This window comes from Callospermophilus lateralis, chromosome 9 (genome assembly GCF_048772815.1).
Source record: "Callospermophilus lateralis isolate mCalLat2 chromosome 9, mCalLat2.hap1, whole genome shotgun sequence".
NCBI lineage: Eukaryota > Metazoa > Chordata > Mammalia > Rodentia > Sciuridae > Callospermophilus > Callospermophilus lateralis.
This window is the reverse complement of record NC_135313.1, coordinates 7,641,396-7,784,584: the sequence shown is the minus strand read 5'-3', so window position 1 is coordinate 7,784,584 and position 143,189 is coordinate 7,641,396. Positions and strand designations below refer to the sequence as shown.

General features: G+C 45.1%; 3 protein-coding genes across 6 annotated transcripts; 2 read left to right on the top strand and 1 right to left on the bottom strand.

The window, feature by feature from the left end:
- Window positions 1–44,678: 44,678 nt before the first annotated feature.
- Ptma (prothymosin alpha) lies at window positions 44,679–49,247 on the top strand. The gene is made up of 5 exons (XM_076866134.1): window positions 44,679–44,921; window positions 47,471–47,542; window positions 47,813–47,906; window positions 48,221–48,294; window positions 48,493–49,247. The coding sequence occupies exons 1-5, from the start codon at window positions 44,877–44,879 to the stop codon at window positions 48,538–48,540; spliced, it is 333 nt and encodes a 110-aa protein (XP_076722249.1). The 5' UTR covers window positions 44,679–44,876; the 3' UTR covers window positions 48,541–49,247.
- Window positions 49,248–62,214: 12,967 nt separating this feature from the next.
- Pde6d (phosphodiesterase 6D) lies at window positions 62,215–114,631 on the bottom strand. 2 transcript variants are annotated; one of them, XM_076865921.1, is made up of 5 exons: window positions 114,407–114,631; window positions 67,968–68,056; window positions 66,888–67,013; window positions 66,087–66,192; window positions 62,215–62,799 (listed from the first exon to the last, which is right to left on the bottom strand). In XM_076865921.1, exons 1-5 carry the CDS (start codon window positions 114,454–114,456, stop codon window positions 62,718–62,720), a joined length of 453 nt encoding a protein of 150 aa, XP_076722036.1. In that variant the 5' UTR covers window positions 114,457–114,631; the 3' UTR covers window positions 62,215–62,717. The 2 variants fall into 2 exon arrangements, with proteins under 2 accessions (XP_076722036.1, XP_076722037.1); XM_076865922.2 differs by lacking the exon at window positions 114,407–114,631 and adding an exon at window positions 114,289–114,349 and having other exon boundaries at window positions 67,968–68,059.
- A 209-nt stretch (window positions 114,632–114,840) lies between these two features.
- On the top strand, window positions 114,841–142,135 carry Cops7b (COP9 signalosome subunit 7B). Of its 3 annotated transcripts, XM_076866256.1 has the most exons (8): window positions 114,842–115,213; window positions 119,306–119,600; window positions 122,185–122,362; window positions 125,482–125,557; window positions 128,265–128,353; window positions 130,219–130,421; window positions 132,421–132,526; window positions 140,908–142,135. In XM_076866256.1, exons 3-8 carry the CDS (start codon window positions 122,201–122,203, stop codon window positions 141,064–141,066), a joined length of 795 nt encoding a protein of 264 aa, XP_076722371.1. In that variant the 5' UTR covers window positions 114,842–115,213; window positions 119,306–119,600; window positions 122,185–122,200; the 3' UTR covers window positions 141,067–142,135. The 3 variants fall into 3 exon arrangements, with proteins under 3 accessions (XP_076722372.1, XP_076722371.1, XP_076722370.1); XM_076866257.1 differs by lacking the exon at window positions 119,306–119,600 and having other exon boundaries at window positions 114,841–115,213; XM_076866255.1 differs by lacking the exons at window positions 114,842–115,213; window positions 119,306–119,600 and adding an exon at window positions 119,616–121,659.
- The last annotated feature ends 1,054 nt before the right edge of the window (window positions 142,136–143,189 follow it).

Sequence of the window (143,189 nt, the reverse complement as noted above, 5' to 3'; positions counted from 1 at the left end):
TCTGGTTGGACCTGCGGCAAACACTGGCCTCCTAACTCTCCAGCAGTTGGCTCTCAAGTTTACTCACATCCTCAGCAGGGAAGTGGGACTGCTGGAGAGCCAGACCTGCCCAAGAAAGCCAGGGCAGGGGTGCTCTCAGGTCCCTGTGAGTCACCAATTTGTTACCAAAAGCACCATCCTTGTCCCTAGTGCCAATCCAATAAGAAATTTTATGGCTTTGCTAGCAAAGGAACAAAGGGGACTTCTATCCCTGAGGCTGTGTTTCTGCCCAGCAAGGGGAATAGGGGCTTTTGAAAGAGGTGATTCAGAGGCTACAAGGCCCTGTTCTCTATCATTCACTTGTTAATTTGGAAAATAATCATTTCTGAAATCTTCTGGTGCCATCCACAAAGTCTGAATTACTTGGTTCCAGTGGCCAGTGAGTGCTCAAGGACAGCAACCCTCCCAGGACAGGGAGGAAAGGTAATCCTGTTTCCCGGGATTAGGGAGGGGGGGATTAGAGAGGGAGAGAGATTAGGGAGGAGGGAGAGAGGATAAGAAAGAAACCTGTCTGTTTAAAAAATAAGTCTCAATGGCAGAGCAGCAAGGGCTATATTCAAATCATAAAGTGGACCCCTGTTAAAATCCGCTGATCAGGAGGCCAAGTGGGCAGGAAAGTCACAAGTTTGAGGCCAGCCTGAACAATTTAGCAAGACTGTCTCAAATGTTTTACATAAAGGCTGGGGGACGGACGGCAGTTTGAGGATGTAGCTCAGAGATGAAGCATTCCTGGGCTCAGCCTCCAGTACTGCAAAAATAAAGAAACAAATAAAAACAAAAAATAAATTATATACTGTCTGGGGCTGGGGCTCAGTGGTAGCACACTTGCCCGGCATGTGAGGCACTGGGTTCGATTCTCAGCACCACATATAAATAAATAAAATAAAGGTCTATCAACAACTAATTCTTTTTTAATTATAAAACTATCTTAAGTTTTTTGAGGTGGCTGCAGGCATAGTTCATGGTTCTGTCCCCAGCACCCCTCCCCGCAAAACTAGGAAGTTCAGACATCTGACTTCCCTACCTCAATGCCTTTCTAGTCTCAACTGTCCAATGCAGGCTGGAGCAGGAGGCAGGTCCTTGGACTCCTGCATCAGGTCTCCCTCCCCCACCCCACCCCACCCCCAGGAAAAAAAGCATCTGCTCTCTTTCCATGTACTAGACATCTGCTTGGAGGTGACAGAGGAGAGTCGTGAAACCAGGCGGCTGTTCTTGAAGAAGCACTAAATGCCGAGCCCTGGGGCAGACACAGTGAGGAACCGAAGCCGTGAGGGGCAGAGGGCTGGATGCCAGGGTGGACCTCAGAAAGCTGCCCATGGGCATATGGGTAGCCTTTGGGGGCCATCTGCAGCCCCAAGTTCAGATCTCAAGGGTGGTGGCAGCAACCTGCTGTGGGGGCATCCATGCCTATCAGCAACCACTCAACAGTGGTCCACTGTGTGCTTCAAATAGCCCTTGCTGCCCTGCCACTGTCACGTATTTTAGAAGGACATGTTTCTTTCTCTTCCTCTCTCTCTCTCTCCTCCTCCCTAATCTCTCACTCTCCCTAATCCTGGGGAAGCAGGATTACTCTTCTTTCCGCAGCATCCTAGACAGACTGTCCTTGAGCACACACTCTCAAAAGAACCAAGTAACTTAGATTTGGGGGATGGCACCAGAAGATCTCAGAATGACTCTCTCCAATATTAACAAGTGAATCATAGCTTCATACAGAGAACACGTGGAACATAACGAATCACCTCTTTAAAAATCCCATTCCCCCAGCAGCTTGGGAGGCTGAGGCAGGAGGATCATGAGTTCAAAGCCAGCCTTAGTAAAAGTGAGGTGCTAAGCAACTCAGTGAGGCCCTGTCTCTAAATAAAATACAAAACAGAGCTGAGGATGTGGCTCAGTGGTCCAGTGCCTGAGTTCAATCCCCAGCACCCCCCCCCCACCCCCAGCCACCAAGACAAAAACAAAACCCATCCCCCCACCACGTGCAGAATCACAGCCTCTGGGACAGGAGTCCCCTGTGCTTCTCCTCTGTTAGCAAAGCAATAAACTTTCTTTTTCCTCAAAACTGTGTCCTCCTTATGGGATTGGCATGGGGATAAGGACTGAGTTTTCGGAAACAACAGGATGCTGCTGCCTCCTGGAATGACCAGGCAAGCCAACTGTCCATCACCTTGACTTGTCTCAAAGTTCCAGATGCAAAGAATTCTGAGGCCCAAGAAAAAAACCTGGGTTAGAATTTAACACATCTACTCATCAACTGATGCCACTACCAGTGACTGGAGACCCCACCTTCCCCTGCCACCTCCCCACTCTGAACTCTATGCAAGACGACGACCATGGCTAAGGTTCACAGAAGCTTGGGTTTGTTCCACTGCTTGACCTTCCCCCGTCAGGCGACCCAGCTAGTAAGGGGCAGAGCTGAGCTTCCAGCCTGGGGTTGGGGGTGGTCAGGACCAGGCACAGGGAAGGTGCCCCAAAACACCCACTCCCCAGGGGACATGGGTGGAGCCCAGTGCAAGATTGAGGAGTCTTCCTGAGTCTAGTGGGGGATTCTGAGCCTGGACGCAGGAACCAGGGTTCAGACCCTGCACAGCAGCAGACCGCTGCCTGCCTGACCTCGGGACACTTCTTAACTCTCTATACCTCAGATTCCTCCTTTTAACAATTTTTATTAATATCATTAATATTGGTATTATTTATTGGTCCTGAAGGTGGAACACCCAGGGTCCTCCACCACTGAGTTACATCCCCAATCCTTTTCCTTTAAACAGGGCCTCACTTCGTTGCCCAGGTTGGCCTCGAATTTGGGGTCCCCTTGTCTCAGCCTCCCACATTCCCGGGTTCCAGGAGTGCACCTTCACAAGGGCCCAGACTCCTCGGGTGAAATGGGGACATTGATCAAAATGCCTCGGGGTGGCCATGAGGATCGATTACAGGAGAGTTGAGGTCAGCCTTCAGCACATCCCCAGGCACCCGAGGACTGCCCACTGGCTGAAAATCATTTAACATGACAAATTTAGCCAATAGAGGGCTGATTCCTCAAGTAGTTGTCTGTCACTTAAGAAGAAAGTGCAAAAGGCTGTGAGGGAAAATTCTGGATGAGGGTAGAAAGTTTTCAGGAAGCCTGGGTGGGTGCGCGGTCTTTTTAAATGCAAAGAAGATTTGCAAAGATCCTATATGGACTGCTAAAGAGAGTCACATGAGGGGGATGAGCACCACAGGCAGGTGAGGAGCCTTCCTATTTTACTCTTAGAGGTGTCAGCATTTTCAAGGGAAAAAAATTCAAAGCAGGCACTCCCATTGGACTTTATTTTTGTAATGGGGATTAAACCCAGAGATGCTTTACCACTGAGTCACATCTCCAGCCTTTTTATTCCCCAGCCCTTTTATTTTCATTTTGAGATGGAGTCTTGCTAAATTGCTGAGGCTGGCCTCAAACTTGAGATCCTCCTGCCTCAACCTCCTGAGTCACTGGGATTACAGGTGTGAGCCACAGCTCCAACTCCCATCGGACTTTAAAAAACACATGAAGCCAGCTCAGTGGTTAAGCGCCCCTGGTTAATTCAATTTCTGGTACCAAAAGGAAAGAAAAAAAAAAAAAGGTGACCCTCACAGCAGGCCCTCCCACAATAATTTATAATTTATCAAAAGCAGAAGAAGTCCTGTGCTGCTCATTCAATTGGAAAGTGCTTCTGAACTATTCAGAGGCCCCTTCTCCAGGGTCTCCTACAAGGAAGTTCATCACTGGGGAGGGGCTGGACTAAGGCTTGCCAACCCAGAATTACTGGGATTCGGGCAACCCAAGTCTTCCCTCCTTCAGGCTACACTTTTGAGTACGTTTAACTCAACTGTTACATGGGTAATGAGGCAGGAGGCTCTTGTTGAAACCTGCATTCTAGTTCTGTAGGCCTAGGGCGAGGCCGCAGAGTGCATTTCTAACTAGCTACCAGGGAGGACAGTGCTGGGTCCCGCTGAAGTGGCACCCTCTTTCTCCACAAAAAAGACTTAACTGGGCTTCTCCAGAAATCTTCACCCAGACTGATTTTAGGACTGTCAGCAAGAGTCTCTGCAAAAGAGTTCAACATAGATAAACTTCCTATTTTCATGTCACCCTGTTTACTTGGCCACTGGTGGAGAAGATACCAACACTCCAGGTGCTGGACACTAGTTTTTCACAAACATGTATCCAGTATAGTAGTTTGTAGAAATGTGCAAACAAGGCCTCTGGCCTTGAGCTGGGCCTCACAGAGATGTCTACATTTCTAAGTTAAGTTACAAATGGGCTCCATGGTAACAGCTGGCAGGGGGAGGAAAGAAGGGAAGAAGAAGCTCTCCCCTTCTTAGGTGTTGTCCTTGAAGGGTTAACTTGCCCAGAACAGTGAAAGTAAAAGCTGCTTTTATGTGAACTTCTGCAGACTGTGGACTTCTGAGCCCCTCCCCTTACACGCTGGGTACAAAACTCTGAAACTCCCTGAACTCGGGGTTCAGGGGATTGATTAATCACAGCAAAAGCTGTGCCCTCTGAACCTGGCTACAGCCAAATAAAACTGTTTCCTGCCGTCTTCAGTGGTGCCTTGCCTCGTTTGTCCCTACAACAACGCGGGCCTCCCCTGGGCAGCCAGGTTCTGAAGTTCCTGGCCCAGATGTCATGGTTTTGCTCCTTCAGATTTCCCATGGTTCAATGTATCAAAAATATGGCTGCCAGGAGACCCTGGGTTCAAACCCCAGTACTGCAAAACAAACAAAAGATAAAAATGTGGCTGCCGGACAGGTCCTGGTGCCTTAGAAAAACCACCTCAGCCCTTACCCTGATGAATGCTGCTGTCACCACTGGCAGGAGGGTCAGGGTTTGGGCAACAGCTTTTTCAGGGATAGGGGAGAACCCCAGAGTGAGCCTCCTTTGGAGCCTTGCCCCATGAAGTGGTCTTGTTTGGGAGCAAACAGTGATCCTCACCACCTCCCACCATGATTAAGCCTTAGCTGCTTGGCCAAGCTTTTATTTCTCAACAAGCCCAAAAAACCAGTTTCCCCAGGTCCATGATTCCACCTATTGGGCATGCCTCCCAAGCCAGTTGTGGAACTAAAGGTAGCTGTTAAAATTGAAAAACACCAGGGCGGTGGCACACACCTGAAATCCCTGTGGCTCTGGAGGCTGAGGCAGGAGGATTGCAAGTGCAAGGCCAGCCTCAGCAAAAGCGAGGCACTAAACAACTCAGTAGGACTCTGTCTCTAAATGAAATACAAAATAGGGCTGGGGACATGGCTCAGTGCCCCTGAATTCAATCCCCAGTACCCCGTCCAAAAAAATTAAGTTGCAGGGGGGATGGCAATGACAGTAGAACGAATTAGACATAACTTTTTCCTATGCTCATATAAGAATATACAACCAGTGTAACTCCACATCATATTTAATCATAATAATTGGATCAAAATTTATGTCCATGTATGTCTAACGTCAAAATACACCCTACTATCATGTATACTGAAAATCACCAAATTAAAAAAATAAATACTAAATAAATAAAAACAAGTTGCAGTGGCAGAGCAGCAAGGGCTATATTCAAAGCATAAAGTGGATCATTATTACAAAAGTATCCCCTCTCCTCTCAGTTATCCTGTGACAGAATAAAACTGAGTACCAGAGGGAGCATGGAAATTAGAATGCACAAAAAGAAACATAACTAAATAACCCTTAGATGCTTGCATATTTGGGCACACCTGTAACCCCTGCCACGTGGGAGGCTGAGGTGGGAGGAGCTACAAGTTTGAGATCAGCCTTTCCAACTTAGGAAGAACTGGTCTCAAAATAAAGAGGAAGGGGGTGTAGCTCAGAGGTACAAAGTTCCCAGAATCAACCCAGTATTGTAAAAATAAATAAATAAAAGTAAAAAATAAAGATCATTTAAAGCCTTTTGGGGGAGCTAGGGACATAGTTTCGTGATTCAATCCCAGCACCCCAAATAGCCTTTTGAGGACTCTCAAATTCCATCTTAGTAATAATACTTTTTTTTTTTTTCTTTTTCTAATACTAGGGCTCACCCCAGGGGCTCTTTACCACTGAGCTACATCTGCAGTCCTCTTTATTTTGGGACAGAGTCTCACTAAATTGCTGAAGCTGGCCTGAAAATATAATCCTTCTGCCTCAGTCTCCTGTGTCACTGGGATTATAGGCATGTACCACTGCATCCAGTTTAATAATACTTAACAATTTAGTTAACCAAAGATGGCTTCAGAAATCTCCATGGTTTGATGGGCATGGTGGCACACGCCTATAATCCCAGGGATTTGGGAGGCTGAGGCAGGAGGATTGCAGTTCCAGCCAGCGTCAGCAATTTAGCAAGGCCTTAAGACACTTGGTGAGACCTGTCTCAAAATAAAAAATAAAAAGGGCTGAAGAGGGCTGAAGATGTGGCTCAGTGGCTCAGTGCCTCTGGGTTTAATCCCCTGTACCAAAAAAAGGAAGTCTCCATGGTCTTGCTCTTTGACTCCTTCTGTTTGCAGTTCCTGCCACTCTCAGTCTAAAATAAAATTAATGCCTCCAGGGAGCCAAGCTGGCCTTCTGCCTAGTTAGGGCCACTGCCACCTCAGAAGCACCTCCATCCTAGCACCATGGTGCTATTTGCTCAGGATCTGACTTCCTTCACAAACTCCACATTACACGGGGGCTGGGATGAGGTGACTTGTCCACTGTTCTATCCCCTAATTCCAGCAAAGGTGGAGAAGGCACTTACAAATCCACCGAACAGGAAACACAGGGGCCAGATGTAGAGAGCACTGCGACTGGCAGAGGTCCCCTGGTTGGAGAGGGGCCCTTTGCTCCCACAGGGAAAGCTGATGTGAACCCCATCCTTCAGGCCCTTCTAAGGATGAGCAGGGGGCCATCCTAGGGTCCATTTCATGTAAACCTATTAAGATGTACTCTTTTTTTTGGGGGGGGGGGTACCAGGGATTGAACCCAGAGACACTTAACCACTGAGCCATATCCCCAGAACTTTTTTTTTTTTTTTAATGATTCATCTTGAGACAGGGTCTCAACTAGGTTGTTTACAGCCTTTACTAAATTGCTGAGGCTGACCTCAAACCTACAATCCTCCTGCCTCAGCCTCCTGAGCCCCTGGGATTACAGGCATGTGCCACAATGCCCAGCAGATTTACTTCTGACAAGACAAGGAGCTGATGCACCAGCAAAGTATCTAATTTGCTTCTAAAATGAATTTTTAAATTTCTCTTTCCTTGATGTAAAGGTTTTTAGAGAGAGAGAATTTTTTTTTTTTTAATATTTATTTTTTAGTTTTCGGCGGACACAACATCTTTGTTTGTATGTGGTGCTGAGGATCGAACCCAGGCCGCACGCATGCCAGGCCAGTGCGCTAAGGCTTGAGCCACATCCCCAGCCCCGAGAGAGAATTTTTTTAATATTTATTTTTTAGTTCTTGGTGGACACAACATCTTTGTTTGTACGTGGTGCTGAGGATCGAACCCGGGCTGCACGCATGCCAGGTGAGCGTGCTACCGCTTAAGCCACATCCCCAGCCCCAAGGTTTTGTTTTATTTTGTTGTTTTTTAGTACTGGGGATTGAATCACAGCCCTTTATAATTTTTTAACATTTGAATCAGAGTCATGCTAAATTGCCCAGGCTGACCTCAAACTTGCAATCTTCCTTCCTTAGCCTCTTGAATCTCTGGGATTATACATGGGTCACCAGGCCTGGCTTAAAATTTTTGAGCAGGGGCCAGGGGAGTAGCTGTGGTAGAGCTCTTGCTCAGCATGCTTAAAACCCTGGGTTCAGGGGGCTGGGGATGTGGCTCAAGCGGTAGCGCGCTGGCCTGTCATGCATGCAGTCCGGTTCGATCCTCAGCACCACATACAAAGAAAGATGTTGTGTCCGCCGAGAACTAAGAAATAAATATTAAAAAATTCTCTCTCTCTCTCTCTTCTTTAAAAAAAAAAAAAAATGGGATAGGAACAGTTTTGATCAACAGGTGAGTCTATGATGTGTTATTAATAGGACTGAAAGACCTGCTGAGTCGCTCACCAAGCACCTATCATTTGTCAGTACTGGGTACTGAGGTTCCCATCTTGATAGTTTTAGAGAGAGAAATAAACATGGACACAATTAACAGAGCCTGGAGTCAGGTTTCAAGGCAGACATCTCAAATTGGATGAAGGATGCCGCCTGTTACACTTGGGCAAGACTCAATCACTCATTAAGTCCCAAGTTTTCAATTCTGGGAATATTTCAAATGAAACTTGCACAGATGCACAAAGATTGGCTGGGCAGCTATAATCATTAAGAATGAAAATACAGCTGGATGTTGTGGCACATGCCTATAATCTTGCTCCTCAGGAAGCTGAGACAGGATGATCAAAAATGGCAGAGCACTTGCCTCACACATGTCAGGCACTGGGTTCGATCCTCAGCACCACTTAAAAATAAACAAAATAAAGATATTGTGTTCTTCCATAACATATATATATATATATATATGATTCAAGGCCAGCCTCAGCAATATTTAGCAAGGCTGTAAACAACTGGATGAGACTCTGTCTCAAAATAAAAAATAAAAAAAAGGGCTAAAGATGTTCAGCGTTCGGGGCTGGGGAAGTGGCTCAAGCAATAGCGCACTCCCCTGGCATGCGTGCGGCTCCGGTTCGATCCTCAGCACCACATACAAACAAAGATGTTGTGTCCGCCGAAAACTAAATAAATATTAAAAAAAAAAAAAAAAAAAAAAGATGTTCAGCGTTAGAGCATCATTCCTGGGTTCAATCCCCAGTACCACTGGGGGATGGGGAGAAGATTGTTCTATAAATAGCACACTGGGAAAATGGAGTATCTTTTACCTATATAAGACTTTCTATAAATAGGACATTGAGCAAATGATATCCTTTCATTCATTACACAACATACAAAGAAGTGACTTTCATAACCTGTTTAACAATTACTTTTGGTGGAAAGGAGCAAAACCCTTCAAATAAAGGTTAAATCACATTTTTGACAATACACTGCTTGTTTCTCAAGATGTGACTTGTTTTGACTACTCTTTCTTGTTCTTTGAGAACAGCATGGCTCCGTATGTCAGGTCTGATGCCTTCTTGGGCAGGAGCAGTTCCACAAGTTTTGCTTTCTTCCTCCTGATGGGTTCTTGTTGCTTCCTAATATATGTAGATGTCTCTTTGGAGACAACAAATTTAGAGATCTTTCTTGTCTTTGTTCACAAAACTATGAATAATCCATGCATTTACAACACACATATCAATTACTGCATCAAGTAAAGGCCAATACCATTTTTACCTCTAATAGAGCTGGAATACTTAGAAACCAACCACCATGTTAATCCATACCCCCAATAAACCGCTGTAGGGACTCAGGGCTGTTGGTGGAGGAACACCAGCTGTGCTCTGTTTCTTTTTGTATGTTTCTTTTGATTGTTGAACAATTCTCTTGCTTTTTTTTCCATCTGCATTACGGTTTTAGATGATATTTGTTTGTCTGTTTTCTCTCCTGGTGCCCACAGCTTAGACTACAGTATCTCAAACGTGTAACAAGTCATAAGCAGTAAATAGATATTCAAAACCAAAAACAAACAACAGTGTGACTGTGTATCCTCTACCACTTCCAAGCATTTGTAGAACTACCTTACTCCCAAGCAGAACACCACCACTGGGTTCTCCTTGAGCACTTTTTCCACAAGTCAAAGTTATAGTAATTTCTTGATACTCCACTATGGCCAGAGTTTACAATAAATCCATATGGGTTTACCTCTTGGAGTTATGTCACAATAACCAATGCATAACTGTTTGGAAAAAGCATGAAAACACAGGCCACGACTTGTCAATAAGTAACCACAACTGGCAACACGCTGGAGCTTTGTCAAGCAGCAGCATACTGCTCAACACTGTCACATTGTACGTGTCCCAGTGTCCCATTTACAGCACTGGTACTGTTCACCATTAATAATTTGAAATACAGCACTTTCCTTGAAATAAAATGACCACCTCATTCTACAAATATTTTCGTGAACACATTTCTTATATTGCTTATCAGTTATGTATGTATGTAATATTGTGTTCAATTGAACACTAAAAGTAATTTTTTTTTTTGGTACTGGGGATTGAACCCAGTGGTGCTTAATCAAAACCACATTCCCAGCCCTTTTTTTAAAATATCTTTATTTTATTTATTTTTTATGTGGTGCTGAGGATGGAACCCAGGGCTTCCCACACACTAGGCAAGGGCTCTACTGCTGAGCCACAATCCCAGCCCAGCCCTTTATTTTTTATTTAGAGATAGGGTCTCTCTAAGTCGCTTAGGGCCTTGCTAAACTGCTGAAGCTTGCCTTGAATTTGTGATCCTCCTGCCTCAGCCTCCAGGCCTATGCCACTGAACCAAGCTTACAAGTAATTTTTGCTGCAAAGTTTATGCCATTTCACAATGAATTTTATTTTATTTTTTTGCTACCAGGTATTGAACCCACCAGGGATGTTTAACCACTGAGTCACATTCCCAGCCCTCTATCTATATACATATTTTAAAGATGAGGTCTCACTAAGTTATTGAGGCTGGCTTTAAACTTATGATCCTTCTGCCTCAGTCTCCTGAGCTGCTGGGATTTCAGGTGTGCACCACTACACCAGGCTCATTTTCACAATAAATTTAAAAATACTTTACAATGTTCTAATCATTCCCCTATTACTTTGCAACTTAACAAGAATCTCTCAAAAAATAAGAAAGGGTAGGGAATATAGATCGGTAGTAAAGTGTCCCAGTGTTCAATCCCCAGTATCTAAAACAACAACAAAAACAAAACCTCTTAAAAAACGGCAATTATTTCTATGTTACCATAAATAATATACTTGTGCTCAATTGAAGTTCCGGTTTTTTTATCCCCCAGTGTGTAACCTGGGGTTGAACCCGGGGCGCTTAACCACTGAACCACATCCCCAGTCCTTTTTATTTTTATCTTGGGACAGGGTTTCGCTCAATTCTTAGGGCCTTGCAAGTTGCTAAAGCTAGCCTTGAACTTGGGATTCTCCTGCCTGCCTCCAGAGTCACCCTGATGACAGGCGTGCACCCGGCCAGGCTTGGCTAGTTTTAAGCAGTCAGCGAATGCTAGCTTATCATTTCTTTCTTTCAATATACTATTTTATGGTTAAAAGTAACGTTAGCCACAGGCCTGTACCACGGAAGCTGCGCAAGTGGGTCCCAAGTTCGAGGCCAGCCCGGGCTGCTGAAGACCATGTGAAAAAGTTAAAGGGCTGGGTTGTCCCCAGTACCATGCAAAACATAAATAAAAATAAATTGTTACCATTACATTCAACGAACATCTCTAATAAATAATTTTATTTTCAGCCAAGGGCGGTGCGCAACGCCTCTAATCCCGGCGGCTCGGGAGGCTGAGGCAGAAGGATCGCGGGTTCAAAGCCAGCCTCAGGACTTAGCGAGGGCCTAAGCAACTCAGCGAGGCCCTTTCTTAAGTTTAAAAAAAGAAAAAAATTAAAGGGCTGGGGACGAGGCTCAGTGGTTAAGGGCACCAAGAAGGAAAAAATAATAATAAAACGGCTTTATTTTCCAGCGTCCTCAATGCCCGCATTCCCAGGGAGACATGGAGACCCTGCATTAGTTTCAGGCCCCGGGTGCATTTTCTTTTTCCGTGGGAAACTCGACTCGCATCCCAAATCGCGCGGACACTTTCCAAAGGGCCGCGTTTCGCGCTCGGCGCCGAAGCGAAGGCCTCGCGGGGACATGCCCGTCCCTCCGCCGAGGAGGAAGCGCGCGCAGACCGCCACGAGGGCGCGAGAGGAAAATGGAGGCCCGTCCTCGCGGCGCGCCCGGCGCCTGCGCGCTGCGGCCGCCCCGCCCGGCCCGCGGCGCCGTTACGGCCGTTGAAGGAGGAGAGCGGAGAGGCCACGGCGCCACACGGCCCCGCCCCGCGCTCCAGCGCGCGTTTCCGGCAAGCCCGGCTCCGGCCCTGCGAGTCCGCTCCAGGCTGCTCCCGACCGCGAGCCGCTCCGCAGGTCCCGCCCGCGCTCCGTGCTTTCCCTCCAGCCCTTTGTGTCCCGGCGCGCGTCGGGAGGGACGCGGGAACGCGCGCTGCGCCTTGCGCCTGCGCAAGAGGGCGGCGCGCCCCGCCCGGGCTCGGGAGTGGGCAGCGGCCGGTCGCCGTGCCCCGCCCTCGCCCCGCCCCCGCCCGCCATTTCGTGCTCGAGCGCCTCTCCTGGGCCGGCGCGCGGCCTTCGCGTGATGGACGCCCGGAAGCCGGCTCAACAAAGCCTTGAGAGCCGCGGGTTGCAGCTGCGGGCCGGCCCCCGGGGCGCGCTCGGTCTCGCGTGTACAAGGCGCCCGGCGTGCACCGTCCCAGGTGTGCAGTCTCGGAGCGTGCCCGCTGCCCGGCGTGCGCACCCAAAGTCGTGTTTGCAGTACCAGGCAGGATCTCGTGGGGCTTCACGTAACTCATGTGCACGAGCTCGAGGACACCTGGGGACCTGAGTGCGTGCACACTTGCGTTTACATAGTCCGGCTGCTCACCAGCCTGGGTGTGCTGGAGCGCGCGTTTGCAGGAACCTGGGGTGTACGCGGACACGTGCACTTGGGGAGGGGGCGGGCCTGCAAGTGCAAGCCCCGCCTCCACATCCTGTGAACCGCAAGAACTGCCCCATTGTGGCCTGTTTGGATTCATTTGCTCCTATGAGTGTATGTGCAAAATACAATGACGTTCCTGTCACCCTGTGTGATCCTCCACTCCCGCCAAAACACACACCCAGTGTGATTCTTTTTTTTTTTTTTTTTAACATGGATTTGGTATCCAGTGGTATCCTTTTTTTTTTTTTTTTTAAAGAGAGTGAGAGAGGGAGAGAGAATTTTTAATATTTATTTTTTAGTTTTCAGCGGACACAACATCTTTGTTTGTATGTGGTGCTGAGGATCGAACCCAGGCCGCACGCATGCGCTTGAGCCACATCCCCAGCCTCCCAGTGTGATTCTTAACCTTCCCTCTATTCCTTCCTCACTGACATGTGGGCTGCTGCTGTGTTGTGGACCCGACTTTTGCACTGGAGACAAGTGACATGGAGTGGCCAGGAGCACTAGCCGGTGGGGGACACAAAAAGTTACAGGCGTCCTGATGCAGCTGTAGAGGAGACCGTCTGGCTCCTCCTGGTCAGGCAAAGCCTCCTAGAGAAAGCAGAAGGGAGATCAGTATGGCTGCCAAGGCCTAGTGTGGAAGGAGCAGGGTCAAGGCCCACGACCCTGCCTCGAAGGAGCGAGAGAGAAGACAGAGTTCTAAGTAGAGACAGCGTTCACGGAAAGGAGGGTGTGTAGGCGACCTGTTTGTTGAGGGGAGGTGCAGGAAGAACACTTGAGGACCCACCTCTCATACCTCCAACTTCCCACTGAGAATAGCAGTCCACAACAACCTCAGTCTGTCCCTGAGCCCGTTTGAACAGGTCTCATGAGACAATGGGCCACTTCCCAGACAGTCTTCTGGTGTAGGCCACATCATTTCCATCTGAAATAAATTTTCTGACACCCAAGGATTTGGAGGGTGGGGGTTGGGGCTCACTTTGTTGTCCTGGGTTCATGTGACCCTCCTGCCTCAGCCTCCTGAGTAGCTGGGACTACTGGCAGTGGCACAAAAGCCCATGCTGCCTCTTGATTTACAGCGGGGGTGGGTGCGCCACGTTGCCTCTCCACTAGGGGAGTGACCTGGAGTACATCCTCCCTCTCTTGGGTCTTTCTACAGTTGGGCCAGGCCTAGGCGTTTCAGTTGGTGCTGTGGAAGTTGGCCATATTCCTGAGCATCAGCTGGGACACTTCTTAGAAGGTAGTGGTCACTCCAGCTGTCCATCAGAGCAGGACCATCAGCACTCTGATAACACAGAAGAGCAGTTCTGCCCACCTGAGAGGCAGGTCCTGGGTCCAGCAGCTGGCTGTGATCCCTGTGTCACTCAGGCATGGCATATGATAGGTTTTGCTATCACTTAATCCACCCACAGGACCAAAGGCTGGAGACCGGAAGGCAGCACCTGAGGCCTGGTCTTGAGTCTGACCAGAGGTGAGTGAGGTGGTCTTACCCCTCTGCTACACAGGCAGGTCTCAGCCTTTCTCAGGCCTCAGGATCTGGGAGATGCCATCATCGCTCAGGGACCCCAGAGGCTGGACCTGCCCCCTCTGAAGGCTGCTCTGAGCATGGGGGTCTATGCCCAGGAAATACCTGGTGGGGAATTTTTCTGGCCGCTGACCTCCAAAGGGATGCATTTAAGGGAGGAGGGGTCCTTCAAGAAGAGACTGCTGAAGAGTGAATGCCACCTTGTGCCTACTGACTTCCTGCAGAGGCCTATGGACTGTGTGAGGCCTGTAGGCCTGAGTAAGTAATTCAGTGAAAACTCCGGAGGGAGAAGGCAGGTTGTGAAATGCTTCCCCTCTAAGCAGTAGCTGAACTTGGATGACTCTGTGACAACACCAAGAAATAAGCCTTTGCTTTGGGCTCCTAGAGAGGGACTCAAGGGACCGAGAGTGGCTGTTGCTGCTGGGTGTGTGGAAGTTCCTCTGGGAGAGAGTTTTCCAGGCCACTCCAGAGGCTCCTGGGTGTGACAGCTCCAAGATCTCAAAGCCAAGATGGCCAGTCCTGGTAGTCCCCAGGCATGTCCTGCCCTGGGAATCAGGCAGCCCCCACCCCCACACACAGTCTGCTTGGGAAGTGAGGAGGAGGGGACACCCTGCCAAGCGGGTGTCCTCTAGGGCAGAATAGCAGGAGGACCACCAAGCAGGCCAGTGCACTTCCTGCCTCCCCTGGGGTGGGCCAATCCTCTAGGGTGGACCCATTCCCCCTGCCAGGGCCTCAGGGTGGTTCCTCTTGGGTCCAGCTGCCCTAGCCACTGCCTGTCAGGAAGGAGGCCTGGGCGGGGAGTGAGAGAGGGAGGGACCAAGCAGAGCCACTGCCCAAAGGCTGTGCGGCTGAAGACACAAACATTTCCTTATGTGGTGGCTTTGAAGGCCTAGGCGGTGCCCAAGGGGCTACTAGGAACAGCCAGACATGCCCTGGGTGATCTCAGTCTCTGCTTGAGAACAAAGTCCCTCTACCTTGCTCTTTGTCCCTGGGAACACCTCCCAGATTCCCCTGGGAGGAAGTGGACGCTGCTTGGCCAGACCCTCTTTTCTGCCTCCACAGTGTTTGTGAGAGTGTCCCTGAGGCTGGAAGTCCAGGCAGAGACCCCAGGCCTGAGAGGAAGGGGTGAAGAGTGGGCTGGCAGGCCCCTTGCCCCTTCCAGGCCCGCTGATGCTGGCACAGCGTGGCACCCTCTGTTTCCCTAGACTTTGGGAACTATATTTGGTCATGGGGGGGATAGCAGGGTGACTCATGAGAGGAATGGCCCTGGGATGGGACACCAAGGAGCTGATCTGTGGAAATGTGATTCATTTCTGTTCCCAGGCCTGCTGCAGGCTCCAGCCCTCCTTGAGGGCTTCACATCAAAGCTAGAAGCAGACAGGGGTCCCTCCCCAGGCCAAGGGGGACCCTGAACTTGCCCAAGATGCGGGACAGTGACGCAATGGCCCTCAAACTGCTCCAATCCTCCCTACACCAGGCCCTGTGTTCACTCCGGGCCCCTGAATTCTTCAGATTACGGCCTTTCAGCAGCAGACTTCAACATCCAGTAGCCCAGGCTCCCTGTGGGATGTTTTAGGTTTGGGTCTTTTTGTTGTTGTCCTTAGGGCTGGAGATGGAACCCAGGGCCTCCCACATGCTAGGCAAGCATTCTGTCACTGAGACAAGGTTTTGGTATATTTCTCAGGCTGGCCTAGAATCCACTATCCTGCCTCAGCTTCTAGAGTGGCTGGGATTGCCGGTGTGCACCACGCACTCTACCCTGGGGCGTTCAGTGGGCAGTTTGCTCCCCTGAGCATCTCTAACTGGTCTGGTTTCAGGTCGGATCATTTGAAGCTGCATCACAGAGAGAACCCAGTCCAGGAGGCCTTTGTGTGCCCTTCCACTCCCTGCATCTGGCTCCCTTGTTCCTCTGACCAGTTTCCAGTGACCTGTCCCTCCTCCCAAAGCCCTTTAATCCCTGCCTCCCTGAGGTTCTTCCCTCATCTCTGAGTCACAGGGCTCTTAGCCCCAAGCCCCTTCCCCTGCCACTTCCCTTATTACTGACACTGGAAAGTCACCTCCTGCCCCTAGCCCAAGCCCACCTTGCTCTATCCTGAGTCAGTAGGAATCGCAGGGTCCAAGCCTCCCAGTTAGAAAACCACCGTTCTGTGGGACACTAGGTTCCAGGAACTGAAGTAGAGAATCTTGTTAATGTCGGGGGTAGCTGAGCACCAATTCAGGAGGTGGAGATAGCCCCAGCACCCAGTTACCTTCAGTAACTGAATGGGATATTATCTCAGAGTAAAGACTTTTTAACAAAAGACTGGGGATGTTGCACAGTAGTAAAGAGCCCCTGGGTTCAAGTTCCCAGAACCAAAAAAACCCAAAACATGTTAGTGGCCATGCTTGCCCAATGCATGGGAGCAGCACACCAGTGGTAAACTGTGGGTTTTGGACACTCTACATTGGGGAGAATCTCTGAGGAACCTGGAGAAGTGGGTGAGAAAATGGATCTTCTGAAACATGAGGCATCCCATCATCCGGTCACTGATCAGATGTCCCCTCCTCAGTGTTAGGAGGGACGTTAATCCTCATGTCATTCAATCCAACCACCTGGAGCAGACACCTCTCCTGTGCACTCCTCCATAGCCCTCGGTGTCAGGGCCCTCACTGCCTTGGCGTACTTTGTCCTGTATGGAATCGAGACCTTCCTTCTTTAGTATCACCCTCATGGGCCTGACTGTGCCTGACCCTGACCGCCCTATGAAGACAGGATCCAGGGGCAGGTTTGCCCCCTGCTGAATCCCAATGCCTCCCACAGAGCTGGACACAGTGGTGTCCAATGGGTGTGTTGTCGGAATGCAGACGAAGCAGTACTGCATGTTAGCCAAGGTGCCACCTTGAAGCCACCCACTCTAGGCTAAATGACATCAGCTCCCCCCACCATCACCTATGACACCTTTTCTAGAACACTCTTCCCTTCCACCTGCTGTCACAACCAGGGGGGTCCCTGGCATGCACTTGGTCCTTCAAGAGTGTCCTGAATGGCATGGAAGTGGAATGGGGCGCCTGCTTGCCTGGGCACTCTGCACGCTCCTGCACTGTGTCCCTGCACTGGGCCCCTGCACTGGGGCCCTGCACTGGACCCCCGCAGGCCTCGTGTCAGCACCACTGTGTGGTGGCATCTCTCTGAGCCTCAGGCACACCTATAGCCTTCCTGTCCACAGCTGTGACAAAGAGGAGGGCTCCTTGCCACATAGAGCAACAGTGCTATTCCTTTGGATGGGCCCTTGCTGCCAGGGGCATCTCTGGGTCCTAGGTTGAGGAGTGGGCAGCCCCTGGGTGAACCTGCTTTGGGGTCCTGGACGATGCCAGAGTCGGCCCTGGCTTGGTTTTCCCAGGAGCGAGACCTGCCCTCTCCCCAGTGCCCAAGCTAAGATCCTTAATCTGCGGTGCCTGCTGCTGTTGGTGGAGCCCCTTAGGCCCTGGAACTTCCAGAGCCTGAGCCTGAGCTTTGCCTGCCCACCCAGCGGTGCAGGTGTGGGCAGTTGTGAATACGTGGCTGTGTCTGTATGTTTGTTGACTGATTCCCGATGGCTGGGAGGAGAGGACCCACCCTGTCAGGGGCTGTCAGACCTCAGACCCTAAAACACCTGCTCCTTCCTGCCCCTCCTTAATTGTTTGAGGCGATTAAGGTCCACTCTTTATCCCAACCTACAGATTGGGGTCAGACCCCTAAGGCTGTCTGCTGTCTGGCAGACTTCAGCCCAACTGGGACCAAGCCCCTTCTGAACTGGCAGGTCAAGGTCAAGAGAGAATGAGGTCCACAGTCCTTCCAGGAGGGATCTGGGGTCTGTGCCCCGAGACGGTTCCCTCCCCTGAAGGAGTTTTATGTTGTAGGAAGTACTGACCCTTCTCTAGAGACCCAGCCTGCCAGGAGGTGGTGGGAGCCTCAGTGGGGTCCGGGATGGGGCTGGGCGTGGAGGGGAGGGCCAGGACTGATGCCCCCCCCTGAATCCCACCATAGCATCTTTGTGACAGAGGAAACTCAGGAACCAGGGTTAGTGCAAGGCAACTGATAGGAATGTCTAGTTTTACCTGGGATGAGGAGATGGGCCCCTGGAAGGAGGCTTTCCTGGTCCCTGAGCCCACACACCCCACCCAGCTCTACAGGCTCCCCTGGGCCAGACTCTGTCCCAGCACACTTGGCTGCTTGAGTCCAGCTTAGTCCAGACCCATTTCACAGGGTTTACTGGGGTGGCCAGTAAAGGCCCCCGCCCAGATAGGACAAGAGGAGCAGACCCCACTCCCAGACTCCATTTTCCTGTCACCTGCCTCCACCCACAGCGGGACACATGTGCACTCGTCACTGTGTTCCCCACGATGCTGGAAGAGTGGATTTGCAGACAGGGCTCCTTCATTGGCCCAGCCCTCTGCAGCTGCCCCAGGCCTTGGGATCCCCCAGAGCACACCTACACTGCCAAATAAAGCCAGGCCAGGGGTTCTGAAAGAGCCCCAGACAGGTCCTCAAGTCAGGGTTGAGGTCGGGCCCTGACACTAGCTGGCTGGGTGACCTTGGACAGGTGGCCCTCATTCCTTGAACCTCCCACTGGAACCCTTGAAGTCAGCTTCTGGCCAGAGAATGTGATTGGTCTGATTCTGGGAGAGTGGGCCCAGCTGAACTGGAGCTGGGTGGGAAGTGACAGGGAGGTCAAGACCAGAGCCTGGTGTGAAATGCACAAATGACCCACATGGAAATCCATCAAGGTCAAGGCCTTCTCTTAGGACAAGTCACACCCAGGTGCCCCAAAGGGTGCCCATGATTTGACCCCTGGGTATCTGCAAAGATAGGAGTGGCCTGGGCACCTGAAGGGGCATGGTGACATAATCTGCAGGGAACAGTCCAGCTGGAAGCCAGCCCCCATCCTGTGAGCCCAGAGCCCTGTACCTCAGTGAATCTCAGTACTCTGTCCCAGACCACCCTACAGATGTCAGCATGTCATACCTCAGGCCAAGAGAGGAGTGCCTTTCAGTCTGGGGATGATGTGGCACAGATCCAGGAGGAGCTGACTGCTGCTCCCTCCCCAGGGACCACTGTGGACTCGGGAAGGGCTGCAGGCCAGGCTCACAGGGCTCTTCCTTGCATGAAATACCTTGGGGTGGCAGGGAGCCAGTCTTGGGCCCTGTCTCCAAGGATGCTGGGCAGGGTGACACCAGCTTGGGGGAGGGGTGTTTGTTCCCCAAGGCTGCCACAGGCTGGCAGCTGGGCCACTGGGGCCCGGGGGAGACCCAGATGTTGTCCCTTTCAGCTCACTGCTTCCCAGAGTGTGAGCAGGGAGACAGGCGGCCATGAGCAGGAGAGGCCCCTCCTGATCACAGAGCAGTGAGGAGGGAGGGCGGCCATCTGTTCCCCAGGCTGAGGGGCAGACTAGGCCTGGGGGGGCGGCTTCCCAGGACCAGCAGACAGGGCCACCTTCTGGCCAGAAGTGGACTTCAGGGGTTCTAGTGGGAGGCTGAGTGGACCAAAGAGGAGCTGGATTCAGAACCCCACACAGAGAGTGAGCCTCAGTGAAACCCTGGCCTAGAAGGGAAGACCCCGTTGTGAGGCAGCTGGGTAGGGGCCACCCCAGCCTGTGGGAGTGCACCCAAGATGCTCTAGCCCTGACCTGCCTGGCAATTTCAAAGGTCTTTTTAGACCCTGGGCAGCAACAGAGGTCCCCACCGACTAGTCCCCCTCCCCCTCTGGGCACCTCACTTCCTGCCTGTGTACCTGAAGACAGTTCCCAGTCTGTCTCCAGGGAGGAAGCAGAGGAGTGGCAGACACCCCCCCATTAGCAGGCTCTTGCTGCGCATGGTTCCATTCTACACCATCCCCCATCGGGGACACTTGACTCTGCCATTGAGCTCCAAGATGGCTCCTTCCAGCCAATGCTGAAGCCACCCAAGCCCCTCTCATGTTACCACGAGGCACTAGAGCCCATCTGCCTCCCCACTGTCTTTCTTCATGGCCACACTTTGAAGGACATGTCCATGCCCCCAGCCCACTTCCTCTTCCCTTCCTCATTGTTCAGTCCCGTGGCTGTCCTGCAACTGTTGTTTGCACCTCTGTGACTTTGCTGGTCCTCTGTCCTTTGAGATTCCCCCTCCCTGCTCCCAGGTGTGCCCATTTCCTGGTGTCCAACTTGGCACCCCTGGCTTCACTCCAGTTTCCTCTGTCCACCTGGTTCTTGATGCTGGCCTTCTCCCTTCAAGAGTGGCAGAGGGTTGGGCTGTTGAGTACCAGGGCCCTGGCATCAGACACCTGGGTTTCAAGACTCCTGGTTACCTGCCAGCTAAGTGGTCCCTCACCCCTTGTGCCCTCATGTCCTCAGGCATGAGGATGTAACAGTGAAGTGACCTCCCAGGCCTGTGAGGGTTTGGAAGCACCGGCACAGGGCAACTCTTGCTCACAGAAGAGCCAGAGGGCGCTCTGCCTTCTGGGTCCTGGCACTGAGCTCTCAGTGTGAACAAGGGCCAGGGAAGCCTAAGGCTAAGGTTGAAGACCACTGCAGAGGGCCTCAAGCATCGGGGCTGACTTTGGAATCCCAGTGGTTTGAGGACACATCATGTGTAGCAGCATGTTGCTCCTCCCAGCAACAGGGTGGGCTGCTTTGGGGGGCTGAGCACAGAACATCATGTTTTTCTCTGATGTTCCTGCTCCCAAGGAGATCAGATCCCCCAGCTCCAGCCACCCTCCCCTGGGCATCTCCTCCAGATCCCTGGGGCCTAAGGGGCAGGGGCTGGCAACAGATGGGTTAACCCCCAGCCTGGCTGGTGGAAGGACTGCTTCCTCACCATGCAAACCCTGGGCTCCCTGCCTCCCCTGAGCCCTCCAGCTGCACAGCCCTCCCCTCACATGCATCCCCCACCACTCCTCTGACTGAAGGGGACAGAGGGCTCCCCCAGGTGGCCAAATGTGCCACAGCTGGAAGCTGGGAGTCTGTGAGGACCTGCTTCAAACATGTGGCCCCTTCAGCCCCATGAATACATCTACTTGGTCAGACCAGGTGTTCTGTTTGGGGATTTGGAAAATCAGGGTGCACATTTGTGTTGGCAAGACACAAGCCAGGTGGGCTGCCCAGCAGTCTTACAGTATTCTTAGCAGGCTCAGGGACTGCTTGCAGCTATTCTAAATGCTGCAGGGTCTGGTCTAACAGGCTCTTATGTGTCATGGGTCTCAGGACACAGAGACATGCACAGCACAGAAGCCCTAATAGAAACCAAAACACTCCAGTAAACTCTGTCATGGACCATATGCCTTCACCTCGCTCCCAGTATTCCATGCTGCTTCATTTGCTTCTCACAACAACTCAGGAGGTAGGCACTCACATTTCTCCATTCAGCAGATGAAGAAACCGAGGCTCAGAGGAGTTAAATCCCTTGTCTAAATCATGCCGCCAGGGGAAGGCTGAATTTTAACTCAGATACACCTGACTTCTCACGAAATGACACAGGACTCTCTTCACCTCAGGTGTGAACACAGCAGGTGTTCAGCCAGAGCAGTGGCCATGCCTGCAATCCCTGTGAATCAGGAAGCTGAGTCAGGAGAATCCCAAGTTTAAGGCCAGCCTCAGCAATTTAGCGAAGCAACACAGCAACTTAGTGAGACCCTCTCAAAATACAAAATGAAGCTGGTGCAGTGGAGCACACCTGTAATCCCAGTGGCTCAGGAGGATGAGGCAGGAGCATCACAAGTTCGAAGCCAGCCTCAGCAACAGGGAGGCGCTAAGCAATTCAGTGAGAACCTGTCTCCAAATAAAATATAAAATAGGGCTGGGATGTGGCTCAGTGGCTGAGTGCCCCTGAATTAAATCCCTGGTACAAAATAAAATAAAATAAAAAATGAAAAGGACACGGGATGCAGCTCAGTGGTAAAATACCTAAGGATTCCATGCCCAGTACAGGATCCACCCCCCCACCAAAAAAAACAACAACAACAACAACAAAAAAAAAACAGGTGCTCATCAGGTGGAGTGACAGCAGGCCAGTCAGACCAGCACAGTGAACACATACCTGTAAGAGAAAGAGAAGAAGAAAACCAGCTTCCCTCCCAGGTTCATACAGGCACCTGCAGCAAGATGTGTGCAAGAAGACTTGGGCTGTGCCTGGGTATTAGTCCTTCTACACCACTCACACCTACACACCACTGAGTGCACAAATATCCAGAAATTCCCAGTGAGAGGCTGCAGCTCACCCTTGGTTTCCTGGTAGGCTGAGTCCCAGCATTCTCAGACCCAGCCAGGTTCTGTGTTCCCCATAACAGTCACACATGAGTAGGGGACAGATCCATGAATGTGGGCTCTCTCTTGTGCACACGAACACACACACACATCTTCTCAACACAAAACCTGCTGGCCTCCTGAGCACACAGCCCACTGTGACAAGTATACCTGTGTCACCCCCTCCAAGAGGATCTCAAGAGAGATAGAAGGTAAACTGGCCCAGGAGCTGAAAATCTCTGCCGCCCCATTTTCATGTGGGCAGGATTAAGCTCCTGGGATCCAGACCCTGGGTTGCAGAGTATCCTTGTGGGGTGGCCTCCAGCTCTCCCAGGCTATGAAGCAGGTCTTCTGCCCTCCCACTTTGAAGGTTGGCCAAGGTCTGAAATGCCCAGGATGACCACCAGGGGGCGTGTGAGCATTGTTAATCCCTTCAGCCTGGTCTTCTAAAAACCTCATTTAATTCATTTCTAAATATGTATTAAGCACTCATTTTGTGCCAGGTGCTAGGACAGAAAAGAAAGATGGGGGAGGTGGTTAGGGCAAGGGAAGAGGTGTGTGCCTACAGTTTAGAGGGACTGGAAGGTAATGGGGGGGCTGGCAGGAGGGACTTGGTCAAAAATAACAGCTAGAATGTACTGAGTACCAGCTGTGTTCTAAGATGTTCTAGATTTTTGGCATGCGTTAGTTCATTTAGTCAATGACTATGGGCTAGATAATTCAGAATGTCTTCTCTTGTTCTACTATTGTTATTAGAGCAAGGCAGACATGAGATAAATCTCCTAGGTTGTCACAGGATTATAGAGGACAGTACAGGATGTGTGTTAAATACTCAGAACGCTGCCCAGTTTTTATCATCATCCCCAATTTTCAGATAGGGAAATTCAGGCACAATTAGCATGTAATCATGGGCAGGCTGGTTCCAGACGGTGGGCCTACCCAGGCACCATGAGATAACTGGGGCCGGCAGTCCCAGAGAGGGGACAAGATCTAGTTTGTTTTTCACACAGTTGCAGGGTGACCAGCCTGATGGCAAGGGGACTAGTTAGCTAAAGCTGTCACCATGGTCCAGCAGTGATCAGGATGGCAGTGGATGGAGAGAAGACAGATTTGAGACTCATCCAGGAGGCAATATGGGGGGTCTTGGGGATTAGTTTCTTGCCAGAGTCCTGGGGAGGGAGGAGGCAGAAGCAGAGGATAGGGGAGAGTTAGGGGTGTGGGGGGCCCAGTATGTGGGCCCCAGACCTGCCCTCCAGCCTTGACCTGAGAGGTTCTACACCCCCAGGGCTGAAGATAAAGAAAGAGAAAGCTACCCCAATTCCTACACCCATCTTTCCTGGATAGCCTCAGGATGGTGAGGACCAGGAACCTCCATATTCTGACTCTCTTCTGTTCAGGGCTTTGGGGCTCAGGGATCCACCAGGATAGGCACCATAAATGGCTCTCATCCCTCCTGACACCCTTGCCCATTGGTGAGTCCCTGAGACTCACCCACCCTTTGGGGGCAGCCAGTCCCCCAGCACCTGGGTAATGATAACATATCCCCTCCCTTACTAACAATCATGTGGAAGCTTTACTTTCAAAAAGCCCTCTCCTCTACATTTAATCTTCAGGGTGACCTGAGAGATAGGCCCCCATTATCAGGTTTCCAACAGCGGAAGCCACATGGCAGGTAAGGAAGGGGCTTGCCGCACACAGCTGCCGAGCTGGTGCCTAGGCCAACCCTCTTCCAAGTCTTTTTTTGCTGCAAATCATGGGCTCTTCCTTCCCTGTCTCACACCACCCGCTGCACTATCGGGTCATTGGTGGCCATCTGGGGAGATGGAGGCATCTGTCCCTTTCGGATTAGGATCCCTGTGCAGGCCTGGGGGTGGGGCCGCACCGCGGCAGGGCTCAGTCACCAGTCCAGCACGGGGCTGAACCTGGGCCCAGCTTCGGGCCCCACCGGGGTGGAGGGAGGAGGGGAACTAACTGGGTAAGGCCCAGGGCCTCACGTAGGGTAGGGGCGTGGTGGTACGTGCCTGGCAGACAAGTGGGGACAAAGAGGGCGCCAGCACACCTGGCGGCCGGCAGCCCGCGCCCGCCAGCCCAGATTCAAAGTGGAGCTGAGGCTATGATTGGTGGCCCAGCCTGGAGCCCCACCCCTTCTCTCACCTCCCAGGCCGCGGGCAGAGAGCGTGGAGTTGAGAGGCCTGGCTGGGGATGAGCTCAGTTAATTCCTTCTCGTGATCCCAAACCCTGCAGGGACTCTGCCTGGCGGCGTGACCCCCCGAGCTGCCAGGCTCCGGCCATCTCGTCACCCCTCCCTGGGCAGACCTTCAGCCCGCGGCCTTCTGCGCAAACTGGTCTCGCCCTTAGCCGGCCTCTCGAGAACCCCCTATTCTCAGGCCCCTTTTTCAGCCCAGGCACCACCTCGGGACAGCTCCTTGGGCCACTGTCACTTTCCACGTGGGCTCCCTGGCCCTCTCGTGCCCGTCGAGCCTCCGCACGACGATGCGGCCCAGGCCCCGCGACCAGGCGCAACCACGAGCGCGGGGCGCCGACGGCGGCGGCGTGGGCGGGCCGGGGCTGCCGCTGGGGGCTCGGGTTTCGGCCGCGAGGGGCGGGGCGGGCGCGAGGACCCGAGGCCGCGGCCAATCGGGCCGGGTCCCGACTCCACCAGCCGCCAATCACGGCCTGGCCGGACCTGCCCCGCCCGCCGCGTCCTTTGTTCCCGCTGGCCCCGGCTGCCCGCCGCTGCCCCCGGCCGCCGCAGGTCTCGGCCCGGCCACTTCCGGCCCGCGCGGACCCGGCCGTGGGCACCCGCGCGTGCAGGGCGGCCTGGCACAGCCTGTTAGTGGCCTTGCACACTCGTGTGCTCGTGGCTGCCCCAAGGGGCTCGGGAGGGCGGAGCCAAATCCCCAGAAAAGGACTGTGGGGAGTCTGAACTTTGACCCTGGGTCCGGGGCTACCGGTGCGCACCGGGACCTAGGCAGCGGTCCAGCCTGGGCCGCGGCTTCCCTCGCTCTCACGCCAGCTTACTTTTGCTGGGCTGCCTCCCCTGCCTCGTGGATGCCGAACTGGCCTTGGGGACACAGCCTCTGCGAGGCCCCTGAGAGTCGCAGGTGCCTTCCTCCGGTTCTGTCCGGCAGCGAGCCGATGAAGGACAGGGAGCCCAGTGCCTGGCAAGGCAGACCACAGCGCTCTCCCTGCTTGTCCATGCAAGGGACAGCAAGCAAGCGACAAGCCCGGTCCAAAATGCTTCCCTGGACACACACACCTGCAGGCCCAGTCCTGGTTCCAGTTGAGACCCAGTGGAGGCTCACTGAGTTAGAGCTGCAGTTTCTCACGATGTGAAATGGGAACAATTACTGTATTGGTGTCAGGTTTGGTTTTGTTTTTAATCCCAAGTCAGGCCTTGGTAAAGATCAGAAGAGCTAAAATGCCAAGACCAGAGTGACTGCTAAGGAGCTGGGCACGCCACGCACTTGCCCTCTGAGAGCCGGCCTGGCTCCAGTTCCCAGATCCAGCGGACACTCCTGCTCTCTCCCTTGACCCTGAGCTTCCACTCAGGACTCTATCCTCAGCCTCCTTTTCCTTATTCCCTCTACCCTCTGGGAGTGCGTTGACTCTTCTGACTTTCCTGCCTCCCCTCTCCCCTGGGAGACTCCACAAAGGCCTTGAAACACCTCAAACTCAGAAATCCTCATCACCACCCCCACCTGCCCAACTGCTCTCTTTCTGTGAAGGAATCACCACTGTCCAGGAGAGGCCTCCCTGTCATTGCCCCGCCACGGCCCCACATGCTCTGATGGAGTCTGGCTCTTAGACCCAACCTCTTCTCCCAGGGCTAATACCTTGGCTCGCTCTCTCTTACTTTTGGCCTGGTCTCTGCCTCCACAGTTCGCAGGGCCCACTGCTGAAAGGGTCCCTCTTCCTAATGCCCTCAGCATCCAGGCTCAGCTCCTGACAGACAGGGACTTGCCATCTAACCCTGCTTGTTTTCCTGTCTCAACCACAGGCACACAGGATTGCTTCAGTTAAAGCCCTTGAGGTAGGTTAGGCTAGTGAGTGGGTCCACCTGCCTAGGGCCCCCTAACAGAAGCAGTGCTGAGCTGGGGACCCGGAGGGAGCATTAGAGGAACAGCTGAGGCTGGGTGGGGAGCAGTCTCACCCAGTAAACAGGCCCTACAGACAGGCACACAGGGTGAGACCTGGTTCTGAACTGGCCACTTTGTGACTTTGTCTTGGTTACTCACCCTCTCTGTTTTTCCTGGTGTCCCAGATGAGTTTAATATGGCAACTGGAGGAGAATTTAGGGCCAGAAATGGGCAGGGTCTGCCTCCTCTCCCGGGGATTCCCCAGGGCCCCAGCTTCTAAATCACCTGGGGAAGGGGAGGGGCAGGGTATAAGATGGAGGAGCCAGTTGGGAGGCATTGGGGAGGAGGGAAAGGAGCTGAGGGGGAGGGGAGACGCACAAAAGAGACCAGCTGCTGTTTGCACACAAACCCCAAGTTGATAATGAGTGGAGAGCAGGGGCTGCTGGGAAATGGCTTGGCAGAAGCCTCTGCCCAGGATGGTGCCCCTCCCTCTGCCACCTCCTCAGGGTTCCCAACCCACACCCAGAGAATGAATTTACCCGCAGGGCAGCATCAAGGGAGGGCAAGAGGGCCCAGTCTGAGTGATGTGGCCCCGTAGCCCAAGGTAGCACCCATCCTGAGCACAGCCTCAAAGTCCACTGGAAGGGCTTGTGCCTAGTGGAGCCCAAGGTCCCCCAAGCAGCTCCGAGCAGGCCCAGGTCCATCTCTGAGCTCCTGGTTGGAATTAAAGCACTTGGAGGGGATCTAAAGAAGAGGGAGTCTCCTAGGCCAAGAGGCCTGGGAGGGCCTTCTGCCCAGGCAGGACCTCCCCCAAGCAAAGGGATGTGGGGAGGCCAGTAGGCTCCTCCTGCTTGTGCCTAGAACCCCAGTAATGCCAGGAGGGCTGCCTGTGGCCCATCAGACAGGATGCAGAGGAACGAGCCAAGCAAGACCAGTCGGCACCCAGGGTGTCAGCAGTGGGAACCCCACCACCCTCTGCTACCCCCACAGTGAGAGTCATGGAAGGGTTCCCCTCCTGTGGCCCCTGGGCCTGCTCTGCTCTGTGCCAGGGTCTCCTGACCCTGGGGTCTGGCTGGCCTGTTGGCATCCCCCATGCCCACAGCCAGCTCCTGCCATGTGGGCTGTGGATGCAGCTGACAGGCATGCGTGTACACAAGCACGTGCTCTCCCTGCTGCGTGTGCCAGCCTAGCAACCAGGAGGGGCTGGCAGCTCCCGTCGTCCCTGCCAACACCTGCTCCAGGAGAGGGGCGGCCTAATGGTGAGACCGAAGGACAGGGCTGAGGCAAATGAACAGTGTAGGGCCTTGGGCTTCTGTGGGCCCATCCCCAAGAAGCCAGGGGCTGAGGTTTGTAGGGAGAAAACCTAGGGGAGGGGGGTAGAGCAGAAGATCTGGGCAGGGCCCGGCAGGGTTACCGTGGATGCCCTGTTAGCACTTTGTCCTTCCCTGTCACGGCTGGAATGAGACTAGGTGCAGGGAGGGCAGAGACAGGGGTCCAGGGATGTGGGGGTGCTGGCAAAGGCTTGGAGGGCAATAGGGGTGCAAGATCAGAGGTGTATGAAGGGGACTGACTGAGGGGACTTGAACACCCAAGTGAATGGGCAGCGTGTCCTGGAGTCAGTGGGAGCCATAGAAGATGCTGTCAGGGAGCAGCTGGTGGACAGGGCAGTAGAATGACCACAGCCACAGTGCAGTGAGAGGAGGGGAGGGCTTCTGGGTGCAGGGATCAGCAGCCCTAGTGCAGGCAATACTGAGGCCCAGGAGTCACACAGGTTGGGTTCCAACCCTGACAGTGACCCTTTCTGAGCCTTGGCTACCTTTGCTGTTTTGGGGCAATATGATGACCTTCTGCAGAGTGGTGACTTTGCAGTCAGAGTCAGGGCAAGGTGTGTCCTTGAGTCCAAGCAGGGTTCCAGGTGGTGGAGGGAGGGTCTTGGCCTCAGCAGCAGGTGCTAGGGCTGCAACTGAGGCTGCTGGAGCAATGGTGGGCAGAGGCAGGCCACTTCAGGCACTTCCAGAGCCCCCTTGAAAGGCCTGGGCACCCTGGAGAAAAGCTCTCCCTCCAGATTCCAGGTGGCAGCAGGACTTGATATCAAGAGGATGTCGGAGGGTAGAAAGATAAAGCCGTGCCTCCCTGCTCCTGGGCGAGTACGCAGGCGCGTGCCTTGTTACTGAGCTCTGTGAGCAGGAGGCGTTCCCTGGGCTTGATTTCTTAAGTAGGGACTTCAGGGGCACTGGGCCTAAGGATGGCAAGTGCCCTCTAAGATCCCTGTGATGGTGCTGAGGATGCCAGCTTGGTGCCACCCAGTGAGGGGACCAGGCTGGCGGGGGCCCAAGGCCTTTCCCCGCCCACCCTTCCAGCCACAGAGGAGGCATTGATGGCACAGAGGTGCCCAGAGGCTGCTGCAGCTGGCGTGGTATGGGCACCGCCAGGCCTTGGGAAGGGGAGTCAGGGTGATGTGGCCCCCAGGTCACCATTGGGCAGGCTTCAGGACCTAGGTGTGTCCTTCTGGTCAGCACGGATGCCCTGGTCAGCACCGATGCCCTGGGCATCCTGGCTGGTCCTCACGTGCTTCTGTGCTGCAGACGGGGGTGCCTGAGTCAGCACTCACACACCTCTGATAGGAGAACCATGTGCTTCCTTCCCAGGGTGTTGGAAGGAGACAGAGGGTGCGTGTTCACCCTCAGTGGACCTCCATCCTGCCCAGATGTCTTCAGTGTCGCTTCTGCTACCAGGCAGAATCAGGTCACCTGTGCCAGCAGACCCACCTCTTTGGCTCAGCTTCCCACCACTGAATCCCAGGGACCCCAGTGCTCACACCTCTCCCTCAGATTCTGTGCTGTCCACTCCCTCCATCCCGTGGCCCCCACTTCTTCTCTCAGCTTGCCGGCCTGTTCAAGGCTGGACCTGCCCCTCAGCCTAGGCTCCAGATCTCCTCCGGCCCTCCACCTCTGTTGAGCTTTTGGGCACTGCTCCAGGTTACGTTAAGACCCTCTAGTTCCCCCTGCATGATATGGGCCTCTCCAGTGCAGCTACCACTTCGATGAGCATGCTAGTTACGGCTTTCACAAGCAAAGCTCCTTAGAGGATGGAAACGCAGTTCAGTATTTCCTCCCTTTCTGGTAGGCCCTGAACAGACACCACAGTGGACTGTGGACAACTCCGCCCCACCAGCCTCCCTCTGGCTTCCACATGAGCTGCCTCCCAATGCAGGCTCAGGTAATGAGGCCCTGAAACGTTCCCAGCAAGCCCTGGAAGCTCCGTTCACACCCCACAGGGCTGACCCCTGCCCACACTCACACAATGCACACCCACGCACACACACAGAAGCATGTGCACACCACACACGAACAAGCAGACGGCCTTGGATTCAGACTTGAGTATGTAAACACACCTGCTACACGGACACATGCAGACACGGGCATACACACACACACACACACACACACACACACGTGGTCCACGGCACCTAACCCGGCATCCCTAGACATACCTGCACACACTCACCCACTCTTCTACCAGAGAACGCTCACTGGTACATCACATCTGGCCCACATGGGTGGCACACAGGCGATGAGCCCCCAAGCTGCCATCTCTTCCCTCAAGGAGCCCCCAAGCCAGCAGAGGGAGCCCGAGGCTCCTTTCCACCAGACCAGCCACCATGGTGTGGAAGAGCACGTGGTGGCCACCTGCTCACCCAAGCCAGGTCCCCTTTGTTCCCCAGGTCCCAGGATGAGGTGACCACGCCTGGGGATCGCCCTGCAGCAGAGTCCTGCAAGCTCTGCTTACCTGTGTTGGTCTCAGCCCAGAAAATGAACCTGGGACCCCCGTGGGGCAATGAGAAGACCCAGGTTTCAGGCAGGTGCCCAACATGGAGGACTGTTCCCCCACAGACTGTGCTGCCCCCAGGGCCCTGCAAGCCCCGACTCCTCAAGGTCAGACTGGGGGAACTGCGCTCCCCATTTCCTCTTCTTCCAAGAGTTTGAAAAAGAGCCGTCCCCTGAGAGGGACTCCTCCCAACACTGAAATAGGAGGGAGGACCCCACAAACACCATCATTCCCCCCACTAGTGCCCAGCCCTCTGAACCCGTGGCTGCTGATGGGGTGTCCACCCCACCTCACTGCTGACCTGAGTCCTGGAGATTATGCAGGACAGTAATTCCTGACGCACCTACTTCTTCCAAGAGCCTGGGGCAAGTGATTGAGCCTTCTGAGCCTCCCTTTTCTTACCTGTGAATTGGCACCCTTGACAGCCTTCTCTTGCAGGTGGCCTCGACAAGGAACTCTGGTTTGGGTCCCCTGTGAGTGGAAATTGACTGCTGTCCCTGGTGTGATTCCTGTGTACTAAGTCCTTTTCAGGCTGAAGCTCTGGGGCAGGGTTTGGACCCCAGCAGAGACTCATGCATCGGGTGGTCATTAGACCCTGGTATGTGAAGGAGGTGGGGTGGGCAGCCAGGAATGCCACATGTGTAACATCAGCAAACAGCCAGCCTCAGAGAGATCCTGGCCAGACACCGGCCTTGTTTTCCAACTGATTTGTTTCTCTGGGACTTGAGTTTCTATTCCTGGTAGGCCGAGCTCTCAACTCTGCCTTGGCGGATTATGGTTCCTCCTCCTTCAACTGGGGAATAAGCTGTCCCTCCCCATTCACCAGCACGCCACACCCCCTTCCCAGCTGTCCCCCCATAATGAGGCCCTTTGTAGCTCAGGAGGGGGTGCCTTTACCTCCTCTACTCCTCCAGCTCAGTCAGACCAAGGTTGAGGGTCTGCCCTCCCAAGGGTGGGTCCTCAGTCGCCCCCCTGGGCCCCTTGCTCAATGGTCCCTGTGCCTGGGGCTCCAGGCGGATAGCTGCTGCCTGCTCTCATCATTAGCAGACCGCCTCACTCCAAGTGAATTAGCTGGTCCTCAGGGAACAGACGCTGGGGCCTGCAGGCTTCTGGCACTGGCCAATGATGCATTCACCACAACCTCACCCCCACCAGAGGCCAGTGGCACCCCTGCCCCCAGCCCACCGGCCTGCCTGGCAGTCAGGCAGCAGGAGTCTGGTGCCCAGAATGGCTCTGGCTGCCAGTCCACCTGCCCCAGCATCTGATTAATCAAGCCGCTGGCCCCTGCCCCTCCCATCCCTCCCTTGTGCAGGGCTGGTCACCCTCAGTCTCTGTCTGGCCTACCCTGCCAGGCTGTCTCTCCTGTTCCCCTAGTCCCCTGGCATCTTGAATGGCCCAAAGGAAGCCCCTTGTCCTCCCGCCCCACTGTGTCTTCCTGCCTCCCTGCACTGGAGCCCTGGGAACCACTAACTGGTCTTAATGAGAAACAGGGCTGCTGGGCGGAGGCAGGCTCAGGCTTATCTCCTGGGGTCTAGTCCCTGCCAGCCTCCAGCGTGGTTGAGAGGCAACCCCTTAGTCTATGCCGCACAGGCCCCTAGGAATCTGCCACGCTCCCTTGAATTACCCTCTCTTCATTTTCATTTACTAAGTAGGAGGTGGGTAGGGTAAGAATGTGTTGGGAGAGAGGGAGTAAACCCCTTTTCCCCCATAGCAAAGTGGCTTCTCTTCATCAGCTCCTGTGACTCACACTATGGCTTAGAAGCTGCCCTACCGCATCTAGAGTGCAGCCTCCATTTATGGAGGCTGGAAGACCTAATTCCAAACCCTGGCCCTTGCCTTTGAGCTCTTGTCTCTGAACCACAAGGTCTTCATGATCGTGGGGCTGATCCCCCTCCCCCAGCTTGGCTCTGCGGACTAGGGTGCTTATCTTGTGCAGGGAATGCAGGATGTAGAGAGACCATGCCAATGGTGGCCTCAGCTCTTTCTGGGGCCTCCTTACACATGTGTGCAATTTCCCCTGTATTGTTCTATAATCCTTGATGTGTTGTTCTGTAATTGGTCTCAAATGGCTTCATCCTAATAAACAGCATCTGCAGAGCACTTTACAGTTTGCAAAGTGCTTCGTCCCCCTCCCATTCCCACCTTTGACAAAAGAAACTGAGGCTCAGAGAGGTTATCAATTTCTCTAAGACCACACAGTGCAGAGAAAGCAGAGCTCACCCATCCCCAGCTTGTAAGTCCTGCTGGTCTCCCCATCCACTGTGTCCCCAGGTCCAGGCAGGGGAGTGCAGGGCAGGAGGGGCCTCCCAGGAGGCAAGGAGGCTCCTGGAATGTGAAGGCAATGTGGGGAGCACCTCTCACTCATCACAGCTTGGGTTCGAAAGGAGCAGGCTGCCAGTGAGACCCAGGTGGGTGTGTGAGTGTGTGTTCTGGGTTGTGCAGGGTTGGGGCTGAGACCAGACGACCCCAAAGGGCAATGAGAGAGGGATTGTGCCTGCCATGGAGGGATGTGGGTCTAGGTTAGCTCCACACGCCCTTTCAGTTTGAGACTTAGGTGACTCAGAAACTTCTAGGAAATCACTGGGCTAAATGAAATGCCTCCACCTGAGCCGAGGTTTCACTGAAGTTGCCTGTCAACGGCTTGCCTGCTTGGCCTGTTTTGCTGTTCTTTCTTGGTGGTGTTCAGCAAAGGGGCATCAGGAAGGTGCTTGGACTTTCCCAGCCACACAATAAGTGATGAAGACGGCAAAGCAAGGGGCAAGATGGGACAGGACAGGGAAACCTGGGGCCCCAGGGGTCTAGGGACATGGAGGAGTGATCAGCCAGGCAGGCCCAAATCCACAGGGAGCACTCTACCTTTGAGCCCCAAAGTAGAATGTCTCTGCCTGGAGCAGTGTGCTTTGCATTTGAAGTCCTTGCATGGAAGACACTTCCTCTGGGAAGCCCCCCAGGGCTCAGGTAGAGTTCAGTTTGCTCTGTCCTCTGGTTCCCCGTGGTGTCCCTCTGCACACACAGTGTGGCCCTTCTGCCTGTGCCTATCTCCCCGACTGGGTGGTGAGCAGAATAAGGCGTCTGTATGCGTGTGCGCATGCGTATGCACATGCTCAGTTTGAAAAGTTAAATAAGAGGTAAGATGGCAGGAGCCTGTAGGCCCAGCTACTTGGGAGGCAGATCACTGTAAGGTGCCCAGTGATCCAATCAGTTGAGCTCAGCAGTCCAGCAGTTTGATGCCAGCCTGGGTAACATAGTGAGACCCTGTCTCAAAAATAAAAAAATTAAAAAGAAAAAGGAGAAGAGTCCAGGGAGACTAAGCCAACACCAGTGCACCCGCAGGCCCAGCCTCGCGCTCGGCCCCAGGGGCATTAAAGGTGCCTGAATGACTGTCCACGTCCCAGGCCCTACTCATGGCCCAGGCATGAACACATGTCGGCCACACATGGAAACAGGCCACCTGATGTGGAATTCATGGCCACGCTTGTACTGACAATGACATGCACACCAGGGTGGGGGACTAGACAGCCTGCTCCAGAGAAGAGAGTAGAAGCTGCCATGGTCAGAAGACTGGCCCCCTGTGCTGCCCTGTGCCTGGCTGTCCCGGCTTTCTAGGCCTGAACCAGGTCTGTCCTCATAGCCCCAGCTGGCACTGCTGCTTTGTGCCTCTGTCTGGGCAGGCTCCCTCAACTGGGGGGAGCCCACAGTGAGCAGGCACACTGGGCCCCCAACACCCTTTCCAGTCTTTCTTCCAGACCAGCTCCTGACCTCCAGCAGGCAGCCCCTGGCTCCTGGATCTTCCCACCGCAGGTCTGGCTGCTTGTGGTCAGATAAAGATTCGAGTCTGTACAGAGGATAAGTAGGGTAATACCCGCATGCGCACACAAACACACACAAGAAACACCCCTGTAGTCCTGGGCTGTGGGGTTCTGGAGGGTCTGCGTCTGGTGGGAGTTTGGGGTAAAGCTTGGCGCTCAGGAGGCCAACGTATCCAGCAGCATGGGGTCCATGGGTCCCTGTGTGAGACATCAAGATAATTGAGGGGTCCTGGGAGGGGGATCCACAGGCAGGACCAGAGAGGCTTCAGGGCAGAGTTGGGTGACCTCAGAGTTAATAGCACCAACCACATGGCCACAGTTTCTTGAAAAGCAACAGTCATGAGCTTTGAATGCCAAGAAGGGATGTTACCACCAAGCTATAAATTGTGTGCTGCTTTGTCACTGAGATGTGAAAAGTTTCCTGGAAAAGCTCGAATGCCCCTCTTATGCAGAGCAGTTTGACTCCCTCCCTGCCCTCATTGTAGCTGTGGCACACCTGGTACCAGTTTCATGTGCTCAGTAGGCTCCACAGGGCAGTTCTAAAGGGTTCTAAAGAGTTCTAAAGGGATCCCTCCAGCTTCTGCTTTACCTGGGGATTAATGAGACCCTCAGTCTGTGCCTTCCCCAGGGAGCCCATTCTTTGAGTGAGGAGTTGCTGGGATAGGTAGCGTGCTCTTCCCAGCCTGCCTTTGGATTCTCCAAGGTACCAGCCTAGGCCTAACCATGCAATATCCAGGTTCATGGTTCTAGGATAGGGCCAGGGACGCTGTCAGGTGCCCAGTGATCCAATCTCCTGTGGCTTATTCCTGGTCACAGAAATGGGAGCCACACAGTTCCTTAAGTCTGACCAGTGTGCTGGCACTCTGGGATCATTCCTGCCTGTCACTCCAGGAGAGAGCCAAACCTGAATTATTTGGTATGAATGTCATGGACAGAGGGACATGCAGAATGACTACAGATTTTTCACTTGTCCTAAATGAACTTTATTATCTTTTAGTCCCTAAAAGGACAAGAGAATGCTATCAGAGAAGTGAATGTTGGAGGTGTAGCTCAGGGGTAGAGAGCTTGCTTAGCACACATAGGCCCTAGGTTCAAGGCCCAGCACAAAAGAAGAGGGGGGGGATGGAGGAAGGAGGAGGGGGAGAGAGGGAGGGGGAAGGGGAGGGGAAGAGGGGTGGAGGGGAAGAGGGAGGGAGAGGCAGTACAAGAAGGAAGGCGCAGAACATCTAAGCTGGGCCCAGGTGGGGGATCCTGGGAAGGGCAACCACTTACAGAGCCAGGGAGGGGCAAAGCCAGGCTGGCGCTGGGCAGCATGCATTAACCATGCCTTCACCCCCACCAATGCCCTCTGGCAACCTTGATTTCCTCTTCTGTAAAGCAGGATACCTTTCTTGATTGATGTGACACTTAAAAATAATCTAACCTGTGAGAAGATGCTTTAGACACAAAGGGCTCTGGTTTGGTCAACCAATAACTACTTTCATGAATTTAGGCCTGGCTCTAAAGTTTATAGAAATACCTAAAGGAGATGGGCACCGTGGGACACCTGTAATCCCAGTGATTTGGGAGACGAAGGGAGGAGGATTGCAAATTTGAGGTCAGCCTCAACAATTTAGTGAGACCCTCGGCAACTACCATGAGACCCTGTCTCAAATTCAAAAATATGAAGTGTTGGAGATGAAATTGAGTAACTCAGAGGTGCAGTGCCCTTTGGTACAATCCCCAGTACCAAAAAAAAAAAAAAGAAAAGAAATACCTAAAGGCAGGATAGAAGTGGTGTTGCCTAGCATATGTGAAGCCCTGGTTCAATCCCTGTTAACCCCCCCCCACACACACACACAGAAATACCTACAGGATGACATGGGGGAAAAAATCACTGAAGAAGCTGGGCTGAAGCCGGGCATGGTGGCCCACGCCTGTAATCCAGCGGCTCTGGAGGCTGAGACAGGAGGATCCTGAGTTCAAAGCCAGTCTCAGGAATTTAGTGAGGTGCTAAGCAACTCAGTGAGACCCTGTCTCTAAATAAAATAAAAATACAAAATAGGGCTGGGGATGTGGCTCAGTAGTCGAGTACCCCTGAGTTCAATCCCTGGTACCAAAAAAAAAAAAAAAAAAAAAAAAAAAAGAAAGAAAGAAAGAAAAGGAAAAAAGAAAAAGAAAAACAGGCTAGAAAGCCAAGATCATGGGGGAGGGTTAGTCCTGTCAAACTGTTAACCTGTGGGATCTACAGCTGCAAATCAAGGCTAAGTAAAAGCTACAACTGTAAGACCTGGAGGGTCTATGGAAAATAGGGGCCTGGGGGTGTGGCTTGGTGGTAGAGTATGTGCCTACCATGAAGGAGACTGTGGGTTCTACCCCCCACCCCGCGCAGTACCACACACAAACAGAAAAAGAAAAAAATAAATTATTCAGAAGCCCAGCTTTTCCTGGTAATATAATAATAGGAGGCTCATGATTATCAAGAGGTTTATTGAATCTTCTTCTTTCACCTCCTAAGGTTGTTATTAGTCCCTTTTACAGGTGGAGGTAAGACACTTGCCACAGCTCCAAGCCACAGAGATGGGGTTGGGGGAGCAGTATTCGTGGTCCCTCAGCCCACATAGGAGGGGAGTGCTCCACCCACCAAGCAACACAGCCCTGCTGAGGCCACAGAGGAATCTGCCCTGTGAGTTCCCTTAAAGGAACCGAGTGCAACATTGTGTTTACTTCTCTAGACCCATAGCCCAAGAGCAAGGCCACAGGAAATGTGAGCTTGGAAAGAACTTTGAGGCAGATGCTACCCATTGTCTACTGATGCCAGGAAAAGTCCCCGGGTGCTACTTTTTAGCAGGCTAACTTTCTTAGTTTCTGGTGAGCCTTTGGTAATAAACAGTTGCAAAATGTCCTTCCTCCAGATCATCAAGTTCCACCTTTCATTTCTAGCTAGACATGGTAACGCAAGCCTGTAATTCGAGAGATTTGTGAGGCTGAGGCAGGAGGATTACAAGTTCAAGGCCAGCCTCAGCAATTTATCCAAGCCCTAAGCAATTTAGGAGACCCTGTCTCAAAAGATAAAATAAAAAGGGCTGGGGGTGAGGGTTGGGGTTGAAGCACTGGGTTCCATCCTCAGCACCACATAAAAATAAAATGTTGTGTCTATCTATAACTAAAAAAAAAAAAAAAAAAAAATTAAAGGGGGTCGCTGGGGATGAGGCTCAGTGGTCAAGTGCCCCTGGGTTCACTCTCCAGTTCCAAAATACAAAACAAAACAAAAACCCCAAACCTTTTATTCCAACTAGAGTCATTCATCTGGGAAGCCCTCTTGCCCTGTGCCTCCTCAGAGGCCTCTGCTGGGGAAGGAGGAGGGCCATGGCATGAAGATGAACTTATTATGGCTCAACAGAGAAACCCTGAGATCAGATCTGTGATAAATGAGGGAATATGAGGGACAGTGCTGATGGTGGTAGGATTGCTTATGACAGGTGACATCCTCACACACACACCAAGAGCCCAGGAGCCTGCAGTCCGGGTCCAAATCCCAGCTCTGCCAACTTACTGTCTGACCCTGGGCAACACTCAGGCCCTATCTCCCCTCTGTGTGAGCCCCCCTAGGATATGTCCGAGCTCAGGCCTGGCTCAGATCCCTGTCAGTCGAAGCGACACCATTTATGGGGACTGAGTGGGGCAGGCCTGAGTGGGCTCCACCACGCACCATGCGGAATGTCCCTGCTGGGAGCTGCTTGGCCTCTTCCCCTGCTCTCTCCCTTCTCACCTTGCTCTGGCTTCAGGACTTGACATCCCTCGCTTCTCCTGGCCACTGAGGTCTGCTCTGCTGAGTTTTTAGAATTGGTCAGCCAAGGGTCTGGGGACATAGCTCAGTTGGTAGAGTGCTTGTCTTGCATGCACCAAGCCCTGGGTTCAATCCCCAGCACCAAAAAAAAAAAAAAAAAGAACTGGTCAGCCAGGGCCCCAGTCACTGAGGAGAAGGCAGGACATGTGGCATGGAGATCTGACAGTCAGGGCACCAGGATGCTATTCCTGACCACAAGCCATGTTGTTGGTGACCTTGGTCAAATCTAGCTCCTATTCTGGTCCCAAACCCTCCTTCTCATCCTCTCCAATTGCAGGTATTCAGGGGTATACTGTTGGAAGTATGGCTATTTTTTTCTTCTCTCGTGGTGCTGACATGACACAGTGTCAACACCCTGGGAAGGATACTTAGTGAAATATCAGGCCCATTTCCCTTTGACACAGAACCAGAACACATGAACTGAATGATCATTTATTTTCTTTCTTTCTTTTTTTGGTACCAGATATTGAACCTAGGGACACTTAACCACCAAGCCACATCCCCAGGCCTTTTAACTTTGTGAGACAGGGTCTCACTAACTCATTTAGGCCTTGCTAAATTGCTGAGGCTGGCCTTGGACTTGTCATCCTCCTCAGCCTCCTGAGTTGCTGGGATTACGGGTGCGTGCCACCAGACCCAGCAAATGATCATTTCTTGATGAAGTATGGCAGGACCCATAAGAAAAGGGTCACACTGAATGGGGGACACAACCAGATCTACCCTTGCCCAGGCCCAGCTCACAGGGCCTGCAGGGATGTAGGTTTCCAGATGATGGGAACCAGGTGGGAAAGGTGGGGAACTACTTAGAATCACTGTCAATCAAGCCTAAGAGTGGGTCCCCCTGTCCCACTACTAGGACAGAGGGAGGAAAGAGACGCTGGGATGGAGGAAAAAGAGCACAGAGAATTTCCACTATTGCCAGTGACAGTTTTCCATGAAGCTGAAAGCTTTTAGTACCCAAAAGCTGGGGTTCCTGGCTAAGGATGTTTCTTGACTCCCATTTCGCACCGCTCTGAGACCTTGCATTTTTCCATAAAAAGGTGCTGGATGGGCCTTACCTTTTCTGGCAAGACTTTCATTCTGGGGTGAGGCCAAAGGCTGTTTGGAGATTCTCCTATGGAATCATTCAAGTGAATGCCTCACTTTCTTCCTGTGAGATTCTCAAAAACGCTTTTGGAAGAGAGACCATTTTTTTGAAAGGAGCCTGAGAAATCATCCCTTTGTTCCAGAGAGGCTTGCTTCTTTCACCTGGACCTAGAGACAAGTGGATCTGCATGCCAGGACCTGATTGAAGACCCTGATCTATGAAGGGCAGGTGAGAGCACCCTGGGGAGGGGACGGGAGGTCCCCATCCCTGCATCACCCAGCTCGCTCAGGGATCTCCCTGAACACCTCCATCCCTCTTTGCCACGTGCACACCAAATGCTCCCTTTCTCCCAGCTTCATCGCCTGGTTCTCATGACAAGAAGAGCACAGTTGGAGTGGGAGGCTGTTTTGGGGTTGAGGACCACAAGGACCCTTCTCAGCAGTGGTTACAGATTTCTTCAGAGATGTTATTTTTCCCAGGGTGGCATAGTGACTGGACTCCTGTGACCAATGTGTCCTGGTTTGTCCAGATTTCTGGTTGTGGTGCTGAGAGCTCTGCATCCTGCAAAGCCTTCAGTTCCAGGAACTGTTGGTCACTTGGTAGGAGAGTGAGAAAATCCTCGCTGGCCGAATGTGCCTTGTGTGCTCTGCCCTTGACCCATACATCTTCTCTCCCCAAATAGGGTGGCAGCAGCTGCTCTGCCAGAGGTGAGGGTAGAAAAGATCTACCTGAGGCTAAGGAGAAAGGAAGTTCCAGCATGTCAAAGTGCATCCTTCCTCAATGTCAAGCTCACGTGAGCTGGGGCTGATGGCCTAGCATGGGCACACAGACCCTCAGCTGGATCCTCTTCAGGGCTCTTAGTCCTGCTGCGCTTCCATGTGGGGCTGCGTGACAGGAACAGGTGAGGAGATGCTCAGGTAATTTCTTCTTGCAGTGCCCTGAAGGTAACTAGGCCCTTCTCAGGTGTAGCACACTTCAGGCCTCTTCAGGCGGTTGCCCAGGTGTGTGCAGGCTCACGTGCTCCCCAGTCAGCACCTTCCCCTGCCACCACGAGGCTGGGCCTGCCCACTCACAACCATAACCAGAGCTTAAGCAAAACACCCACGGGCTCAGCTATGCAAATAGGTGCACACACAGGAGGGATGCCGGGAAGAGGGACAGGAAATGGAGCAGGCAGGCACAGGATTCCCAGAGACATGAAAGGCAGTGCAGTGCATGTGCAGGGAGTCAGCACAGCGGCCGCATAGTGCTGAGGTGGCTGCCATGTGCCTGGAACACTCACCTCCCCCAGCCTCCTTACCTTGCTTGGCTAATCTCACATTGGTCCTCCACAGGCCTTGGCACCCTTTTGGGGACAGGCATTAAATATCAAGAGACATTCCCCACTTTCTCACTGCCAGGCAGGGGCCTCCATACCTGTGTGGGTACCAGGAGCCAGGCCTCTGGCCCAGATCCTTGGGAGGACATGCAGGCCTGGGCGTGCTGTGGGAGGGAGCAGCCATGTGAGGGGGGTGGCTCACTCTTACACAATCCCGCTGGGCTTGCAAGGCGGGAGGGTTGAAAGGCGCCTGGCAGCTCCCCAGGCCCTGACACCCAGGCGAGGAAACCACAGGCTGAAACTCCTGGGCTTCCGAAGGGCGGGAAGGCAGGAGTTTTGAGGCTTCCTTCATGGCTGCCTCTCAGACTGCAGCATTCCTCTAATGCAGGGGGCTGCCAAGCTTGTTAGGAACCAGATCACAGGCTTCAAGAAACTCAGTTAGGGACTGGGATTGTAGCTCAGTGGTCGAGCACTTGCCTCGTACACGTGAGGCACTGGGTTTGATCCTCAGCATCACATGAAAATAAATAAAATAAAGGTACTGTGTCCATTTATAACTAAAAAACAAAAACACAACTCAGCGGGGACAGTGCCCTCACTTGCCACCGAACATGGGAAGACTCTGCTGAAGACACTGTTCTTTCATCGAGTCTTTCAAACACCATAAACCTAACCCACTTAGGTACAGATGGCAGCTGGAAGAGAGTCCTGAGAACACTAGTTTCCCTGGATGTGGAGGATGCTATTTTCAGTACTTTCTGAATATTAACTCATTCAGTTCCCACAATAACTCTGCAAGGTAGGAACTATTACTTCATTTCCAGTTTTTGGAGGTGAGGAGGAAGCTGGCCCAATTCTACTTGGCTGGCATGTGGCAGGACGGGACTTGAACCCAGGCAGCTTGTACCCCCAAATGCATTGTCTGATCTTTTGGGAATCAAGCAGAATTGAGATGACCTATTAGGAACGTGTTGGAAATGGCTTAATAGCAAGCCTAGGCTGCAAACTAAGTGCCTACAGGACCAGGCAGACCAATGTGAGTGAGGTTGGCAGGGAGAGGTCTGTGGAGTGGCTGTGGAAGAGTGTTTAGGCAACCCAGAGGCCTCCCCGAAAACTCCCTGAAATCAAACTTGCCTGTAAGCCATTTGGGGCCCCTGGCTTAGAGCAGCTGTGACCTAAGTGCAGGGTATCTTAGCTGAACAGGTCCTGAGCAAGAAAGGCAAGCCACTAGGGCCCACTAGAGCTCATCAGCTTCTGGGTCACAGGAGGGGGAATGCCAAGGACAGATCATGGAAGTACCTGACCTCCTGTCTGTGTAGCAGCAAAGAGCATAAGAATCACTAGAGATGGAAGTGACAAGGGACAGGAAGAACTACCCAGTCAGAAATAGCCAAAAGTGACCTGTCCCTGGAGGAAGCCTCAATGTCCCCAGTGGTTACCATTGTCAGATATCACACTCCTAAGGCCTGGAGGTCTACTGAGTGTCTTCTGCTCCAGGGCTCCTCTAACAATGCAGGTTCTTCCATTCTAGGATGTTACCCTAAGGCCCTGATTCACTTGTTAACTCCAAGTCCTTTGCTATAAATTCCTCAGTTTGCTTTTTTGACTTGTTAAAAGGAGGGTGATATCGATTTTCAATTGGTTTTGGTGTACCAAAAATAAATAAACTAATTTTATATGGCTCAACACTGAAACTGTCCTACCTAGTTTATAAGAATAAATGGAAATGCTTGAAACATGAGAAAAATTCTGACCACCATGAACATAGTAGGAGCTTCGTGAGTGCTTTGATGAATCAAGTGGTGGTTCTGAAGCCGGTGGGCAGGAACCTCCTGCACCCACTTCTAGCAGAGCCAGTTACATGGGAACAAGGTCAGGCAAAGCAGTTTTTCGAGGAAAATTCACATTCACCTCAGCTTCTCCAGTGTGTTCCCCCACCCCCCCTTCCCAGCGACTAGGATCCAGAACAGTCTTGTCCTGTTTTCAGCTGTGGATACAGAAGTGATTGCCCAAGGCCACTATCCAGATTGGAAGGAAAACAGCCGCTACGAAGAGGCGCTGGCCAAGCTCTCACTGCATCCGGGTTTTGTGGACAGAAACAATTCCTTGGAGGGTGCCTGGAGCTGAATGGATGCGCTGCAGGTAGCCGGCGCTCTCCCAGTCCTTGATGACGCATAATCCCTTCACCTCCCTTGAGAATAGCACAAAGTAGGGGATCCGGCGACAGTAGCCGAGGAGCCCCTCCTCCCCGTCTGTGAAGGGCGGCCGCAGGTCTGCGCCGCAGTAAAGGCAGCTGGCGCGGGTGTGGGGGGGCGAACAAAGAGTTGGGACGCGTAGTCGCCAGGGACAACATTGTGAAGCCCCTAAGGTGGACGCGCGCCCATTCTGAGACAGTCCACTTCCAGCCACTGGGGCGCCCTGCGAGCAGGCGGTAACCCTGCGGTGTCCTCCCCGCCGCATAGCTCTCAGGACTGGGGGCGACCGCTCGGCAGCGGGAGGGGGCGCGGTAACCCAGCGCTGTCCGGCAGCAGCCCCACGATTCTTCAGGCCAAAAGACAGGGAACCCGGGTTCTCCCCAAAGGAAAAGTCGTTCGAGAATGCCCAACAGGCCAGTGGCCAGGCTGGCTCACGTGCACCGGGATGCGGGCTTGGCGCGTGCGGGGTGGGGGAAACGCAAGGAGGTCCAACTGGGCGGCGCCCCAGCCCTGCGCACCCTTTCTCCTAGGGAAGCGCGTGATAAGCTCAGCAAAAGGGTCCTCGCGGTGGAGATGAGCCAGCTCGCCCAGGACCTAAGGAAACCGAGAAGGGCAACTCAATCCCTCTTTTCGCCTCGACTTAAAGCTCCGCAGGTCTTGGCATCGGTCCGGCCGCCACCTTCCCAAACTCCGGGTTTTCCCCGTTCCCAGATCGGCGGCCCCAGGAGACAGACGGCAGGAACTGCCAATGGCAGGACGCAAAGCGTCAACTTTGTGTTCGCCCGCCACTCTCAGCCAGTGTGCGTTAGTTTCTCCGGAGTCCCGCCTTCCGTGTCGGGCGCCCCCTTCTGGCAACATATGGACGGAGTCTATCTGTCGCCATCTTGTGTGTGGCATAGGTATTTTTCTGGACTCTATTTGCATTTATTTTAGTCTTGGCTCCCACAAAATAAATTTATTAGTTCCACAGCGAAGTGCCGAGGCGATGAAGAGGGTGTAGCCTAAGGTTTTCGGACCGTCCGCGTGGGTCGGGTCGCCACGTCACGCCACGCTTTTCGAATCCAACGCCATTTTGAGTGTGGCGTCTTCATGGTTCTCTTTTCTGGGCTCCGCATGGTTCCTTAAATGGCTCCCCAAATTTGAAGGAGCCCCCAGGGACTAGCCCAACTGGCTTAAGAGACAATTATTTCCCTCTAAAGCAGCGCAATTCCCTCGTGCCCATCGAAACCCCCTAAGTAGTGGGACACAGGTACATTCGATGGTCTGGACGACTCTGGAAAGAGGTCCCCTGAGACTGTCGCGACGGCGGTGACCACCGCGATGTTGACCACAGCTCCGGAATCCAGTGCCCACCATGTGGTGCGCGGCCCACAGGCTGTCCCGTTCGAGGGCAGGAGTTGGAACCGGCATCCAGTTCCTGAGTCTGTGCGTTTGGCACGGTGCCCATTCGTTGGCTTGCTCAGGAGGCGGACGCTGGGACTGGTGGTGGGCGACCGGGTCACTTTCATGCGGATTTTGGGCACCTGGGTCTCGGCGGCTGGGGGAGGACATGGGAAGACGCGATGGCCCAGGTGTGAGGGTCTCGGTCTTGCAACTTAATCATTCATCGTGGGCTTACGTCCACTTAGACTAGGACAGTCCTTCATCAAAGGTGCAGGGGCATAAGGCCAGGCAGCTCTGCGGGCACTGAGCGGGGCACTGAGCGGGGCACCGCCCGGGGCCAGCGCGGCCCAGCACTCCCGTCCCCTCCCCCTCGCTGGCAGCCGTCGTGCGCCCGCCACCGCCTCCTCTTCCCTCCACCTCCTTCCGAGCAGTCTCGAGGAGGGGGAGGGGGCTGGGCGGGCAGCTTTGCCGCGCTTTGGCTTTCTGCGTCAGCAGCCCTAGCAAAACAGCGACGGGAGCGCGCACCCTGGGCGCGCCCGCGCACCCCTCCCCCGCGCTCTCCGCGAAGCCGAGACCCAACAAACTCAGACCCTGAATGACAGCGCGACCCGCGACTGCGCAGCGCGGGCAGCGCGGAGGCACTGCCGCTTTAAGCACGCTTGCCCATTGTTCGGAATCGAGCCAATGAACGAACGCCCGCTCCCTGCGCTCAGCCAATAGTCTTTGGGCAAGGGCGGCCGAGCGCCGCCCACTAATCTATATTAAAGGTTCTGGCGCCGCGTGAGTCCCCCACTGGCTGCTCTGAAAAGCCATCTTTGCATTGTTCCTGGGTCCAGCTCCCCACTCGCCGCAACCACCTCCGCCGCGCGCCTCCTCCTCCGCCGCGGACTCCGGCAGCTTTATCGCCAGAGTCCCTGAACTCTAGTTTCCTTTTTAGCCCACTGCATCGGATCACCGGCGTGCCCCACCATGTCAGACGCAGCCGTGGACACTAGCTCTGAAATCACTACCAAGGTAAGACTGGACGCCGCCCGTCCCCTCGGGGTCCGCGCGCCGCCGCCGTCGCCCGTGCGGTGTTTGGCGCGCGGAGGCTGACCTGCTCGGTGCACGCAGTTGCTACCTCCCGCGGGGAGCCCGCCGGCAGCGCGGTGCCCCCAGGCAGCCTACTCTTTGTGTGCGGGGGAGGGGGCGGGAAGCAGCGCGGGTAGACGTGCTGCCCGCGGGGAGCGTGCCCGGCACCCCGGAGCGAAGGTTGAGGGGCTCCGGGAAAGCTGACCCGAAACCCTCGAAACTTGTTAGTCTGCGCGGCGGAGGTTGGAGAGGGGCTGGGCTGGGGTCTTCTGCCGGCACGGCGCACGGAAATAACTTTGAAACTCGAGCGCGTTGGGAATCGGAAGTGCTGGGGCGCGTGTGCGGGCGCGGGCCGGCTGCGGAAAGTGTGGTGAGCGCCCGCCGGCCGCGCTGCTCTTTGTTCGGCGCCAGGCCGCCGGGTTTCGCGCCCTGCAGTGGGCAGGCGGTGGTTTATGCGGAGTGAGCCGCGGCAAAGCGGTAGGGCGACGGGCCGCCGGCCGCTACGTCGGTGTCTCAGCGGAGGTGTGAAGGGTCTCCGCCTGGGCTCTCGGGGAAGCGGGGGTGGGGGCCGTCCGTGGGGAGAACGCCGGGAGCGGTCGCCCAGCTTCAGTAATTCAGCGGTGCCCGCCTTGGCCGAGGAGGCGAGCCCACGCGCTGGAGGAGGAAACGGAGAGTGAGTGAAGCAGTGGGGCGACGGTAGGCGCCCCCCGCGGTTGCCTGGGAGCACCGTGTGCGCGGCTGGCAGGGGAGCTGCGGGCGAACGCCGCGGCCGCCGGCTGATGGGGCCGGGCGGGGGAGCACCAGGGCGCCCGGCGGGCTCGCTGCCCTCGGCGCGAAGGTGCTGCGCGCAGCAGCGGCTCGGCTGCAGCGCCCGGTCGCTCCCGCTGCTCGCCCTGGGGAGCGTCTCCGCCCTCGGCGCGAGCACGGCCTTTCAGAAGGGACTGTCTTTTTAACCTTTCGGCCCTAGTCCTCGCCCCTCGTGCCCCTTCGGGACCTGGCGCGAGTCACCTTGGCGTCTCCTTAACCCATGTGCCCCTGGCGTCACCTTCGGCTCTCCCAGGAGCGACTCCCCTGGTGGAGCAGAGTTCAAGACTGGGATCTCTGGAGGGGTTCTCTTCAGTCCCTTCTGGGTCTGACTCGGGGACCGGTGTGTGGGGAGCCCACTCCACCACCCGTGGCGCTTCGCATTCACCTTCCTGTTAGATGAATTCCTTCGAGGGCCGCCAGGAGCCTGGGAGCGCGCCCCCTCGACGGTCCCATAACTGAAACGGCCCAGCCGACTTTGGGGCGACCTCCCGCGGGACTTTGCCCGCCAAGTGCAGAGACTGAGGCCAACAAGTCCAGCCTGCCAGAGTGGCGGCAGGGGGCGTCGAGAGGTCGGGAAACTGGCGTGCGACACGCGCGGTCCGCAGGGCTAGTTGCCCTCGGGCTGCGAGTCTCCTGGGGCCCGGGGGCACTTGGCGGCCCCGGGCCACGTGCTCCGTGCGCGCGGTGCGTGCCGAGGCCCGCGCGCGTAGTTCGCCGGGCGGGGGCCGTGCGCCTGCGCACCGCTACCTCCCCGCCCCCACCCACTCCCCGGGGCTTTGGCCGCCAGGGGGCGGGAGCGGGCGGCTCCGGGGTTCACGAAGGCCAGCTTGCTGGCGGGAACTTAAGGACCTACAGGTGCCCCAGGACCTTTCCGTGGACCTCTACTGAGCACCTCTGCTGAGCGGCTCGGCTTCCTGTGTCGGATGCCTGGTGGCATTGGTGGCCAACTGGGCCCCGCGGGGTGGAGAAAGTTACAGAGCGCTCACAGCCCGCTACCCTCGCAAGCCTGGTGGAGTCCGACCCGAGGTTCGGTCCCACTGACACTGAGCTGAGCTGTCGCGAGGGCTGTCGGTGGGCAAGTGGGTATTACCAGCCAGAAATGGAGGCTGGCCGGGCTCGGCACAGGCGCGCGCTTCCCCAGGCAACAGATTGCGCAGCCTCTTGGGACAGTTGTTGTCACTTCCTTGCGACTGGTGTTTCTTCAGACACCCGCGCCTGTAAGGGCCTAGGCTCTCTTCCGTGCTCCGCTGGCCATTACCTTCCCAGGCTGGTTAGCCCGGGAGGGCTCCCGCAGCAGCAGGCCCCTCCCTCCATTACCTTATTTATGGCACATACCTGCTGCCTTCCAAGAAGGAGTTGAGGGGCGGAGCTAGAGCTGGAAACAAGTCCTAGACGAGAGTAAGGACAAGTGTTCTGTCCTGTCCTCCCGGCCTGACGGGTTTAGGGCTTGGTGTGCCACATGGATTTTTAAGTGAGAGGCACCGGGAGCAGTGGGAATGGGCAGTGAGGTCCTTTAGTGTATATCCGAGGGTTGGGAGTTGATGGGAAATGTGGTCACAGGCACAATTGTGTGACAGTCCTCCCCCAGCTGTAAGAGGTGACCCTCCTACATGTGTGGTTCTTCGCCCCTTTGCCAGCCCTGGGTTACTCAAAAAGACTAATTGGTTCCCTCTTCCCTTTTGAAGGACTTAAAGGAGAAGAAGGAAGTTGTGGAGGAGGCAGAGAATGGAAGAGACGCCCCTGCTAATGGGAATGCTGTGAGTGTCCACCTGGCTCTGACCCCTGGCTTTCCCTGTCCTCATGTTTTTCTTATTAAATTTGGGCTTGGCTCCGGTTGGAAGGAGGCTACATACAGAGCAGTTCCTGTTACGGTTTTTCATGTAGCATGGTGAAGGTGTTGAGCAGGGATTCTCCTAGATGGTTGGACTATGGAAGCATTGGGCAGTCTCCAGAGTGGCAGCATGAGCCATGCTGTCTTCCAATTTGGGGCCGGCTTATTATTGACTGTTACTTTTCTTGTTGAGCAGAATGAGGAAAATGGGGAGCAGGAGGCTGACAATGAGGTAGATGAAGAAGAGGAAGAGGGTGGTGAGGAAGAGGAGGAGGAGGAGGAAGGTGATGGTGAGTAGTTTTGTCTCTACTTAGCTCTTTCCTTTTCCTGACCTTGTCTGTTGGTCTCTGGTAACCTACTGGGATATTGGGAAAAGTGGACCATGTGGAACTGGGCTAGTACCACAGAGGCAGGGTCTTTTTTCAGCCAGCGCCACACCCTCTTGCTCACTCCCATTGGGCAGTGCCCTCTGCAGCTTCCAAAGCCTACCATCACTTAAGTATTGGTCTGGCCTCTGGGTGCAGCTGCATGGGTAGTTCCTTGATCTGTCCACTTGGGAAGCAGAGCGTGGTCAGTGATTTACCTGGCCCTTGGTTCTCTCCAGGTGAGGAAGAGGATGGAGATGAAGATGAGGAGGCTGAGGCAGCTACGGGCAAACGGGCAGCTGAAGATGACGAGGTGGGTTCTAGCTTGGGAAGGGATGTGGTTTCCCTCATCTCTAGCTGAACTTCACCTATAGCACCAAAGCTGGAGAGAATGATCACAGGGTAGTGTGGAGGGGGGAGCCATGAGCACAGAGAATCACATCTTAGCAGAGATGGGAAGGGGATTTAGCTGTGGAGCTACCAATGCCTTGATAACTCTTTCTTTGCACAGGATGATGATGTTGATACCAAGAAGCAGAAGACCGATGAGGATGACTAGACAGCAAAAAAGGAAAAGTTAAACTAAAAATAAAAGGCCACCGTGACCTATTCACCCTCCACTTCCCGTCTCAGAATCTAAACGTGGTCACCTTCGAGTAGAGAGGCCCGCCCGCCCGCCCACCATGGGCAGTGCCACCCGCAGATGACGTGCGCTCTTCACCACCCAACCAAAACCACAACGTGAATTTGCAAGAGGGGAGGAAAAAAGAACCAAAACTTCCAAGGCCCTGCTTTTTTTCTTAAAAGTACTTTAAAAAAGGAAAATTTGTTTGTATTTTTTATTTACATTTTATATTTTTGTACATATTGTTAGGGGTCAGCCATTTTTAATGATCTCGGATGACCAAACCAGCCTTTGGAGCGTTCTCTGTCCTACTTCTGACTTTACTTGTGGTGTGACCATGTTCATTATAATCTCAAAGGAGAAAAAAAACCTTGTAAAAAAAGCAAAAACAACAACAAAAAAAACAATCTTATTCCGAGCATTCCAGTAACTTTTTGTGTATGTACTTTAGCTGTACTATAAGTAGTTGGTTTGTATGAGATGGTTAAAAAGGCCAAAGATAAAAAGGTTTCTTTTTTTTTTTTTTTCCTTTTTTTGTCTATGAAGTTGCTGTTTATTTTTTTGGCCTGTTTGATGTATGTGTGAAACAATGTTGTCCAACAATAAACCGGAATTTTATTTTGCTGAGTTGTTCTAACAAAGCAGTCTCAAGTCTGCTGTTTGTTTGGTGTCTTCAGTCTTCCGGGAGGGGTCTTGGACAGGCAGGAGGATCTTTCCTGGGTTCAGTGGGTTGAAGGCATTGCTTCTGGGGAGGGTACACTCATGTAGGGCCAACATCCCTGGTGAGTGGCCAGGGACTATTTTGTAGTCAGCTTTTGGGGTGTGGTCCGGGCCTTGCTGCAGCTGGATCTTGGCCAATGGGTGGTGGAACCAGGGGAGGAAGTGAGGGCTGTTTAATGGATTAGTATTGATTATACCAAGAGGTCTTGTCTGGGTGCCGAAAAATGGGTCTCTGCCCTGGAAAGAAGAGTCCCCAGACACTGAAGAAGTAGGCTAGATGTAGATCAGTCATTCTGTAAAGCTCCAGTTGGTAGCACAGGCCAAGTGGGAACGGTGCAGACTCATCCCAGTGGTGGCTTTGTAATACTTTAGGGCTGGTCACCTCAGCCCCTAATGGCTCCTCTAGTGATAACATGGTATTATCCCTTTTATCTACTATGTTTAGGGCCCTGATTAATTTGGCAGACCCACTGTATGTCCCTTGAGCACTCAGGAGGCAATATTGGGCCATTCGGGTTTTCAGATCTGGGTTGTAAAGACAGGAGGTGAGGCAGGCTGCTTTGCAGCAATCAATTGGAGGAGTCATGGAGCTATAGATCCCAGGGAGACACTGCTGGGTGCCAGCAAGGGTCTGGGAGACTTAAGTACCCCGAGTTGGACCTATGACTGTCCAGCAGGCAGGGGCAGCTGGTGGGCAGAGTAGGGTATGAGAACTGAGAATCCATGTGTCTGGATGCTCACCTGCCCTCCCCACAATCCTCTGACCCTGAGGGGACTTGCTTCACCTTTGAGCTGACTTGGTAGGGGACGTACTGATTTACTGTAAGAAATGTGAGGCACTGGGTTTGATCCTCATCACATAAAAATAAATGTATTGTGTCCACCTAGAACTAAAAAATAGCACCTGGGATCCCATACTCTCCTGATGGGAGGAGGTGCTGGGGTCTCCCCACCTTCCACCATCTCAGGTCCCCACCATTTGCATTGAGTCATTCTTTAAGATGGCCTGGGGGAGGGGCAAATTGTAAGAAACTGGACATTCATCCACAACCTCTCAGTGCTATTGATTTTGGACACTGCTGCACAATGGGCAAGGGGGCTATAAGCACATGGACAAGGAAGTTCAAGTAGTCAGGGCTTCCCTGGGGTGGTGGCATTTAAATCAACAATGGAAGTGGAAAATTTGGGGGCAGGAAGCACTGGCCATCTTCCTGATCTGGCAGATGTTGGTGTGTGTGAAGCTCGAGCAAGGAGGGGCCAGGACAGAAGGTCTAAATAGCCAGCCAGGTAATGTTTGGGGAAGCCACAGGTTAAAGGAGGAAAACGTCCTGAAGAGGCTTGAGGATCAGAGTTAAGGTGAGGTGCTGCGACAAAGAGAAATAAGTGCATTTAGGAGAGCTCCTATAATGCCCGTCTCCTGCAGACCCCACGTACCATCTCTACCATGTGTACCGTGTCAGCCTATTCCACACCTTTTCTCCCCATCTTTGGGCTTCACACCAGATGCCAGAATCCTGGGAGGGGTTTGTCTTTCTAGTGGCTAGAGCTTAGCCATCTTCTCTGGGCTGCTCAGATGCCAGGCTATCTGTCCAACATGGAGCTGCCCACCAGCACCTGCCCCAGGATCAGAGACAGATTGAGGCTTTAGAAGAAGGGACCCTCTAACTCCCAAGCACATACCTCATTACTCCTGCAAAAGCTTGGACTCCACATGCTGAAAAAAAGGGGGTGGGGGTGGGTTCTGGAGCCTAGACTATCTGGCTCTGTCTGTTCTGCTGCCCAGAGCAGCTTATTCCTGGAATGTTCCCAAGCCCAGAGCCCAGGAGGGTGAGTCTCTAAAGCAGGTGAAGTGCTACAAAGGCTGCATGAAGCAAGCAAAGCATGAAGTCTCACCCAAGTCCTTCAGGCTACAGCCCTGCTGTGAACCACTACCCAGAAGAGATGAAAGAAGCTTAACCTAAGTCTAGACATGGAAGGGGCAGCCATGTTGAGGCCTCAATCTCCTCTGCAAAATGGCAACAGGATGAAGCATGAGCCAGGACCCAGGGCTGCCTTGTTGAGGTGCTGCATCCTCAGTCCCAGTTATAGGCCCTCACTCCACAAAAGTTGTGTTCTAGAATAGCCCTTGCTGCCCCAGACAGTACACACTTTCCCTGGTTCTGAGCTTAGTATGTGTTTAACCGTTGTGTGAGTGTCTGTCCAGTGGATCCAGGGTCACCTTGATCCCACTCCCAAAGTCCCCTGCAGCAGGACAGGACCTCCCAAGGAGCCCAAGTTAGGAGATTAGCAAGGGACGGGCGCCCTCTGGTGGACACAGAAAAACAGCAGGGGGCTCCTCTATTCTGTTTAGTACAGGAAAGAGCCCTTTAGTTCCCTGGTCCCAGAGAAGGGATGGCCTCAGTCACCTTTTAGTACTCTCCCCTCTACAAGACCTTATTCCCTCTCTGTTGCCAGAACCCAGTCAGAGGCAAGTCAATGTCATTTTCCATCCCTTCCATCTGGGGAGCTGGTGCCCCAGCCTAGGGACCTGGTCCTTCTTTTCCTGGAGAGGAAACCATAGGCCTCCCCAGAGCTAGAGCTGGGGTCCAGGGTTGCCATCTCCGGGGTTATGAACTACCCTGGATTCTGAATCCCTGGGTTCCTTTAGTGCTCAGCATTGTGACCATGTGCCCTCTTGTTTAGCCTCATTCAAATGCTGTGTGCATGGTGCACTCCCTGGGCTGACCCAGCTCTGGGAATGGATGCTCGATAGCTCATGAGCAACTTTGGTAGGATGCCACATGTCCTTCTCACTGTGGGCTTTGCTATGATTGTAGCTTGAGGGCCCTGAATCACTATAACTGGAATTTGGGGGTCAGGGGCCCCCAGATGAACTGCTTGGCTATCTCTGAGCTGCCTACCATACTTTCCCAGGCCCAAGTGCCAGAATCTGGCACGATCTCTCCTGCACTGTTGGCAGGATCCCAGGGGTCAGGATCCTCAGCCTCTAGTCCTTCCTGGGTCCCACTGCCTCTCCTGCTGTTGTCAACCTTTTTCTCCAAGCCTGTGTCTTGGATATGGGCCAGCCCTGCCTGCCTCAGGCTCTTGGCCACTCTGTGGTTCCCTCCTGGTAAAAACTGCTTCATAGGGACAGCAAACCCTGGGCTCAGCTTTACTTGGAGCCTACCTCAGTCCGGTTTGGTCTTGCAGGCCAGCTTCCTCTTGACTCTGCCCAGCTGTCCAGCAGCCTGATCCTGCTACAGGTGTGCTCCCATTTGTAGTGTGGCTGCTTGTCCTCCAAGCCCTTATAGACAGGGGCAGGGCCAGCCGGGAAAGGGTGGAGAATCATTCCCTAAGGCCCTCCATTTGGGAGACCTTGTGCTGGCAGTGTCTTGGCTGAACTCTGAGAGGCGGTATAAGCTCAACTTAGGAAACACAACGAAAACTTCTTAAAATCACCTGGCCCATTTTCTTTACAAGCTGGGTGAGTGTTAGGTGCATTATTTGCAGAAAATCCTGGCAGTTGGAGGCTGGTTTGGATTCCATGAAGTCCTGATCACAGCTGAGGAGGCCAGGCTGGAGGGAGCATGCCTCCATGGGCTCTCCAGCAGAGCTGCTGCTCATAGCACAAGTGCCAAGTGGTCACTTGAGACAATCTCATTTCATATGGGCCTGTTGGTGGGGGAGACCTCAGCTGTGAGGCTTTTGGCAGGGAGCAGTAGGAGTTGTGGGGGAGGGTTCCAGGAGGCACTAGGGGCACCTATTGTTTTTACCTCCAGCATCTATCCCCTCACTATCCTCCTAGCAATAATCACTGCAGGCAGTATCCAGTTTTCTTTCCAGAGAACTTTCCTCTTCCCATTCTCAGCAAACTCCAGGGTGGAATATATGGCTTTATCCTGGCCAATCAGTGCCCTGAGCCCACTGGCCACACTGTTGGGTTCAGAGTTGGTTTATGACCCAAGTCATCCAATCAGAGTGAGCCCTGGGTTTTTTGTTTGTTTGTTTTTATCAAGTTGCTAGAAAGCAAAGAACATTTGGTTTTGTCTCTTGAGGATTTAGATGCAGGTCACTCAGAGAGGAGCAGAGCTGAGCCAAGAGGCAGAGAGAAATCTTAAATTCTGATGACACTGTTTGAGCCCCTGAGTCCAGTTGTCCCTGAAGCTCTAGATCCATCTCAGGACTTTTCAGTTATACAAACCAGTAACTCTCCTCTTAGTTTAGGCTGTTTCAGATTGGGTTATCTGTTATCTGAAACTGAAGGAGTTCTCATCAGTACACAGGAAGAATGCAGGGCTCCACACTCCAGTCTACAAGGCCTCCAGGCCTCCTTGGCAAAGATAGCTTGAGGAAAGGGCATGGCTGGGGACCCCTTTCCTGGTGTGTTTCCAGATTGGAAGGAAAATAGAGAGGTAAATGAGCATCAGGGGAGGCTGTGATATTTATGGGCTGTCTTTCAACAGGTTGCAGAGTCCTGGCCTAGTCACTCCCAGTGGCCCACCTTGCATCCTTTGCTTAGAGCCCCCTTTCCCTCTTCTCCAGCCCACAGTGATTTCTGGTCTGCTGACCTTCCTGCCTTCCCATTCATGCCTCACAGCCAAACATGGTCATTGAACTAACCTAATTGTTCTGTGAGGCTTGTGGATTAGTGGTGAGACCCTCATGTTGTGCAGCTTGGTGCCTCTGTCCCAAGATGTGCCAAGAAACAGGAGGTGAGATCCACCCTGTTTCGTGCAGTGCTGGTAAGAGATGTGAAAGGGTTTTCTTTCTGCAGGGTTTTCTGGGCTTTTAACATACTGAGGGATGCTGTGACTCCAAGAGGAAGGGCTAACATGCCATTCCTTCTAAATTTATTTGACCTGGATTTTTTTCAAAAGAGCCCATTAGCATATCGAAGGACATTAATGTTCAGAAAAAGCTGATCTTGCACAACGCAGACCCTCACTAGGGTTCAGGGAATATTTGCTGAACTAAACAAATGATGGATTCCTTTGGGAACATATTGCACAGCCGGGCTCTTGGAATCCGGCAGGGGCCTCCTCCTCCTATGGTAGAGGAAGGCTGGACTTGTGGTACCTCTGTCAGCACCAAGCAGAAGGGGGATGTGCCTTGGCTAAGGAGGTCACTGGCTTTAGTAGGTGGGGTCAGCAAAGGGTGGACACTGGTATGATTATGGAAAGCATTTTGGCTCAACATATCATGATCCAAAACTATATATATATTTTTTTTTCTTTTTTTTTAATATTTATTTTTTAGGTGTAGATGGACACAACACAATGTCTTTATTTTTATGTGGTGCTGAGAATCGAACCCGGGTCCCGCCCATGCTAGGCGAGTGCTCTACGCTGAGCCACAATCCCAGCCCTATACATATTTTTTAACTAGAAATTCCACTGACAGGAACCATCCAAGGTATAAAGTTAGAATACACTCGAAGATGTACACAGTAGTGATACTGAGCAGAATAAACAATTAGAAACATGCCACGTATTTGACAGTCAGGAAGTGGGCAAGTGACTAACAGTATAACCACTCAGGGGACAGAGCAATATTTACAAAGAACTGAATATCTAGCTATCTACCTATCTATCCATCTCACCCATCCATCCATCCATCTCAGGGGAACTCTACCACAGAGTTACCTCCCAGTTCTTTTTTTGAGATAGGGTCTCACTAAATAGCTCAGGCTGGCCTCTACCTTGGAGTCTTCCTGGCTCAGCCTCCCTAATTGCTGGGATTACAGGTGTGCGCCAATGATTGAAGATTCTTTCTATTATTATTTTTAATATTTATTTTTTAGTTGTAGTTGGACACAATACCTATATTTATTTTTATGTGGTACAGAGGATCGAACCCAGGGTGCACACATGCTAGGTGAGTGCTCTACCACTGAGCCACAACTCCGGCCCTGAAGATTCTTTTTAAATATATAGACGTGTTCTAGGCTCACTGTATTCTCCAATCCATTTTTAGTGCAGCCACCCTTTCTGGAATTAACACATTAATGTTTATTGTGGGGCATGTGCCCTTCCTTCCAGAACTACAAGTAGTTTTGAATAATGTGGGGAAAATAAGCTATAAAATAAGCTTATTTTAAAATGTCAAGAGAAAAGAAGTTGACAGAAAATTGTGTCTACAGGGCTTGGCTGTGGCTCAGTGGCAGAGTGCTCACTGAGCACAGTGAGGCACTGGGTTTGATCCTCAGCACCACAGAAAAATAAATAAAATAAAGGCAGTCTATCTACAACTACAAAAAATAATAAAAAAGAAAAAAGAAATGAAAATGGTATCTACAATATCATATAATGATGGATGGATGGATGGATGGATGGAAGGAAGGAAGGCAGGCAGGCAGGCTAGGAAGGGAATCTCCTGTGATGTCGCCTCTTGGTAGTAGGATTGTAACTTTCCTCTTCTTCTTCCCTCTCCCACTTCCCCTTGGAGAAGAGGGTCTGTAACTTTTCTTCTTAAGATTGATTCAGTGTGTTCTAAATTTTTTAAAGTGAGCATATGAATTTTTATAGGGAAGCAAATTAAAAGAAAGAGGAAGAAAGAGAGAGGGAGATAGGAAGGAAGGAAGAGAGGGAGGGAAACAGAGAAGTAGGAATAGAGAAAGCAAATAAGGAAAAAAAAAGGCAAGACAGAAATCCATATATCCATTAGGTCTCAGTTGCAAACTAGTTTATGAGAAAAGGGGATTTGTTATGACTAGGATGTTCTAACATGGCACAGTTTCAGGTACAGTGGGATCCAGGTGCTTATTCATCAGGATGTTGTCAGCTCTGTATTCCTTGGCATACCACTAAATCCACAACTGGGGATCTAGAATTTGGTGCAATACACCATCATTTGCAGCCTGGAAATGTTTGTCACTAGGATCAAAAAATCATTTCAATATCCAACTATGTTGCTGAGGCTGGTGTGAACTCCTGGGCTCAAGCCATCCTCCCCACTCAGCCTCCTGGGTAGTTGGGACTATAGGTATGCACCACCATGCACAACAAAATATCTACTTTTAAGTAAATTTGTTTTTACTTTCTTGGAATCCTCCAAAAGAAACTCGTTATAATTGTGGCTTAATTATACTAAATGAATTGTAGATTGTTGCTGAATGTAAGTAAATTCAAAGTTGGTTGGGGGGCTGGAGCTGAGCTGATGACAGAGCATATGTTTAGCATGCTTGAGGCTGTGGATTTGATCTCTAGCATCCCTAATAGTTGGTATGCATCTGCCAGAAGACACGATTGATTCTAAGTCTGACCAAGGAGTGGACAAAACAATGTGCGTGGCCAAAACGCACCATGACATAAATGACCACTCTCCTAGTACATGAAGTAATAAAGTGAAATTTCAAGTTCTGTAAGTAGACACATCCATTATCTACAACCTGATTATACAGGGGTGTCCTGAGCCCAATAAAATATTCAGATAGCATACTGTATATTTCTGAGGCACATAATTTAGCTTGAAGTGAAAGTAATAATTATAATCTATATTAAACATTTGAGTGACAATAATTTGGCTTATCCTCTCATAATGAAGAAGAGCTGTTTCGGGAATGTTTTGAATAAGTTAAATCACTTAAAGAGCCATTCTAAGAGATTTTAGGAGGCACCTTTTTTTTGAATACATTTCCTTTAATAAGTGCAAGAATTCAAAAATCATTTTATGGAACCAAGTGCTGTCTCAGGATCCAAAAGTGTCAATGCCTATCTGTTGCCATTGCAACAAAGTCCAGAAGTCCAGAGGGCAGTCGATGCCAGTGACAATGATGTATGTGTGCTTCTAATCCTCTGACAGGTGTATTTTATTTATTTTTTGTGATGCTGGGGAGATGGAACCTAGGCAAGTTCTCTGCTGCTAAGCTATCCCCCCAGTCATAACAGGTATATTCTAAAACTACAGCATTGCTGAAGTTCCCACACTGTCTCCTTTCATAGCCATCTTAGTATCTCCATAATTTTTTCATGGTGCACCCAAGCCAAAATAAGCACTTCTCTTTCTTTAGTAAGTAGGTCCAAACAACTTATTAAGCTCCTTAATAGCTTTGTGTGTGTGTGTGTGTGTGTGTGTGTGTGTGTAAGCCACATAAATTGAGAGAATATTTTTATTTTTTGTTACTAGGAATTGAACCCAGGGGTGCTCTACCACTAAGCTACATCCCCAGTCTGTTCTATTTTTTTATTTTGAGATAAGTTCTAAGTTATAAGGCTGCCCTTGAACTTGGAAATCTCCTGAGCTTCTGGATCATTGGGATTATAGATGTATGCCACCATGCTTGGCTTTTTACTTCATTTTTAAAGCACAATGAATAGCGCCTGCATGGTTTGTGATTTCTGGGCACTGTACATCTTCTCAAACCTTGAGATCAGACAAGATATCACACCCTTGTTTCTTATTCATGTTGATTTTGTCTGGGAACTTGCTTCCTATCACTAAAATCTCTGAAAGCCTGATCACTAGAGATATTGCATCAGAGAGAATTTTGTAGCATGGCCTGATTTTGAAACTTTTTTTTTTTGGAACAAGGGACTGAACCCAGGGGTGCTTTACCACTGAGCCACACATCCCCAGCCTTTTTTTTTTTTTTTTTTTTTTTTTTTAATTTTTAATTTTGAGACAGGGTTTTACTCACTGAGCACAGTTGCTGAGGCTGGCCTCAAACTTGTGATCTTTCTCTCTCAGACTCCTGAGTCTCTGGGATTATAGGTGTGCACCACTTTACCCAACAAAATTTAGCTGTCTTGAGCTAACTGAGCAGTACAAGACAGGTATTCAGTATCATTGAATTTCCTTTTAAAGTTAAAAAAATTCATGGCAACTCTGAGAGTTCACATCAGTGTCCTGGGGTCCCTTGGAACACAGCTTCAGAACTGAATGTATTCACCAAATTTGCACCTCTCTTGCTTCTGTTTATTCAAAGCTGTAGTGGAAGCATGAGTTTGCAGACCAGATAAAATCACCAAAAGCATTGCTAAGCCTTCTTATGTCTCTTCATTTTGAGGATTATTTCACTACTGTGTTTTTTTTTTTTAATATTTATTTTTTAGTACTTGGCGGACACAACATCTTTGTTTGTACGTGGTGCTGAGGATCAAACCCGGGCTGCACGCATGCCAGGCGAGCGCGCTACCACTTGAGCCACATCCCCAGCCCTTACTACTGTGTTTTGAAAGCTGTGAAAGAGGCACCAGGTCACTAGCAAGGGGTTCTAAGAATAAACTTGACAATACAGGTGGAAAGTATTGCCTCCCAGGAACAAGACAATGTGGTTAAGTACAGGGGACTGGCGATCAGATCTACATCCTAGGGTGTTCTTTCTGGTGGCGATGGAAGAAGAATCAGGAGTGGGGGTGAGTACCTGGCTCCCTCCTTTCTCCTCCCCATCCTACACCAGCTTGGCACATGGCTTTCACCTTCTACCCACAAGGGAGGGCCTTCCCTGTCCAGAGCCTGCGTTTTCTGGAGTTTACGAACAACTGAGTGGCACATCTGGTTCTTACTGTGATTGGCATGTTAGGGATTTTACAAATCCTTCCCTGATTAAAGCCTAGCTTTCCAGACTCCTAGCCTGCGGGGGCCTTGGCAATCTTGGTTAGGGAGTCAAAGGCCATGCACCCCTCATTGCTGACTGCTGTGGCCACTGCACTTCCCAGTCTTCCTCAGATCACTATCTCATTTCTTCCTTCCTTCATTTATCCTGTTCAGTACTGGGGATTAGACCCAGGGTGTTCTACCACTGAACTACATCTCCAGCCCTTTATCTTTTGAGTCAGGGTCTTTCTAAACTGCCCAGACTAGCCTTGAACTTGTGATCCTCCTGTCTCAGCTTCTTGAGTCACTGGGGTTTTCAGGCCTGAGCCACCATACCAGGCTCTGATTTCTTTTTTGTGTCTCCTCTCCTTAGAACCTACTAGAAGGGAGGTAGTTCATTCATCCTGTCCCACAAATATTAATCTATTTAGTGTCTACATTAAAAAGTGCTCAGTAAATATGCGTGAGCGAAGGTGTAATATTTAAAGATTCGGCAAACAGCACATTCCTCACACATGATAACTTAAAAATCCAAGGACTGCGGCGTAGTTCAGTGATAGAATGCTTGCTTGCCTAGATGTGAGGCTCTGCACTGAAATAAATAAACAAATAAACAAAACCCCAAAATTACAAATAAAATAAATCTGAAAGGTTTTAGAGACCAGGGAGAGGGAATAAAATGGTGGCGCACACCTATAATCCCAGCAGCTTGAGAGGCTGAGGCAGGAGGATAGTGAGTTCAAAGCCAGCCTCAGCAACTTAAGGAGGCCCTGATCAATTCAGGGAGACCCTGTCTCTAAATAAAATACAAAAAGGGCTGGGGATGTGTGGGGATGTGGCTCAGTGGTTGAGTACCTGAGTTCAATCCCTGGTACCAAAAAAAATAAATTAAAAAAAAATAAAGACTAGCCAGGTGCAGTGGCACACACTTGTGATTCCAGAGACCTGGGGAGCTGAGGCAGGTGGGTCACAAGTAACACCAGCCTTCTGCAACTTATCGAGACCCTGTCTCAAAATAATAATAATAATAATAATAATAATTATTATTATTATTATTATTTAATAATAATAATAATGAAGAAGGGCTGGGATGTGGCTTAGTTGTGAAGTGCCCCTGGGTTCAATATATATATTTATGGCTGGGGGTATAGCTCAGTGGTAGATTGTGTGTGAGGCCTTGGATTCAATCCTTAGCACCTTAAAAATTTTAAAAAAATCTATATAGACACACATATATATATGTTGTAAAAAACATAACTCTTCATCCTTTAGATCCCCACCTTGTACTTCTCTTAGGGCACTTTTGATAATTATTTGTCATATCCCTTGCTAGAGACAAAGCTCAGGGAAGCCAGGCCCGTGTTGAGCACAGCCTCTTATTGATATATATATATATATATGTATATGTATATATTGGCCTATAAGAGTGGCCTGAACATGGCTGAACCCTTTTGGGAGCCTCTCATACCCTACCAGGGCCATATTTATGTCTCTAGCAATTATTAAATGCCTATGCCAGTGCTTCCCAAAATATGTGTCTGCAAACTGTCTATACTGCAATGACCAAAGGTTCTTTTCTTCTATTCTTTTTCTTGCTGGGTGTTGAACTTGGGGCCTATGCATGATAGGTACATACTGTACAACTTATTAGCATACTTGCTCAGGTACATGCCATACCAATAAGCAGCCCCTGGGGTGTTTTTACATGCAGGTTTCTGGGCCCTCCATCTATGGAAATGGAATCTCTGGAGGCTGGGAAAATGCCCATCAGTATTTGAGAACCTGGTTCATACAATCCTTCTATTAACATTCTGTGGCCTTCAACATATCCAGAAAATACCCAGGTGTTCAGGCAGCTATCCCAGCCTTCAACCAAACTACAAGAGCTGCCCTTGATAGAGACCCAGCAAGTGGCCTAGTGTCTGAAGCAACCATAATCTCTCCTTTTGCTGAGTTCACCTATGACCTGCACCACCTCCCTCCTTCTCCTTCCATTGTTCAGCAGTCTGACTCCTCCCTTCCAGCTTGAAGCACAAGTTTTGCATTTATGTTTTATAATAAAATGATAACTCTTTCCTGAGAATATGTATCAACCCCCAAGAGATGCTGGGGTTCATACATATGCTCTCTCTTTTTTAAAAGAGGTTATGGGGCCTTGCTCATGCCAGACAAGTGCTCAACCACTGAGTCACATCCTCAGCCCAAGATACAAGGCTTTTAAGAATGACTGGGTTATAATTCCTTCTGTTTTCCTCAGAGCAGCTAGCACAGTCTAACGGTTCTGGCCAGGTGAGCGAGTGGAGATGTGTTCTCTAGGAATGCCTTCTTTCTGCACTAGAGTGGGTCTAGTCTCCAGAGAGCGTTTCCTGAGGTAATTCTGGGAAACAGATACAGTTCAGAAAAAGGGGAGGTGATGAGCCCACTCTGAGAAAAGAGATGGCATTTCAAGAAAGCACAAAGAGGGGCTGGGGTTGTGGCTCAGTGGTAGAGCACTCACCTAGCTTGTGTGGGGCCCTGAGTTCGATCCTTAGCACTGCATAAAGATAAATAAATAAAGGTATTGTGTCCATCTACAACTAAAAAGTATTGGAAAAAAAAAAGAAAGCAAAAGGAAACCTCAACTCATTTTCACCTTGTTTTCCCCAATATTTGGTATTTAAAGAACAACTTTTTGAAGACAATGATTAATTTAATGAGGAACAGAATTGTCGTTGAAAGATGGTGCTAGTGCTGAGTTTCCTTGCCACCCACAGATGCAAAGAGAGCCAGGTAATGGCCTCAGACCTACCTCTTTGGTAATAGAAAACTTTTTTTTTTTTTTTTCCCCAGTGCTGGGGATTGAACTCAGGGGCACTTTACCACTGAGCTACACCCCAGCCCTTTTTATTTTATTTTGAGACAGTGTCTAAGTTGCTGAGCCTGGTCTTGAACTTGTCATCATCGTACCTCAGCTTCCCAAGTCATTGGGATTGCAGGCATGCGCCACCGTGCCGGCTCCAGAAACTTTGAATCACTGGTATTTTATAAAGGACAGTGACAGGGATAGCAGCTCAGAAGTAAGTTTCTAAAAGAGAACGCTTTTTGGTTCTCTCTTGTCAAACTTGAAAGCACTGCTGATGAAATCGTGTCTCTCCCACACCAGCTTCCTTCTACTGGTCTTGCAGCGGCCCAGCCTCCCCAGCCAGCTGCTTCCCCATGATTTTGTTGTTTTGTCTCTGATGTACACCCTTGGAAGCAACAACTGAGGCTCTCCGGAACCGGATCAGTCAATCTCTGGAGTAAAATACAATTGAGATCCTATCACTGATAAAATGTCTTTTGTCTCACTGTGGTACAAAATCATGTTCCAGAAAAAAGGAGAGATGGAAGCAGTGCCATGCTAAAACTGTAGGAATATTTTAATTCATGTTTTAATTACATTATGTAATAATATCACAGTCTATTTTACAAGTTAAATGTATGAGAATGTATGAAATAGAAATGGTAGGAAAAAACTAAACATGGGTCAGGAACATGAATTTTTCCAAAACCAAGGGCAAAGGAAGCCTGCAGGGTCCAAGGAGGAGGCGGGATGGGTGACCGCAATATCAGTTCCTGGCATTGGTTTGTTCCCTGCTTGCACCAGGAAGGAGTCCAGACAAGTCCCCTACCTTGGTCTGGGGTTGGAGTTTAATCTGGTCAGTGGAAGATGGCAGCTTGGGAGAAAAAAGCCATCTGGTTACCTACACGGAGCTGGTCCCCTGGTGGTCACAGACAGGCTCTGCGACAAGGGAATCAGGGGTGAAGTGTCATAAATCAAACATGTGGAGGAAAAAAGTAAACGGTTTCCTCCTCCCTCTCCAAAACCCAAACTCTTGAAGTGCACACTCATTCTTCTCTCAAACGTAGAAAAGTCTCACTCTGGATGTGCTTACGAGAAGATCGTCGTCAAAAAACTTTGTTTCTATGATAACATTCCCACTGTGAGGAAGGAGAAATGGGAGGGCAAGAGAAAGCATGAGCATGACAAGGCACAAGACTTGGCTTCCTTAGGTGGTTTCCTTCTGGGGTCTCTGGCCCTGGGATCATGCACCAGCCAAAGCCTTACCGTGGGGCATTAGAATACTAGTCCACACGGGTTAGAAGTCTCACATGATACTTATGTGACTAGTTTGTCTCCATTGAGTTAAAAATGGGACATGAGAGCTTGTCTTGGTGTACTCTTATACCCTTCATAGAGTGCTCTACGCATAGGCTGCTTACAGAGCCCAGGGACCTCATGATACCAAGCTGGAGGCAGGATTACAAACAGCCACCTGCAGACTGCAGCTGCCCTTGAGAGAGGTACCTTTTCCTATAATACCTACTGCAGTGGATAGCTGAGGTTTGGCTTGCCCTGAATTTGAGTAGCAGCACTCTGCTTCTCATTTGGGGAACTGTCCTTCCTCTAGTCCAGGTATCAAACCAGTGGCTCCTCCTGTACCTTGCAGAGGAGTGACCATGGGATGTAACTCAGATCAATCAATCTCTCCCCTGAGCAGGATCCTTCCTCTGGTTGCTCCTGGAGGAAGCCATCCATAGATTCCTACTCCTGCATCTTCTAAGCTGTCCAGGTTTCTCCCTGGCTCCTTCAACTCTGTTCTATTAGCCAGAGTCTGTTCCAGTGGCTTATAGTCAAAGACCCTTAAACCATGTACCTGTATTGTGAGGATGAGATTTTATTTTTCTGGGTGGCTATCTCCGTGCCCCCATTTGTTGGTAAAGTAGGAGAGACTGTGACCTTACCAAATCACTTAAGCTGAGTGAAAGGCAACTGTTGGTTTTTTTTTTTTTTTTTTTTTTTTGGGGGGGGGGCTCTCAAAAGTTAACTACTATTTTGGGAGGCTCTAAAAAGTAAGACATCACATACTCCATAGATTGGCTGGCTTTAGTACCTGAAAGAAACCAGATCTGGCCAAGAAGTTAAACAAAGATTAATCAAATTTAAAACAATGTCCTCCTCTTCTACCTTGTATTTTTTCAGGGTAATTAATAACCAGGAGATACATTTCTACTGGTGATCAATTATAAAAAAGGTAAATAAGGTACTAAAACTCTACTGGGCTAGGGTGTAGCTCAGTGGTAGAGCCTCTGCCTGACATGTGTGAGGCCCTAGGTGCCATCCCCATACACAAACAAAAAAGGGGACTGGGGTTGTGGCTCAGTGGAAGAGTGCTTGCCTAGCTCGCATGAGACACTGGGTTCAATCCCTGGCACCACTTATAAATGAACAAATAGGGCTGAGGTTGTAGCTCAGCGGTAGAGTGCTCGCCTAGCACATGTGAGGCCCTGGGCTCTATCCTTAGCACCACATAAAAATAAACAAATAAAATAAATGTATTGTGTCCAACTACAACTAAAACATAAATATTTTTTTTTAAAAATGAACAAATAAAATAAAGGTATTGTGTCCATCTACAACTACAAAAAAATTAAAACATAAAAAGGTACTATTGTAATAAAAAAACTATTAAAGAAAAAAGTCTATTAAAAACTCAAAAGTAAATAACCTCTATATACATATTTAATGTGGCTTTTATAAAGGACCTGTTGAAAGAGATGATCTGATAGTACACAGTTATCTGTGGTAGTCTTTTTATTCCCCCATAGAACTAGGGGTTGAACCCGTGGGTGATTTAACACTGAGCTACATCTCCAGTCCTTTTTATTTTTATTCTGAGACAGGGTTTTGTTAAGTTGCCCAGGCTGGTCTTGAATTTGCAATCCTGCCTCAGCCTCCCAAGTAGCTGGGATTGAAGGCATGTACTACTGCATCCAGCAGGACTAACTCTTTAGAAGTCACTATTACTAAAACATCCCCAGCAGTGCTGGGGATCAAACCCAGGGCTTTGAATATGCTAGGAAGCTCCTTCCCACTGAGCTATACCTTCAGCAGAAATAAAACATCTGAAAGACTAATATATTTTCCCAAGAGAAAATGGTAGGTGGGCAGTAACTGATGGTGTTTTTGGGTAAAGGACAATGAACTGTTCTTTGTGCAGAAGCATAGCTATTAAATCAGAAGCTAGTCACTGGAAACCTGTAACCAAACATATCCTCTAAGTCAGGACTTAGAGACTGGCAGATTCTGTTAAGGTGATAAAATAAAGCCTAGAGATACCAGAAGGATGGCAATTAGGACACGGAGTGAGGTCGCTAGATTTGGTATCTATTACATGTCGGTTCCCTTGCACTTCATCTCATTTTATCTTCACAATGCTTCTGTGAGAAAGAACTATTCATTCTTTGTTTAGAGATGAAAGACTAAGGCTCAGAGAAGTAACATACATTATTACCCAAGATGACAGGAAGTTAGGGTGAATCAGGAGGTTTTTTTCTTTTTGTGGGGGGGGTGGGTGGGTACTTGGGATTATACCCAGGAATGCTTTACTACTTGCTACACCCCCAGCCCTTCAGACTCACTAAGTGGCCTACATGGCTGTGAACTTGTGACTCTCTTGTTTCAGCCTTCCAAATGGCTGGGATTACAGGTGTGTTGTACTGCCGCACCTAGTATGAATCAGGAATTTTTTTTTTTCTTTTTGTGGTGCTGGGGATTGAACCCTTGTGCATGCGAGGCAAGCACTTTGCCAACTGAGCTGTATCTCCAGCCTTCCAAATCAGGAATTTAAAATATGGTCTAATCAAAAGTTTTTGATTCTTTAAATTTTTTTTTTCATTTTAGATGGACACAACACCTTTATTTTATTTTATTTATTTTTAGTGGTGCTGAAGATTGAACCCAGGGCCTCACATGTGCTAGGCAAGCACTCTACCACTGAGCCACAACCCAAAGTTTTTTATTCTTTCTGCTCTTATCACATTATCTTATTTATTTATTTATTTATTTTTTGGGGGGTTCTAGGGATTGAACTCAGGGGCACGCAACCACTGAGCCACATCCCCAGCCCAATTTTGTATTTTATTTAGAGACAGGGTCTCACTTGAGTTGCTTAGTGCCTCACTTTTGCTCTGGCTGGCTTTGAACTTGTGACCTTCCTCTCAGTCTCTAAAGCCACAGGGATTACAGGTATGCGCCACCACGCCTGGCCACACTATCTTTTTTATAGAACAAAAGTCAGTAACCTGTAAATTAAGACATCCCTGGATACTCCTTTACCCTTATTTCTCAATCTAGTTCTTTGCCCCCTTGACCAGGATCAGGGGCTCCCTGGGCCTGGAATGCCTGCTTTGAGATACACTTTGCAGTTTCCTGGGACCTCACTCACGTTAGGACGCTGGCTGGCATCATCTGGGACTCAGGTGCTGCCTCTATCAAGGACTGCCAGGTATTTGTGGAGTTAGGGATCACAAAGCCAAATTCGAAGAACCATTCTGAGGGAAGAAGGAAAAGCTGGTGAGCAGTGCCCCCATATAAAGTTACCAGGCTCTTTGCCTCCCTTTAGAGGTGACCTCTTTTTACTCCAGAACTACTGAAGTTAGTGATCAGAAACTTTCCAGACCCTAAAGGCATAAGAAAGGATGAGGAAGTCCCCTCAGTTGGTCCTCTGAGTAGTGCCAGAGGCTTGCTTCTTGTGGCTTAGCAAAGGAGGACCAATAAGCAGGACACAGGGTAAGCAACATTTTCTTAGAAGCAGACTGGATGTGAACTAAAACAGAGGTAGACTTTCTCACTCAGAACTTTAGTGCTAAGGTGCCTAATGCCCTCTTAGGCTTTATGGGGAGAACTCAATGCAGGGTGCCCTTGCAGTTGAATCTTACTTATGGCACTATTATGTACAACACTGCACTAGACCTGAGCACAGCTGCTTTTTCCACGACCATGTCACAATATCATATCAGTGCTAAGTCAGGCACCAATGCCCAGACTCTCAGTGTCAGGGACCCTGAAGCCCCTTATCATAGCCAGACTTGTTTTAGGTTTATTTTCACTGGGGGTCCCGGATCTTGAAGAGAGTAAAAATCCTACTACAAGCCGAGTTGAAAAATGAATGTTTTCAAAACACTCCTTTGCTTTTTGTCCCAATTCCATCTAAGCCCTGATTTCAGGTATGTAGGCAGCAGAATACCTTCTAGACATTGCCCTTTGAAGTAAACTTTTTGTTCCAGACGGAATTTTTCCATTTGCTCTGCTGAAGAAAAGTTCAATTCTCGAGACACTGCCTTGCACTTGAGGATTTTCTTGGGAACACGAGCTGATAAAAGAAATAGAAATGTTGGATCCATTCTACATAAAACCATATGACAATGATGCCTCAAGTTTCTGGGAACTTGTTACTGCTGATTTAAGAAACTTGTTATATATATTAAATCCAGATAATGCCCCTGTAACTGCATGAAACTTCAGTTGAAGGGAGAGAACTCGAATGCACCCACTGTACCTGAAAGATCTTCAAGGAATACCAGATTTGGTGCCTCTAAGGGCCTTGTGTAGCTGCCTTCACCAGGCACAGGGCTGCATGGGTGCCCTCTTTTTATTCTTTTAGTACTTTGTTGTTGTTGTTGTATAACTGGGATTGAACCCAGCCTTATGCATACTAAACAAGAGCTTTAGCACTAAGATACATCCCTAGCCCTTTTTAAGGGAGGGTCTTACTAAATTGTTGAGGCTGGCCTCCACCTTGCGATGCTCCTGTCTCATCCTCTTGAGTAGCTGGGATTATAGGTGTATGCCACTGTGCCTGACTCTAATCTCAATTTTTTTTTTTTTTTTTAGTTGCAGTTGGACACAATACCTTTATTTTATTTATTTTATTTTTTATGTGGTGCTGAGGATTGAACCTAGCACTTCGCACATGCTAGGCGAATGCTATACTTCTGAGCCACAGCCACAGCCCCTCTACTCTCAATTTTAACTCTGCTTTCTCTTTTACTTCAGGGAGATAAAAAAATGCTAATTTTCTTTTGGAAAAAAGTTGAGATCTTAATTCATATCTTTAGGTTTATTCTAATGCTAAAACTTCAACACAAAATGGGAAGTAGAAAAAAAAATATAAAGAAAGGAAAAAAAATGCCAGCAACATGTGGATTTGCATGTTATGCTATCAGGGCTCACACACTTATTAGGTATGCATTTAATTAGCTTCCTGATGCCCAGGGCTGGTTCTGGTATTGACAACAGCCCTGTGAACACAGGTATTAGAAAGTACCTTCATGCTCCACGCCAGGGACAGACAGGTCTTCTGTTCCTTGCCAGAGTATTTTCCCTGTCTCAGCATCTCGAAGGTTCATCCAATTTCTGATCAAATATAATTAAGGAAAAATAAGGCTCTGAAAATGACTCCAATTTTGTACTCCGTGGATCACGTATTTGCTTCTACTTTCTTGTTTAGTTTTTTAGCAAGTTTCCCAAACTGCTAAGTGCCATGAAAGTTGAAATGAATATGCAGAGTCCAAAAGATGTTTAAAAGAAGGCACAGAGACCTACAGGAGATGTTTTTATGTACAATATAAGAATCCAAAGACAGCACGCACCTAGAAATTCCAAGAAAGGGACAGAAAATCAACATCGAAAAATTTACAATTTACCAACTGAATATGATTACCCAAAAAACCTAGAAGAACATATATCAGAGGTCCCTGAAGGAAATGACACATGTGGATCCCCCTAAAGTGAAAATCATGGTGCATAAGCTTCAATCATAAGCACAGAAGATCTGCTTTTTTTTTTTTTTTTTTAAATCCAGGCCTTATACATACTAGGCAAGTGTTCTATAGCTGAGCTACTGTTCCAGTCCTGCTTTTAAAAATGAGAAGATAGTGAAATATCACCAGAAATTCAAGAAGGCATTTACTCTTAAAAAACGAACCAGAACAAAGAAAAAAGCAATTTAAAGGAAAAAAGAGAATATAGACAAATGGAAACTTTTAAAATGTTTTCCTGGTTTGGCCATCACTATTTTTATTTTTTCAGATGCAAACTTTTAAGAGGAGTATTAAAGATGGGTGTGGTGATGCACACTTATAACCTCAGTGACTTGGGAGGCATCGAAATTTGAGGCCAGTCTCTGCAAATTAGCAAGGCTCTAAGCAACTAAGTGAAACCCTGACTGAAAATAAAAAATAAAACAGGCTGGGGATGTGATTCAGCGCTTCTGGAATCCCCAGTACCAAGGGGGGCGGGAAGTGGCAAGGCATAACCTTATAGGCACTAGATGTTATATATAAGTGATTGTGTATATTTTTGGTGATTTTCTCTGGCTCAAGGTTACAATATATGAGGCTAGTATACTCTCAGTCCAAAAAATCTTCTAACCTAAGTATTTATATTTTCTAGTTCTTGTATCATTTGGCAAAACAAATGAGTCAAATAATGCCAATTCAAAAATACATCCTGAGAAAAGATAGCCTCTTCAACAAATGGTGCTGGGAGAACTGGAAATCCATATGCAGCAAAATGAAAATAAACCCTTATCTCTCACCATGCACAAAACCCAAATCTCAAAGTGGATCAAGGACCTAGGAATTAGACCAGAGACCCTGTGCCTAATAGAGGAAAAGGCAGCCTAAATCTTCATCACATCAGATTAGGCCCCAACTTCCTTAACAAGACTTCTAAAGCGCAAGAAATAAAATCAAGAATTAATAAATGAGATGGACTCAAACTAAAAAGCTGCTTTTCAGCAAAAGAAACAACCAATGTAGTTAAGAGAGAGCTTACCTTTTAGGAGTAAAATTTTGCCACATGCACATCAGATAGAGCCCTAACACCAGGATATACGAAGAACTCAAAAAACTTAACACCAAAAAAAAAAAAATAAATAAAATAAATAAACAACCCAATCAATAAATGGGCTAAGGAGCTGAAGGCACTTCTCAGAAGAAGATATACATTTGATCAACAAATAAATGAAAAAATGTTCAACATTGGGAAAAAAGGTAAACTTATTAATTGCTGGTGGGACTGTAAACTGGTGCAACCAATCTGGGAAGCAGTATGGTGATTTCTTAGAAAACTTGGAATGGAACCACCATTTGACCCAGCTTTGTCACTTCTCAGTCTATACCCAAAGGACTTAAAATCAGCATACTATAGTAATGCAGCCATATCAATGTTTATAGCAGCTCAATTCACAATAACTAAACTGTGGAAGCAATCTAGATGTTCTTCAATAGATGAATGGATTAAGAAACTGTGAGAGGGCTGGGGATGTGGCTCAAGCGGTAGTGCGATCGCCTGTCATGTGTGCGGCCGGGGTTCGATCCTCAGCACCACATATAAACAAAGATGTTGTGTTTGCCGAAAAACTAAAAAAAAAAAAAAATTAAAATTCTCTCTCTCTAAAAGAAACTGTGATATATATATATATATATATAAAATGGAATATTACTCAGCATTAAAAGAGAATGAAATTATAGTATTTGCAGGTAAATGGTTGGAGTTGGAGAATATCATGCTAAATGAAGTGAGCCAATCTCAAAAAACCAAAGGCCAAATGTTTTCTCTGATGAGTGGATACTGATCCATAATGGGGGGGACATGGGAAAAATGGAGGAAATTTGATGGGGCAAAGGGTAGGGAGGGGTAGGGAGGGAGCATGGGGGTAGGAAAGATGGTGGGATGAGATGGACATTATTACCCTACTAGGTACATGTATGACTGCACGTATGGAGTGATGCTACATCATGTATAATCATAGAATGTAAAGTTGTGCTGCAGTTGTGTACAATGAATCAAAATGCATTCTGCTATCATATACCTAGTTAAAACAAAAATAAAACAATAAATAAAAAACAAAACTAAAAAAGAATAAAATACACATAATTTATTAAAGAGATTCCTGTTCTAATTAAAAAAATAAGTTTGGGAAAAAATATCCTCTAGAAAAACATATTTTCATGGAAGAACCACATAACTCAATGCAAGGGTTAGAAGATAAAGCAGAAGGAAGCTCTCAGAAAGAGAAAGAAAAAGACAAGGAGAGAAAAGAGTAGATATGCAAAAAGTGGGCATCTAAAAGGTCCAATTATTAACTAACAGGAGTTTTAGAAAAACAAAGCAGAGAGAAGGGGGCAGAGAGGTCATCAATACATCAATTCAAGAAAACTTCCCAGATTGTAAGTGTTCTACAAATGTCCAAGTCCCATCTTAGTGAATGTGCACAATATCAAAGATAAAGAGAAGTTTCCTTCCAAAGGAAAAAGAAATTGTCATATAAAGGATAAAAATCATAATGGGAAAAGAAAAAAAAATCAGAATGAATCAGACTTTTCAACAGGAACCCTGGAGGATGAGAGAAAATTTGAGCAGTGCCTTTAATATTCTCAGGGAAACAATTTTTGATGCAAATTGAAAATATTGTTTAATTTTTCAATAAACTGACAATAACAACCTCTACTAAAACAACAGGGAACCTGGTGCAGTTGCTCATGTTTGTAATCTCAGTGGCTCAGGAGGCTGAGGCAGGAGGATCTCGAGTTCAAAGCCAGCCTCAGAACTTAGAGAGGCTCTAAGTAACTTGGCAAGACCCTGTTTCTATATATAAAAGGGCTGGGATATGGCTCAGTGTTTAAGCACCCCTGGGCTTCATCCCCAGTACAAAAACAAAAACAAACAAACAAAAACCCCAAAAATTCAAAGTTAGAAGACTACACGGGATCCAGGAAGCAAGAGCTCTAACACAAGAGGCAGGCAAGAGAACTGGAGTGGTGGTGCTGAAGGTCCCAAGACAAGAAATCTTGAGTGCCTGGCCTAGGAGTAGAAGAGAGCAGGGCAGAAGCAAGAGACAGGCTTTCTCTCCATAAGGTGAACTTCACAGAATACCCAATGCATTCATACAGAAAGGAGATTCACATAATTAGGGGAGACTGGGGTCAAATTAGTATACAATAGAGGACACATAAACAAATGAATCACAAACAATACAATTACTGATATCAGGGAAAAACCAAAGGTTGTATTAGAAGGAAAGAGCAGTCATGGGACACTACATGGCTTCACTGTAAATAGTGTTGACACAGTCATTATGGTCAAAATGGACTACAGTAGAGCATGCAGTAATCCCAGCAGCTCAGGAAGATTGCAAGTTTGAGGCTAGCCTCTACAAGTTAGTGAGACCCTGTCCTCAAAATAAAAAATAAAAGGGTTAGGAATGTAGTTCTGTGATAGAGCTGCCCTGGGTTCAATCTGCAGTATCACCACTACTACCACTACCTTAACAAAACAAACAAACAAACAAACAAAAAACAACACACACACACACACAAAAAAAAAAAAAAAAAAAAAAAAAAAAAAAACAAAACCAAAAAACCAGACTACAGCTTCAGTATGGTTTTTCTGGGAAGACACGGAACAGGAAGGCATGCAGGAATGAAGTGTGGATAAACAACAAAACCATCATTTTCAATATCAGAAAATCAATAAATAGGGCTGGGGATGTGGCTCAAGTGGCAGCGTGCTCGCCTGGCATGCGTGCGGCCCGGGTTCGATCCTCAGCACCACGTACAAACAAAGATGTTGTGTCTGCCAAATACTAAAAAATAAATATTGGAATTCTCTCTCTCTCTCTCTCTCTCTCTCTCTCTCTCTCTCTCTCCCCTCTCTCTCTCTTTAAAAAAAAAAAAAAAAAAAAAAAAAGAAAATCAATAAATAATACTTAAAACTGAAACACTAGAGTGTAGCCACAGGGTGCTTTTTAGAAATACCAAGATAAACACCAAATAAATCAGCTAAGAAGAATGAAAAATAGTCTTTTCTGGGGAGTAGAAAATAGGGTATGAGGACAGAGCATATTGCTCTTCATTAGAAACTTGGTGAACTGACTCTTTGAATGGTAGATACATACGACTTTATAAAAATAAAGAGTAAGCTTAAAAAGAACGTATTTGGCAAGTTCAAGGCCAGACTGGGCAACTTAGCAAGACCTTGTCTCAAAAAGTAAAAAGGGGTAGGGGTGGTAAAGCTACTGGGTTCATGCTGGGCACGGTGACGCATGCCTATAATACTCATAGCTCAGGAGACTGAGACAGGAGGATCTTGAGTTCACAGCCAGCTTCAGCAACTGTGAGGGGCTAAGTAAATCACTGAGATCCTGTCTCTAAATAAAATACAAAATAGGGCTGGGGATGCGGCTCAGTGGTCGAGTGCCCCTGAGTTCAATCCCCAGTACATCCCCTCCCCCCAAAAAACTACTGGGTTCAATCCTAGCACCCTCCCAACCATCCCCTTTCCCAAAGATAGTCTCAAGCTTTTTTGTTTAAAAACAACAAAATAGGTAAACAAGAAAATAAATCATGTCTTTTTCTCTTTAAAAAAGATAAAGAAGTATTTTCCAAGATTATAGGCCAAATCTGTGAAAGATGGCTAATGTTTGTAAATTTTGTAGATTGAGTGCCAACTAAATACAGTTCACATATTGATATAGTTTTTCTTTGCTATTTAGCAGCTCAACCCTCTTCCCACAGGACCCTGTTGTCTCTCTCCCTGGGGGAGGCAGAGACTACACAGCACTGTGGCAGGTAGGAGGGCAGATCCTTCTCTTTTCACCCTGGTGCAACTAGAGACAGTGTGAGGCCTAGTCTTGTACGCCTGGGGTGTCCAGTTCTGGAGTCATACAAGAACTTGGGAGTCTTCCATGTGGAGTGAGAGGCAGCCAACTTGCCCTTTCTGCTCTGTGGCCTTTCCAAGCAGTTCCAAAAGCCCCAGATACCCTTGGCACACTTTCTCATTGTTTGGCTGGCTGGCAGTGGAGAGCCCAGCCCAACACAGCTGACGCACATCTCATGTGCATTGGCACTACATTTAACCCTCTGGAGAGATTCCTTCTAGGTTTTACTGTCATATAGGAGAATCACAAGGGATAACAAAGGGCTGTCCAGCAGAGCACCTGGAATGAGATGAGGACTCTAGTTTCCTGTGCCCTTAACTTGACTGCATATTTCTTCTCTTGGGGGTGCAGGTCCTAATCAACTCTCCTGTGTGTTCACCAGGTCTCTAGGCACTGCAGATCCTCTACCCATGGCTGGTTGGCCTTCTCCGCTTCATATTTCCAAACTCCACCTTTTCTTTCTCTTGCTAGGCCTCTTGCATGCTAGGCAAGTGCTCTGCCACTGAGCCACACTCCCCTTCTTTTTTTCTACAACTAAATTCAAAGGCAACTAAAAAATATATGATCCTGCTTAGGTCATGTCTCACAAATCCAAGTACTACAAATCTGCCTACCAGTCCTGGGGTTTCTGTATATTAAGAGAAGCTTCTCCAACTGGAGAGGGGAAAACAACAGATAATATTTCCCTGTCAACTTATTCTGAGTTCAGATCTAACAGACATGTCCTAGACACGTAAGCCCAAGGTTTCCAGAAGAAACAGTCCTTATTCAGACAACTCAGGAGAGACTTCTCATTGTGACATAACTGAGAGCATCCCATGTCCCCAATACTGTGATTATGGGCATAAGACTTCTTAAAATTAAACAACAAAACTAAACAAAATGGGAATTACCCCTACAGTTCCAGACTCACAGGCAGGAGGGGCATTCTAGTAAAACTAATGTGAGAAACACCTTGGAGAAGGGGTTTCCTAGATCAGACCCAGTAGCTTCCAGAAAACACTGACCCAAGTCAATAAGAAAAGCCTGAGACCAGAGATCACTTTTCCGTCTAGTAAGTCATAAAAAGAAGAAAGTTTTAAGTTAGTCTTTTATCTGACATTCAGTGAAGAGTGAATTTGATGTTTCTCCATTTCAGACTAAGGGAGAGAATCAGCTAAAAATACACTGTAAGTCTCCACAGCCCAGTGCTCTTCTCTTTGTAAGTAATCAAGTTAAAGATATAATTGATTATCTTTTATTTAAACAAATCTCTGGCTAGTTCAAGAATTACCCACTTCTAGGGACCAGAGAGAGGGAAGAGAGGAGGGAAAGGGGAAATGTAGGGGTATGATATTGTCTAAATTATATTGTATGCAGGTAACAATAAATTTCACCATGGTATATAATTATAATTTACCAGTAAAAAATACAAAAAAAAAATCATTCCTTTCTGAGGCTCAGTGTGGTGGTACTTACCTGTAATCCCAGCTACTTGGAAGGCCAAGGCAGGAGAATTACAAATTTGAGATCAGCCTGGGTTCTTTTTTTGTTGGGGGGGTTTACTGAGGATTTAACCTAGGGGTGCTTTACCACTGAATCACATCTCCAGACCTTTCTTAAATCTTTTATTTTGAGACAGGGTCACACTAAGTTGCTTAGGGACTCTCAAACTTGCAATCCTCCAGTCTTAGCCTCCCAAATTGCTGTGATTATGGCAATCAATGTCTATCTCAAGTGCTTCATTTTGCAATCCTAACAAGAGTTGTAAGATTCTATCCTCAATATTTAATACAAAATTAGAGAAATACAAAGCATTCCATACAAAGGTGATAGAGGAAGGCTACTTAAAGCCTCTTCAAGTTCTGTAATTTTTTTTTTTAAGAGAGAGTGAGAGAGGAGAGAGAGAGAGAGAGAGAGAGAGAGAGAATTTTTTAATATTTATTTTTTAGTTATCAGCAGACACAACATCTTTGTTTGTATGTGGTGCTGAGAATCGAACCTGGGCCGCACGCATGCCAGGTGAGCGCGCTACCACTTGAGCCACATCCCCAGCCCAAGTTCTGTAATTTTTGAGGTGAAAAGGAAGGCTTGAAGATGGAAGTGTGGCTCAGCGTAGAGCTCTTGCCTAACATGGGCAAGACCCTGGGTCCTACCCCAGTCCTGAGAAAAGAAAGAAGGAAGAAAAGGAAGGCTCTTAGTTCATGGGGATGAATACGGGGAACTGATTTATAAATTATAAAATGCAAATTCATAATAGCCTATAGCAAATAAAAATTATCAAGGTAAGTGTCTTAAAATAATAAAAAGAACAGCTGATCCTCAAAAGAAACATTTGGCTAAAAATACTAGAAATAGAAAGGTGAGTTTTGATGACTGGTCATCATTTGGCTGAAACATTTTTGTCTTAACAGCTTCTTGCTAACCACATTTTTCAGAGAAAGGAGCCTGAGTTTTAAGACTCTAAGGTCAAGTCTCTTCCAATCTTGAGAGAGGAGGATTAGGTACACAGGCTTTAAGGGAGGTGAGGGCTGGAGTACTATTTATAAATACCACCCTCTGGGTCACCCAGGTCTTTTCTCATTTGAAAGCTCCCAGGTGATTTGTATGCTGGATGAGCACAGAGGGCCTTCCTGTACTACAGGAAGCCTCCTGCTTAGAGGAGAGCTATCTCTCTGGCACTGGGACCTTCTTATTTGGAACCAGGCAGAATAAAAAAAATTCTCATATGTAAAAATAAGAGCTTCTCTCTCTCTCTCTCTCTCTCTCTCTCTCTCTCTCTCTCTCTCTCTCTCTCATCTCTCTCTCTCTCTTTTTTGACACTGGGGATTGATTCCAGGGATGCTCTACCACTGAGCTGTATCCCCAGACCTTTTTTTTTTTTTTTTTTTAATTCTGAGACAGGGTTTCCCTAAACTGCCAAGGATGGCCTTGAATTTGCAATCCCCCTGCCTCAGTCTCCCGAATTACTTGGATTATAGATGTGAGCATCTTTAAAATAAGGTTGCAGCTTAGTGGTAGAGTGCCCCTGGGTTTAATCCCCAGCTCCAGAGCAAAATCAATAGTTTGTAAAGTGTTGAATCTCAGGAAAGATGAGAAAGGAAGTAGACATTCTATAAACATCATAGAAGAACTGGAGGCCTTTGGCTCAAAGGAAAGGTGAGCTAAGTTCTCTTATGTAGAAGAACATATGTGCCCTGGTGTGATGCAGTATAGCCAGTGCAGGAACTGGGGACAGATATGAGGTATAGAAGGCAGTGAAGGAGGCGGGTGGCACTAGGCAAGTGCTCTACCACAGAGCCACAACCCTGGCCTCCCCAGCCCCTTTTTGTATTTTACATAGAGACAGGGTCTCACTAAGTTACTTAGGGCCTTGTTAAGTTGCTGAGGCTGGCTTTAAACTCAAGATCCTCCTGTCTCAGCCTCCTGAGCAGCTGGGATTACAGGTGTGTGCCATTGCATCTGGCTCAATATCAGTTTTCACATTATAAACAGAGCTAGCACCTTACTGGTGAGTTAAAGGAGGAAGGAAAAATGAGAGAAATTATTTTAAGGGAAGACAGCAGAGAGAGTGAGGGAATGGGATGGCAAAAAGGGGATAGAAGAAAGAAACACAGGAAGAGAAAGACATAAGAAGGGAGCGATGAGGTGGGAAAAAGACATTGAGAAAAAGACACACCAAGAAATGCCCACAAACAACTGAAAACCAAGACAGGGCCAAGATGCAAGGGAACAAGAAGCAACCGGGTGTGGTGGATCATGCCTATGGTCCCAGCTCCTCAGGAGGCTAAGACAGGAGGATCACAAGTTTGAGGTCAGCCTGGGCATGTTAGTGAGACCCCGTTTCAAAAAATAAAAAGGGCTGAGGGACAGCTTAGTGATAGAGTGCCCCTGGGTTTAATCCCCAGTAGTAGGAATAATTTTTAAAAAGGGGGAAAAAAAAGAAAAAAAGGAAGAAAGAGGTCCAGGAAATTTGCAAAAGTTTCCCCAGAACTTTTTTTTTTTTTAATTTTGAAACAGGGTCTCATTAAGGTACTCAGGCTAGCCTCGAACTTGCAATATTTCTGCCTCTGCTTCCCAAGGTACTTGGAGTACAGGCATGGATTAATTTGAGTAGCTTAACCTAGAAAGAGATTAAAGGAAGGGAATGGCTCCCTTAGTTTTAGCATTTTAAATAAAACCTAATTTTAATTCCTTCTAATTTTTTACTTTACCAGCAGAACTCAGGACTAATATGTAACAACCAAGATTAGGAGTAGGATGGATTATTTCTGGAAAAATTATTAGAAAACAATGACTATTGCATGTGTTGCTAAATTATTGCTCGTAAAATGTGTGTGTGTGTGTAGGGGGGGGAGAGGCATAGGCAATTTTCTCCCTTGAGCTACATCCACTCCCTTTTTTCTCTTTTATACTGTTGGTATAACAGCTGCTTAATAATTCTCCTTTAGTTGTTAGTCTATTGTTTCTCAAAGTATGGTTCCATGCCCTTGTTAAAAATATTGCTTCCCAGACCTCATCTCAGACCTAGGTGATCAGAATCTAAGTGTGAAGGCTGGGAATGCTCCTCTTAAAAAAGAGATTTTTATGGGCAATAAAATCTAAGTACTACCTGCCTAGCTTTCAGATCAGCACTGCCTGTTCAAAACCTCTAATAGTTTTTCACTGTTTAAGATGAAAGTCCTATTTATTTATTTATTTATAGTTGTAGATGGATACAATACCTTTATTTTATTTATTTATTTTTATGTGGTGCTATGGTTCAAACCCAGTGCCTCACACATGCTAGGCAAGAGCTCTAATACTGAACCACAAACCCAACCCCAAGTCCTATCTTTTTTTTTTTTTTTTCAAATTTTTTTGTAGCTGTAGATGGACAGAATGTCTTTATTTTATTTATTTATTTTTATGTGGTGCTGAGGATTGAACCTAGTGCCTCACACATGCTAGACAAGCACTCTGCCCCTGAGCTACAGCCCCACCCCCCTCTTCTTTTTTTTTAAATATTTATTTTTTAGTTAAAAGTGAACACAATATCTTTATTTTTATTTGGTGCTGATAATTGAATCCAGTGCCTAACGCATGCTGGGTGAGCGCTTTACCTCTGAGCCACAACCCCAGCCCCAAGTCCTATTTTCTTAATTTGCCATTTCAAGTTCTTTGTGGCTCTAACATCTCTAGTCTCCCTTCCTGCTTGATGCTCCTTCCCACCCCCACTGTCACTGGGGCACAGGGAAAAGCCTGTGCTCTCAGTTAGATTTGGAAACCTTTCACAGGAGGAGACAGCAAAATCAAAAGACTTGAGTTGTCTTTGGGGATCTATTCAAGTGTTATGATAACTACAAGGCCAAGCTGATTGAGGACAAAACTGATTGAAGACACAGAAAGAAAGATTTCCTTACCTTAGAGGACCCCTGTGGAGGCAATCATGACAAAAGCAAATGGTAGAACCAGCAACACAGCAATTGTCCCAGAGGTACCAGTTCCAGGGCAAAGCCAGCCATATCATCCTAAGAAAATTTCTCGAATACATCACATCTCTTTTGAGAGAAGAGAATGTCTTTTGTCTTTTTTTTTTTTTTTTTTTTTTGTAGAAGAATACCTTTAATGCTATGCAGCAAAAATTGATCCTAAGAAAATTTCTCATTGTTTGATGAGACTTCACAGGTAATACAGAGAATGGTCAAGTGCCTTGGCCAAAGTTGCGCAGGTAGAAGTTGTGGACCAGGAACTACAATAATGGTCAGATTGAAGCCCAAGTCTCTTGCGGTCCCCCTTACCCTTCCTCCCTGTGATGAGAAATAAAGCAATGATACAAGGTTCTTCTTGCTCTGCTATGCCATTCTTATCCTTTCCTCCAAAGACTGAAATTCACCTTTATTTCCTGCAATGGATTAAATATTTGCATCCCTCTTCAATTCAAATATTGAAATCCTGATCCTCAATGTGATGGTGTTAGAAGATGGGGACTTTGGGAAATAACTAGGTCATGAGGGTAGACGGCTCTTTCCTTCCCTCTCCACTGCCAGGATACCAAGAGAAGAGGGCAGTCCGCACCCTGGAAGATGGCTTCACCATAACCTGACCATGTGGCACCCTGTCTCACACTTCCAGCCTCTAGAACTGTGAAGCTGTAAGTTTCTGTTGTATACAATAAGCCACCCAGAGGCACTTTGTTACAGCATCCTGAACTTACTAAGACATTTCTATGGCAACTTTAAAAATTACTGTTTTTTCTTTTTTCCAATGCTAGGGATCAAACTCAGGACCTTATATATGCTAGGCAAGTGCTCTATCTTGAACCTATACCCCCAGTCTGTGTTTTGTTTGATTCAACAGATGTTTAGTAATAAGAAAAAATGATGCAAATATATAAGTTGTGATTCATGCTAACTGGGAAAGCTTTGGAAGCATTCCCTTTATAGTCAGGAGGACAAAGACACCTTCTAACTTCCACTGTTATTTAATATTATTCTGGAGGTACTAGGCAATATAATTATGAAAGAAAGGAATAAGAAATGTAAAAGTTGAAAAAATAAATAAAATTATTATTGTTTCTAAGTGATATGATTTCATACCTGGAAACCCAAAAGAATAAAATGAGATTCTACCATAAATAATAATAAAGGTTGCTTGGCTAAAAAATCAATATACAAAAGTAATAATAATTAGGTGTGGTGGTCCATGCCTGTAATCCCAGTGGCTTGGGGGACTGAGGCAGAAGGATCATAAATTCAAAGCCAGTATCAGTAAAAATGAGGTGCTAAGCAACTCAGTGAGACCCTGTCTCTAAATAAAATACAAAATAGAGCTGGGTATGTGGCTCAGTGGTTGAATGTCCCTGAATTCAATCCTGGGTACCAAAAAAAAGTAATAAATATCTTTTATGTTAATAAGTCAGAAAATGAAAGATTTAGAATGAAAAAATTTCAAAGGCAACAGAAAACACCTGGGAAGAAACAAACAGTAAGGATATTGTAAACTATTACAAAATGTTAAATGCTATTGAGAAACACAAAAGAAATATTCTTCCCCCCACCTTTTTTTTTTTTTTTTTTAAATGCTGGGAATTGAACCCACAACCTCATGCATGCTAGACAAGCATTCTACCACGGAACTATATCCCCATCTCCCCAAAGAAATCTTTATGTGGAAGCATCCTACTTTCAGATCAAAAAACTTAATATGAAGCCAAGTGTGATAGAGTATGCCTGTATTCCCAGCGGCTCTGGAGGCTGAGATAGGAGGATCTTGAGTTCAAAGCCAGCCTCAGCAAATTAGTAAGGCCCTTACTGACTCAATGAGACCCTGTATCTATATAAAATACAAAACAGGGCTGGGGATGTGGCTCAGTGGTTGAGTGCCTCTGAGTTCAACCCCCAGTACCCCCCCCACAAAAAAATCTTAATGTGAGAAAGATGTAATATTCCATATTAATCTGTAAATCAGTAGAGTACCTACAACTTATAAGATAAAAACAAATGGATAAGCTGATTCTAAAGTTATGGGAAGTATGAGAATCACCAGGAAAATCCTGAAAAGAACAACACTAAGAATAACCTTTCAGGGCTGGGGATGTGGCTCAAGCAGTAGCGGCTCGCCTGGCATGGGTGCGGCCCGGGTTTGATCCTCAGCACCACATACAAACAAAGATGTTGTGTCCACTGAAAACTAAAAAAATAAATATTAAAATTCTCTTTCTCTCTTAAAAAAAAGAGAATAACCTTTCAGACAGTAAAACTTATAAATGAATAGTAATTGGAATAGAGTAGTGTATTTAGGGGAGTCTCTGGCTGAGAGTTATTGGCATTAGTCTGGTCATTTTGATCAGTAACTTTATAATGTACCAAAGTCTGTTAGAAAAATCTTTATTTTGGGGGGAGGAATTATGGAGAAGAAAAGAAGGACAAATAAAGGAGAAACTGCTTACAACTTAGATTTGAATAATCTATATAAGGCTAGTCAATATTAATTTTTTATGACTTTTTTTTTTTTTTTTTTTTGGTGCTGGGGATTTAACCCAGGGCCTTGTGCATTCGAGGCAAGGATTCTACCAACTGAGCTATATTACTATCCCTTAGAGTACATGGATTTTTCTTAAGAAGGATTTTTCATGTAATTCATATTTGTTAGTTTTTATGGTACTGGAGACTGGCAAGTGCTCTACCACTGAGCCACATATATCCCCAGCCCTGTAATTCATGTTTGAATTAAGGCAAAACAAAACAAAAAAATAAATAAATAAAAACAAAATTTCTTTTTTTTTCTTTTTTTCCTCCCTCAGTACTGGAGTTGGAACCCAGAATCCTATCCATGTTAGACAAGTACTCTACCACGGAGCTACATCCCCAGCCCTTTCTATTTTTTATTTTGAGTCACTAAGAAGTCCTTGAATTTGCAACTGATCCTCCTGACTCAGCTTCCCAAGTAGCTGGGATTACAAGCATGAGCCATGGTGTCCAGTGAGTCAGGGCACATGTCTTACTGGTTAGGGGCTTCATCCTGACAGGGAAGAATATGAGTCAAGCTACACATTTCAGATACTGAACCTCTTAAAAAGAAACATTTGTCACACTACTTAAATATGTTGTTTTCTACCACAGGAGACTTTAAAACGTTTTTGATATCTTCATATATATATATATTTTAAGTCAAAGAATCTGAAATACAATAAACTATTATATCAATAGCACTTTATAAGCATATACTTTCTTTTAAAAAAAAAATAACTATTTATTTCTGTGGTGCTGAGGATGGAACCCAGTGTCTCACATGTGCTAGGCAAGTGCTCTACCAGTGCATCAAGCATACCTCACACAAGCACCAATATCTGTATCTAAAACAATTTCCAGAGCAGCATATGACCAAGACAACCTGTAATTCTATGATGCATTAGGAACAGCTGGCAGGGATGTCCTCTGTCAGTTTTTTCCTGTCACCACTATTTTCCTTTGTCTCAGAGCCACAGGGGAGGTCTACAGAGTTTGTTTTTGATTGGTAACAACAGCAGAGGCAGTATTCCCTTCTCAGCCTAACTTGACTCTGCTCCTCCCCTGGAAACAGGATAAAACTGAAGACAGAATATACCAAAGAGTAAGAATAATTGGCTATGCCATGAAACTTGTGGTTGGCTACTGAGGGAACATGGAAATTACTTTAAAGAGGAAGAAACAAAAGGAAATTCTGTAAAGCTGGCTGTGGCAGGGAAGTGGACTTTGAGTAGACTAAGTTCCTTTGACCCTTTGCTCACCACTTTTTTGTTGTCGTACTTTTCTTTAAAGGATTTTTATTGAAATGAATCCCTTTTTTACTTTTTTTTTGGGGGGGAGGGCTGATGATCAAACCCAGGGCCTTATACATGCTGTGCAAGTGCTCTACTACTGAGCTACACTCCAGCCCTAAAAACTCTTTTGATTGATGTATAATAATGTATAACATTTGCTAACTTTTTGGCTTTTAATGCACATAGTGGAACCTGACTGTAAATAAGAAAAGAAAGCTGGTTCCATAACTGTTTTGCATGGTCACTCACCAAATAAACTCTCAGGATAATGAGAGAGTACATTATCGAGGAAAAAGTTAGTTAATGGTAGTGTGCTAATGTTGATTATCTGGTCTTGATAATATACCATGACTACTGTGAGATGTCATTCATCACTGAGACAATGGATGGAGGGTACATGCAAACTCACTGTAACACACACACACACACACACACACACACACACATATTTATTTTTAAAAATTATTATTTTTGCAGGGCTGAGGATTGAGCCCAGGGCTTGGCACATGCTAGGTAAGTGTTCTATCACTAAGCTACACCCCAAGAATTTATTTTGAGATAGGGTGTCTCTAAGTTGCCCTAGCTGGTAGAACTTATGATCCCCTTGCCTCAGCCTCCTAAATAGCTAAGATTGACAGGTGTCTGGCCTGTGGGTTTTTAAATGCCCTCAACATTCCATTGTTGTACTTTTCTTAGGAATAAACCTTATCACTCAGTTTTTTTTTCCTTAAGACTATCAGAGTAGCCAGGTGCACTTGTGCACACCTGTAATCTCAGGAGGCTTAGACAGGAGAATCGCAAATTCAGGGCCAGTTTTAGCAACTTATCAAGTCCCTAAGCAACTTGGTGAGACCCTCTCTCAAAATAGGGGATGGGGATGGGCTCAGTGGTAAAGCTCCCCTGTGATCACCCCAGTAGCAGAAGAAAAAAACCAAACAAACAAAAAACACCTCCCCAAACCGCAAAACTATTACAATAATATAACAGAAATTTCAATAGGAAAATGGGGCAATGAAATTAAAGAGAAACAGCTGAGAGGGCCAGAAGAAGGAGTTTTTGGAAATCCTTTCCTTGTTCTCCGTTATCAGGGTGTTTATTTCTCACTCTGAGAATTACAAGTTTTGGGTTGAGAGAAGGATGTAGCAGAGTTAATTGCTGAGGAGAGAGCTGCTGATGGCAGTGATTTTGAACCTGGGTAATTAGAAAATAAAGGTACCTCAAAAATTAAGGAATTCAAGGAAGCAAATTGATCTTACTTTGGAGAGGAAGAGAAGAGTAGTTGCCAACAGGGAGGCCCTTTATGAATTTCAAAGATGAAATGAAAAGGAAAAACATTATCATAAATGGCAGTGGTGGACATGAAGTTCTTCAAACTTCAATAATTGTATGGTATACTGGCATAAAATAGACAGATCAATGTAGCAGAAAACCTAGATATGATCTCATCATATGTATTATATATGCTTAATTTCATGTCAGTGAAGAAAAATGGTCATTTCATATTACGTAATTCAATACACTACAACTGACCTCAACATAAAGACACAAAGAAAATGTGTGTGAATATTTATGTAACCAGAGGATGAGAAAGGCCTCTCTACGCAGAAAGCTAAAGAAGAAATCATAAAGACTAAAGTTATATGTATATATAATTCCACAGAAAGAATTCAGGATCTGAGTGGTTTTAGCAGAAGGAGAAGTAGGAACTAAGGTTGGGGATGGAAGTCAGAAGAGACCCAGTTAAAAATTGCTTTAGGGCTGGGGATGTGGCTTAAGTGATAGCACGCTTGCGTGGCATGTGTGTGGCCCGGGTTCGATCCTTAGCACCACATACAAACAAAGATGTTGTGTCTGCCGAAAACTAAAAATAAATAAATAAATAAATAAATAAATAAATAAATATTTTAAAAAATTGCTTTATAGGTGTGGCTCACACCTATAATTCCAGTGGCTTGGGAGGCTGGGGAAGTAGGATCACAAGTTCAAAGCCAGCCTCAGCAAAAGTGAGGCACTAAACAAATCAGTGAAACCCTGTCTGGGCATGTGGCTCAATGGTCGAGTGCCCCTGAGTTCAATCCCCAGCATCAAAAAAAAAAAAAAAAAAAAAAAAAATCGTTTTAATTTTTTGACAAGGAGAATGTGTGTATTGCCTGGATAAGTAAATTTAGTTTTTTTTTTAATGCTTTTTTTTAAGAGTGAGTGAGAGAGAGAGAGAGAGAGAGAGAGAGAGAGAGAGAGAGAATTTTTTAATATTTATTTTTTAGTTTTCAGTGGACACAACATCTTTGTATGTGGTGCTGAGGATCGAACCCATGCTGCACGCATGCCAGGTGAGCGCGCTACTGCTTGAGCCACATCCCCAGCCCAAGTAAATTTAGTTTTAAAAGAACTTCAAAAAGTAAAAACATAGAAAATCTTATGTAATTCCAAATCACGATAAAGTCAAATGAAAAATTAGAAAAATATTTAATATTTTATTTTTCTGGTACTGGGGTTTGAACTTGGGGGCAAGTCTACCACTGAGCTACATCTCAACCCTTTTTATGTCTTGTTTTGTTTTGGAGACAGAATCTGGGTAAGTTGCCCAGATTGGCTTTGAACTTGTGATCTTCCTACCTCAGTCTCCAGAGTAGCTGGGATTAGAAGTGTGTACTAATGTGGGTACATTAGCATGTTTGCTGATACTTTATATACTTCACCTCATTAATAGATAGTGTGTGTCAAGTACTGTATTAGATGATTTACAAATATAAAACCCCCTGTTAGGTCTTCTTAGCTCAATTACTTTATTTTCTGTATGAGAAAATTAAGTCTTAAAAATATTAAAATCATACCTAAAATCAAAAAGCTAGTAGTAGTGGGATAAAGATGCAGGTGGTACTTTATATTGCTTTATTTTTAAGATTTAAAGTTTCCTAGAATTTCTCTGAATTTTCAGTGGGCAGTCCTAATGAGCTACTTCTTTGATTCTTCCCTTACCAGATCTTCCCCAGGGAGAACTGAGCACTGTCACTGGCTCTGGCTTCAACCGCATTCCCCAGCCAGGCAGTCACAGCCTGTGCTTCCTCCAGGGAGTGCTGTTAGCCTCTGACTTTTGCTGTAAGAAGAGAAAGACCCCTTCTTGAGTCAGAAACCATGTGATGGGTATCCAGAATAAAACCCAAGTTTCTACCAGCAAAAAGCATCCTTTATCCTTTTGAGTTTTCTTAGGGAAAAAAAGGATAGGCTCTTGTTAGAAAGAGCAAGCTTCCTGGGACAGAAGAGGCCAGTTTCCCCCAAAGGTAACATTTAAGAGTGAGTCTTAAGAGTCAGAAATATTAAACCTTAAAAGGTTTGGGAAGAGCAGATTCCACTACTATTTATTCTTCAGTTTGAACACGTGAGGATATAATATATACCCCTATGTTTTTTAAATTAAAGGAACACAAAAAGGTTATATTGATAATATAATAACATTTATGAACTGACTTCCAGTGGAATCATCATACATTAGGCTTCTTTACCTGTGAAAAAGTATAGCCTCTGCACTAAGCCTTTCAAAATGTTTTGGCTGATGAAGTTTAAAGAACCCCTCCAAAACAGACAAATGAAAGAAATCAATAACCATAAAACAAAACAACAAAAAAAGCAAACTTCTAATGTCCAGGAAAATAAAACAGATTCATCTACTTAGGAAATTAACAAACCCATTTTTCCCGATCACTGTCTCTAGTCACCAGGGACATTTTAGAGGTCACAACACATTCTTCTTAGTAGGGGACCTGTCTACTGTCAATCTCTGGAAACCCTCTGGCTTGGGATTTTTTTTTTTTAATATTTATTTTTTAGGTGTAAATGGACACAACACAATGCCTTTATTTTTTTTTATGTGGTGCTGAGGATCGAACCCAGCTAGGCAAGCACTGTACCACTGAGCCACAATCTCAGCCTGGGATTGTTTTTTTAAAATACATTTATCATTTTTTTTTTAATGTGATGCTGAGGATCGAACCCAGTGCCTCACGCATGCTAGTCAAGTGCTCTGTCATTGAGCCACAACCCCAGCCCTGGGTAGGGATTCTTTAAGGCCCAAAATTTATAACTCCCCTTGCCAGGAGACTGGGATTGATGACTGAGGGGTTTGAGGTTTTTCCATTGGTTCCTTCACTTGTCAAATTCTCCCCAGAGGCTTTTTCCTTATGGTGGAAGTGAGGAGAACTCTTTTTAACTTTTTTTTTTTTTTAAATAGTGCCTTTTATTCTCTCCTATGATCAAAAATTAATTAAATAGGTTGCACTTAATATTAATATGACAATATTCCCTAAACTCATCTACAGATGCCATGCAATCCTATCAAAATCCCAGTGGGCTTCTTTGAAGAAACAGACCATCTAATTCTAAAACTCAAAATGCCAATTGATCTTGAAAGACAGAAAAATATTGAACAACTCATGCTTCCTGCTTTAACATTATTATTATTATTTTGGTACTGGGTATTGAACCCAGGAGTACTTAGCCACTGAGTCCCATCCTGAGCGTTTCTATGTTTTATTTTGAGATAAGGTCTCACTAAGTTGCTTTGGGCTCCTCTATATTGCTCAGGCTGGCCTTGAACTTGTGATCTTCCTGCCTCAGCCTCCAGAGTCACTGGGATTACAGGCATGCGTCACCCATCTTGCTGTAGCTTATTACAAAGCAACAGTTATTAAGACTGTGTGGAAATGGCAGAAGAATGGACAAAAATCAATGGAATGGAATTGAGAGTCTAGAAATAAATCTCACATTAACAGTCTACTGATTTTTCACAAGGGTACCAAAATAATTCAATGGAGGACAGAACAGTCTTTTAAACAAATAGTAATGGGACAATGGATATATAATACATATATATATATATATATATATATATATATATACACACACACACACATATACAGAAATATATATCTGCATATGGATATACATTCATATATACAAATACATATGAATGAATATATGAATATGCAAATATTCACATATTTGAAAAAATATATGAATATATATTCACATACTTATATAAATAAAAAAATTGGGCTGGGTGTGGTGGTGCACTCCTGTAATTCCAGCAGTTTAGAAGGCTGATTTAGGATCACGAGTTCAAAGCCAGCCTCAGCAAAAGTGAGGTACTAAGCAACTGAGTGAGACCCTGTCTTTAAATACAAAATAGGTATCTTCTAAAATGGGGCTGGGGATGTGGCTCAAGCGGTAGCGCGCTCGCCTGGCATGCGCGCAGCCCGGGTTCAATTCTCAGCACCACATACAAACAAAGATGTTGTGCCCGCCGATAACTAAAAATAAATAAATATATATAAAAAAATACCATATAGGGTGGGGGATGTGGCTCAGAGGTTGAGTGCCCTTGAGTTCAATCCCCGGAATGCCCCCTCCCAAAAAAAAAAATTGGACCCCTACTCTCACATCCTATATAGAAGTCAACTCAAAATATGTTTGTAGACCTAAATGTAAGAGATAAAATCATAAAAATCTTACAAAAATATTGGAATACATCTTTGTGACCTTGGGTTAGGAAAAACCTTCTTAGGTATGACAAAATAAAAAACAAAACCAAAATGCAAGTGTCAAAAGAAAAATAAGTTGGACTTCATCAAAATTAACACCCACCTCCCTGTATTGGGGATTAAACCCAGGGCCTGAGCATGCCAGACAAACACTCTACCTCTGAGTTACATCTCAGCTCTTCTCCTACTTTTTTTTTTTTTGGTGGGGGTACTGGGGATTAAACCCAGGGGTACTTTACCACTGAGCTACATCCTTTAGCCCTTTTTATTTTGAGACAGGGTCTCACTAAGTCACTTAGAGCCTGGCCTCAAACTTGCCATCCTCCTGCCTCAGTCTGGAGTTGCTAGGATTATAGGTGTGCACTGCCATGCCCAGCTCCCTGCTCCCCTGCCCCCCCTTTTTTTCAGTGATGGGAACTGAACTAGGGGTGATGCACCCTGAGCTATATCCGATCTCTTTTTATTTTGAAACAGGGTCCACGTTGCCAAGACTGGCCTCAAAATTGTATCATCCTGCTTTAGTCTCCTGAGTACATGGAATTACAGGAGTATATTATGTGCTTTTGCTTTCTGATGACAAACTTTAAAACATAAGAAATTTTTAATTTTAGCCTCACATAGTGGCACACCTGTTATCTCAGGTACTTGGGAGGCCAAGACAGGGGAATTTCAAGTTTTAGACCAGTTTGGGCAACTTAGCAAGGCCCTCTCTCAAAATAAAAAATAAAAAAAATCGGGGGTATAATTCCGTGGCCCTGGGTTAATTCCCTAGTATCAACACACACACACACGTATACACATACAACAAAGACAACCTACAGAATGGAAGAAAATATTTGCAAATCTTAGACCTCACAAGGGTAGTGTATCCAGGATAAAGAACTCAATAATAAAATGACAATAACACATTTTTAAAAAATAGGCAAAGGATATATGAATGTACACTATATACATATATACATATACACACATATGCACACAAAAACCCAACGAGCACATTAAAACATGCTCAACATCATTAGTCAACAGGGATATGCAAATCAAAACCACAATGAGATACAATATCACACCTACTTGGATGGGTTCTTTTAAAGAGTCCTGATAACAAGTATTGATGAGAGTATAAAAAACTGGAATTCCTTATACACTATTTGTGGCACTGTGAAATAGTACATAAACTTTAGAATAAACAGTTTGGTATTTCACCAAAAGGTTAAACATAGCTGGGGCTATAGCTCAGTTGGTAGAGAGCTTGGCTCGCATGCACAAAACCCTGGGTTCAATCCCTAATACCACACACACTAAAAAGGTAAGCATAAAATTACCATATGGCTCAGCAATTCCTTCCCTAGGTGTATACCCAAGAAAAACAAAAACATAAGTTCACAGAAAACTTTATCTATGGTCAGGTGCCATGGCACACACCTGAAATCCCAGCTGCTCAGGAGGCTGAGGCAGGAGGATCACAAGTTCAAAGCCAGCGGCAGCAATTTAGTGAGGCAGTTAGCAACTCAACAAGACCCTGTATTTTAAATAAATAAATAAATAAATAAGGGCTGGGGATGTGGCTCAGTAGTTAAGCATCCCTGGGTTCAATCCTCAGTACTCCACATCCTCACCAAAAACTTATCTATGGCCAGGCCTGGTGGCACACGCCTATAATCCCAGTAGCTCAGGAGGCTGAGGCAAGGAGGATTGCAAGTTCAAAGCCAGCCTCAGCATCTTAGCAAGGCCTTTGGTAACTTAGTGAGAACTTGACTCAAAATTTAAAAAAAATAAAAAGGGCTGGGGATGTAGCTCAGTGATTAAGTACCCTTGGCTTCAACCTCTGGTAAAAACAAAAACAAAACAAACTTTGTGAATTAATATAGCAGCATTATTCACAATAACCAAAAAAGTGGAAACAACCCAAATGTCCATCAGCCAATGAATAAATTAAATGTGCTTTATCCACACAATGGACAGTGAGCCATAAAAATGAATTAAATATGTATATATGCTACAACATGGATGGATGATGAACACAGCAGGCTAAATGAAAGAAGCCAGTCACAAAGGACCAAATATTCTAATTATTTGAAATGTCAGAATAGGCAAATCTATAGGCAGAAAATAGATTAAGAGTTTCCTAGGGCTGGGTGAGAGGGTAGAGAAATGGGGATTGATTGTTAATGGGTACAGGGTTTCCTTTGGGGTGATGATGTTCTAAAAGTGATTGTGTTGGTGGTTGCAAAACACCCAAGTCTACTAAAAACCACTGAATCTTACACTTCAAATGGGTGAATTATATGGTATATGAATTTTATCTCAATAAAGCTACTATATACATATATATATATATATATATATATATATATATATATATATTTAAAAAAGAATTACAGAGATATCAAAAGTCTTTCAAAGAATCATAACATGACCCTGTTCCACTTTCTCAGTTTTCATGCATAAATGACCAAAAATGACTAATCTGTACGTGGACTCTAAAGACACATGAAAAGCTCAATAGCTATTTATGATACCCCAATGTTTTATAAATCATTGTTTTAATAATTGTAAAAAAGGAACTGGGCTTCAAATCCATTAAGATCATCAATGAAATCCATCATGCATTTGTATAGCACTTTTATACACAGTATCTTAGCTGACCCTCTTGATTTAATTGGGTTTCACCCTCATTGTAAAGTAACAACCTCAGAGACACTAACAGGTAGTGAAAAGTAGTGATGGATTAGAACCTAGGTCTTATCTCTCTATTAAGCCATCTTCTAAGCTTATAAAAAGTTGCTTTTTGCATAGAATATTTCTTTATTTTAATATAAATATTTCTTAGTGAACTTTTTCCTTTTTAATACTGGGGAGCGAATCCAGGGGTGCTCTAGCACTGAGGTATATCCCCAGCCCCTTTTACTTCTGAGACAGGGTCTCACTAACTTGCCCAGGCTGCCTTCCAATTTGCCACCCTTCCTCCTTCAGCCTCCTGAATAGTTGGGATTATATGTGTCAGCCAATGTGCCTGGTTTGCACGATATCATTCTGAATATAAATAATTAAATTTTGTCCAAAAATCTAATCACTAAATTTTGATGTAATTTTATATGAAAAGTTTTATAGTTATTTTTCTCCATTTCCATCTAGAATATCCAAAATCATTATCTACTTTATAGTTGTTAAACCCTTTTCAGTATCAGATAATAATCAACATATAATCGGTACTAAAAAAAGTGAAATTGGGGCTGGGGTTATGGTTCAGCGGTAGAGTGCTCCCCCAGCACAGGCGAGGCTCTGGATTCAATCCATAGCACCACATAAAAATAAGTAAATAACGGGGCTGTAGCTATAGCTCAGTGGCAGAGTGAAATTGGGTTTGATCCTTAGCACCACGTTAAAAAAAAAAAAAAAAAAAAACTAAACAACTAAACAAATAAAGGCATGTTGTCCATCTACGACTATAAATTTTGAAAAATAAGTAAATACATTAAATATATTGTGTCCAACTACAACTAAAAAATAAATATTTTTTAAAAAGTGAAATTAATCCAGACTTGAATTCTAACAAGCTATTTGGGCTATAACAAGGCTTAAGTGGGCATTTCATTTGTCCAACATTTGCTGAAAATTTATGTGTTTGACTCAGGGCTTACACATAGTATGATTTAATAAGACGTAGTCCCTGCAATAGTCTCTGGAGTTTCCTCCAGGTGGGGAAAACCACCAGGTAAAAAAAATAATTACAATGCAATGTGAAATGCACTATCTACAAAGGAGGCTTTTACAAAGTACCATCTTGGGCTTGCCTGTGCTCAGGTTTTTGTGAGATAAGATAAGTATCAGTGTCTAAAACATGCCTCCTAAGCTGAATATTTACTCACTAACTTGTATCACCTTTCAGTACTTTGCCATACCCAGGTGTCTCCTCCTTGCCTGATTTGCATATCTAGACAAGATGGCCAAGGTTGATAGGGTTACCATATCAGGTTAAGGCACACTAAGATCAAACATGACTCAAAAGAGCTCACATCTTGTCCTGACTTTGTTCAACAGGTATAGCTACAGCTCCTAAAATCTTTTGGTCATGAAGTACCTTGTAATCTTCCTCAGAAGAAATGCTAAGTTTAAAAGTTCTGTGAATAGAATATTAAGTCTATTTCTCTGAAATGAAAAACTGCACATTTCTCATCTTTTATACACAGATACTGGTAGAAAAAGGGGCAATAATATGCCAAGTAGAGCTTTTCTCCTGCAGAGTAAACCAGTGTGTATCTTTTTAAAAGGTTACTAGCTGCAGGATGTCTTCATAATGCAACTGGACCAGGCAAGAACAGATTTTTTTTTTTTTTTTTTTTGGCAGTGCAGGGGATCAAATCTAGGACTTTCTACATGCTAGGCAAGTTGGGTAAGTACCCTACCATCGAGCTACACCTGTGCAGATCATTGTTTCTGAAGTAATAAGACTGGTATTTATTCTCAAAAGTTTGGAAAAGAGGTTATCCATGACTTTCTTTGATTATAACACAGTGTGGCTAACCATAAATTGCTTAAGTTTTCAAGGATTTCCTCTCAGGATTTTCCAGTTTGCTTACCACAACAGACATATTAATGCAGAGGAACCTCTAACTGTGAGATATTGGTTGTCTTGAAGCAAAATTCCAACTAAATCAAGGAATTAAAAAAATTTATAACTATAATTCCCTCCAATATGATTCATAAATTACAATCTAAACACCATTAAGAATTTCCTATGGCGAAGCATTTTAAGAGATGGTAAGGTCAAGTTCTATGTGTTAGGTTTAAACATAAAAAAATGCTGGTGCTTAGTTGATGGTAGTTGTAAGAGTCTCTGGGAAGGTCTCTGACTTCACTGCGACATCTCCCTTTACACATGTCTCTTTCTGTGTAGAAGAACAATTTCCTAATACTAAATGTTTCCAAAAGTAAAATAGTCTGTCAAAGACCCCACATTGTAAAGAAAGTGAATTAAAAATTTTTTTTAGTTGTTCATAGATCTTTATTTTATTTATTTATATGTGGTGCTGAGAACCAAACCCAGTGCCACACACATGCCAGGCTGAGCCCCAGCCCCAGCCCCAGTCAGTGAATCAGGTTACCTTGGGTCAGAATTCACATAAAACAATATAAAAGGTGACATGGCTGAATAAAAATTTTTTTTCTGGTACTAGGGATTGAACTCCAGGCCTCGCACATGCTAGCCAAGAATTCTACAGACCAGTTACATCCCCATCCCAGGATAAAAATTAAAAAAAATTAAAAATCATTTATAAAACTTGTATAATATGATCATGTTCATTAAACAGTATGTATGTACATTTAAGGATTCTTGATTAAAAGAATCATGACTATTACTGAAAGTTTGGAAAAGGACAAAAAAATAAGAAATAGCTATAATTCTTTAGCCCAGAGATTATCATTTTATATTTTTTCTATGAATATATACTTTCCCCAGTAAATGTAATAATAAATTTATATACACATGATGTTCTAAGAAAACTAAGGCAAATTATAAGATTCATGTACAACAGTGGTTCTCAAACTTGGCAGTGGGGGAATTTTTAAATTCCCAATGTCTGGACTAGACACCCCCAAAACAAAGCCAACCAATCAAATCAGGATCTCCAGAGTTGGAACACAGGCATCAGTATTTTTCAACGTTCCCTGGGTGATTCCAAGGAAGCCAGAATTGAGAAACACTACTTGACACAGTTTTACACTCCTTGAGTAAAAGGTAAGGCAGGACAGGCTTTCTTCAAATTTCATGTGCATACTAATCACCTGGGGATCTTGTTAAACTATATTCTGGTTCAGTAGGTCTGCGGTGGAACCTGAAATTAAACATATCTAAACAGCTCTAGGTGAGGTGAGGCCAATGCTATCAGCCCAGGGACCACACTTTGATGAACATTTTGTTTTTCATTCTGGGAAAGAAAATTCTCCTACAGAATAGTAAGAAAAATATAACCAAAATATGACCATTGAAGTCCATACTCTTTATCATCAGCAAGGATGACTGATGAAAAGTTTGAGGCTAACATGTGCAACTTAGACAGACCTTATCTCAAAATAAAATAAAAAAGGACTGGTGATGTTGTCAGTGGTGGAGCATTTGCCTCGCATATGCCAGGTCCTGGGCTCTATCCCCAGCACTGGAACTATCCCACCCAATATTTGGAATAGCTTTGGGGGGCGGGCGGGGGAACAGTCATTAGAGTTTATGTATTTGTGTGAACAATAGAGCATAAGCAGGCATGGGGGAGAAGAGTGAGCAGTGTGAGAAAAAAAATATCAAATATCTAGAAAGTTGTGGAAAAAATAAAGCCCTTGGCCATAGTACTAGAAAGGTATAGAGTGAATCTGGAAGGGTATAAGGGGATTTTCAGAATCTATTTCTCTGCCAAAAACATATCTGGGAACCAGTACAGCTAATAAACTGACGTTGGTGCAGATTAACAACCATCTTCTATCAACTCCCTTCTGGGGACAGAAGGGACCCCAGGAGTATAAGTTTCCCCTGGCAGTGCTTTGGGAACTAACAACAAACAGTGAACCATTTGTTTAAATGCCTTTTTCTGTGAGCATAGAGAACATCTGGGCTCAAACATAGGGTCCCTTTGCAGCTTCCTGACAGCACCCTTCTGTGAATTTCTAAACATCCAGACCTACTTCACTAGACACATAACAACAACAAAAGGCAAAAACAAACAAACAAACCATTTTTTTCTTGAGGGTTTTCCCATGGAAATTGGAAATATTAGTATATTAATTAGTACATTTTTTAGAATGACAAAGTAAACCTGTAGTATAAAAATGTTCATAAATCACTACCAGACTTATTCCTGCAAGATAATTTCTAAAAACAATAAGTCAACTTTCATGTAAAATTATCTGGAGCAATATAAAACAGGGGCCATATCTAGGTAAATTTGTGTTTAAATAGAAGAAACTAAAGGAAAAGACTTTACTAAGAAGTGGAAGGAATTCTGTTGTCAGATGATTCATGCTGTATGTGTCTTTGCAGAAATGTTAGCAATCTTTACATTTAGCGGCTATTTATTGTATGATGGTGATGTTAACATGTAGTGAGTGCCTGATACTGTGATGTGTACTTTATTCATATCCACATGAATCCTCAAATTCTATAAAACAGGCATTATTATATAACCCATATGTTGATGAGGAATCTATGGTCTGGGGATGGTAAGTACATTGCTCAAAGTTCATAACACCAGAAAGTGGTAAAGTTGGTTTTTGACTGCCTGATTCCAAAGGCCATTCTTTTAATATTTATATGATATTACCAGCTATCCTGCATGCTGTTTGTCCCAGGGAGGGACTATACTCAAGACTGGGGGATACAAGATGAATAAGTTATGATCCTTAAGTTCAAGACAAGTAGTGCTTCCAGGACACAAGAAAGGCACTCTCAATACTATAGGAAGCAAGATGGTTTTTGGTGTCATGGAATGCCAACTCAGATGAGACGAAATCTGACTAGCAGATTATGCTAGTGTATTCCACAAGTCAGCTCTCATCTCATTTGGGGTCCTTGATTCTTGATCTTTTTATATCTTTGTTGGGTAAAAGATACATTTAAAAGAAGATACACTATTTTCTAGTTCAGGCAAGCTTTCCAGAAATTATTGAACTACATCAAACTATATAAAGTTGATCAGCCACAACAGTTTCTAGGAAATAAATCTAATTACCAGTTGAGGGTTGGTCTCATTTACATTAAATGATAGTGTTGCCTGACATCTTGATACTAAAATCTATCAGAACAAATCAGTCCAAGATTGAGGTTCCTGTCTCTATTTTGAGTTTCTATAAATCTCCAAAGATTCAGGAAAATCCCATTCATTATACTAGCCAATAATGGCTACAAAGGCCAATCTTTTTTTTGTGTGTGTGTGTGATGCTGAGGATGGAACCCAGAGCCTTATGTACTCTAGGCAAGCACTCAAACACTCAGCCTAGGGGCACTTTACTACTGAGTATATCCCTAGTCCTTTGTATTTTATTTTTTGCTTTTTTTTTTTTGGTACTGGGGATTGAATTCAGGGGAATTCAACCACTGAGCCACATCACAGCCCTTTTTTGTATTTTATTTAGAGACAGGGTTTCATTGTGTTGCTTAGCAGCCTTTTTTTTTTTGCTGAGGTTGGCTTTGAACTTGCCATCCTCTTGTCTCAGCCTCCTGAGCTGCTGGAATTGCAGGCTTGTACCACCGCACCAGGCTGTATTTTATTTTTGAGGCAGTGTCTCACTAAGTTGCCCAGGCTGACCTCAAACTTGCAATGCTCTTGCCTTAGCCTTCCAAGTTGCTGGGATTACAATGTGTGGCACCATGCCCAATGAGGTCAATAATCCTTAATCTATATTTTGTTATCGGTACAGATAGATTAAGTCTTAACTCATGCACTTCTCAGGGCTACCTTCCTAACAGTCATGTTTAACATGATAACTGAAAACAGCATAAGGCAATGGAAAACGTAAACAATATTTACAGGCTTGTCTAGCATTTAGCTAAGTATATTCATGGTTTACAGGCAGTCTTCAATGAAAGAAGAGGCAGGTAAAAGAATGATATTTCAGTACCTACTTTCAATAAATATGTCAAGTGTAGTAGTGTTCGGGCTCCTCTTTTTTCCTATTTTTCAATATTCATTTAGTACTCATGCCCACATGAAATAGTGGTGCTCCCAGTAGTTAAATACTTTTCTTAGGAACTTACAGCTGGAAAACAATGTAAGTAACATTCAGACAGAGGTCTGTCCACTTGCCTGGGAAGAGTGACTTCAGGCATCTGAAGGGTTTTAGGTCTTCCCTTTGTGGATAGCCTAACAGAGATGAAAGAGCTGAGAGAACTGGTGAAAGAGCGAAAAAGGCAAATACACCATGGAAATGGTCTTTTGGGATAAGCTTAGTAGAGGTATGCAGTTAGGAAGCTGTACTGATTGATGCATGGTGGAAACAAAATTCTATTCATAATAAAACTTCCCTATTACAAGCAGTGGTTACTTATTATTTGAGCTTAAATATTTCAAAATAATGATCTCCTTCAATTGAGCTGTGGGTTTGGCTATTAAAAAGTAGTCTCCCTGCTTTCAATATATACTGAATGTGACCATGAATTTCTTTTATCTGAAGGGGATAGGTTAACTGATAGGTTCTTAACTACAATTTGGTTTTATAAAAATTTAGTGTTGCAAAAACCCAAAATTTCCTCAATTGACATAGAAGTTTTGCTTGTTACAAAATTTTTGGTAAAAAATAGTTTTTATTTTTTTTAGTTGTTGATAGACCTTTATTTCATTCATTTATTTATATGTGGTGCCAAGAACGGAACCCAGTGCCTCACATATGCTAGGCAAGCGCTCCACCCCTGAGCCACAACTCCAGTCCCAGAGTTCTTACCCTATTCAGCTAATCTCTGAGAAGACAGGAAACAAGAAAATCTTAGGTGGACATTTGGCAATTATGTTCCATAGTACAAGATGGAGAAACACACTGATTTTAAGAGAAGGGGTTAATGCCAACCACAGATCTGCTTCTAAGAGGTAGTTCAGAGAAGCAGGTTGCCATCCTTCTCCAGTCATTTAGGAGATCATAACTATATCTGCATTATCAAAACTTTATTTCTCAGGAATTTTCTCAGGAATTGACATGGAATTTATTAGAATAGGTCTGTCTCACGAGACAGCTCAAGGAATGATGTTCAGAGTGAGTAATGGGAAAAGTTTTACATGAAGGCTTGCTTACCTTCTTCCCTTACCTTCGTTTCCCTCCAGCTCTCCAAAGAGCCTCTACTGTCCTTTTGCCTTGCCCATAATTATAATCTTGCCAACCATCTCACTCACTATTTATTTCCCAAACACATATAGAAGTACTACATGTTAAGCACAGATTATTTTGGGGATTCCACTGTTGTACTACTCAGAATGTAGTCTATACATATTTAGATTAATATGAATCCATTTGCACATCTGTGACAGTGTTTAAAACATTTTTTTTTCCCCTGTGTCATGAGGGATTGAACTCAGAGTGCTTTCACCATTGAGCTACATCCCCAGTCTTTTTATTTATTTGTTTAAAAAATTTTTGTGAGACACGGTCTTGTTAAATTGCTCTGGCTGGCCTCTAACTTGTGATTCTCTTGCTTCAGCCTCCTGAGTAGTTAGGATTACAGGCATGTGTCACAGCACCTGGCTAATATTTAAATTTTTTTTCACTTTTTTAAAATTGATTTTTAAAAAATTAAATGACAGTGAAATGCATTACAATTCTTATTACACATACAACACAATTTTTCATATCTCTGGTTGTATATAAAGTATGTTGACACCAATTCATATCTTCATACATGTACTATGGATTATGATGTCTATCATATTCCACCATCCTTGCTAACCCCCTGCCCCCTCGATTTCCTTCCCACCCCTCTGCCCTATCTAGAGTTTATCTATTCCTAAAATTTTTAATGTCAACTTAGCAGAGTAATTTGTTTGTGGATTCTAACAATTTTTTAAACTTTTATTTTGTATGTTATCTTTGTAATAATTCACTTTATTTTATTATATTTAAAAAATATTGGTCCATAAAGAATTAGAAGTTAAAACTGGGCTCTTCATCAGTGATAGTTTAAACAGTATTATTCCACGGCTTCTGCTCTTGACAAGGTTTGTTTAGTGTTATATAAGTGTCCAACAAAAAAATCCTTTCACACTCAGACATAAACTTTTTTTGGGGGGGGGGGTACTGGGAATTAAACCCAAGGGTGCTTAACCACTGAGCCACATCCTCAGCCCTTTTTATTTTTTATTTAGAGACATGGTCTCACTAGGTTGTTTACAAATGGCTAAGTTGCTGAGGCTGGCTTCAAACCTGTGATCCTCCTGCCTCAGCCTCCAGAGCTGTTGGGATTACAGGCATGCACCACCATGCCCGGCTCAGACATTCACATTTCTGAAGAACATATAAAATTTAGGCTTTGTAAGTAGGTTTGGAAAATACAAATTTTTTGAAAAAGTGAATTACTAATAGGTTAAAAGTATAAGAGAGGAGGGTAAAATAGGAAGGTAGAGCTGAGAAAAAGACAGTTTGATAAACAGGAAATCACAGGCAACTAGGTTAAAGGTTACAAACTGCTACAAACCTGAGGTGAAAAAGTCAAGAAGGCAAATCAAGGATTATTGGAAGGAGGAAGACACCGAGTCCAGGCCCTGCTATCCAATCTACTTTCCAGTGCTATCTGTTACGGTAGTACTTACCAGGGTGTACTATGTACACTAAAGTTTGCAAGTCAAATTCCATTGACACTGTAGTATTTATCTTTCTCAGCACATAATGGACACTCAAATACATGTTGAACCACACTGAGTTTTAAGGGTTGATTAGAATTCTCTTTCAGGTTAAGCATCATAAAACAAGTCTTACTGAAGAGTATCTAGAAGGCAATGCAGGGGAGCTGCTCATTTAGGTTCTACAGCCTGTGCAAGGGGCAACTTAGAGCTGGTTCTCAGCAAAAACAAGTAAACAAACCAAATCCACCCCCTACAGAGAACAGCAAAGTCAGGCAGCTGAATTGCATGTAAAAACATTAGATTTAAAAGGCTGTTCTGCAAAGGAAGGGCAGCAGAATAGAATAGACATTATGATTGCTGTGTGTATATAGGTGACTCTAATGACCAGAGTGATTCTGCAATCTGTACAATTAGAAAAAAGAGAAATTATACCCCAATGATTCAAATGTATGAATCACCAAGATCATTGTAATGTCATGTGTAGCTAATAAAAAAAATTAAAAAAATTAATTTGAATTATATAAACATGATGCCTGATAGGCAGGGCATGATGAAAAGGAGTTAAAAGAGGACTTCTCTGAGGAAAATTACTTGACCTTTAACATTTTTAATAGTTCATTTTTATACTTATTGAAGTAAAATTGACCTATAATATACTGAACATCATTAGGGTGTACAATTTTTGTTTATATTGCATGTATATGTAACTGTGAAACCAATGTGAGAATCAAAATAATTAATTTTTCATAATAAAAAAAGGCTGTTCTGCATTAAGTTTGAATTCATGACTTGGCAGAATACTTGTAAATTATATACAGGCATGTGGTTCTGAGTAATTTCAAGGTAATAGATTTTTCAGGCAAAATGGCTGACTAAGCACATAATGATATATGCTAATGTCTACCATGGCAGACCAGAGCAATGCAGGCAAAACTTCAATACCAGGCAAAGCTTCAATACCAAGGTCATAGGCATAAAGAAAAACTTCTCCCTTCTTATTCCTTTGGGGTGGCAGCAACTTTAATGACTAGCAGTAAACAAAGGGAGCTTATATTTAGTGGCATTCTGAACATTTATTTTCATCATAGAAATGCCTTTCTTTGCTTTGCTCTCCCAGTTTCTGGTTGTGGTTTTTTTCATTTTCTTCTTGTTGTCTTTGTCTTTCAACACTATCCCTTTATGATCTCTCTCCTCTCAGTCTCCCCTCCTTGTTCAGTTTCTGAATTCATTTCCTTCTCTCACTCCTACCTTCATTAATTCTCAAATGCCCCTCTGCTAAAATTCTCCTGTTTCTTCTGTGCTAGTCTTGGTTATACAGAGCAGGATGATGTCTTTTAGTTCATTCTTTTCTTTTTCTTTCCCTTGTTTCCCTCTCTCCCTTCTTTCCTTCTGCTGTACTGTGGATTGAACCTTCAAGCATGCTAGGCAAGAGTTCTACTGAACTACGTACCTAGCTGCCCCCTTTTGTTGTGGTAGGGGGTTGACTCAGGGACACTTTACCACTGAGCTTCACCCCAGTCCTTTTTATTTTGAGACAGGGTCTTGCTAAGTTAAGTTGCCCAGGCTGGCCTTGAACTTGTAATACTCCTGCCTCAGCCTCTGAATAAGCTGGGATTACAGGCATATGCCACAACACCCAGCTTTTTGTACATTTTTAAGAATCAATTCTAGCCAGTGGTGGCACAGGATTGTAATCCTAGAGGCTTGGGAAGGTGAGGCAGGATTGCAGGTTTGAAGCCAGCCTCAGCAAGTTAGCAAGACTCTAAGCCACTGAGACTCTGTCTCAAAATTAAAAATAAAAAGGGCTGGGCTGGGGATGTGGCTCAAGTGGTAGCGCGCTCGCCTGGCATGCGTGCGGCCCGGGTTTGATCCTCAGCACCACGTACAAACAAAGATGCTGTGTCCGCCAAGTACTAAAAAATAAATATTAAAAAATTCTCTCTCTCCCTCTCTCTCTCACTCTTTCTAAATAAATAAATAAATAAATAAACAAATAAAAAGGGCTGAGGATGTGGCTCAGTGGTTAAGCACTCTTGGGTTCAATCCATGGAACCAAAAAAAAAAAGAAATTCCAAAACCAAAAAAAACCCAATTCTAATTCGCAGACATTTAAACATACTTTCCAACTTAATTATTTCTCAGTGATGTTCCATTTATGAGAGACAAGGTGAGAAAATATAAATGGATCCCTGGGAACCCAGGTTTCAGTATCCTTGAAACTTAATATGCAGCACTGTAATCAGTGGTTGATATCCCTACGAAATGATACTCTGGCCCTGGCAAAGTTACTATGCTTGGAAAGGGTACAATAAAAATCCAAATTGGCCTGGGAAACAGTGGAGGTAAGTAATTTAGTAATGAGAAAGAGATCACCATTTGAAACGTAACACAGTCTTCTCACTAGCAAAGTCAACAATAAAACAAATCTTTCTTTTTCTAGTATGTCTATTATTCTACTGTGAGCAGTTATGTGCTTGAAATTGGTCAGAAACAAACTGGGAGAGACAACCAAAGGGATTCTTAAGAGACTCTGCATTTTCCTTTGCTTCCCAACCTCTTGATTGAAGAAGAGATAATACAAGGTCTTTCCCAGGGGCCTTTCTCCCAAAGGGCATTTTCTTTCATGTTATTTGGAGGCACTTGGATATTGCCTTGAATCTTATCAAAATCTACATTCAGAGATTCCTAAGCTTCACCTAGTTTTTTAAAAATGCTATATTATTGAGAGGGAAAACATCTTTCTCAAATGATAATCCTTTAAAAACATGCAAAAGCAAAGCCAAAGATGATTTTAGTTTTCAAGTGGGACTTAAGTGTTGTCTAGGGGGCTTCTTCTGTTGTCACTCCATGGCCAATTGCTTACCAGAATTGTGAAAAAAGATGTTCAGATGTCTAAGCTAGAGTTAAAAAAAAAAATTATCAAGTCTCTGGCTTTTCTGTCACCCTGAAATATGAAATCTACAAATTTGTAAAATGGACCCAATCATGAATTTTACATCAGAGATAAATGACTGTAACAATATAATAACAATAATGCATTTAAGTTTTTTTGTTTTTGTTTTTTTGTACAGGGATTGAACCCAGGTACCCTTAAACACTGAGCCATATCTTCAGCTCTTTTTATTTTTTGAGACACGGCATAGCTAAGATGCTTAGGGCCTTGCTAAATTGCTGAGTCTGGCTTTGAACCTACTATCCACCTGCCTCAGCCTCTTGGAATTGCTGGGATTAGGGGCATATGTACCACAGTGCCTGGTGAGGAGCTATGGTTTTTAAAATGAGTTGACATACATTATGTCATTCAAATTTCATAACATCTTTGTAAATCAGATGGGGCAAGCTTTAACCTCATTTTACAGAATAAGTGACTTGTGCAAAAGTGACAACTTAAAAAGTGATTTCCCTTTTTATTATTTTTTGCATTGTTGGTGATGGAACCTAGGGTCTTGTGCATACTAGGCAAGTGCTTACCACTGATTTATATACCCATTCCTAATCTTTTTACCCATTCAAGCTAGTCCCCTAAACTCTGCTTTCCTAGGCCACCAGATTTCTTGAAGAGAAATTGATTCCTGATGATTTTCTTTTCTCATTATTCATTTTCTAATTTTTGCAGATTATAGTTAATTTGTTCCCTGAAATATCAATTGTTTTTTTTTGTTTGTTTGTTTTTTTAAATACATCTTATGCCAGGGTGGTGCACTCTTTGTTTTAAAAATTTTTTAGTTTTCGGCGGACACAACATCTTTGTTTCTATGTGGTGCTGAGGATCGAACCCGGGCCGCACGGATGCCAGGCGAGCACGCTACCACTTGAGCCACATCTCCAGCCCCATTAGTATATTCTTAAATATTTGTTGAATGAATAAAATTTCCAGCATTTCAAGGACTTGTTTTTGATCCTCCATTCTTCCTCACTCTTGACTCCAACTCACTCCTGAAACACTCTCCTCCCTCATTTTTCATGTCATTACTTATTTTTCTTCTCTAACTCCTCAGTAACTTAAAAGATTAAACTACTTAACACCTACTCATCTTTCATGGTACTATTCAAATGACAATTCTGAAGTCTTCCACACCGCCCCCAGCACTAGTCATTCTTCCTGTTTCTATAGCACTTAATATCTACTGCTAGGCCCCTATCACATTGTATTCTGATTGTTATTCTCTCTCCCTTATACAAGAAATGTCCTTTGGACACAGAAACCAGTTTATTTATTTATATCTCTTGGATTTAGCAGGTGATTTGCCACTTACAGATTATCTTAAAAAGTGTCTGAAACAACTGCCAGTAAATGACAGCCCTAGGACTAGAACCTAGCTCTTCTGGATCCTCCCTATTTAATACTTACATAGAAGATGGCTCAAAAGTAATTAAGGCTTATGGTGACATTTCTCACTTCTTATTCCATGAAAGTGCTCAGGTTCTCAGGAGGGTCTGCTAGATTCTTATCTCAATCTATAAATACTTCAAGAAACTTTAAAACTAATCCTAAAAGTATGTAACACTGTGTAACAGGAACCCTAGAGTTGGTTCCAAAATCCACACTCAATATACTTTCACTTGATAATTTTCATAGAAGTTTTAAAGAAAAGGTTGCATTATGAAACTGAAATAACTTAAGCTGCTCACAGGTAGGATTGTCTATCTGAAATGCCAGGAAATGCTCACTTATTTGTGCGAGATCCAAAGGGTGTAAGACATTCTTTCTCCTCATCCTATGAGATGACCTGAATTGCTTATCTGAGACCACTTCCTCATGGAATAAACTATGTGAATAACTTAACTGGATAATGGTTCACAATCCTGTGTTTATTAGATTTTAGTATGTTTGATTATGATCAAAGTTGCTAATCAGATTCCTGTAAATGATCATCTCTTGACTACACGTGGAAAAAATGTGAAAGAAAACAACCTTTTGCTGCTTAATTACTTTGGGGAGACTGTCTCTTGTTTGCAGATAATGAATTGCTAAATTATTCTTCCTTATCCCAGGCTAGGCCCTGCCTCTTGTATCTGAGAATCGAATAAAAACTAAAAATAGTATAGGATTTATAGCTATAATGGAAGAAAATAATTTTCAAGTGAAAAATAAATCTGTGACTTAAATAATGAGGAAAATTTTTGACTCAAAAATCAAGGATATGGTATCAAAAATAGATTCCCCAGGAAGGCCGCATAATATATTATGGAAAATATGGACTTTGTACAGAAACAAGGTTTAAATAAGGTTTTGCCTTTATCAAATGTCGATCCTCAATTCCCTCATTTATAAAGTAAAGACAAAGGGTTGTTGTAATAACATAATAATGTACTAAAGTGCTTTGAAAACCTAAAAAACAATTGGAATACCAGATATTATTAGGCCACACCCTTTCTTCTTGTGACCAAATTAATAGCATTATTTATATCAGAGCTATTTAGGTTTAATTCTCTACCCTTTATCTAGATTCAGAGGCAATAATTGCTCCTCTTGACTCTGAATCAGTGTATCCAAAATTCACTAAATAAGATAATTCATCAATACTAGGAAAAGAGTTGGTTAAAAACAAAAAGGAAACCAGACTATATTCTTTAGTTACATCACAAAAAAACTGTGCCTATTTTAGGTGTGGAACATACGTCAATAGAAATACTTGCTGGAAAGAGTTCTTATCAATTAAGAAAGGTTGTCAACCAAATCAAAAGATTGTAGTATTGGAAAAGGATCTTAGAGTCCTTCTGGAGATCACCTGTTCTGATATATATACATTTGATATGTATACAATTTCCCTCTGCAACACTCTGGATTGTCGGGCATTCATCTGTTGCCTAAAATGTTTATTGGAAAAAGTCTTTTTTTTTTTTTCCAGGTAACTCTAATAGTTAGAAATTGGGCTAAACTCTGATTCCTATAATTTCTATTCCTGAGTCTTATACTTCCTCTGAGAGCAACACCACATACATTTAATTCCTCTCCTTTAGAGCAGTTTTTTAAAATTTAGGAAAGAACACCCTTGTCCTTTGAACAACTATTTTCATTTTTAGGCTAAAGGCCCCTGGGTTTCCTAATTACTAGCACATTTCAAGCACCTCTTCTCTGAACCAGCTCCACTTTGCCCTGGCTGCGTCACTGCAGATTAAATAAGCTTCTGTGTGTACCCCTACAGTGAGACTATCACCTTTTTGCCAGAAACAGGATGCTTCTTTTGTCCAAGCCACTGATATCTTTATGCATATCAGACTTTAAGAAAATATATTTTCTTTTCCTCCTAGCTTTAAAATTATCAGCAGGTCAAAGGCAAACAAAGAATGCTGTTTTTGAAACCTTGACAAATTGAGTTTAAGCATTCAAGCAATGTTTAAGAACTGTCAGGTTACTACTCAAGATGACCTTTAATATTCCTTCCTATGATGTTAAAGCTCAGGAATAGGGACAGGTCTACAAATTCAGAAGTCAAATCCCGTCTCCAAATGGGAATTTGTGGACACAGAATGTCCACAAATGAGGCCTGTGGGGGGAAAAGTGAGGTCAAAACTCATAAGAAGCTAGAGCTGCCAAGCCTTAGCACCACCATTAGTCCTTTATCAAATACAGTAACAGTACTACCCAATTTTTCCATGACAGTCTTACCAGAATTCTGCCTCACTATTCCAGAAGTTATTATCATGTTTCACTACAAACCATATGACACACTCCTGGAAAGAAACTTAGAAGGTCTGAAGAAGATCAAAAATGTTGAATTTTATCCCAACTTCTTCCTAAACTGCAAAAGTAGGAATGCCTGTTTAAGAATCCTAAGTAATATAATCAATAGGGCATTATATTAATTTAATCTATTTAGGATAATAATAACAACTTCTCAAAGTTCATGCAGGAGGGAAAAAAGCAAACAATCATAATCTACCTGGAATCCATGACTAGATGACCTGTGACCACAGTTTTTAAGGCTGCATGAGTGGTATGTTTTGGCTGCTCTCCAAGTACTTTGGTTGACAGATAAAACTGTTTTAGGAAAATCATAAACTTCAAATTCATTTCTAACACCTGACCAAGGCAATAGTATAAGGCAATAGTGACATTCAAGAGAAGTTGAACAGTCTATCTTAATTAGGAAATCTAAGTGAATAGAAAATGTAAAGCCAATTATTTTAGACTAGAAATAAAAATCAAGGGGCTGGGAATGTGGCTTAAGCAGTAGCGCGCTCGCCTGGCATGCGTGCGGCCCGGGTTCGATCCTCAGCACCACATACAAAGATGTTGTGTCCACCGAAAACTAATAAATAAATATTGAAAAAAAAATCAAACTTCAAAGTGTTATGGGAAAAAGGATATCTGGGTTCTAAGACCAAACCATGGGAGAGGAAAAGAAAAAAAAAAAAAAAAGAGAAGTGCTTTCAGAAAGCTTCTGAACTATTTTTTTTTTTTGTCAAGCTGCCATAAATTAGATTAAGAGTCTTTCCTAGATAACAATATAAACACCAGGTACATATCAATGTTTATAAACTGAGTCATTTCTTCAAAAGCAAAACAAATGTTTGTAAGAAAATCTGATAGTAGCATCAAGGAACTGGTTACATCCCAGAGAAATAGGTGGTTTTATGGAAATATTAACACTATAGTTATTATCATTCATAATTATTAATAGAATGGTTAACAGTAGTTAACCATTTATTATTTATTATTCACCATGTGCCAGGTACCATTATGCAAAGCATTTTAAAAATTTCATTTCATTTAATTATGATAACAACCCTCAGAGGTATGAGATATGGATATAGAGGTGCAAAGAGCATGAGTGCTCCACTGAGAGGCACTATGTGGAGGTAGCAAGGCTGAACCTTAACTGTCTGTGCTTTTTTTTTGAGGGGGGCAGGTACCAGGGATTGAACTCAGGAGCACTTAACCACTGAGCCACATCCCCAACCCTATTTTGTATTTTATTTAGAGACAGGGTCTCACTGAGTTGCTTAGCACCTCGACATTGCTGAAGCTGGCTTTGAACTCATGATCCTCCTGCCTCAGTTTCTCGAACATTTGGAATTACAAGCCTGCTCCACCACACCCTGTCCAGGAAAATACAAATTAAAGCAAAATACCATTTATTGTCCAAATTTGCAAAAATTTAAGATTCACATAGTTAATGTGGAAAATTGAGGATTGTCAACATTGTTGGTGAGAGAACATAAGGATATCTTCCCTTCTTTTAAAGTAACAAAAATGGTTCTTACAGAAACACTCTAAGGTCTGGGGCTATAGCTCAGTAGTGGACTGCTTGCCTACCACTCTTCCCGCTCTTAATCACTGTGTCCCATGCTCCCCTGTAGTTACATGGTAAGTTTTGATGGGCACCAACTACCTTCCATAGAGATACACACACACACACACACACACACACACACACACAGAAAATGAGAATGAAAAGCTGCCAACCCTGAATATTATCAATCTTTAAACTTTCTGTCAAGTTTGAAATTAGGGGATAACCTATTGTTTTGATAAGCCTGAGTAGCTCCTTCATTTATTTGTTTCTTCTGGGAATTGTCCATATCTTCCCCCGCCACCTTTTTTTTTGTGTCTGGTATTGGGGTACTCTACCACTGAGCTATAATCTCAATCCTTTTAAATTTTTATTTGGAGACAGAGGTCTTGCTGAGTTGCTCAAGCTGGCCTTGAACCTGTGATTCTCCTGCCTCAGCTTCCTAATTCACTGGGATTATAAGTGGGTGCAACCATATCTGGCTCCTTTTCCCATTTTGAGTTAAATAATTATGTTATTGATATATAGGCAGCCATTTATATTCTGGATATTACATTAATATTTGGAGTATAGGTAAATAAATAAATGAGATCTGGGGTCACAGTTCAGTGGTGGAGTACTTGCCTAGCAGGTATGAGGCCCTGTGTTCAATCCCCAGCATGGCTTTAAAAAAAAAAAAAAGAGAGAGAGACTATTAGTTAAGCTTTAAAAAAAAAAAAAAAAAGCTAAATCACTACTGCATACCATCTATCAAAGCAAATTCCAGGTAGATTAAAGATAATGAAATCATAAAAACATAATCCTTTCTGATGACAGTCTGTTGGTTTCTTGATATTAATGTAATAAGATATGTATTTATGCCATTGAAAAAGTAATTCAAATAGGCAAAACAGTACATTATAAACTATATTAGAAAGCTACTATAAGAGTACTATGATGAATGTATGGCATTGAAACAATTCACAATAACCATTTTTGGAAATTATGAACATGATAAACTTATTAAGTGAAAAGGTAATTTACAAAACATTATTCTAGTTCCATTACTTGTTTATTTATTTTTGGTACTGGGGATTGAAGCCAGGGGTGCTTAACTACTGAGCCACATTCCCAGCCCTTTTTATTTTTAGGAAAGATCTTGCTAAGTTGTATAGGGCCTGGCTAAGTTGCTAAGGCTGGCCTTGAACTTGGTGTTTTTCCTGCCTCAGCCTCGGGATTTGCTAGGATTATAGGTGTGCACCCCCACATCTGGCTCTAGATCCATTTTTATAAAAGCAAATACAGCCAGATGCAGTGGTGCGCACTTATAATTCTAGCAACTCAGGAGGCTGAGGCAGGAGGTTCAACATTCAAGGGCAGCCTGGGCAACTTAGTAAGACTCAGTCTCAAATGAAAATAAAAAGGGGTGGGAATGTAGCTTTATGGTAGAGGGCCCTGGGGTTCAATCCTCAGTACACCCTGACCCCCCAAAAAATAAGAAGGGAAGAAAAAGGCAAAAAACAAATATAATAAACACTAACCACACTGGAAGCCTACATTAAAATATTAATAAAGGTCATTCTAGGTGCTGGGGTTTATGATAGAAAAATTGAACATTACTTTAAAAAATACATTGTGCTTTGGAAGATATCCCTTCTAAATATAGATAAAGAAGGAACTGAGACTCATTTTCATATCCTTTCAAGTGCAGAGGGCCCTACGCATAACAGTCACCCAATAGTCTTGTTTAATGAATGAAATGGGAGACTTTGGGACTCACAATCTCTATATCAGCTGCTTAAAATTATCAAATCCAAAACTCACAAAACAATCACATTTGTTTCCCAAGTAACATTTCATTCATAACTTTGATTTATAATTTAACAACAAGAGAGAAATTCGAGTCTTTGATGTGTACGAATTAAAAAGGAATGTTTGAACAACCTACAATAAAAATTAATTTAAAAAAAATAAATAAAAAGGAATGGGGTGGGATGGGCTGGAAGTGATATGAGAAAGAAATCTAACAAATATATTATTTTGGGTGGTATTGGGGTTTGAACCCAGGGGTACTCTACCACTGAACTCTTTCTATTTTTTATTTTGAGACAGAATCTGGATAAATTGCCCAGGCTGGCCTCCAACTTGCCATCCTCCTGCCTTTGCCTCCTAAGTAGCTGGGATTACAAGCATGCACTACCACACGTGGCAAAACATTTTATTTATTTATTTTTAAATGTTTATTTTTTAGTTGGACACAATATCTTTATTTTTATTTATATGTGGTGCTGAGGATAGAACCCAGGGCCTCACACATGCTGGGCAAGCACGCTACCACTGAGCCACAAACCCAGCCCCAAATATTTTATTTTCGAAATAACTTAAGATACACACAAATACTGAATTATCTCAGACTATACCTGATTTATGCAATATGATATTCACACTCATTAAAGATCTACAGAGAAAGATTCTGTGTGAATAAAAGGAACACCAATATTTATATGGAGCTTATAATATGACTTTTTTTTTTTTTCATACTGGGGTTGAACTCAGGGGCATTCAACCACTGAGTCAAATCCCCAGCCCTATTTTGTATTTTTTATTTAGAGACAGGGTCTCACTGAACTGCTTAGTGCCTCACCATTGTTGAGTCTGGCTTTGAACTCATGATCCTCTTGTCTCAGCTGGGATTACAGGTGTGTACCACTGAACCCAGCATAATATGACTTTAACACACATACTCTGTTTATGACATACCAATTCTTTCTATTATAAACTATACTAATTATACTATAAAGCTATAGTTAAACAAAATGCATTCTGGCATAAGACAAATAGATCAATGAAACAGAAATATTTATAACAAACCCATGTCTTGTGGAGATTTGGTTTATAACAAAGGGAGCATTTCAAAACAATGGGGAAAAGATGAAGTAACCATAGAATTAAATGAAGAATATTAATAAATTTGAAATAATAATTTTAAAATTCTGTTCAATGAAAAAAGGAGACAATTTGGGGCTGGAGTGCTCGCCTAGCACATGTGAGGCCCTGGGTTCAATCCTCAGCACCACATAAAAATAAGTAAATAAAATAAAGGCATTGTGTCCAACTACACCTAAAAATTAAATATTTTTTTTAAAAGGAGACCATTTTACATTGAGAGAAAGTATTTGCAACATAACAGGCAAATGACTGATATTAAAATCTATAAAGAACACCCACAGGGCTGGGGTTGTGGCTTAGTAGTAGAGTGCTTGCCTAGCATGTGCGAGGCTCTAGGTTCGATCCTCAGCACCAAATAAAAATAAATAAATAAAGGTATTGTGTCCAACTACAACTAAAAATAAATAAATAAAAAGAACACCCACAAAGCAACAAGAAAAATAAGTCAAATGGGCAAAAACAAAATTAACAAGCATTTCACAAAAGAAAATGAAATGACAAATATGAGACTTGCAACTTCTCTAATAACAACAGTAATAATATTAGCCAACACATAATGCTTACTATGCATCAAGTGTTTTTCAAAATGCTTTAGGTATCAACTCATTTAATCTCACAACAGCCCCAGAGTCAGGTCCTAGTATCACCTCTATTTTATACATGAGGAAACTGAGGCAGAGGTTTAAGGAAATTGTGTAGGGACACACAACTAGGAGTGCGGACTAGAATTTTAATGCAGACAATACAGTTTCCTGACCTAGTTTTTTTTGGGGGGGTACTGCGGATTGAGCCCAGACACACTCTACCACCTTTTTACTTTGAGACAGGGTCTCATTGAATTGCCAAGGCTAGCCTCAAACTTGCAATCTCCTGCCTCAGCCTCTTGAATTGCTGGTATTAAAGGTATGCACCGTGTTGTAAACTCCAGTATAGTTTTTAACCACTATACCATACTCTCTAGGGATCCAGGAAAATAAAAATTAAAGAAAAATATCATTTGTTGTCCAAATTTGCAAAAATTTAAGATTCACATAGGAAATGTGGAAAATTGAGGTGAGAGAACATAAGGGTATTTTCCCTTTTTTTAAAGTAACAAAAATGATTCTTACAGAAACAGACACTCTAAGGTCTGGGGCTGTAGGTCAGTAGTGGACTGCCTACCATGTGTGAGGCACCGAGTTTGATACTTAGCACCAAATAATAAATAAATAAATAAAATAAAGGAATGCTGCCCATCTACAACTACAAAAAGATATATATATATTTTTAAAGAGACAGACGCTCTGAAAGTTCACGTAAACCACATTTACCCAGTAATGGGTGGACAATAATTGTGGTTTCTTACTAACACATTATTATTATTCCATGAAAGTAGGATCAAATCTTAAATGTTTCTGTTTGCCTCTTCTTTCTTAATCCTCAGACATCAACAAAGGTCACTGTATGATGGATGGGCACTCTCTTGTTCCCACACTTCTATATGCCTTGCTTCCCTTGTGCTTCAGGATTCAGTCAATTCAGGTCAAACTTTCTTGATGCATTAACACCATCATGAAATTGATTAATTCACATTTCTTTCTAGTGGGCGAATACAGTTCTGTTTTCTAGTGGACTAACAACAGGTCTGTTTTCTACTCTTTTTCATATTTGCCCCTTAGCGTCTTTCTGAATAGGTTCAAGAGCCAAGATGGAAGGTAAGAAGTTCAAACTTTCCTTTTTTTGCCATGTTCAGAAACCTTTTGTTGTTAGCAGTGTGGGGTGGCAGATGCCTGTAATTGTGCAGCTCAGGAGGCTGAGGGAGGAGGATCACAAGTTCAAAGCCAGTTTCAGCAACAGTGAGGTGCTAAGCAACTCAGTGAGATCCTGTCTCTAAATAAAATACAAAATAGGGCCAAGGATGTGGCTCATTGATTGAGTGCTCCTGAGTTCAATCCCTGGTAGCCCCCTCAAAAAAAAAAAAAAAAGTGTTGGAAACATTTCTTTTTTTTCAGTAATATATTACTTACAATTAGACAAAAATTTTGCTTCCAAAATTTCTCAATACTCCATAGTATCTAATTTACCATTCATAGCATAATAAATAATTATGTAAATAACTTAACAATATAAACAACTTAAATAATGTAAATAGCTTAAGGGAAAAATAAAATAAAATCATGCCATAGGGTGTGGGTATTTTTTTTTTTTTTTTTTTTTTGGTACTGGGGATTGAGCCTAGGGGTGTTTTACCTTGGCTGACCTCAAACTTGGGATCCTCCTGCCTCGGCCTCCTGATTCACTGGGATTATAGGCTTGTGCCACCTTACCTGGCATGCCACAGCTTTCTAACACTTTGGTTATCCTTATCTACTTAAAGGTTCTGTTATGAAGAGAAACAGAAAAGATACATGGAACTATGAAAAAGTCAGTTACTAAACTTCACTACATTAAAGCACTGAAAGTTTATCACAAATATGACAGTCTATACAAAAATGATACAGCTTTCAGTTTTTTTAAAAAAGTATAGTGGGTCAGTTTTTATTTGTAATATTTCATTTGTACATCCTGTGTACACTTTTGCATTGTATCCTAAAATTTACTACCAACTTGGTTTTTAACATGACAAAGCAGTTAAAATTTCCTGGGGAAGAAACAGGCAGTTCAGAGAATAGTGCTTTACTAAACCTTTGAGGGGAGGAACCCTAAAGGGATGACAGCAATTCACTAAGAGAGGAATTTAAGACAGGTCTATACTGTAGAGATGGGATGTAAGAAGAGATTAAGGTCGGCAGGAGATCGTAAAATTGGAATACACAAGATCGTATTTTTCTGTCGGTATCTTAGGGTGACAGACTAACACTCCATTGAAAAACAAAACTTCCTTGCTATATGAAGGAGAAGCAGGTTGCAAAAGCGCACAACAGGCCCGAGGCAATGATTTCCATATCCTACCACGTCCTACCTACCGGGTCTTCACCACGATCGAACAATTGCTGGACAGCTCCACTACAGCTAGCTGCAGCCACACCAATGCCAGCCCGAAGTTCCCTTTACTAGAAGTCTCATGCAAACCAGAGTACCTCAAGGCATCCCGCACACAAGCTCACCGTCCTCACTCATCTCGCTGGAACGAAAACTGAGCTGAGAGAAGCAGTGACCACCCAACGTCTCTAAAGGCCGAGAGAGTTAATAATTTCTCTTTCCCCACCTTCCTCGGCTACTACAGCCCTGCGAGACGCCACAAGTGAGGGAAAGAAGTTGGGGAAACAGACGGGGTGGAGTAGGGTGGGGACTGACAGAGTTTAACATAGCATTTTGCATGTGTCAAACACAAGGTCACTCGCTCAGAGTCACTTTTCCCTGCTCCCCCGTGGGCTTCCCGCCAAAGACGCTTCCAGTCTCCGAGGCCAGCCCGCCGCGCCCCCTCGGCCCTGGCCCGCGGGCCGCGGCCCCTCCCGGCTTCCGGGTCCCGGCCGGAGCTCCGAACCCAGCTGGCCTGCTGGACGCCGGTCTCCGACGCCGGAGCCTCTGCAGCCCGTCCCGGGACTCCTCCGCCTCCACCCCCTGAGGCTCCCGTCATCGTCCCCTTCCTTCCGCAGGTCGCCCCTGAGCCCGCCGCCCGCGCCTGGTCCCACCGGGGCCCGGGACGCCGTTCCTTTCCTGGCGGCTCTCGCTGCCCTTTTTTTCGGGTGCCCACCGGGGGCCCCCGCCCCGGCCGGTCTCCTCAGGGAGCGGCCGCCTCCCAAGTCCTCCCGGCCCCGCCCCGCTCCCGGGCGGATACAGTTTGAAGCCTCTCAGGATCTCCCTGGCCCGCTCGTCCTTGGCTGACATGATGCGGCGGCCGCCGCCCGCGGCTCTCCCACACTAGCCGGCGGAGCCTCGCAGACCGTGCCCAGGAGTCGAGGAAGGAGCCGCAGCCGGGCCTGGAGACCTCTGGCAAGCAGCGGCAGCGGCCAGACACTGACCGGCCTCTCCCTCCCCCTCGCTCCCGCTCCTGATCCCTTCTCCTTCCCTCTAGCCTCGGAGCGCCCGCCCCGCAGCCAATGGAAAACCCGTCTCGGCGATTGGCATCCTGGCCAGCCAATAGAAATGTTCAGCGGCTTCGCAGGGGGACGGAGAGCGTCAATGGGAAAGGCCCTCCTCAAGAAGTCCCGTAGGACAAAAATTTCATTCGATGTTGTTGCCTAGAGTTTGCCCCAGCGGAGGGTTGGCTTGAGATCTGCAGACTCCAGGGACCTGCTCTCGCTGGTTGGCATACTAGCGGTCTGAGATGACGGCAGGTTGCCCAGTGCGAAGTATTGGAAACTACATTTCCCAGCATTCCAGGGCGCGCCTGGGGACCACAGATCCCGGCGCACCGCCGAGAGGCCAGATACTACAAATCCCAGCATGCCCCGCTCTTCTAACTTAGACTCTGATGTGCCGCGTAGTGTGCGCAAATTCGGAATCCCGCAGGCGGGGATGGTGGGTTCTGAATCCGAGACTTAAAACTAGACGAGAAGACCCACTTCATTCTCACAAGAAGATGACAACCCACAGAGAATTAACTTCTGTTTATATGCAACTCAGAAGTCTTCTGCAAATCATGGTAAGGTTGCAAACAACAAACAAAAACTGATTAAACCATGAAAGATTGTGGAACAAAATGATTTCCTCAAATCGTCTTCGTTTGCTTGGGGCGTCTTTTAAGTGTTTCGCTGGGTTTTCTGGTTCATTCCTTCTTTGAACTGGGAAATCTACCGATTGTGTATATTCGGGATATCAGTACGGGAAGGGGCACTAAAGAATGTGCTAATTCAATCCCTGTTGTTTTTACTCATGAGGAAGTTGAGGCCCAGAGAGGGGAGATGTTGGCCACAGTTCTAGCAAATTAGGACAGAATTAGAATTCAGTTCTAAGCCTGCTGACCCCGGAGTGTGGGTTCCACTAGGAAGGTGATATTTTCAGCAGTATGACAATGTGATTGTTATTCTTAATGAACAGGAAATCAACCTTCATCCAGGATTGAAACATCCAGAAATTAGGTAAGCATTTATTTAGTGAATTTACTGCAAGTGAGGAAGTGTGATATTTGTTTATCTTGAGTCTAGGAAGGATTTCGTGTTTTGACTTGTTCTTTCTTTGTCACTCAATGAAGATGTTTAACATGATTTCAGGAACTAGGTAGAATTGATTTAAGCCACAATTTCCTTGGAGATCTCCTCTGTCCTTTCCTAGGTTTGTCTTCCTCTTTCTTTCCCTCTTCTCACCCATCTGAGCACACAATCATTTTTTTCTTCCATATAATTCAACAAACATGTTTTCAGCTCTGTCATTTGTCAGGCACTGAGTGGGTAAAAGGTGAAAGGCATGATCACTGTCACTAGGAAGATAACCATTGATATAGGGAAATAAGGAGACTCCATTGAGATTCAAGTTGGATTATGATGCATAAAAGAAATAACATCAGAATGCCACAGAGGTCCTGCTGGAGAGATTTATAACCACTGACAAACTTTATGGAGGAAGTGGCATTTGAACTTGAAGGATGGATTTTTTTCCTACATTAAAAAATTTATCCTTAAATGCTTTTGTCAATGAGGTAAAACAGTAGAGAAAGACTTTTCATATATGTATACACCCATATTGCCATCACCCAGATCAAAATAGAGAATGTTTCCAGCATTCACTGTACCCCTTCTCAATCTGTACTACATCCACACATCTGGAAATAACCACTCTTCTGACTTTATTACCATAGGTAATTTTGTCTGTACTTGAATTTCACTTATACGGTGTGTACATTATATATCTGGCTTTTCTTGTTCATTGGTGTTTTTTATGAGACTCATCCTTGGTATGTATACTTTTTAAAATTTGTTTTCATTTGCTTAGTAGTATGCCATATGATCACAGTTTATTTGATCTGTTGATAGTCATCTGGGTTGCTATCAATTTTTGGCTGTTATTAACAAAGCTACACTCTTTTTTTAAAATACTTTTTAAAAAACATATTTCTTTTATTTATCAATGGAACTTTATTTTTATTTATTTTTATGTGGTGCTGAGAATCGAACCCAGTGCCTGACACATGCTGGGCAAGCACGCTACCACTGAGCCACAACCCCAGCCCCAAAGCTACATTCTTATATGAACCTTTGTTTCTTCTTGTGGACATAAGCACACATTTCTAGGGAAGTCGCTGTCTTGTAGAGTATGTACGTGATCAGCAACAGAGATATTGCCAGTTTTCCAAAGTGCCTTGTCCAGCAATATAAGAGAGTTCTAGTTGCCTCTTATCCTTGCTGACACAGGATTTTTGTTGTCAGTCTTTATGTTAGCAATTTTGGCTAAATATGGCATTTCATCAAAGTATTTATTTACATTTTTCTGACACTGAGCATCAGTGTCAGAATGCTTATTGCCAATTTGAATGTCCTCTTTTGTGAAGTGACTGTTCAAGTATTTTGCCCACTTTTACTTATTATTTTTTTGGTAAGGGGGACTGAACTCAGGGGCACTTAACCACTGAGCCACATCCCCAGCCTTTTTTGTATCTTATTTAGAGACAGGGTCTCACTGAGTTGCTTAAGGCCTTGCTGAGTTGCTGAGGCATGTTTTTTCACTCTTACTGGTGTCTTTTGAAACAGAAATTCTTAATTACAATGAAGTGTAATATGTTTATGTAACACTTTTTGCATTGAATTTAAGAAAGCTTTGGCTGTGGGGTTAATAGGATTTTTACAGGCAAATGTGAGAGAAGAATATGGGAAAAAAAAAAAAAAAAAGCTTTCTCTAAAGCAAGCCTGGGCACAGGCCTGTTTGAATTCGTGATGGGCATTGGAAGGCCTGGAGTGGAGAGGCCTGTGAAGGGAGTGGGGTGAGGCAAAGCTGGAATATTAGAAGGAAGGCATACTGCAAAGGACTTAAACTGTAGCCCTGGAGTATGGACATTATTCTGGAAGAAGCAGAGGGATTGCCAGAATATTTATAAGCTCAAATTGAACTCAGTTGTCTTTCTCTCACCCTTAAACTTGTCCCTCATCCTTCGTTGCTGTGTTTTAACACCACTGTCAGACAGCTTTGGCTTCCTGGGCCAGAATCCTGGGTATCCTCCTTCCCTTGCCCTGCATTCAACTGGTCACCAAGTCTCATAGAAATTATAGTCTAAATGTCTCCAACAACGTCTCCTTTTTCATCTCCAACTGCTACTACCTTTGTTTAAGATCTTGTAGTCTCGTATCTGAAATAAGTCATCTGCTTCCAGTTCTTTTCACATAATTAGTTCCTGTTCTACCTAGTACAACCATTGTAAATTGATTGTTCTTCCTATTTTCACCTTTAGAAACTTAAATGGTTATTCAGTGCCCTTAAGATAAACTAAAAACCCCTTGACTTGTCCTTTCTGATTTGCTTATTCATTTTTCCTGACTTAACTTAAGCCTCATCTCCTCCAGATGCCCATCCTTAATCACCCTTCCCCGGGCCACAGTGAGGTGAGTCATATTTGTTCCCCCAGGGGGCTGTGAGATCTCCAAGTGGGAACTTTGCTGTATTTAGACTTTTACTGTGTATAGCACTGGCATGTGAATTCCAAGACCCTTGATGACTGTGCTCCAGCTTTGTGCTCCTCATTTCCCGCACCTAAAACCTGGGTTCCAGCCACTCTTGGTTCTTTTTCTGCATCAGGGTATGCTGCACAGTGCATGTCTCTGTGATTATGGTCACTACCCTCTTCTGCTTTTTTTTTTTTTTTTTTTTTTGCCTGGAAAATGATTGTTTTTCCTTTCCAAATCTATTTCGTGCCTCCAAAGTTATATTCATCTCATAGCACTTAATACATTGGAGCTTTTTGAGCACAAGAACCTTGTTTTAACTTTATGTAACCTTCTAGAACATAATAGGCACTAATTTTTTTGAGTAAATGAATGAATTGGTTGGGGCTAGACTCTATAGCATTGTTCTGATTTCTGCACTGTAATGCACAGTAAGTAAATGGGGCTCTTTTCCTCGACTTTGAGACCTGAAGATCTGTGTCATGTAATCTTAAAAAAAAAAAAAAAAATCAGTTCGAGGGCTGGGGCTGGGGCTGGGGCTGGGGCTGAGCCTTAGTGCACTTGACTGGCATGTGTGAAGTACTGGGTTCGAATCTCAGCACCACATATTTATGAATAAATAAACGTCTATCAACAACTTAAAAATATTGAAATAAAATTAGTTCAAGCGTTCAGTTACGTGGCATTTCTTAGCCATCTTCCTAGGGGAGTCGGTTGACAAAAATGCAATGCCACGAATGACATTTTAGTTTTAGAACTATTGTTGTTGGCTGCAGCCATCTCCTGCTTATTTTATTCTGAATAGAGATCAAGAACATGGTCTCTGGCTCAGACAGTCCGGATTCCAAAGTAGGCTTGGCACTTGGACTTTTAGATTTTAGCTTACCTGAAAAATGAAATGATTACAGGTCATGATGTTATGAGAATTCAACAAGATAATACATATAAAGCACCTGGGAAAAAATGCTCAATAAATGGTAGTTGTTTTTAGGCTTAATATTTCACTGTTCCTACGGGTAGCTGCAATTGCCACAGGGAGCTCCTGGGGTAAAGCTCAGCCAAAGGGATGAGTTTCGGGTCCAGGATGGTGATGGCGGCGGCTATGGTTTGGGTCCCCATATCACCTAGGCCGCATTCTTCTCCAGGAGCCACTCTCCACTCGCCTCCCCTCCCGGTTCCCGGGCTGCAGCCCATCCAGGAACCTCTTCTCTCGCCGTGCCCCAACTGAAGATCAGAGGCGGTGAACTCAGCGCGGGGAACCTTGTGTGGGCGGAACTGGAGTGCAGCGGTGGGAGGCTTCCGGGGGAACCGCACGGTCGACGGGTCGGCGGAGATAGAAAAACGCCGGACGCCGGACTGATCATGGACGCTTGACAACCTGCGGTCGGGCGCCGGGAGGCCGAGCCAGCCACGAAGAGAACCCAGAGGCGGCAGGGACAGGTAGGGGCCGGTGAAAGGGCAGGCCGCGCCAGGGCCGACGCTCCAGGCTCGTCCAGATCTCCGGCTTGGCGGCCTCTGCCAGAGAAACCCGCGGCCACGCCGCCCCGCCCCCGCCCCAGGAGCGCGCCCCGCGGCTCCTCACTCCACGCCAGCGGCCCTGCCTGAAGCAAGCTGCCAGCCCTGAGGACCACCCCAGCTTGCGCCCTCGGCTTCCTCGTTGTGGATATCTTCGCTGCCCCATCCCCCAAAGGCCACCCCTTTGCCCCTCTCCGGTTCATCAAAATAGCGTCCTCCGCTGTTGGGAATTCACCTCCGCTGGGTCCCTAGCCTCCTAGGGGGCCTTTGACAATCACCGTTTTCTTAAACTCTCCCTCACACACTGTGCGCTTCAGGCTGAGATCTTTTGCACGCACCGAAGTTTCTCCCCATTTCCCTACCTCCTTTCCACCCCAGCTGCTTCCATTTATTCTCTTTGCTTAGATACCCACCTGTCTCTTTACACATGTCCACGTGGAAGGACAATTTTCCTCTCGTTTCCTTACCACCATCACCTACCTTCCTTTACTCTTCTCCCCCATCTCGCCCCTTCCTCCCTTTCCTCTTGTCTCCTCAGAACTCATTTCTTAACACTTCTCTTTTTCTGGCAGGACCTTTTTAGGTAATGCTAAGTGAGGCAACATAATAGTGTGAAAGGATTGTAGTTTTGTATGCCTGACTCCACAAGAAAACTTAAGTTTTTCTGGTACCAAACTATCTTTTAAATTTTTTCCGTATTTTTCATTGGTACATTATAGTTGTACATAGTGGTGGGTTTAATTGTGCCCTATTTGTACATGCAAACAATATAATTTGGTCATTGTGGTTCCCCGGTATTTACCCTTTCCCTCTCCTCCTCCTTCCCCCTTGTCCCTTTTCTCTTCTGATCTACCTTGGATTTTTTTTGAAACCCCTCCCCCCTTTCTTTTTCTTTTTCCTCTCTTGCTTCCACTTAGAGAGAAAAGATACAGTTTTGACTTTCTGAGTTTGGCTTTTTTTCCACTTACCATAATCTAAGGTTCCATCCGTTTTCCTGCAAATGACATAATTTCATTTTTTATGACTGAGTAAAACTCCATTGTGTGTATATACTTTTTTTTTATCCGTTTATCCATTGATGGACAACTAGTCTGGTTCCATAGTTTGGAATTGTGCTGCTATAAACCGGGTTGGCATGTGTTACTGTAGTTATGCTGACTTTTAATTCTTTAGGATAAATATTGAGAAATGGTATAGCTGGGTCATATGGTGATTCCATTCCTAGTCTTTTGAGGTACCTCCATACTTATTTCTGTAGTGGTTGTACTAATTTATAATCCCACCAACATTGTAAAAGTGTTTCTTTCTTTTTTTTTTTTTTTCTTGTTAACCAGATTATGCTTTTGTAAGTTGTTCTTTATTTTACTATACAAAACTCTTTTCCTTCATTTTGTCACACTCCCCGATTTGCATCATTTATGGAGGACACATCTCTGCTTATGTGGGACTCAAGTAGGTATGTTGTGTGTCCACATACACTCAACATGTAATTAGATTACAAAATTGAGGGGCCTTCCTGTACCTAATGTTTTAGGGTTAGCAATACAATATACGCATTGTTTTCCCAAATCCTGTTATTATTGAGGTTTTATACAGATATTGAGTTATGTTTAGTAAAATGTCACATATCAATAGAGGAATTTACCCTGTGGACTTAACACAGTATTTTCTAAGTTTGAATATATTGTTGCTTATCTTTTATAATGCTTTTTCTCCTTTCTTAATGCTTAAATAACGTGTGTGTGTGTGTTTTGCTAGGTGTGGAACCCAGGCCTTATGCATGTGAAGCATGCACATTACCACTGGGCTACATCCTCAAACCTTAAATTACTTTTTAAATTAAATGAAATATGGTTCTTGTCAGCTGTTTGTTTTATCTTGTTCTTTTTGTAGATGAGATTCTGATAACACGTAGGAAGCTGAAATGAGTTGCCTCTGTTTATGGGCAATATCCTTTGTCTCTGAACCAGAATTTGTAAATGAGGTAGATATAAAACAAGTATGGAGAAACTCCTGTGTTTCTTTAGGCTGGTAATCTTTTTTTGGTGGGGAGTGGGTATTTAACCCAGGGCACTTGACTACTGAGCCACATCCTCAGTCCTATTTTGTATTTTATTTAGAGACAGGGTCTCACTGAGTTGCTTAGCACCTCGCTTTGCTGAAGCTGGCTTTGACCTCCTGTCTCAGCCTCCTGAGCCTCTGGGATTATAGGAGTGCACCACCACATCCTGCTCTTTAAGAGCCTATAAGGGATGCCTCTGGGAGAGGGACAGATGGGGAAGTGATTTAGACAAAGTGTGTTTCAAACCTCAAAATTGTTAGGACAAAATCCTCTTAACTCCAGGTTGAACCCTACCCATCTCAAAAAGTGGTCATTGTATCTGGACTGAGTAGCTATTTTATCTTTATGAACACTATAAAATTATTCTGGCGTCTGGTCCAGCTTTAAATAAATACAGACTTTGGAAAGGAGAAGGAAGAATGACTGACATACCTTTCTTTTGGACAGATCTCAAGGTCAGAGAATGGCAGGTGAACAGAAACCCTCAAGTAACCTTCTGGAACAGTTTATTTTATTAGCCAAAGGTACCAGTGGCTCAGCCCTCACTGCTCTCATAAGCCAGGTGTTGGAAGCTCCTGGAGTATATGTCTTTGGAGAGCTGCTGGAGTTGGCCAATGTGCAGGAGGTAAGAGCAGTTTCCAAATAATTGGTCTGTTTTTTTTCTCTAAACCTTTTCTTGACTTCTCTAGGTTTCCAAGGAATTTCACTGCTGAAGTATTGTGTACCTCTAGGGTACTATTTAAGGAGTGTTAGGAGATGGTAAGGCAGAGGAAAAGATCAAGGATGATGTCTTGGATTTTTTTTATTCAATATTAGTCCCTTGGGCAAAATTAGATTGGGTTGCTAATTATCTGAAAGATAGCAAAAAAGTCAAAATGGTGCTATAAGTGAGGTATGAAGTTTAATAGGGATAGTTTCAGGCATTCTGAGGAACAAAAATCCTCCAGCACAATATAGAAAAGGAAGATTGGTCAGGGACATAATAGCAGAAAATTATTGCTGTGTTGAACATGAGATGGGCATGAATAGGAAAGTGTTGTTCCTGTGGAAAAGGTCAATGTTGTGTTAAAATAGATGTGTTAAAAAGTTAAGAAAAATAAAGCAAGAAAGTATTCCATTTAGCTTTGTTGATTTGTTTGATTGTTGTATTCTTTTTGGTCAATGTGCCTTAAAAAATGAGATATTTTAAGAGTGACCAAGTGGAACAAAGAGATGGAAAGCAACTTACACTACTTTAGTCACTTGTGTTTTTATTTGGATTCAGGGGCACTTGACTACTGAGCCACATCCCCAGCCTTATTTTATATTTTATTTAGAGAAGTGCAAGCATGTTTTTGCTTTGGAAGGGAGCTCTCAGAAGCTTTGATGTGTTGGTGGCAGGTCCGCTTTCTCTTTGCCATCCTGGGTTTCTGGTGGTGCAGAATGGTGCCGACTAAAGGATGGCCACTATGGGCAGATCCAGGTGTGGTACTTCTTGCAGATCATGTGCTGGATGCTTCTGAGAGTGGCCTTTGTATTCTTGGTGGTGGTGGTGTTCTGTATGTAGGAAGAAGTGGCTGGCTTTTGCTGGATGGATCGTTACCTTCATGAGCATCATGACACCTTTGCCATTAGCTGCTGGGTCTGTGTCCATAGCCAGTTGTAACCACAGCAGTGGGCCTTAAGGGTATTGGGCTTGGTGCTGTATGTCTGCTTCTAATTCTTGGTCAGGAGGTAGAGTAGTTCCTTATGACCATTCTGCATATGTCTCCCCTTCTTCTGCTGGCCAGAAATGGAACTAGAGAGCCACTGTATTATTTATTTATTTATTTTTTAGTTTTAGGTAGACACAATATCTTTATTTTACATTTATGTGGTGCTGAGGATTGAACCCAGGGTCTCGTGCATGCTCGGTGAGCGCTCTACCACTGAGCCACAACCCCAGCCCTGCCACTGTATTTTTTAACTGTAAATTTTTATTTAATATTAGTCTTGTTTGCTGTAAGCTCTGTGGGGATAAGAAAGACTTGTGCTCACCATAACTTTATCGGAGTGGAATACATAGACTGACACACAGTAGGCTTTCAGTGAATATTTAGTTTACCAGAGATGGAAAATTAATATTTTGGGAAGATTTGAGAGAGCTGGGTTTACTTTTCAACAGAAGACATGACCTTTAGATTCATGAAAAGCCTGAATGAAAATGCCAAACAATTGATTCTGAAACTGTGCAAGATTGGTGAAGAGGAAATACATGGAAATTAAATAAGATTGGTGAAGAGGAAATACATGGAAATTAAAGCTGGCAAGACCTTATGGCCTTATCTGTTTTCGAGAAAATAGTCTGTTCCAGCTAGTGTTTTAACTGTCTCTCTGAAAAGGGGACTAGATTTGGTGGTCTTTACAGGTCTCTTCCAACACTGATTCAGGGACCTATAGAGGTTTGTAATACCTTAGAAGGTAGGCTGAGATACACAGTGGTAGAGTTCTTACTCTTATGCTTAGCAGATCACCTTTATCTCCACAGTTTGCATTTTTCCATTTGTGAGCTGGGAATAAGCTAGCTGCCTTTCAGTGGTCTGAAATTATGGTTCTTGGAACTTTTTTTTTTAATTTTTAATTTTTTGGAATTTTCTTTTAAATGGCTAAAATTGAATAGTAGTAATATTGTAATTACCGTTTAGATATTACTGAGTTTGGTAAATTGGAAGAGTAACAGGTGCTTGATTGTAGTAAAAGAAGCATCCAGTTAAGGTAATTGACAGCAGAGCAGTTCCAGGCAGAGTAGTAGTTTTTCTGTTTTTCTACAGTGTCTTCAGTGAAGAATAAGTAATTTTAATGAAAATTTTTATTTGGGGAAGCCTGATATCCTGGTTTCCTGTCCTAGTCTGGCTTTTATTTCACACTTTATGCTGTGCTACTCTTTCCCAGGGTGAATAATCCATATATGGTCCTGAAAGTTGGATCCTAAGCTGTGTTCAGTTGGGTTGATAGTGATTCTCAACCTCCTGAACTGTTGTGTGGACAGGACTGTCTTTGTTTTGATACTGGAGATTGAACCTGGAGGTGCTTACCCCTTGAGCTACATTCCCAGGCCTTTTTATATTTTATTTTGAGATAGGGTCTCACTAAGTTGCTCAGGGCCTTGCTAAGTTGCTCAGGCTGGCTTTGAACTGAAATCTTCTTGCCTCAGCCTCTGAAATTGCTGGGATTATAGGCATGCACCACACCTAGCCCAGTCTTTTTTTTTTTTTTTTTTTTTTTTGTCATAGGTAGATGCCCAGTCTTTTTTTTTTAAGTTGTATGTTTTATTTGTTCATTTTTATCATGTGCTGGGGATTGAACCCAGTGCCTCACGTGTGCTAGGCAAGCAGTCTACCACCAAGTCACAACCCCAGCTCCCAGTCTTTGTTTTAATGCAAAAGGAGACCTGAGAAAAGTTGAACTGCTTCCAGTGCTTAATGCCGTGTGTGTGTGTGTGTGTGTGTGTGTGTGTGTGTGTGTGTTAGAAGCAGCTACTAGGACATGCAAGGTGTAGAATAAAATGTCATCCTAAGGAAGAGAGATTGAATTTGGGATTTTAATAATCTTATTTATTTTTTTTCTCAAAGAATCAAGAGTTAAGGGACCCCAGGGGCCACCTTATCAAACAATACAGAATAAACAGCTGTGGCATCTTTGGCACATGGTCACCCACCTCTGTTCAAGCACTCTAGTGATTGGTATATAGCTTGGTCTGTGGTAAACTTTGTTTTTCCTCCTCAGCTTGCAGAAGGAGCAAATGCTGCTTATTTGCAGTTGCTGAACCTGTTTGCTTATGGAACATACCCAGATTATATAGGTGAGTTGATTAAGATCCTTCAAAAGACTTAACTATGTCGCTCCATTTGGAGGATGATAGAGGTTCTAGATAAAATGTTGCTTGTGTTTATGGGAGAATTCTTGATAGGGCTGTTATCATGTTACTGCAGGTGACCTCACAAAAGGGATTTTCCTTCTCACTTTTTATTTTCCATCAGGTAAAATAGGGGCTGTGTGTATGCACATCCATAAACAAAGCCCTTGTTTATCTTCCAGGTGAGATTCTTGAGACCTAGTGTTCATAGGGCACTTGGTATGTGATAAAGTGTCAGAATACCCATTTGTAAAATATTTCATTGTTTTAAATGTTATCGAAATAACATACTATATTGAAGAATGTTTGAAAAATAGATTTTAAAAGTTACTTATAGTTGTACCTCCATTAAATTTAAATTACTGGTAGCTTTTTAGTGCTGGACTTGTTTCCCATTATGCTTGAATATTCTATTCATCGGTGTAATTAGATTTTGTGTGTGTGTGTGTGTGTGTGTGTGTGTGTGTATATATATATATACAATTTCATATTTTAACTTCATTTGCTTCACAAGTCTTTATGTTTTAATACTTTACTTTTTTATTGGTACTGGGGATTGAACCCAAGGATGCTTTATCATTGAATTAATTCCCATCCCCTTTTATTTTGAGACAGGGTCTCTCTAAATTGTCCAAGTTGCCCAGATTGGCCTGAAACATGCAATTTTCCTGCCTCAGGCTCTTGAGTTGCTGGGATTGTAGATGTGCACCACCGTACGTGGATTTACTCAATTTTAACATCTCACAATTTCCTATTTTACCACAAAGATACATCCCCACCCCATTTGAGTCGTTTTATTTTTATTTTATTTTTTTTTTGAGAGAGAGAATTTTTTTTTTTAATATTTATTTTTCAATTTTCGGCGGACACAACATCTTTCTTTGTATGTGGTGCTGAGGATTGAACCTGGGCCGCACGCATGCTAGGCGAGCGCGCTACCGCTTGAGCCACATCCCCAGCCCTTGAGTCGTTTTAAATTAGAATCTTAAGTTTCAGGAATAAGGGACTTGCATATCCAAATGCTAACTTGTCTTATACCCAAACCACTTTTTTTTTTTCTCCTGGATTTCCTTTCCTTTTTCTTCCTTCCTCTTCCCCTCTCTCTCTCCCCCCCTCGCACCCTCCCATTCTTCCTCTCTCCTTCTCTTTTTTGCTTGCTTTTTTTCACATGAAAGTAGACTGGCACTCAGCTGTTTTTTACTTTATCCTCCACTTTCCCTCCTTTCTCATTGGTCATTTCTCCTTATTCTGTGCTGCTGTCAAACTGAACAGTTTGCCACTTCTTGGTACACCACATTTTTCTTATCTCTTTTGTTCCAAGGAATGTGTCCTGTTTCTGTCCTCACTTACTAAGGAAGCAATATTGTAGACTCTGGAAGCAGACTGCCTATATTCTAACTCTACTTCTGCTAATTGTGTGCTCTCCAGCAAATTAAGTAATCTTATGTGCCTCAGTTTTCTTAGTTGTAAAATGAGAGTAACAGTACAAGTCCATGATCCCTTACTTGCACTTCTTGAGGCTAGATGTTTTAACAATTTAGAATTTGGTGGACTTTGAAAAGGTAATATGTGTTTGCCTTTTCATGTAACATTCTAAGAAGGATGTGGGCAGCATCTATAGTTGAACATATCCATAATTTTGCAACAAAATAAGTAAATATTCACAACAAGTGAGATAAAAGCGAGCCTCAGTTCAGTCCTGTCCTCAGGACAGGAACTGCCACCACATGAATTTCAGCACCCTGCTTAAGAAAAAAGCAATCAGTTTGGGTTCAGCTTTTTGGAATCCAGAATTATGTAAAGGGATTGAGGACATTTGGAATCCGTCTTGGGTTTGTTGTGATAACTGGATGTTTGCCTGTGTGCCTGCGTGTGTGTGTGTGATATATGTCATCTGCAGCTACTGCCTCCCCCATTGCTGCTGTGATTCTTACTATTACTAAAGTTTTGCTTATCTCTCAAGGCTCATCTCAAACTCTATCTCTTCCATGAAGCCTGCCTTTCTTTCTCTTCTATACCTCCCAGATGGATTGTTTTCACTGTCCCCTTCTCCCCCCCCTCTATCCCTTCTCCCCCTCTTTTTGTCTATTCCTCCCTCTCCCCTTTTCTCTTGGAAGTTTGTATCCTTCTGGTAGCTCTACTTTGCATTTGTAGCTAGTGAAACATTGAATTATAAGACTGAGGATAAGTCCAGGGCCAAAGAGTTGCACAGCAGTAGGTGTTTGGAGCTCCTGAAGTTGTGTGGTGCAGCAGCCTTGACAAAGCCCATCTTATTCGTCCTTGATTTCTCTTAAGACAGCACCTTGCATAGAACAGATGCTCAGTGAAGATATGTTGAACTTAAAATGAGTGTCACAAGGAGCACAGACAGTATTCCATTAAGATAATTCCACTTAAGAAGATTTTGTTTGTTCGTGCCTGGCTTTTTAGGACACTAAACTCCTGTGTTTAGAGACTGGTCTTTCCTTTTTTTGGAAGCATGTTGTCTTTCAGAGAAGATGGGAGGTGCGTATAGAATGTTTGCCCAGTGAATAAATGCAGAGGTATGACAGTGATTTAGTAGTACATTTGGTGGGGAGTTGATGAGCTTATTCCATAAAATATCCTAATTTTATTTTGTGTCTTGGTTTTTGTGGTGGGTGGGACTGAGCAGCCAACAAGGAGAGCCTGCCAGAACTGAGTACAGCTCAGCAGAACAAGCTGAAACATCTTACCATCGTGAGCTTGGCATCAAGAATGAAGGTACAGTCCCAGCTCCTTCCCTGCCTTCCTCCATATCCCCAGTCAGATGTCTCATTGGCATCAATGAGGGAACTCCCACCTACTCACAGTAGAGTTGTATCCTAAATACATAAAATTTACTTGGCAAAGAGGAAAAGGTAACAAGGTGGCATAAACAGTTACTCCTCATTCCTGTGTTCAGGAAAAACATGTCCTGCAGGGTCTGAATCACCAGTTCTTGTTCTGGCATGCCATGGGTCCTCACGTGAACTGTGTATTTTGGCATGTTAAAGGGAGACTGCTGTTGAAAGATACATATTTTTCAAATAGCAGGGTATCTTGCAGCAAGTTAACAACCTCTTCTGTTGCTCAGTGCACAGTGAACTATACCCATGTTGGAGGAAGATCTTGGTATATTGGATTTACTGAGAGTGAGTGTTGTCCCCCGCCCCTCCCCCCGTGTTGAGGATTAAACCTACGGTCTTGCCCATATTTTGCAAATGCTCTACCACTGAGCCATACCCCCAGCCTTTTTTATTATTATTATTTTTCTAATTGGAATTTTTACCTCTTATGCTAATTTTACATTCTATCCTTCTTTAAGATTTCACTCCATCATACTTTGGAGTTCTGTGCTCCAGTGGATTTAGAAGAAGCCTTGCAGCCAGCTGCTCCCAGCCATTAATAAAGACAGTCCAGACTCCGTTAATTTATAGTTGACTTGGGTTCTTTGCCTAGCCTCCTAAGTTTTTGTGGGAATATGCTTTTCAAAAAGTTTGATTTTTGATTGCACTTGAGATATATATGTGTTCTTGGGCTGCTGTTTCAGTTGCTGAAATTATTTTACCTGATCCATTCACAAATTTCTGAAACTCATTTTAAGTAGAAGGCTCTCCCCCTCCCTCCATTCCTTTTGGTGGTGCAGAAGATTGAACTCAGGGCCTTGTGCACACTAGGCTTACGCTCTATCACTGAACTATATCACCAGCCCAGTGGGTCCAACTTTGGGAAATGAAGACCTGACCTTTTTCTAGTCCTGCACATGGACTTCTCGAGTGTTGTAAGGGTAGGATGACTTTTCTTCTTTCTGCAGCCTATTATTGTAAGCCCAGCCATCACCCCTGGATAGCATGCCCTTAGCCATGGAGTGCCCTTCTAGATGTGTTTGCTGTATTTTTTTTTTGTGTGTGTGTGTGCATCTTTCTTTTCTTTGTGTCTACAAATTTGATTTCTGTATTTTATTTCCAAACTGTAGTAATGTGGCAGGGTTTGCAGAAAACTGGATATTTATATATTGTCAAGACCTTGCATGCAGTATATTGGTACAATCCAATAAAGGATTTGTTGGGGATTTGCATTGGTTGCAAAAATCTGAGAAAACAGATACAAACCTTAAGGTACCATCTTTGCTGGCTGTCTTCACTGGCCACCTGTAGGAACAGGTGATGGCCTGCACATTTTTTTGCTATAGCACTTTGCTGGGCAAGCAGCCAGTTCTCTCCAGGGCCTGGGATCTCTTGGAGGTTTATGATAATCTGGCATTGTATGCAAAATATGCAAGCTTCCAGAAGGTGGCAGTGTGGCACACACTGTTTCCTTTTTCTCTGAAAGGCATGTTTCATACCCTGTGCTCCAGGGTGTGAAAATTGAAGTCTGGGTGAAGTCTAGGATGTAAAGAATAAAGAGGGCACCTTCTTGGATGCCATAGGGTCTTGTCACAGGTCCTGTGATTCATTCATCTACTTTTGTTGCATTAGACATGAATGATTATCACTGACCTGCATCACCTGAGCCCCAAATTGGCTGTTGTCTATGTGGGTAATGCCCACATTTTCATTAATGCTTGCCAGATGGTTTTTATAACTATCACATGACCTTATCCACAGTGTATTCCCTACTCTGTGCTGCTGAAGGATCTGGAAATGAGGAATCTCCGAGAATTAGAAGACCTCATCATAGAGGCTGTCTACACTGACATCATCCAGGGCAAGCTGGACCAGCGAAATCAGCTGCTAGAGGTGGATTTCTGCATTGGCCGTGACATCCGCAAGAAGGATATCAATAATATTGTCAAGACCTTGCATGAATGGTAAAGCTGAAATGAGGAGGGGGATAGCTAGCTTGTCCTTTGTGCATCTACATGCAAAAATGTGATCACCAGGAGTCAGCTGAGGGCTTGGGGTGAACCAGATAGTGAGCTGCATTTGTGATTACAAATATGTGGCAACAGGAATCATTTCACTCATTTCACTTGTACGATTGTTCTTGCCTTAAATGCAGCTGAGGGTTGTTTAACAGTGGGCTCTAAAATATCCAGACCTAGCAGGTAGAACTTCACATCCTAGTTATTGTGATTCCAGATATAGACTCAAAGTTTGCAGATGTAGACTCAAAGTTTGGCCAAGCTCAGAAAGTTTTTTGTAAGTTGTTTTTTTTTCTTTTTTTGGGGGGATAAGAAACCTTTGTTTAGTGTCAGTTACATTGGGCTGGTGTTTGTGAAACACTGTAAGGGATAAGTAATGGGTGGTTCTAATTTGGAACACAGCCTCATGCAGAATATTTGATAACTATATCCTGATATATAAAAAGAATTGGGATATTTGTATATTCTCAATGAAATGTGATATTTGCAAGAGCTGTTACACATTCTACAAGGATTTGTTGTGGAGTTATTTAAATGATTTAGGGCTTATAAAATTAGGTAGACTTAAGAGAAGTTTTAGTGAGCTTTGAAGAAGGGCCAGGAGTAGAGTAGAATTTGAGGTGAGGGGAGAATGTAAGCAGGCAGGCTTCATGCAGAGGGACAGGCAAATTGTTTTCCTTAAAACCAAAGATCTCTATTTTATCCCCTGGAGTCTTTTCAGGGATGAATGGCCCACCTTTGATCCCTGAGGTCTAATGCCCCCTGAGTTTCCCTCATTGACACTACTCTTAAACCTCAGGCATGTGCTTCCTACTCCTCACATTATGTTCTGTCCCAAGTGTGGCCCCAAACTCCTTCCCTGTGCAACATATGACAAAAGCAAGAGCTTTCAAAGATTGTTAAACTGTTAAATCAGAATAAACTTATAAAATGTCCACAGCACAAAAAAATGGTCTAGAAACAAAATCTAGATTTCTGATCCTACTAAAGTTGTCTGTTCCAGGCCACTTTTGACATGGCTGGTATGGTTTTCACAACCAAGGCCTGGTTTCCTGTTTTAAGCCCCTAGTATGTTGGGCCAAGATGTGGTACCTTGACTCCTAGCCCAGAGTGTTCACCAGGAAAGATTCTTAGAACTTCTGTTGAGGTTTGGCATTCAATTTGGAACAGAATTGCTACATTGAGAGGTTCCACAAAAATAGCAAAATGTTTACAATATTGAATTTTATTTTATTTTATTTTTTGTATCAGGGATTGAACTCAGGGGCACTCAACCACTGAGTCACATCCCCAGCCTTATTTTGTATTTTAGAGACTGGGTCTCACTGAGTTGCTTAATGCTTCCCTGTTGCCGAGGCTGGCTTTGAACTCATGATGTTCCTGCCTCAGCCTCTCAAGGCACTGGAATTACAGGTGTGTGCCACTGCGTCTGGCTCAATATCAAATCTTAAATGGAGGGGATATGAATATTTATTGTGCTATGCTTTCAAAAAATTTTTTATTTTAAAAATTTCAAAACACAGAAAGTGGAGAAAATAACAATGAGCAATAGGAGGGGAATGGCAATTAGAAAGGCATTTCAGCTTCTGAGGAAAGAGGTAATTTCCCAAATAGGATGCTTTTGGGGATTTTTTTTTTTTTTTTTTTCCCTGTTGAGAGTGATTAGTGTAACCTATCAAGTCTTGCTCACCTTCTTTAGTCCAGAGTCTGTAAAACCATTTCCCATGGTCTACAGAAGTTGGATATGAGAGCTGTATTCCAAGAAAGTACAACAAGCCACCATATTTATCACCATCTTTCCTATTTGGACAATCTGGGGCAAGGGCAGAGGAGGTTAAAGGAAGTCCTACATGGTGCTAGGGAGACTTATTGGGAAAGAGATTCCTGAGGCTAGGGGAGAGTTCTGGGCTTTCTTGCAGCTCAGGGCTGGTTTTCTCTGTTACAGGTGTGATGGCTGTGAAGCAGTTCTGCTGGGCATTGAACAACAGGTTCTGAGAGCCAACCAGTACAAAGAGAACCACCACCGGACTCAGCAGCAGGTGGAGGCAGAGGTAAGCAAGAAGAGAATGTTTGCTCTTCTCCAGGGTATAACCTAGCTGTTCTTTGTAGTGTTTTTGTTTTTGTTGTGTGAGCCTTGGTGTGGCCAAAACAAGCAGTCCCCCCAATTAGGCATTGTTTTTGTTGCTGGAACATAGGAAAACATAGTGGGACACAGCTCCTGCTCTTGATCCTCTCTGTCTTCTGATTCTTGGTCAGTAGAGGGTGTGCAGACTTGGATTACAGAGAAGGTTGTAATTCTCTGATATACATGCATTTGCAACTATAGAGCAGAAGAAAACACATTTGGGAATGGATCTTAAAAATGGTTAGAAGGAGGCTGGTATTGTAGCTCAGTACTTCCCTGGAGGGTGTGAAGCACTGGGTTCTATCCTCAGCACCACATAAAAATCAGTAAATAAAGTAAAGGTATTGGTATTGTGTCCATCTATATGCCCCCCCCCAAATTTTTTTGTTAGAAGGAGTTGGGAAATGTGGCTCAATGGTAGAGTGCTTGCCAAGCATGCACAAGGACCTGTTCAAGAGCCAGCACTGGGGAGAAGAAAGCTAAAAGGATGGTGGTTGTCAGCTGTGGAGGAGGTACAGGCTTCAAGGCCTGGTAATGTCCTCCCTAAGTGGTATGGCAGGTGCAGAGTGTTTGTGTTATTCTTCTGTCAACTATATACATATATTACAAACATTTTTTTTTTAATAAAGAAGTTTATTTACAAACATTTTTAATTTCATGATGTTTTATACTAGAAAAGTGAAAGATTCTGTGCATGAAAGGAAAACATAGAGGATGTTGAGTGGGATTTTAGTGATGCCTTATTGTCCAGGACACTTGCAATGTCTTGCATGGATGCAGGCTCTGACTTTTGTGTTCTGTGCATTTGTGTGCCTACAGTATGATGCGCGGAGCCCTTAAGATTAAAAGTATTGGTTTGTTTTAGCAATTAAAGTCCTTTTTAAGTTTGGCTGGGGCTTGAAATGTCAATGGTATTGAATGAGTTTTAAAAATCAGGTGCTTTAAGAGTGGGGCTGGCTCAGAATTCCATAAAAAATAAGTAGATAGGCTTAACATAAAAAATGAGTAGACATGCTTTTCACAGAAGGGTTTGTGAATTTGGAGAGTCTTCTACACCTTAAAAAGAAAACCTGTGCTTATTTATCTCCATAAAACCGGCTCTTGTTCTCTGCTTCACCCACAATAGGTACTCAGATTTTGAACTGAATGCTTCTGGTATTCCATATATGTGTGTCAGTGGACTGCTGAAGTAGGCCTTTCATGAACTAGTGCTGATTTATTTCAAGTACCCTCCTACTCATGTGCATACACTCTGGATGTTCAGTTCATGGTACTTTTTAAATCCTACTTCTAGCCAGGAAGGATAAATTACTTCTAATTTAACATTAGCAAAGGCAAAGTCAATTAGGAAATTAAGCCTGCTACTTCTTTAGTAAGCTGGGCAACCATCCTCCTGAATATATGGCCTCCTGTCTGATCTAGGATTGAGATGTGAGCAATTTAGGACAGGCTAACCACTTTTCTTTCTTTTTATTTTTCCTTGTAAATCAATTTCTGAGGAAAACAAGGTTTGGAGACCTAGTCCTAGGGAAGCCTAGGTAAAACCTACCGCCTTTAACCTAGCAGGGGACACGGGTTGCTGGACTGTTGTTGATTGTGGCAGGTGGTGAAAAGTGAGTAGGGAAGGGGCATCATTGTCGTCATTGAAAAGATGAATGATGCTAGTTTTAGGATTTTGAACTGTTCAAGGTTACTTTCAGTGACTGGCATCAGAAGGAAGAAAAGCTGGTGTGAGAATCATAGCCTCTGGGACAGGAGTCCCTGTGTTTCTTCTTTGCTAGCAAAGTAATAAATCTTTTTCCTTTTTCTGAAAAAAAAAAAAAAAAAAAAAAACCAAGTGTGCATGGAGTTGTTGTAGACCCTGGGCCAATGTGAACCATGCTCTGTTCTTACTCAACAGTGTATACTCTTCAAATCATGGTTATTTAAAGAAAAAAAAAAGTGAACAAGTTTGTCATGGTAGCCCATTTTTGGAAAATACAGCTACCTCTGCTGGTAAAGCCTGGTGCCCACTAGGTGGCGCTAAGGACTTAGGTTTGAGAGAGATCTGAGAAGACCAAGGCCACCTCCACCACTATTTAAAATGATCTATTGACTTAATAATCTTCTAGAAAACTTGGAACAGATGGATAGGAAAAGAGAGTGAATCGCAGAGGCTGGTTATTTTCTGTTCAGTTAGTTCATGGTCTAAAGCCCAGGGTAGGTGCTGATCATCCCCTGCTTAAGGCACATGGAACATGCTTACCAAATGCTCAGAGTTGAAAAGAAAACAGCGATCTTCAGAAAACAAAGGTAATTCTGTTATATTCTGCTTATTTTTGTACTTCAGTTACCCTTGGCCATTTATAGCCATTTTCTTAACTGGATGGGTAATCTTTTTTTTTTTTTTTTTAAATATTGTTTTAGTTGTTGATGGACCTTTTTTTAGTTTATTTGTATGTGGTGTTGAGAATCGAACCCAGTGCCTCACAAATGCTAGGCAGGCATTCTTATACTGAGCTACAATCACAGCACAGGTGATCTTTTCTTTATTGGTCCTTAAAGTCCATTGCTGTTCTCAAAGGGCAAAACTTAATGTTTTTCCCCAAAATCTCACAATAGCTTTCTTCTGGTAAGTTGGACCTTCCAGAAAACCTTCCCTCTGAATGAAGATAGCCTTATTACAAAATTATAAAAAGAAATATTCTTTCCTTTTAGCTCTTTATAGAAATAACGTATTTAATTATAATTTCAGCAAGTCTGGGGGTACAGAACAGTAACATTATGAGCTAGTTCATTGTTTCTGAGAAAGTGCTTTGGAGGGGAAGGAAGTTCACAAAGCAACTCTCATTTGATTTTAGAAGAGATTTTTCTTTATATTGAATGTGCCCATGTCTGATGTTCTGTGGAATGTTAATATATAGCTGTAGTTACACATTTACAAAATAGGGTGTGTTCGATTCATATAGGTAATAAAGCTAAAGAAGGCTCTATTTTCAGTTATGTAGAAAATCCCCCAGGAGCTAAGTCAGTGACAAATCTTGAGCTTTCTGACTGTTATAGTGGCACTAACAGTATGTCTTAGGTACCTGCTAGATAGGCTGTCTCCCATCTCCTGCTCCCCCCCCCCCGTTTTTTTTTTTTTATTTTGGCACTGGAGTTTGAACCTAGGAGTGCTTTGTCATTGAGCCATGTTCCCAGCCCTTTATATTTTTAATTTTGAGACAGGGCCTCACTAATTTGCTTATGCTAGTCTTGTCTTTGTGTTTCTCCTGCCTCGGCCTCCTGAGCCACTGGGGTTACAGGCGTGTGTTACTGCACCCAGTTCCTGCTGCTCCTTTTCTTTATAGCAATTTTCCAACTGTGGGTTCTGTTTCCTATTGTCTGCTTTTGCTTTGCCTCACAGCTAAAGGAAGTTTTCCTGCCCCAGAAAGCTCTTCTCTCTCCATTTGCCTGAATATTTAAGGTCTGTAATAGAGCCAGGCTGCAATTTTTTTTTTTTTTTTTTTGCCAGCAGGTGTCTTAACTGGGAAATTCCTGAAGTCCATGTTTTGAAGAGCTCGACAAACTCTAGGTCATCTGTGGTTAGGTGGGGTGGGGTGGCCTGTAAGCCAGGCTCCTCCAAGAGGAAAATCAGGAGGAGTCGGGTCAGATTTAGACCAAAGAAGACAAGTCTGAGGCAATATATTTGTCATCAATTGAATGGGGCTCTGTGGAAGAGGAATTAGACATCTTAAAGTCTAAGAGGTTGAAACAGATGTAACTGGTGCACCTACCTGTAGGGCCAGTCTGGAGTTCTGCAAAGAGCTCTGTGCTTAAGCCTGCCCAGCTCCTGGCAGAAGTTAATTGACTACTTCTTCATTTTTGTGGTACTGGGGATTGAACACAGGACACTGCATGTAATAGGCAAAATTCTTACCACTGAGCTACATCCCAAGCCTTTTTATTTTATTTTGAGATAGGGTCTCAATAAGTTGCTTAGGCTGGCTTTGAATTTACAGTCCTTCTGCCTCAGCTTCCCAAGCCTCTGGGATGATAGGTGTGTGCCACTACACCTGGCTCTAATATTCCTTTTAACCCTGAGCGTCTGTGATTGGCCTTAGCAGTCCTTTTCGTGAGTTCTGTATGTTTAAAATGCCAACGGTAGGACTGGAAAAGTGCTTTCCTGGCATGCATAAGACCTTTTTTGGGGGAAAAAAAAAATTGCCAACACTACAGCTGGGGCTGGGGATGTGGCTCAAGCGGTAGCGTGCTCGCCTGGCGTGCATGTGGCCCGGGTTCGATCCTCGGCACCACATACAAACAAAGATGTTGTGCCTGCTAAAAAATAAATATTAAAAAATTCTCTCTCTCTCTCTCTCTCTCTCTCTCTCTCTCTCTACCTCTTTCTCTCTTTAAAAAAAAAAAAAAAAACACTACAGCTGATGTCCAAGCAAGGCATCTGTCACACTAGCACCGGTGTGGAGGCCACAGCACTCCCCCTCCTGAGGTTGTCTTTGTGGAGTTTTCAGGCCTTGTTTCTTGCACATAAGAGATACTTGCCCAAGAAGCCCTCTTTTCTTTCCCTTAGTGTTTACATTTTGCTTCTGTGTGATAAGTACGGACTTAGATTTGTTGATGATCCTGTTGGTACAGGGAGAGGTGTATGCATGAGACATGGAGACCCAGTGCTAGAGGAGGCGATGGAGTGAGAGCACTGCCAGGCAAAAGCAGCTTGGGAACTCCAGACAGGTCAGTGTGGGTTGGAGTGGTCAGGAAAGGTTGTATGGAAGAGGAACTTGACTCTCCAGGCAGGTAAGGAGATTAGCTAAGGAGGTGTTTTGCCCAGGCTGGACTTGCAGGGTCGTGAAAGGCAGAGATAAAATGAGTGCGTCTGAGTGTTGGTGTGGTGGGGAGGGACAGTGAATGTAGCTGGAGTGAAGGGTCTGTGTTGAGGAACAGGGAAGGAAGGTACCAGATCTTGAGTGGTTGAGTGGTGTTTAAAACTAAAGAAAGAACCAAGTTTTCTCCTGAGTCAAGTCCCTTGCATTCCAGGGTCACTAAGCACCCAGGATAGCAGCTTATCAAGTGGGTACGAACCATAAGTGAAAGCTGCTTGAAGGTAAGCAGGCATTGGAATGAAGGGGAGAGTGGCTCTGGTTCTGTTTCTTGCTCAAAAGGTTTTGACAGGATCTTGAATCAATAGAATTGAGTTGCCTGTGATGGGGTGGCTGTGTCACCCTCCTGAGGGGTGCTGGTGTAGTCAGGAGAAGGGGCTGTGTGCAGGCTCCTCTGGAGCTGCAGTGAGAAACTGTGGGTTCCTGTGTGAGGACATGACACTGGAAGTAGTAAACTTTGTCAAGAACAAGTCTATGTACAGCTTAAAGAGTAAAATAGAACACTGGGGACAGTTCCAGAGGTCAACAAGGGAACCTTGCTTCAGGGAAGGAATATGCCCAGACAAGGTTTGCTCCTGGCTGGCAGGTCAGGGACTGACTGCTCAGCTGAGCTGTAGATACTCCAGATAGTCCAGAGCTAGCCCAGGTCCCCTGAGACCACTCAGAAAAGAGAGATGCTAGTTAATATTCTTTTTCTTTTTACCTTTTTTTTTTTTTCTTTTTTCTTTTCCTGGTGCTGGGAATTGAACCCAGGGATGCTCTACCACTGAGCCCACAATTTTTCTTTTGAGGCAGGGTCTTGTCAAGTTGTTCAGGCTGGCCTGGAACTTGGAATCCTCCTGACTCAACCTCCCAAGTTTCTGGGATTTATAGGTTTGTACCACAGAGCCTGGCATTAATTAATTTTTGATAGACTTGAAGTGACTTTATGCTACAGAAACACAGGTACAAAGTAATTGAAAATAACCATTATTTGGAAATAGATTACTTTTTTTTAACTCATGTAGGGGTTAATAGACTATCAGTAAATCTCAAGACATCTTAACATAGAAAACTATTGTCTTGCTTGATTAAAATTTTGTTAGCTTTTGAGGAAACCTCAAAATAAACCTCAGGTACTGTCATTGCAGGACCTTCTCACATTGTGGAAGTCAGAGGTGACTGGCATGCAAAGAAACAAATTTAATTCATGCATTACCTCTTAAGATTTTAATATTCCTCCTAATGTTTAGAAAGCATATCAAACTACAGAAGCATTGGAATGTTATTTTATAAAACAGTGGCACCTGAGAAATCATATTTTTAAATCTCTCCTTCAAGGCCATCAAAATAGTCCTAGAAGTTAAACTGGCAATAACAAATCTTTCTCTTAAGAAAGAGAGATATGCCTGCTTGCCCCACGCTTTCACTTACCAGCTCCACCAGTAATTGCTGAAGCAGAGACACCGAAATGGCAGGGAGCCCAAGGGAGGGAGGGCTACTGAGTTGGGGGTTCGGCCTGTCAGAACAGCCGATACACCCAAACTTGACCTAGACCTTATTCGGTATTACCTGTCCCAGCCCACAGTCCTGTGTAACTCTCCTGGCAGAAAGGTTCAGATGATGGTGAGTAATAGAAGTTTGGGGTTTAGTTGTTTCCACTTCACAAAAAGACAATGACAACAAATACCCACCTACAGTGGAGGTTGGTTGACTCTGAAGATGATTGCTCCTCTTCTGGAACTGAATATTACTCTCACTTTCACAGTCATTATTTGGTATTTGCATTTGGACTGTTTCTTACTCAAGCTCCTGATAGTCTGACTGTTTTGAATTTTTGATTTGCCTACTCCCTTCTTGCCCTGTAGAAAACCAAATTATTGCTTCTTAGAGAATATGGAAACCATCAAACAGGAAAGATACATTTACTCTGCATCATCCTTTTCCTTCCTCCTAATGTGTGGGTTGTTTTTTTTTTTTTAAAGAAGACTTATATTTGAATGAACTCTTGCCTAGCACCTCCTTCTCTGCTTGCTTTTCCTTCATGTTTTCTTCCTTTTTTTTTTTTTTTATTTGTTTTTTAGTTGTAGATGCTGAGGATCGAACCCAGTACCTCACACTTGTTAGTCAAGTGCTCTACCACTGATCTACAACCCCCAGCCCTGTTTTCTTCCCTTCAATGAGCTGAAGAGCAAAAATATAAAAGCCATCAGGACTGGTGTTGGGGGATGGGCGTTTATTAAACAGGCACTGCACTGGGGTACACGCTCCATGGATTGGTATCATCAGTTTTCAGAAGGTACAGGTTGAGCATCCCTAATCTGAAACATTCCAAAATCTGGAAATTTTTGAGCATAGGTAAAATCTATGCAAATATTCCAAAATCTGCCTGCCAAACTCTGAAATCTGAAACACTTCTGGCTCTGGGCATTTTAGATAAGCAATACTGATTTTGGGAAAATGTGTAACCCCTTTCATCCAGAAAGCTCATGTCCTGGAGTATGTCTTCCACAGATTTTTACAAAGTATTTAGGATAGATATAGAAGGCCATTTATCCCCACACCAGAAAACAAACAAGGAGCTAATTTTAAATGGTAGAACATTTACAGCCCAGTAGTATACAGATATTCAAGAGGACATGTGTTGACATGGAAAAATGTTGCTTGGGTATTTTTGAGCCCTTACTTTGTTAACAGAAAAAAGGTATGTTGCAAACAGTAGACTTGCCAGTTCTTTTCCTTAATTTTGTCAATTATTTGGTTGAAATTCATGCCCTAGTTGTTAATTCGAGAGGAGTCCAAGGTACTTGTGGAAATATTTGGTTTCCTACATTGCCTGTAGTTAGGTGAGTTTAGAATTATTCCATTACTCTTCTCTTTTTTTGTGCTGGGGATTGAACCTAGGGGTAGTTAACCATGAGCCATATCCTCAGCCCTTTTATTTACTTATTTTTTATTTTGAGACAGGGTGTCACTAAGTTGCTGAGGGCCATGCTATGTTGCTGAGGCTGCCTTTGAACTTGCAGTCCTCCTCCCGAGCTGCTGGGATTATAGGCATGCGCCACTGTGCCTGGCTTGCCCTTCTTTTTCTAAGGATGTTTTTACCATTAATTTCTTTTACCTTCTGGGTCATACTGCTTTGCTAGATGGTTTACTTCTACTTGTTTTAAACAAGAAAGCATTGGTTCCACTTTTTTTCCCCCTTCCTGTGGTACTGGGGATGGAACTCATTATACACACTAGGCAAGTGCTTCACCACTGAGATACATCCCCAGGCCTGGTCCCACATTTTTGCCAGACTCATTTCTGTTTACCTTCCTAAGCATCCCCTGTTTGTTTCTTCTCACCTGGATTTCTGAAGATCATTGGAGATTTTCTTGCAGACAATTTTTGGCTATTTCTCTGCCTCACTATACTGAGAACAAGTTGTTGTGCATGTCAGATGCTCACATCCACTTCTGTCTCTCTCCAGGTTACCAACATCAAGAAGACACTTAAAGCCACTGCGTCCTCTTCAGCTCAGGAAATGGAGCAGCAACTTGCTGAGCGGGAGTGTCCCCCTCATGCTGAGCAGAGGCAGCCTACCAAGAAGATGTCCAAAGTGAAAGGTCTGGTCTCCAGCCGCCACTAGGACCGGCTGGGGCAGCTGGCACTCACCAGGCCTGGGTCAGGTGGGGAGGGGACACCAAGGGCCTATTTCCTCCCTTCTCTACCTACAGTGAGTTCCAGACCTGCCCATCCCCTCACCAGCGTCTCCCCACCCATTGGTACCGTTCCAGAAAAACCATTACTCCTTTCCCCGCCCATTCCCTCATTCCTGTTGTTCCCTCAGACTCAGGGGCTCTGTGGATGCCATCCTAACAGGGTGGACACTGCCCACTTCTCTCCAGGAGGTTCTTGTCTCTGTATGGGCTTATCTCCCTGCCAGTTTTCTTTTGCTCCATGTCATTTTGTCAGGCTGGTCATAAGCCGAAGGCAGCTTTAACCGGCCCACAGGGATGACTGCGGAGAAGGCCCCTCTCTGGGCAAGGAGGGGGCGTTCCTTCTCTGGCCCCATGTACCACAGTCCCCATGATGGTGCAGGCGCTCTCTAGCCAGGTACCCACATGCTTGTTTTCCCTCTCCTGCCTTATCCCTGTTGGCAGCTCCAGTTCAACCATGGAGGGATGTGATGCTGGGCTATGTTTACTAAACCTTCGGGTTTTCAGCCTCTTAAACCCAGCTTGGATCTCTCGTTATTTGGGAGTGCTAGACTGACTAACCTCTGGTATCTGAGCACAAACAGAGGGTGCTGTGGGTCTGCTGGTGGCAGAAGTGTTTCTCCCAGCTTGGTGTCTTCTGCTGGCCACTCTTCCTGCTGCCTCTGACTGCTCAGCTTTGTTTTGGTGTGTAGGCCCCAGCTGCTTTCGGGGGCTGTCTGCCAGCACTTGTTCTCCCAAGACCTTCCACACTTCTTGGCCGCCCCTGTGGCAGGGGTGGTGGTGTTGGGGCCCCTTAGTCTGGTGAAGGACTGTTGCTGCTGCTTCTCTTCCTTCCTTCCCCTCCTTGGCTGGTGATCCAGAGCCCTCTGATGACAGCAGACTCCTGGCCAGAGAAAAGGACTTGACTAGACTTTCTGAACTTGAACAGTTTCAGGTTATATTTTAATTTTTTTTTTTTGTACAGGTTAATTCTAATACATTTCAACATACTTTTTTCTCCCCTTGTGTCAATATTTGTTATAGACTAATCGCCGGGGATTTTTTTACCTGGTTGGAGGGTGGCATGTGTGTATGTGTGTGTGTACTGTTTTGTTTTTATAAAGGGAGGTGGAAGTCCTGGACTGATACTAAAGTTCATTGAGGAAAAAGCACATTTTAGAACAACAACAACAACAACAAAATAAAAGTGTAGATTTGATGTATGTGCCTGGAGTGTGGGGTCGCATAGTTGGTAGATCTGGAGGGGTGGGGAGTCGGGTGGTTCAGGAAAATGAGATGCTACCATGGTTAAAAAATGGGTTTTTCCTTTTCCTAAAATGTTCAGCAGATGTTGCAGTATTCTCATGTCCCTTTCATGTTGGTATGTGTGCCCGAACAACACTGTGCCCAATGAGAGAGAGAAGTGTAATTCCCAAAGAGTCTTTCATGATTCCCTGGTCACATACTTGTGGAAAGGGGGTTCTATTATTAATAAACGTGGCACTTCCTGCATCCCCTATCCTCATTGGAAGTTAATTGCTAAGGTCATAGAGAATTCCTGGGGGAGGAAGCCTATGCCTCACTCATGTCACCACCAGATCCTTCCAGGTCATAAGTAGTGGGACACGTTGTGGGAAAGTTTAGGGAATCATTTTTCAAAAACCTTAATAGGGGCTTGTTTTGTATATCCTTCAGCCTCATAGGTTTTTCCAGTTATTCTTTTTGGACCCCAAACTTGCACACTCACTGTTGGCAAGCTACCTTTCATCCTTGTTTTTCCCATTGGTGAGTAGATCAGGAAACATGGTTTGACATGTGCCATGCTACAGAGCTGCTTCCTTGAAGAGAAGATGGTGATAGTAATGACACATTAGTAAAGGACTTTACAAAGTGTCTTCCTGTATAGTGAGTTGTCTGCCTAATCTTCTGAGGTTGGTAAGGGTAAGTATTATTACAGTCATCCTCACTTTACATATGAAGCAGAAACTCAAAGGTTTAAAGTGCCCTGATAGGTGGTAAAACGAGGACTCCCAGATCCTGACTTGTGCTGACATTCTAGGTTAAGACTAACCTA

Excerpts from the sequence above, each read along its gene's own strand:
- Ptma (XM_076866134.1), top strand. The coding sequence starts at position 44,877 with ATGTCAGACGCAGCCGTGGACACTAGCTCTGAAATCACTACCAAG. Across the intron at positions 44,922-47,470 it reads GCTCTGAAATCACTACCAAG|GACTTAAAGGAGAAGAAGGA; the intron begins GTAAGACTGGAC and ends TCCCTTTTGAAG. Across the intron at positions 47,907-48,220 it reads GGAGGAGGAGGAAGGTGATG|GTGAGGAAGAGGATGGAGAT; the intron begins GTGAGTAGTTTT and ends GGTTCTCTCCAG.
- Pde6d (XM_076865921.1), bottom strand. The coding sequence starts at position 114,456 with ATGTCAGCCAAGGACGAGCGGGCCAGGGAGATCCTGAGAGGCTTCAAA. Across the intron at positions 68,057-114,406 it reads ATCCTGAGAGGCTTCAAACT|AAATTGGATGAACCTTCGAG; the intron begins GTATCCGCCCGG and ends ATATTTGATCAG. Across the intron at positions 66,193-66,887 it reads CAAAGGGCAATGTCTAGAAG|AATGGTTCTTCGAATTTGGC; the intron begins GTATTCTGCTGC and ends TTCTTCCCTCAG.
- Cops7b (XM_076866255.1), top strand. Across the intron at positions 122,363-125,481 it reads AGTTGGCCAATGTGCAGGAG|CTTGCAGAAGGAGCAAATGC; the intron begins GTAAGAGCAGTT and ends TTTCCTCCTCAG. Across the intron at positions 132,527-140,907 it reads AGCAGCAGGTGGAGGCAGAG|GTTACCAACATCAAGAAGAC; the intron begins GTAAGCAAGAAG and ends GTCTCTCTCCAG.